This window comes from Ammospiza caudacuta, chromosome 1 (genome assembly GCF_027887145.1).
Source record: "Ammospiza caudacuta isolate bAmmCau1 chromosome 1, bAmmCau1.pri, whole genome shotgun sequence".
NCBI lineage: Eukaryota > Metazoa > Chordata > Aves > Passeriformes > Passerellidae > Ammospiza > Ammospiza caudacuta.
Genome location: NC_080593.1, coordinates 15,978,797 through 16,086,917, shown reverse-complemented (window position 1 = coordinate 16,086,917; position 108,121 = coordinate 15,978,797). Strand labels below are relative to the sequence as shown.

Below are 108,121 nucleotides of genomic sequence, written 5' to 3'. Positions count from 1 at the left end.
GACTTGCTGTTTACATGTAGTAGCTGCAGTGTTCAATCTCTGGGAAGAGCTGTAGATTTTTCTGTTTGGGCTGAGAGCTGACAAAGTCTGGTTTATCACATGCTTCTTACCAACAAAAAAACTGTAATTCACTAAAACAGTCGTTCTATCAATCACTGAATGAAGATATAAAAATCATGACAAATTGAAGCCAGGTAACATGGGAATCACAGACTGATAAGGCTGGATAAGACTGGTGGGGACCTCTGGAGATCCTCTTGCTCAACTCCTGCTCAATGGAGATCATCCTGCCCAAAGCAGGTCAGCTAGGACAGATTGCCCAGGGTCATGTACAGTCAATGCTGAATGTCTCCAAGGATGGAGGCAGTGTTTTCCATTCCCCTCTCTGGGCAGCCTGCTGCAATGTTTGACCACCCTCACAGCAGAGCATTTTTTTCTGGTGTTTAAATACATTTATTGCATTTCAGCTTCTGCTCATTGTCTCTTGTCCTAGCACTGGGCATCACTGAAAAGAACTTGCCTCCCTCTCCTGTAAATCCTTTCTTCAGATGTTTATACATAAGGGTGAGATCCTCCCTGAGCCTTCTCAGCCTGACCAGTCCCAGCTCTCTCAGCTTCCCCCTCTATAAGAGATGGCTCCAGTCCTGTAATCAACTTCATGATCCTTCATTGGACTCTCTCCAGTGTGTCCATGTCCCTCTGGCACTGGTGAACCCTGAAGTGGACAAAGCCTCCCAGTCATGGGAGGGGACCTGCTGACAAAGATTTGTCTCATGCTGTCGCAGACATTTTTTTCACAGAAATCCTTTCTTTCAGATTTCTGCATTTTCTGGGAAGCAAGGGCCTCAGAAAGAGAATGTAAACAATTGTTATCAGCTGCTGTGAAATGCAATAGGATGCACCTGTGATTGGTTCATGTTCCCATGTTTATAATTAAGGGCCAATCACAGGAACAAGCTGGGGACAGAGCCCCTGGACACAACTTTGTTATAGATTCCTTCTTTCTATTCTTAACTTAGCAAGGATCTGCAACTTCTCTTTATTCTATTTAGTAGAGTAATAATGTATTATATATCATATATCAATAAATCCAGCCTTCTGATCAAGGAACAAGATTCTCGTCTCTCTCTCACCTCCAGCGACCCACTCAGGACGCTGTAATATCATGCAGCCCATGACACCATTGGTCTTCTTTACCAGTTTCCCAGACCTTATTTTTAGCTCTCCTGGAAGAGGAGGACTGTTTTCTTTTTTCCAGTCTTCAGGTATCTCTCCTGACTGCCAAGGTGACAGAGTGACCTTGCAGTGACATTGGCTAGCCCCTCAGCACTCATGGGTACATCCCATGGGCCTGCCTATGTCCAGTTTGTTTAAATGTTCCCTAACATGACCACTGAAAGCAAATCTTTCTTGCTCTGATCTCAGGATGATTACAGCATTGTACAGTAAGGATGCAATTTTCTCTTAATTCTCTTCAGTGCTCACAGCATGTTGTGGTTTTTTCCCTGTTGAGTTCTGCAGTATTCTCCAGAAAAAAAAATTACCTCAACAGCAGTTTTCATGTAATTATAAGCTCTGTATCTACCTTCCTTCTCTCCCTTTTCCTCCCACTCACCTCCAGCACCTAATTTCTAAATCCTCCTCCTCCCCCAGTACCTATGGGAGAACAGCAGCAGTGTAGCATGTCCATGGACTCACATTGACTGCTCTGAGGGGCACAAGAGTTGCATGCTCAAATCCTTGTGGTGTATGCTTGAAAATTGCAACTTCATTTTGCAGAGGAGGTGAGCTCTGGTGAAGATTTTCCATTTTCCTCATCCTGTCCCCAACGCTGACATCATCAAACCCCCAGCAAGGGGTACTGTTGCTGCATCTTCACAGTGAAAAGACTCTGTTTAAACACACAAATTTAACTTGCTACCCAGGCTGTGCTTTAGAATACTGCAGAATTTTCCTGAAAGATTAATGATGTTAAACTGTGCTAATGGTAGGAGAGCAGCAGTGTGCATCCATCAGAGGGGGTGCAGGCTGAGGAGCTGCTCCCTGGGGACCCTCTCCCATGCATGGCATGGCAGCCCACCTGCCCCAGCACTGTGAGTCTGGCCTGAGCTGACTGTGCTCTGACAAGCCTTGGACAGGCTTGGGGAAGAGCTCCTGGTGGTTGCTGTCAGGCATGCTGGTCCTCATGCTTCCAGAGAGCAGGTGCACTCTGAAATTATATGTTTTTGTCCAAAGTGCCTGTCTGTCTTTTATGTTTGCCTCCTCAAGCAGAAGAGCACTCTCTGCATTAATACATCACTGCAGCCTTTTCAGAAATATTGGCCTGGCCTTTGCCTGTCCATCTGCAGAGCCCCTGAGCTGACTTGTGGAAAGGATGAGCCCTGCTCCATTTCTTTGAGTATGTGCCCACATCACCCCAGCAACCTGCCTTGGCCCAGCCTGCTCCCCATCTTCCTGTCTGCTCTGGATGCCAAAATCTGCCTTTTGCTCCACACAGATCTTTTCCCTTCTCAGTTCTTTTAGTGAGACAGGATCCTTCTGTGTTTCCACCATGGTGTGACTGTTGGATTTTGGACGCTGCTAGCTGAGATCTTCTACCCAAGAAAACATTACCCATGCTACAGGACAAAAAAAAAGGAGAAAAAAAAACGTAGCAGCTTACACTCCCACCCTGGGAGATCTGTTTACAGTGAGAGAGGAGAGCCAGGCTTCATCTCCAGCTTATTCTGCACAAACAGATCGTGTTTGCAAGCCCAGAGCAGGCTGTATTTGGCATAAATCAGATGTCTAAAGCCAAGTATGGGCCCACTGAACTCCTAAACAGTCAGAAATTATGGTCTCTGACTTCAAGCCCACGCCAGTTTGGGATTCTTCTGAAAAGATTTCAATTCCACATTCTAGTGCAGGAACTTGGAGGGAGGGAAATCCTACCCACAGGCTTGGTTAGAAAATGAGATCCATCCCATAAAGCATTCATTTTGTGCATGTAACAAAAACTTAATTAGCTGGTGTCCTTCTGTGTTAATCTGCATATGACCAGTGAGTGATTTCTACAGAATCCATTGCCAAGGCGCACCCTGCTCAGGACCTGTTAAATGAGTCACCAGAAACTGCTGTGGAGGACACTGATAGGTAGAAACCCAATGAAATGCTTAGCTGCCTGCTGCTGGAAGAGGCTCACCATGCTGAGGCAGGCTGCTCTGTGGCACTGCTTCCAGAGGAACAGGCTGCATCCACACTGCCTCTGGTTTGCCTCTGACGTGACAAAGGAGAAGCACTGCAGCAATCGCTCATGCTCTGAGGTTGATCACATCTGACTTTCTGCAACCACACTCAATGGACAGAGATGATTAGAATGAATTCTGGTGCTCTTTGTGTCTCCCCAGTGCCGGGATGTTGATGAGCAGTGACACTTGCACGACTGCTGTCCTTTTCCATGGTGGATATTGGAGATGGAAGGGTAGGGACATGGTGGTACGTGCTGCTTCTTGCAACCCTGTTCTGGGAGGCTTTTGCCCCTGAAGATCCTCACTAGACCAGCAGAATATTTATGTAGATCCATAGACATGATATATATCAGTATATTTATCTGTACTTCTCCAAGTAGATGTAAAGATTGGTCATTGTCTTTGGGGAGGGAAGGGAAGGTCAGAGTGGCACCTTACCTAACTGCACCAGGAACCAGGTCATGCTGTGTTTACTCCATGAAACAATCTTTCTTCAGATCTGTGTCATACTCTAAATGCCACCAGAGCCAAACTGCCCCCTAGGAACCCACATCACCCTGGTTCTGCCTTCCCTAATGATACAGCACAAACCATGATCACACCCATAACCCTACAGCATTTTTCTGGGGCTCAGCGGGAAATCATCAACATTCAGAAATGCCACAAAAACACAGCAGCCCACAAAGAGCTTCAAAATCAGAGAGTCTGTGTGTGTTTGAGCAGTTTGTGAAGGATGCTGTGGACAGCCCATATGCCTGTGCAGGCTTCTGCTAGCAGAGATTTGCCTGGAGAGCAGCACGTGCTCTGCAAGGTGAGCAGTGCTGTCAGTGGTGTCCTGGCTGAGGTACCCACTGCAGGGGACATCAGTGCTGGCAGCACAAAGCAGCCTCACCACCTCTCTGAGCTCTGTTTACAGAGCCTTAGCCTCAGCTGGCAGCAGCCACAGTGACATGGCCAGTGGGAAGGTGGTTGTATTCCAGGCTTCAGAAAAAAAAGATTGCATTTCCCTGTCTTCAGAGCGACTGAGCTGTGTTGCCACTGTGTTTGCAGATGCTCCCTCTTTAGAGAAGAGAGATTTCAGAGCAATAACCTCTCATCTAGCATCAGTGTTGTGTGGGACACTGAGCACCAAAAGGACAGTGGGACACCAAAGTGAAGAACAGAACATTTTGCTTTGAAGTTTCTGTAGCTAGTTATGGAGAAAAAATAGTTTTAATAGAAAGTCCAGCCTGTCCAGATTTGTCAGTAGAAAATGTCCAGTGGAGTTTTAGCTGATTTACATATTTAAGAACAGATGTGAAGCTGAAGTTCTGTTATTCCTGCACATTTCTCAGCTATTCTTTGCCATGAGACATTTCATATGTTTTATATCTCGATGCACTTCCCCTCCCATTTCTGTATTCCTGAAGTATTTAAATCATAGCTTTGTAACTTCACTGGAAAAAGAAAATACATTACTGCTTCTCACCCACAAAGTAATTATCCCAAAGGCTTATCTGGTGTCTCTATTCGTCTTTGTCATGCATGAGGTGGATCCTTAGTGCTGAATTTTTTTTGTTCCAGCAGAAATCATGGTCATTCCCATTGTCCACTTCAGTTGAGTCAATGCAACTCTTTTAGAGAGCTGTAGCATAAACTAAATCAGTGGCATAATTTGGGTTAAGAAGCAGCAAGGCAAAGGGGGAAAGCTGCATCTGTTTAATACATATTCAAGCAGAGCAAATAGTTTACCTTTCTTACCCATTCTCAGAAGTACAGTAACTTTCTGCTGGCAAGTGAGGTGAGATGCTGGGCTAGCTGTGCCAGCAGCTGTGCAGCCCCAGGGCACAGGGCTCCATGCTGGAACTTCCACTGAGACTCCCAGGCAGGTCTTGGAACAGGTTCTGCTGATGGGAAGATGTGCTGTCTTATATATCAAGAGCTCTGTCATCATTATAGTGCAAGGGTCCTATATCACCAGAGTTTCATACCTCCTCAATTCTTTTCATAGACAGCTCCTCTAAGCACTGACTCCTCCTGTCCCTTGCAGTAGCCATCTAACACCAGACGCCACCAATCCACTCTTTTATAATGCCATTCTTATTGGCTACAGGTGTGGCCTGTTAACATCAGGCCTGCTCCTAATCTTCAGTAATTGGTTCAGCTGCAACCCTTTAGGGGATTAGATTACATTCTATACCACCTTCATTTACCCATACTGTGTCCCCCTACAGAAATGAGCCTCTGTCCCTGTGCCAGGGCATGCCAGGACCCAGCTGCCAGCTAACAAGGGATGAGTTGGAAGTCACCAACTCCAGAAAATCCAGCAGTAGCACAGTGTTGGGAAAGGTGTCATCCCCAGTGAGGCAAATGCAGAATAAAGCCATGAAAATAAATGCCCCAAAGGAACAGGGGCATCATGAGGCATTTTTGCTCCTTCCAGTGTGCTCCATTTACAGAGCAGGACCCTGTGCTATATCCTCCTCCACTCAGCTCCTTTCTTGTGCATCACCAAGGGGTTCTGTGCCTGGCCATGCTGTCAGCCACTGCCACAGCAGTGCCTTTGTAGTGCCTCTTTCTTCCCCTGATCTAAGACTCTCTTCAAGCATTGCCAGCTACATGATCCCACTATCATGAAAAAAAAAAAAACAACAAAAAGAAGTATTTTTCAGCAGCCAGGAAGTTGGCATATTTCTAGCTGCAACAAAGAGAGTGGCCATAGCCTGTTTTGTACAGATGACTTCCTTTAGTTAGGCCAAAAAATGTGACTGTTTCAAAGCTGATTTATGTTTCTAACTGAAGTCCAGAATCTTAATCTCTCTTACTGTTCCCCCTGTCTGAACTGTGCTTGGCTGTGTGCAGAGCAAGGAATTAGGGTTAGAGGTGGAAGTCCGAAGGAAGAAGGATCAATTGTTCCTATTGCAAAAGTAAACAGCAGTAAGTGCTTAATTGTTTCTGTATTTTCTCATCAAGTGGATTTTTCAGACAGCTGCAAAGAGCCCTCAGTGTGTGCAAGCAGCACAGATTGAAATCAAATCAATCAATCCATGTCCTCCTCTCCTCTTGAGGTGCTGCTTTCCTTGTCACTGGTCCAGGGCAAGGCCAAGCTCCTCCAGTGCTCAGGCTTCTGCACAGGACTGAACAGCAAAAATCCCAGAATGGGGGTATCCAGACCCAAACTGGGACAGGTCTAGAGAAATGTCTGCAAATCTTACTGGGTCACCTTCTGAGTGCAGCAGGGCAATGATCAGTCCTGAAAGCTGAGCCCTGTCCCCACAGCTGCCACCAGCATCAAGGGACCACAGCACAGGGCTCTGATCCCCCACAGCCCTTGGACACTGCAGGAGGAAAATACCTCATGTGAAAACCAACATTTTGGTGAGCACAGGAGCTCCTGACATTGTTTCCAACAGGTTTGTGTTTTGTGTTTGCCCTGGGAAATTGTGGTCTCCTATGCTGTGAATTCCAGAACAGCAGTGCTTCACCCAAAGCAAAGAAAAAGGGGGATTTCCAAAAATCACTTGATTTTCAGCATCAGCCATGCTCTGTGTGTGCTGGTCCTGATGCTAACCAGGCTTTATGAGGATGTTTGGATGGAGGAAAATCACAGAGCTTTGAACTACATATCATAACATGGTACTGTCCTGTCTGCAGCAGCCAAGTGTCATGGAAAGCATCAACCTTTGGAACAAGCTCTTATCGCCACTAAAGCCACAGCCTAAGCCCCTGGCTGCCCTCATGTTTGCATGTCTTTCTGTCACCCCAGGCTACCCAGGAGTTTCCCTTTCAGCAGGATTTTTAATTCTCCCTCCTTGCCCTCCTGGAAGTACACTATTTATTTTAGCCCTAGCATGCATCCTTCAGAAACAAATCTTCAAGCACTCAAAGGCCAAACTGGGCTCTGCTTAATCTGATTTTCATCAGGCTGGCTGCCTTCAGGAGCAACAAGATCCTGCTACCCTCAGCTTTGTCCCCCCATGAAGATGCTGAAGGATGCATTGCCCCACAAAGACAAGGCTGTTTGATGCTCTGGAACTGAACTGGGCTGTCATGCTGATGAATGATTCCTCTGTGCTTAAAATGGCCTTGTGGATAGTGAAATGGAGAAGGACTGGATGAGTTTCCAGAGGATCACTGTCCTGTATGTCATGCAGATGATTTCCTTCCTCTTTCCTATTTTTTTTTCCCAAGATTTCATGTGTTTTGACAAACAAATGTAACCAGGATGCTGAAGGGATTAACCAGGATCAAAAAGACTTTCTTGACTTGGTGGTTTGGACTGTTAATCTTTGGTCTGCCTTTCTCAGAGTCACTCGAAGGCTGCAGTGCTCCTGTGTGGGATGTAATGGGTGTCACATAAATCCAGGCTGCAGCACTGCAGGTTAACTGTGAGCAGAGCAGAGATGAAGAAAGGAATTTAGCGTGGGCCAGAGGCACACCCTCTGTTTTGGCAAGAAGTAGTTCACATTCTTACTCTGATTTACACTAGTTTATAGAGAAGGCTGAACTGAGTTCTTGAAACATGTGGTAGTATTTAACTGTATAAAACTTGGAATCAGCTTCAAGCACTGCATGTGGAGAGATCAAAGCTATTAAACTATATATTTTGTGTAGGAAATATCATGGTGAAGAAATAAATTCATCTCAGTAATAGCCAACAGGGAGAACTCTTTGAAAACAAATGCTGGTGTGGTGTCATCCCTCTGTTGACTTGTTTTGCAGGGAGATTGATTATTAGAGCTCCCATTTTAACCAAGCTCTGCAAAGGTTTCTGTACTTTGCAGGAAGCCCCTCGTGCTCCGGAGGCTGGGGCCAAGGCATGTGCAGTGACAGAGCTGGGCTCTCTGGGCTCCTGCCCAGGGCAGGGATGGGGCTGCACCTTCCTTCTCAGTTACATGGGAAAAACTCCCCTCCTGGTGCAGTCAGGCTGGTAAAACTTGCCTCTGGCCATGTTTTTCCAACGGTGAAAGAGGGAGAAAAAAGTCTTTGCTTGGCTTTTTTTTTTTTTTTTTTTTTTTTTTTTTTTTGGCAGATCTAATTTTACCCATTCCAGATCAAGAGGAATCAAAGATGAACTGCCATTCCTATCCTAGAGAATCTGTGAAAGCTCAGGGTCCTTCTGCAACCCTTGGCATTGATGCTGACCTTCAAGCCATCACCACGGAGGGTCCTTTGCCACTGATGATGGCAGCCATTTCCTCCACCATCCTCTTTGAGACCTCCTCTCTCCCCCTCCCTGCTTGCTTTCTCTCACCTAGTGCAGTTCATCTTTCATGTTCTGGTTATTTATCTGAAGCTGCTCTCCAGGGCTGCCTCACGTGGCTATTTTAGTCATTTCCTCCAGCAAGTTCCTGCAATTGTTGGGCTGGCATTGTGTGAGTCACCCACCACACTTCCTCCCATGTTCCCTCCCAGATGGGAAAAGCCTCCTCCTGCTAGTTTTCCTTTGTTAACCAAGGCATCCTGAAGTAATTCCACCTTTAACAGCACAAAGGCTGTGCTTGACTGTGGCAGCCAGGTGCTCTGCAGGACCAGAGCAGAGACACCATCAGAGCAGGGGACACCACTGAGCTGCCTGGCAAGTGGTGCAGATGGGGGAGCCCAGATGGGCTGATCTGCCCCTTCCTTTTCTTCCTGCAGGTCCATGTGCTCACTCTGTGTCTGGAGCTTTTGGCTGGGAGTGAAGCCAGATTTCAACCAGAGAGAGACCCAGACCTGGGCTTTGCTCCTGCACAGTGACCTTCCTGTGGCCCTTCCTGCCTGGAGGACACTTGGACCTTGCATCCAGCATCTGCCAGCCCTAGCACCAGCAAAAACCCTGTACCAAACCCTGTACCACCCTGTACCTTGCATCCAGCATCTGCCAGCCCTAGCACCAGCAAAAACCCTGTACCAGACTGCCTGCTAAAGCAGACAGGAGGCACAACCGGCTCTGCTGCCCAAAGACCCAAGGCTCTGTAAGCAGAGCCCTTTTGGTGACAGCAGGGCTGGTGCTGACTGTCACCACTCTGAGATGGAGAGCAGAGCTGGCAGGAGCCATCCCAGCCCTGTGTGTGTGCATCTGGGCTCCACGTGGCCCTGGGAAACCACAGCTCACACCTGGCCACACATCCTGGCTTCCCAGCTAATGAGCTGCCAGCGTGTGAACACTGGAAATATCTGAGATATATGCAGGGCAGGTATCTAAATACACGTGATAGGCACATGTTTAAAATTTGAGGGAAACAGCCCAACAAGGTTTTCTTGCATTCCATCATGTTTCTTTTTGCCTGTTTGTTTTGCTTTTGGCTTTTTGTATGTTATCATGCGAAATAAAATTGCATTTTTTCACCCTTGAGTACCAGACTGGTATGGCATTAACGTCTCTGTTCCTGTAAGAGTGGTAATCATTGGCAAGTTTGAGCCCAACAACTCTTTCTGTTTATTTTCTGGATATATAAAGTTTTTCCTGCTTGTGCAGTGCTGGACAGGCTGATCCTCAGGGATGCCCTCATAAGGGCACACTCACTTCTCTGCTGTGCCTTGCACTGAGTGTGGGTGAGGTGTAGCAAAGAGAACCCTCTGGAGTGAGCCCATGTGTGCCCATGGGTGGGTGCTGAGCCCCACAGCAGCCAGGCAGGAGAAGGCACAGACAGCTTCCAGCTTTTCTGAAGCTGGACCATGGTTTTACACAGCTCTTCCTCTATACAAGAGGAAATCTGGCATTTCTCCCCCATTAGTACCTGAGGACACTGGCTCAGCTGATGGTTTTGTACTGCTTGTTAGGTCTGCTCTCCAGTGACACATTTCCCACTGGGAGGGCACTAAAATCATCACCCAGTTGCAGGGGATAATTATAATTTCTGCAGGAGGGATCCTGATGTTTCTCATTAGCACCAGTGCTATGTGTGGAAACTGCACTTTGTGGGGAGCAGGTGGCAAACATGTCCCTCAGGAGCACTGGGAGAGGAGGGAGGCTGGACTGCCACCACCAGAACCATCTGCCAGCTCTGTGCATGGACAGCATAATCCTGGGACAGTCTGAAGCTTTTCTCACACATGGAGATACATCAGAGAGAGGAAGAAAAGGAAAGGACTGTAGAAGAAAAGCTCTAAAAAAGTGTCCTGTGAACAAAATCCTGTGACTTCTCTTCTTGGCTTCACTCTAGATACACTGATCAGGTAGTGATGCAGGGGGAAGGTCAGGAGGGAATTTGTGAGCCATGGGGTGGGCTTGGCCCATCCTTCAGCATCTCAGCACAGGGCCATGAAGAACAACTGGTTTATGCCTCAAAGATGGTGCACAGGTTCTTTTCAGTGCAAGGAGAGAAATTTCCTCTCCTGAACACAGTGTCCTTGCCCCACAAGGGACAGAGATACCCTGTACACATGGAAAGGCAGGCAGCACACCCAAATTATTCACCTCTGCAGGCTTCAGTTCCCTCTCTGCCTCACAGCTGCAAGGAAGCTCTTGGCTCTGAGCCTGGTGCAACAGTGCAGCAGCACCGGGGTAATACACCCAGACCTTTCCTTCCTTTGTCATTTCTCAGAGCATCTGGAAACTTGTTTCCTGAAAAAACAAACCAAAATCTGAAAATTACCTAAAACTTGTCAGAATCAGGAGATTGGGAGGGCTGAAAGGGCCTCCTCACACCTGTTTGGGGTTGTGCTACACCTGTGAGCTATCCTGCTTTCTGAATTTGTTCCTCTGAATCCTCTTGGGATGGTGATTGTAGGCAGGATGAAGGGAGGGCCCAGAAACACTCTCCTGAATTTGGTACCACACCGGCACAGCAGATCCCTGCTGAACTTCTCTCTGCTTTCTTTCAGCTGGGCTACTAGGCTGTCAAGGAGCAAGAGCATTTAGGAATCCACTTCCTTCTGAATTTAACAGGCTGGGAAACTCTGAAAGCCTGGAGTTTGAGGTGAAGAGGTTGGCGAGCTGGAAAATGTTTGTTTAACTCCCAGTCCTGCTTCCGGCAACACTTGAAACAGCAGAGAGAAACAGTGAGGGATTAATTCCCTTTTTATTCCTATGCCCACAGCCAGGGCCATGGAGAACAGAATCCCTGGAAGCAATTTTTTTCCCCAAAGATGAGCTTCTCTAGCTCAGCCAACTGCTACCATGAGTTAAATATTAAATATCCAAGAATCTGAGAAGTCATGTCCCACGCCTGCCTCACACAAAGCTCTAGTTTTGCTGATCTGCACCCACTACCTTGGCCAGCAGAGCGGGTAGTAGGTACAAATCTGAACTCCTCAGGCAGTCACATTAAGACTGGAGGGTCTCACAGTGCTGAAAGTGATTCTCCCTTCCACAGACCTGAGTGAAAAAATCATAAATGCAAGTGACTGGCCAAGGTCAGATGAATATTTGCAGCAAACTGGTGTGTCCTGAGCTGATTGTCACCAAAGACCTCAGCAGGGTGGCCAGGACCAGGATGCTCAGGTGTGACTTAGACCCCTGGCATAGCCTCTATGCATTTTAAAATGTGTATGCCTGCTCTGCTTTAAATTTACGCCTTTAAGCTGTAAGGTTTTCTGGCACTGGCACAGGGATGCTCAACCTGACCTAATTCTATGGATTTTTCTCATCTATAACCTCCGTGGTTCATTGACTATGAGGATTGCTGTGTTTCTCATTAGGGGTTAGAAAGTATTTTTATGCTTTTGTTCACTCAGCACAGAACATAGACCAAAATCTTCCATGTTATCCTTCTGTGTTGGCTGGGGCTGCAGTCCACGGAGAAGCAGCATCCTGCTGCAAAATCACCTCTTTTCCCTAAGAAAGATGAAACAAAGAAAACTGGGACCAGACCTACAGCGCTATTCCCATTGCTCACGTGTGCTCTGCTGCCCAGCCTGGGGCTGAACCCTGCTGTGTCCTCTTGGTCCATTTTTCAGTCTCCTTGCTGACCTTTCTGATGGCCCATGGCCACACACAGGCAGGGGCCCTGCTGGGGACCCTCACCCACTGGTGCCAGTGCTGCTCCAGGCACCACATCACAGAGCTCACAAGAGGGTGATGAGCAACAGCCCCTCTCCTATGGCCAGGATGCCCCGGGGGTGTTTCCATCCTTCATACACCTGGATGCTTCCCCTTATTTGTTTCCTCCTAAGAAGTGACTTGCTCTTTCTTACTGGAAAGGAAAAGGAAAAGGAAAAGGAAAAGGAAAAGGAAAAGGAAAAGGAAAAGGAAAAGGAAAAGGAAAAGGAAAAGGAAAAGGGAAAGAAAAGAAAAGAAAAGAAAAGGGAAAGAAAAGAAAAGGAAAAGAAAAGAAAAGAAAAGAAAAGAAAAGAAAAGAAAAGAAAAGAAAAGAAAAGAAAAGAAAAGAAAAGAAAAGAAAAGAAAAGAAAAGAAAAGAAAAGAAAAGAAAAGAAAAGAAAAGAAAAGAAAAAAGAAAAGAAAAATTTAAGAAGAGCAACTATTAATTAAGCCTAGGATTTCACAAATACCTTCTGAGAGGCTTCTGGTGAAGATCAAGTGTAATATTACATTAAATATTTAGTGTGGCCTCTCAAAAGGGATTTGATCTTTACATATGAAAAGGGATGAGACTTAAAGATTAAACAGATCTTTTTAATATCCAGCTTCAGTTACTCAAAATAACAATGGAATCTGCAGTGACTGAAGAATTTGCATGTGGGGGATTAGGCAGTGATTAGACATTAAGGACAGCATTGAGGACTACAGGGGAAGCTGGGCCATTTTCAGGGTGTCACTGAGGGACACACAGAGAGGAGAAATGCTGACAGCCTAAAGGGGTGGGGCAGCAAGAAGTGACCCTGTGCATGAGGAAGGGTTGTGTGACATTCAGGTGTGGTGGCCTAATGGTTTCCCAGTTGGCCATCAAGTGAGCAACACATCCTATTACACTGCTGTGGCACCTCCCTGCATACAAGGAAGCTCAGGAGTGTTCCCAAAGGATCTGAGGAGTCCCTCATGCTCAGTATTCAAGCAGGAAATACCATGCCACAGGTATGTATATTTATATACACAAATGTGTGCATATTAAAAAAAAGAATTTGTGAAACATGTTTCTCAGGCAGACAAAAAATATTTCAAAAGGCAGAATCATAGTATGTGTGGGTAGGAAGGGACCTTTAAAGGTCATCTAGTCCAATCCCTCTGAGCAAGGACATCTTCAAGTTTATCAGGTTGGTCAGCACCCAGTCCAGCCTGGTCTTGAATGTTTACAGGATTAGTCCATCTGCCACCCCTCTGGACAGCTTGTTCCAGTGTTTCACCAACCTCCTGATAAAAATTTTCTTCATTTCCAATGTCATTTCCAATGACTGCCCCTTGTCCTATTGCAACAGGCCCTGCTTAAATGTGTGTCCCCATCCCCTTCAAGTGCTGAAGCACCACAACAAGATCTTCTTGGAGCCTTCTCCAGCTGAACAACCCCAGTTCTCAAAGCCTTTCCACATGGAAGAAGAAAGGGAAAATCACAATATACACAGTTTGGTAAAATGGAGGGTTAAATAGAGGGATGTCCATGCTGCCACAAACCTTCTCTTTTTCTTCTTTAAAGCAAGAAAACTGTGAGATGAAGACAGGTCACGTCAGAGCCAGCAGTTTATTGCCCTAGGTGCCTCCAGGAGAGTTTATCTGTGTGATGTGGCAGAGCACAGGGCCCTGCCCAGAGCTATGGCAGGGACAGCCAAACGTGGCCAGAGCTGGGGGGACCCTGCACTTCCCTGCTGCCCTGGCTCCAGCCCCTTTCTCACTTCAGCCTTTCCTAAACAATGCATTTACAGTGTTTGGCCTGGGAAAATAAGCTTGTCTGACTTTCTTTGAAGTTGATTTCAGCCCTTTTCCCCAAGCACAGCTCTGTGCCATTTTTGTGTCTGGGTGAGTAGTAAGTACCTACATGGGAAAAAGGTGGGGGTGGCTCAGTCAAGAAAATAATCCTTCCCCAGTCTTTCCACAACATTCTAGTTTCAATTGTGTCCCTTTTTTGTTCTGTGGAGCAAAACCCTGAATGATTCCAGTCATTTCCCTTTCAAAATAATTGCTTTCCTGATGCAGCTTTGGACAGTCCAGCAAAGCAGTGTTTTTTCTTTCCAGCAGCCCTGGTGAAGGAGTGGCAGATACAGCAAATGGAGCCCTGGTGAGCTCAGCATTACTAATGCCCATCAGATCCAGTTCTCTTCACAGTATTGCAGCAACTTGCAAATTTTAAAATGTTCTAAAGCTGGTGAAACCTGTCTTCAGTTTACCATTTAGATTTGCCAAATACAGAATCAGAAGACACTCTTATACACATTTGCTCTGACTTCCCAGGCAGCTCAGGCCAGAGGTTCCCTGAATTAATTTGCCTTTGAACTAGAATATTTTTGTTTAAAAATGCATTGTAGGAAAATTTCTGAGGTTTGAAAATCCATCCCTATCTAGGCTAAACCTCTCCCAAGTTTGGTTAACGTCATTCCTAAAACACATTCCCTTTGATCTACAACTCCCATCCTCTGCCATTCAGCTCTAGATTTTGCTGCCCTTTGTGTTCCAGATTGATGAGCTTTCCCATTATATTTTTATTCTCTTTGGATTCATTTACAGTGGAGTTCACCTTGCCTTCCTTTGGGTAGCTGCAGTGAGGATGTCTCCAGCAGGGCAAGTCAGCACAGGCTCTTTGTACTCAGTTGAGGGAAAGAGGTACTTTGAGGATACATTTTTGTCACCTGTTTTAGACCTCTCCTTTAGAAGGAGAACTGCACCCTTAAAGTGCTCATTTTCTCTGCGTTGGCTTCAAAGGGAGCCTAAAGGATAAGTTTAAATAATATCTGTGCTTAGTCAGATGGAACCACCCAAGCAGGCAAGGATCCCAACCTTCTGAATTCATCTCTGACAAACTCCCAAACCACTCTGAGAACCTCAAATGCTGTTTTACAAAGAACAGCTATCACTCCTTGCAGTTATGCCCATCATACTTCCTCAGTGCCTCACAGCTTCCCAACCCTTCCTGCAGTGCTGCTACTGTGATTCACAGGATCCCAGCACATCCCACCAGCCCAGCAGGCTCAGCTGGGGAGCGAGCTCCCTGCCCATGACAAGGTGTGGCATTGCTGTTTTTCAGGGGTTGTTTTCATTGTGTGCAGAGCTCCAGGGTCTGTTTAGCAGCTCCATGTTTGCAATGATGCTGACAGCTAAATAAGCATGACCTGCTCCCAGGGGATGGCACATCTCCTCATCCCTTACAAGACAGCTCTGCTAGTCCACCCCCCTGCCTCACCCAAACACTGGGATGTGTTTGGGTGAGGCAGGGGGTACAACAGCAGAGGTGGGAATGAAGGCAGGGAGTAAAAAGGAAGATGCTGTTGAGTCAAGGCCAGAAGGGAGTTCCTTCCTCTCTCAGAGAGAACAGTCTCACTAAAGGGAAAGCTTCTTGGATGGCTGGGTGAGCCCTGAGCAGAGATTAGTGCCTGGGAAAGGTGGTTTCTGCAGGGAAACACCATCTTCCTGCTGGCACAGCAGGTGCCTGGCTCCCTCCATGTGCCATGGCAGAGGCAGGTGGCTCTGCAGCTGCAGTGACACCACTGGTGGCTCTGACCCTGCCCCTGGGACAGGCACTGGAGTTGCTGGGCACTAGTGCTGTATCACTCCTGCCCTGCTCTCCCTGGACTGCTATTTCCCCTCATCACTCTGTTCCTGGTGCTCCTCCTGGAGAGCTTTCTTCCTGGACATCCTTTGCCTGCACCATTTATGCATCCTTCAACCTCATCCAATAATGCCTGCTCTCTCCTAGGCCTTTCTCCAGGACACTGTGAACAAGAAGCAAGCAAGCAGAACAACTGAGACCAAAACAAGAGGTTCTTGTTTCCCTTCCCCTCATCAGCTCTTGGGACTATTAATTACTTCTGAAGATTCAGAGCAATCCTTGCTTGCTGTGGGGCTGTGTCCAGTTCGCTGCTGGGTCCCCAGAGTGCTTCCCATTCCCATGGCAGCTAAAGGAAGGAAGAGAAGTTCTCTTCTTTCCCAAGCAGGAGTACTTGCCCACACCTTAGCCCAGCCTCCAGGCAGACACCCTACATGCAGGATTGGAATTGCCACTTCTGCAAAGCAGCTGAGAAATGTGCAGAGCAGGAGGGAGAACAAAAAAAGACAATAAATTCTCTGTAAGTGGATTGTTCACATATTTGGAATGAACACCTGGAGAGATTGCTGACACCCCATCTATCGAGGCAGCTTCAGGCACTTCAGAGCAAACAGCACAGATCCAGCTGAGAGATATGTGCTTTCCCAGCCTAGGCCTGTCCTGTCCCCTCCAGCCTTATTTCCCTACATCCTGCCTTCTCCAGCCCTGTCCCTTGTTGACCTGTTCCCTCAGTCCTTAACTGCACCCTTGAAAACCTATCTCTGATGTCTATTAGGTTTTCCCATTTAAAGGGATAAAATGTGATGTACAGACACACATTGTCAGATGGGCTCAGCTACCTGGGCTGGAGGTGAGGGGGGCCTGGTGAGAGATGGAGGATGGCCAGGGGGGAACCAGAGTGTCCCCTTTTCCTGCAGGATGGGGTGAGGGTGATTTGGCATTAGCAGCTTGTGGTCTGTTGGCTACTGGGGTTTAACATCCACCCCTGGGGAAAAGGGGCTTGGCTGAGCCTGACCCACAGCCAGCAGCAGAGGACAGAGCTGAGACACCCTGCTGCAGCAGGGACCTCATGGGGGGATGGCCCTCCCAGCACTGCCATGGACACAGCACTGCCATGGGACACAGCCATGGACACAGCCCTGCCATGGACACAGCCATGGACACAGCCCTGACATGGACACAGCCATGGATACAGCACTGCCATGGACACAGCACTGCCATGGACACAGCATTGCCATGGGGCATTGCCATGGGACACAGCCATGGACACAGCACAGCACTGCCATGGACACAGCCATGGACACAGCACAGCCCTGCCATGGACACAGCCATGGATACAGCACTGCCATGGACACAGCACTGCCATGGACACAGCCATGGACACAGCACAGCCATGGACACAGCCCTGCCATGGACACAGCACAACACTGCCATGGGCACTTCCATGGACACAGCACTGCCATGGACACACCATGCACAGCCCTCTTGTCCTGTGCCCTACCACTTGGGCTCATGTGGGCAAGGAGAAACTTCAACCTGATTGTATATTCATTTTGCTTCCACAGTAATAAAGGATTACTTTGGAATAATGGATTCATTATTCCAAAGTAATAATGGATTACATTACATCAATCCAAAGTAATAATGGATTACAACATCACTGTCATTTGTAATGTTGATGTTGAGACAGAGAACTGCTGATTTTTTTCTTCCTGGCCTGGCTTTGATAAAGATTCCTGTGTTTCTATTGAATTTTTTCTCCATTAGTTTTACTACCAGTTCATCCCATAATGACTTTTCATCAGCTGTGTCTTAGCTTTTGCTTTTACACAGTTCTCCAATAGCAGAGAATTTCTTTAAGAAGTAAACAAAATCATCATTTTCTGCAATTATTTGCCGCTATTTTTTTCCCATGTTATTCATCACTGATCCATGGGATAGCGGGTTGTTTTGTTTTAAAAATATATCTACTGAGGTATGTTAAAAGGAAATCTAACAACCTACTGGAGAAGAGTCTTGAAGGCAATGAAGGTTCCCAACCAGTGGTGCTTCTTTCTTTGCTAAGAAAATCTCCACCAATGAAGCAGCTGCTGAGCACAAGTCTGGGGAAAGGCAGACCCACAGTTACCTCATAGTATGGATCTGGTAGGTCTGAGCCTTTGCTCTCCCAGCCATTTCCTTGCATGTGTAATTAGCACTGATCCTGAAATGCAAAGCATTTAAGGATAATAACTGCTAAGAAAATGGCATTGTTATGCACAAGTCTGTTATGTGTGTCTTTCTCAAAGACAAACCTTAAGGCTTAATGTATGTTTGTATAAAGACATCATACCCCTGGAATAACTGGGATTATTGAAAGTGAAATTGTAACTACAGGACAATCAATTTTAGAAGATCCTCCTTTTCTCCAACACCTGGTGCAGAGCATGAACGTGGTCATTGCAGGCACTGAGACATGGAGCAGGGCAGATGGTTTGGGTGAGGGCTGCAGGGAGCAGCACAGACAGGAAAGGGGGGGGGGTCAAGTGAGTTAAGAGCCAACCTTGAATATTGACATGCACAATGTCCCTGTGCCAGGAGCATGGCTGCCTGTCTCTGGGGCAGAGTCCAGAGGTGAAGGACTCTCTCACATTTCCATTGAACTGCATCTATTGAAGGGCCTTGCAAATCCATCCCAGCTGTCAAAGGCATTTTCTTTTCAGATGACCCAAGCTCATATAGTGCAGCAGCCTCAGGCTGAATCCCAGCTGAGGGGAGAGCCAGGTCAGTTATGTTACTTCAGTTTGTGATTGTCCTCATAAGTCCTTCATAAAATAATACAATTGTATCTAAGGTAGCTTGTAGGTGACGATGCATGCTGATTGGTGAGGGAGATTTTCATGCTAAAGGGATGATAGAGACATCCTCTCAGCAGGGAGGGCACAAGAACACATTATTGCTCTGTCCCTGCAGTCAGTGGGTTGGGTAGAGCTCCTTAGATGTTTGCCCTCCATTTGGGCTTGAGGCTGTTCCCTACACCCCAGCTTTTCTCTTCCTCTGTCCAAAGTGACCAACAGTGGCACATTCCTTGAGAGATCCCCTGTCTGATGGGACCAGCCTGGGGTGGTGGCTTCCAGCTCACAGGCAGCAGGTCCATGAGCCCTGTGGCCACACTGGCAGGGAGAGCAGGATTTCTGCAACAGCACAAGCATGCAGCACATGGGAAAAACAGTCAGTACCTTTGGTATAAAGCACTGAATGATCTGGTCTGCTGTCTAATTAATTTTTTATTTAATAGTAACAATGATAATAATAATAGTAGACCTGTATTTATTATTTTATTAATAGAACAGAAAGTACAATACAGGAATGTTAATTATGCTCATTTTATATATGGTGAAAGTGAAGCAGAGATGGGTGGAATGCCTTCTTCAATGTCACACTTCAGTTTACTCTCAGATCTGGAAATAAAATGTGTTTTCCAAGTCCTGGTCCAGCCTGGAGGTGCCAGATCCCCTGATGGGGTTTTCTGAGTGCTTATGACTGCTTCAATGACTTTCCCATTGCAGCACTTCCAGAAACTGAAGGAAATAACTTCTGGGTCAGGGTTAACACATATCAGTTGAAGATCACACTGAAAATCACCTGCTTGATAAGGATTTTCTCCAGGGCAGATGGTAGAGTGTCTCATGGCAGTGAACAGACAGGGCTCGCCCTGCTCTCTGGAGGATCTGCAGACCCTCCAAGGACATGTTTTCTATTCTGAAATGAATGTCAGGTCTTTTGCTTTACTAATGTATGCCCTATGCCACTACCTAAACAAAAGCCACCACATCCTTTTTTTTCTTTGACGACCACTTATCCTATGGAAACTTTGATACCCTCTACCCCAACCACTTATTTCATTTCAGATCCATTTTGTTTTTGCAGCCTCTTCACTCTTTCCCTGGCTCTTTTGTTTGAATTTGCTGTGCATCCTCAGGTGTTCTGCACACCTCTCCAATTTGCATTTATGTTCATCCCTAGGCCATCAGCAGAGGGGGCTTTTATGGAACTGCTCTTCTCTGTCCACTGGTACAACTTGAGATACTTGTCCAAGGTGGTCTCACCCCTTGTCCAGCATCTCTGCAGCACTCCACATCACTGTCCCTGACATGGGCATTGTGGGTTTTGTTGAGTTTGTCTAATGATGGCAAGAGTTTGTCTAATGAGGGAAGCCTGTTGCCCTGGAGGGAATCAAAGATGAATAACTGTAAAGGTAGATTTGTGTATTTTTTCAAACCGAGGTTTCCTTTATTTCTCAGATTTGATTAGCTGAATTGCTTTATAGAGGGAAGAAAACCCCCAATTTCCATTTCAGTGAAAAAATATTTCCATCCTCTGTATCAGTGAGTGAGTTGGTGCTTGTCTTTTTGCCAGAACCAAAATTTTTGCAATATCTCTCAGACAAGGCTGTAATCCTGAAATACAACAAGTTTAAACAATCATTTTGTAGCTGGATATTCCTTGATTCCCCTTGTATATCTAACCAGGAAGGAGAGCTGGAGAACAGCTGGGAGAAAGTGGAGTAATTTCTGTATTCGCTATTAACCAGCAAGAGATTTTTCTAGGCAAACTTGCCCATTTAAACAGAAAGCTGAAAACTCAGAGTTTTTCCTGCATCTTCCACTGAGAGTGAAGTGAAATGTAGGCACTAGTGCTGAATCGTTTTCAGTTTTTGTAATGGCCTAACATAAACAACTTTTCCTGCTCCAAGACAGAACACTTGACAGATGTTAAATACCACTCCTGCCAAAACAGGCCCTTGTCACTTCAGTCCTTACCCTGGTAACCTCCCAGTTCCCAGCTGAATCATGAATCCCATGCTGCAAGGGAGCCACTACATGGCTCCCTGTGGATCCTGTTCCTCTGCAGGGTGACACACTGGTGAGGAGAGCAGGGAGGCAGGCGGGTGTGGGGCTGGCAGCACATCCCACATGGCTGAGCACTGACCCACCTTCAGCCCCTCCAGCCTCTGGCACCATCTGCTGTCCACCCAAACCAGGCCATGCACTGGGGGAAATGGCTCCTGGTCCTGCAGGATTGGCCTCCTGTCATGGACACCAGGTGCCTCCAGCTGTCCCTGGCACAGGTTAGCCATGGTGACACCCAGCTGTCCCTGGCACAGGTTAGCCATGGTGACACCCAGCTGAACCGAGCTCCTCACGGCCCAGCAAGGGCTGCCAACGAGCAGCCAGAGTACCACCATCAGCTGCTGCTCACTCCCTCTGCTACCAGAAGGACTCAGACACCAGCAGAGTTGTGGCATATCTGGAGAGAGGAGCCCTAAGGGCAGCTGCAGCCCACTGCTGTCCTTCAGCTCTTGAGTAACCAAGCATGAGCCCACATTATCTTAGGGGAGTGTCTGTCACTCCACAAACACAATCTGCTCAGAGTGGGAAGGAGTCCTATAAAGCACTCTAGAAAGATCCTTTTAGTATGCCCTGCATTTCTGGGGTTGCTGCAGCCCCTTTCAAGTGTCATTGAGGAGTGGGTGACCCTGACTGTGTGGCACCAGGCCTCCTTCCAAAACCACCTCTCCACAGGGTGAAATTACCAGCCTGACTGCATGGAGCTATCTCCAGAAGCCCTACAAACAGCACACGTGTGTAATTTGCCCATTACACCAACAGCAAAAAGAAAATGCTGCTTGCTTTCTGCACCATTTTCCCCTGGTGTCCTCTCTCTGCTATTTTGTTCTTTTTCCTCAGAGTAGTCATTTTAGCAATTTCCCATCTCACACTGAAGTGAAGTCATTTTAAGACAGCTTCCTCCTGTTTAAATTAGAAGGAGAAAGAAAGGGGAAAGAAAATATTTCTTGCTTTGTTTTGCTGTCAGTCCTCCAATATGAACAAGTAGAAACTGTGTTTGTTGGAGATAAGTTCCTTCACCATTCTGGCAGGAGCACCTTGCTTGTAAAGGTACTGTCACTCTGCAAATCTGAGATACAGAATTGCAAGGCACTCCCATGAAAGCAACTGCCAGGCCAAAAATAGCCAGCTGCTCTTCTTTCACCAAAGTTGTGATGGTTTTGTGCTTTCAAACGCAATATTTTCATTATATTGATATTTTCCAATACTATGTTGAAATACATGGGTAGTTTAAAAAGCTGACCTTTACAAGAGGAATTATATTTTTCAGAATTATGAATGTTATTCTAGAAGACCAATAAATAAAATATTGGAAGCAGTTCTGTTCATCAATGCAGGATAAGCATCAAAACAAACAGGCACCCTGCAGTACAGCTGCAGCAGCAGACACCAGCCAGGAATCCACAGAAAGGGATGCTCCTGCAATTGCTAACACCTTTTGGGCCATCAAATGTGACCAGTGGGACCACTTGGTTTTTGGCTCTCTTCCTCTGGCTCATCAGCCTCACCACACCTGCTTCTAAACTGGCCAAACTCCTTGGCTCTAGTTTCTGGGGCTTTTTGTTATTTAATAGAGAAGTCGCTGTTAATTGACTTCTCCAGGAGATGGGAGAGTGGAAGAATTTACATGGATAATGTTCCAGGAATACAGAAGAGAGCAAGAACAGCTTTTCTGCTCTTGTTGGGTAGCCCAGCCCAGGCAGGGCTACAGGCACAGCCCGCACCATGACCTTGAACCAGGCTCTGCTCTCATCAGCTCCTCACCTGCTGGAAGCTCAGCACATCTGGGAAGTGTTCAGAGTTGGGGTAATGAACACCACTAATGAGTGGAGGTTGAAAAAGAACATCTCACTTCTCAGTTCTGGCTCTCAGGGCCTTTCTCCAGCCCGTCCTCCCTGCAGGGAGCTCTGGGAGCAGCAGGAGGTGCTCGGGGCCATGAGGCCTGGCTGGATTTCTGCTGTTTGGCCAGAAGAGCCAAGCAGTGAAGGTGCTGCATCCCAAGGCAGCAAACCAGCTGTCTCCATCCACAGCTTCAAGCACTACCACAGCAACTAATTAGAGTTGTTTATTAGTGCTGCATTCCCCTAGCTGGGCATGCTGCAGACTGCAGCTGCTTTGGCCCTCCCTAGGGCCCAGGAAAAGCCCTGGAAGCAAATTGCCTTGCAGCATGCCCTGAGGGCCAGCCAATCCTGCCTCTGAAGGACCAGAGCAGATGGCTGAGCTTCAGACTAGGAAACCTCATGCAAAAAAATCAGCTATGCAAGGAAATTATTAAGGTTTTTCACCTTCTCCGCAGTGAGGTACTTCTTGCTGTCTGGTGAGACCAGCCTTGCTGGGGATGCTGAAGCTATAGAAGCTGAGAGTGATGCAGCAAAGTCCCCTCTCCAGTGCAGCCTCAGTGGGAGCTGGTGGTGTAAGCCCTTCATGCAGCTCCCTGAGGCCCTCCCTGCCTGAGCACAGGCTCCCAGCATGGCCAGCAACTCACGGGGTGGCCTTGCCTTCACTCCAGCAGGCACCACTCAACACAGACACCCAGCAGGGAGCCTGATGGGAAACACCCCATGCCAGCAGTGCATCATGAGCACCACACTGCTCCAAAGATGGGCAGAACATCAATGGCAACATCTGCTCACACCACATCCACTGTCAGCTCTGCTCATCAGCTGAGCATACAGAAGAAAATGTTCAGGAGAAGTCTAGTTATACTACAAGAGTTCTACTGTCATTATATTGCAAAGGCTCCATATTGCTAGAGTTTCATACCTCCTTGATGTTTCTTGTAGGTAGCTCCTCTAGCACTGATACTTCCTTGTCCTCACAGCAGCCAACTGACTCCAGTTCCCCTCGACCAACTAATCCACCCTTTTATAACACTTTTTATTGGCTACAGCTGTGGTCTGTTAAAATCAGGCCTACTCCCAATCTCTAATAATTGGCTCAGCTGCAACTCTTCAGGGATAAGATTACTCCCTATACTACCTTTATTTATGTATACTCTATCCCCCCACAATTTCCCCCTTTTTCTTTTAATTACAGACTTGCAGGATTTCTAGAAGGGCATGTTCAAATAATTTAACATTATGACACATTCATATATTTCATTTAGAAGTAAGAGTTATACAAGCATTCAGACAACATATTACAGTACAAATATATATATTTCTGAGTGCTGGTTCAGTTTTGCAGCTTTTCTCAGTTTACAAAGTACTTATCTTCAAAATCTTTTATACTCATATTCAACAAACACGAATAACTGCAATTGATATATTTTACCAAAAGTTTACTATTCAAGTCCTTTTTCCCAAATCCATGGGGTTATATAGTCGAGTCCTTTTCTCCAGCATCACATCAGGGTCACCATTTGTTGTAGTTATATTGCAAGAGCTCAATTGTCATTATATTGCAAGGGTTCCACATTGCAAGAGTTTCATACCTCCTTGATGCTTCTTGTAGACATCTCCTCTAGGCACTGACTCCAGTTGCCACCAATCCACTCTTTTATAACACGCTTCTCATTGGCTACAGCTGCAGCCTGTTACAATCAGGCCTGCCAGCTGTAACTCTTTAGGGGATAAGATTACTCCCTATACTACCTTCATTTACCCATACTGTATCCCCCTACAGAGAAATTAAAGATTTAAACAAAAAAAATTTGGTTTATCCCATTTTGTCTGACTAAAATGGGATAAAAGAGGATCCAGCCTACATGCTCCTGGTGAGAGGATGGGACTTTGGCTTTGTTTACAGCAGGGCTGACTTTCAGGAGACAGCTCCACAGGTACTTGGGTGAGTGCAGCCTGTCTGTCCCTCCTGGGTAACTTGTGCTTCCTCCACCTGCACTGTGTCCACCTCCCTCACCAAGGGGGGTCCTGCCAAGTGCACAGCCCTGCTCTCACTGCCCACCCTCACTCCTGTGCAGCCCTGCCCTGGGCTCAGCCTGTGCCTGTCCCTCCCAGCACAGCCAGCCCTGCAGCAGCATGTGCCCTGTGCCACCCTGGCCTGAGGCTGCCTTAGGATGGATACATGGTGTGAACTGTGGGTCACTCAAATGCACATGGCCTGTGCTTTAGAGAGCCTCCTAACAGGCAGACAAAGGTCTCACAAGTGAGAGAACACCTCACAAACAATGGAAAGCTGAGGGGGGAGCTGAGAAAAATCATCCAACAGCTCTTTAATTTGCCTCTGGGATTTTGATCCCCTTAGTTTCATATGTTTGAGCTTTTCTCCTCAAACAAGAAAGCTACTAATATTTTCTTTAAATAAACTTTCACATAAGGCATTTTCCCATAATCAGATTATTCCAGGAGCTGGAGTATTAGAGGAAAGCCAGAGCCTGTTCCATGAGGTGCAAACACGGAATCCCCTGAGCATCAGGGTGCTGTCATTTGGATAGATGGGAGGCACGTTTTTGCAGGGGGAGGATTAACCTTCATTTTTAAGATTCACATTTTGATCTAGTTAGCCTCCTGAACATTTAGCAGCCTCTCCCAGATTTTATCAGAGCCTCAAGGGACCCGTGGTGGGAGAGCAGTGAAGGAGGAGGACAACACACCATGACAGCACAAGACTGCAGCAGATGGAGAAGAGAAGCTGTGAAAAGAGCAGGGTCACTGAAAGGACAGTGCTTGGATGCTGGCTGTGGCAGGGATTCTCTGTAGTTTGATGCTAAATATATAACATGGATTTTCCAGTGGTTTTGAGCAGCTATTGGTAGGGCCACCAGCACGAGCCATATCACCCTCATCATTGTGGTGTGAGCTTCTGAGGGAGCAGAGTCAGATGAACAGGCACAGGTCAAGAGTTGCTCTTTGAGTCGTCAGTCTGACAATGACATACAGTATATCTTAAAGACAGCAATTTAAAACCTCCCAGGTTTCTGTTCCTTTAACTGTAAAATGGAGCAAACAAAGTATTTCTGTTAAAAAGCCTGAAACTCAACTTTGGGTGACATATTGTAAGGCAATGCTATGATTAATCTCATATCTGTGAATGCTTAGGAAATGAAACTAAAAAGGAGCTGTGATCTTTGGTTTCCTAAGTTCAGAAATGACTTTATCTTCAGATTGATGTAGGCAACATTACTTCTCCTTAAGAGGCATGAAGAGGCAGTAAAATGTGAATTGGGACTGTTACTGTCTAATTCATGCAATTTCTTCTCTGTCATTTTGCTCATCAGTTGAGTCTAAATGGGAGGAAAATGGCAGGTTTGCTTCCAGGCAGCTTGGTTTCCATGGAACTTGGAGTGATCAATGAGTTCCCATCATCACCACAGGAGCTGGTGTGGACTGGCTGTGGTCACATTTATGACACTGCCTGGGTTTGCTAAAAATGCACAGAGTTTTGCTGTCTTAATACTCCAAAGCTAGTTCTGGTTCAGTGGAGGCTCCTGTTGGATTAATTTTCTTGTGAAAGCCATGCCAGCCTGCAGTGCATAAACAGTGGGATGGGGCAGCACAGGGTGGGGCATAGATCCAGTTGGATGTTTTCCAGCTGAATGTTTGCTTCCATTGAAGATACCAGTTGGCCAAAATGGGAATGTTCTTTGGGAATATGTCAATATTGACAGATTGCAGCAGCCAGGGGAGTTAAATTGCTGTCATGGGGGTTCTTGCTAGCTAGCCCCTCTGCACCAAAAGGCTCTAGAATGGCAGCCCACACACCTGCAGGGCTGACAACAGCACCTGGTTTTGACAACAGAGCTTTCCAAGCTTCTTCAAATCTTACAAGTTTTTCCATAGTGGAAGTTTGTTTTTCTGGTCTGTCTCAAATACAAATCTTTAAAGAAAACCCCATTTATGGGTCATTCTGGAATACCAGCACATACAGATGCATGGGAATCATCAATGGTTAACTGCTTTGCTTCTGAGAATTCATAACAAATTCAACCATACTCCTTCAAAGGAAGAGAAACAAAATGGAAAAGAAAAAAGAAATAATGAGACCAAGGAGACAAATCTGAGCAATAATGGAAAATGTTGTGTGGGCCTGAATTTTGGCAGGACACTACCTTGCCTTCCTCTCCTTGGACATGCTTGGACTAGGGCTCTCTCACATCTGGGCAGGGAGACACCAGGCAGCAGTGGGGAGCATCAGCCTGGCCTTGTGCCCACAGAGCCAGGGGTGCTCTGAGCAGAAAGTGCCTGCGGTGTCTCACTCATCTCCCCTTGTGGCTGAGGACAGGCTGTAGTGGTTTTTCACCCCATCTGCAAACAGGGATCAGGATGCTGGCTAAGGCCACTGCTGACCCTGCTGTGACAACTTCACATCTTCTGGAGCCCGGCTTAATTCATCTCATTTGAGCTGCCAAGTAGTTCTCAGAGGGTAAAAGCTTCAAACTGCTCCTGCCTTAAATTGGTTTGAAGAGATTTGCTAAAAGCAAAAGACTTTGTATCCAGGCTACTCCCTGCATACAGCCCAGAACAGCCTGAGAGGGCTGTTTTTGTAGAGAACTGAAATGCACTCCAAAGGGGATGGTAAGGCTTGAAATCCACTTGGATTGTTACTTTACACTTTAAAAAATCCAGCTTCAAACTCAGGAGCATCCATAAAAAGGGCTAACACGAAACTAAGAAATTTGCACCTCGGTGTTGCTCCGGTAAATGTTCCCACTTCTGTCTGCATAGACACTTCTATGTGATGGGAAATGTCCCTGCATCACTGTCCTTGTGCAGGGGTCCTCTCTGACTATGGTAGCTTGGCACTGCAAACTGGGATTGCAGTGACAGTGAGGGGACAAGCACAGGAGTGTGGCTCTGTCATCCATGGAACATGGATGCAGCTGTCAATCCTTTTGGGATGCTTTCTCCATTCTGAGCAGACCACTGTGAAGTATGAGTGCCCAGACTAAGACTGGTGGCCTTCTGACTTGCTGCAGGGAGGTGAAAGCAGAGCAGGCCATGACACAGGGCTGACCCTGATTCCACCAGCAGCTGCCTTGTGATGAGCTCTGTGTCAGGCAGTGCGAGCACATCCCCAGCACAGCCTCAGAGCAGGGTTTGGCCCACCAAGTGCCAAATGCCCTGGCTTTGGAAGAAGCTACTGGCACTTAGAACTTTCTACAGTGCCCCCAAGATTTCAAAAATACCACTCTGTGAGGCCTGCAAATTGTGTCTCTGAAGGATGGGGCTGGGAACTCATCCGTCCGCCCCTGCATTATTCTCCTTAATGTTACCTTGTTTTCTTGTAACTTTTGTTGGGAATGGTTACTATGAGCTTTTTGGTCTTAGTGCACATCTGAGTCTGATTATCAGAACTTTGCCAAAAAGTTCTTTCCTTATTTTTCTCCTTTGCCTCTAAACAGTTGTGCATGGCCAGTCAGTGCACACCCACAGTGTGAGGCTTGGCTTTCAGAGTGCAAACAAGAGGGAATGAATTTTGATCTGCATCACTTGAGTACAATGACCCTTGCACCTTAGGTTGTGAGTAAGTTTCCACAGCTCAAAGGAGCAGTTCCAGCACTTGAGGAATCCTGTGTTAATGTGAGTTTTAGGAAAAAAAAAAAAAAAAAGGCTTGCTATGGCCATAAAATTGGAAAGTTCCATTTGCTCTGACCTTAAGTGCAGTTTCTCTCTACTTCCTGGGAACTCCTGGTGTTTTGCTCCTTCTGATGCACACCCTAGAGAAAGCATGCTCATCCTTATTCATTTTCATGATTAAAAACTCAAAGAAAATTTACTCTGCCTTTTGCAAAAAATGTACCTTCTAATCCTCCAAGTGTACACAGCAGAAATAGGCCCCAAACACTGAGGATCTTACAAGAGAAAACTGATTAAAGTGAATAAGGAAGAGTAATCTAATATGATGTTTTATTTCCCTTTCCAACGTCGTTCCTCTGAGCAGTTTACTTTTTGAAGTTCAATTCCTGTTGCCAGCAGTGTGTATTTGTGTAACAGGGCAGGCAGATGTGTGCCAGAGGTTTGTGCCCTGCCATGAAAGACAGGTTAGAGGTCTCACCACCTGCCTTCGTGGTTGGAGCAGAAAAGCCAGACCAAGGGCTGCAAGGAAAGATGGTTTATTTCAGTACACAGATGGGAATGGAGACACAGAGGTGTGGGGATAAAATTTCCTAAGAACTTGGGGCTGCCAAGTGCAGGCAGGTTTTCAGAAGACAAGGGGAAATGAGATCTTTTGGGGATCCGGCCTCATGTAGTTACTATAACGACTTGGCTTTAGTGCCGAGTGTATGAAAATCCATCAAAGGTGATTTGCCAAAAGTGATGCAGGGAGTCTGTGATACATCTGGGGATCAAATCCTCGTGTCTGAAACAAAGTACATTATTCAGGCCTCTTACTTATTTGGGAAGGACAAGATTTAGCTCTGGATTAGCTGTCTTGCTTTAGAAGAACAGAAAAAAAAAAGAAAAAAGAAAAAGAAAAGGCAGCTCAAAGTAGATTGTGCTGATCCTTTGTGGCCTTTTGATGTTTTCCTGGGTGAGCTCTGTGACCAGGTTGGATGGGGCTCTGAGCAACCTGGGCTAGTGATGATGTCACTGCCCACTCTAAGGGCTTTGGGACTAGATGATTTTTAAGGCTCCTTCCAACCCAAACCAATCTATGGTTCCATCATTCTCTCTAAGAGGAAATGTTGTCAGGGCTGATATGACTGTAATGAGGTGGAGACAGCCCCACATCACCCTACCCACCCTGGACAGTGCAAAGGGCTTCAGGGCTCGATTCAGTTTTAGAACTTCCATGCACATTTCATAATTTTTGAGCAAATTCCTTGGGGCTGCTAGGTGAGATGAAGGCTTGGAGAATGCTTGTGAGCAGGTCAGTGAAGCATCTTACCTCAAGTCTTGTAATATCACCTAACTTCTCTTGTGGAAAACAAACACAAAGCCTGAGCACTGGGGTGGTGCCACACTTTCTGCCTTTTTATTCAGAAATATCTGTGGCTCAGCATTTCCTTCAGACAGCTTTCACACTGCATCCTGGACAGCCACTTGGCTAGTTGTGACAGACGTAATTGCAGGTAAGTAGCTGAAGGCAAGGCTGCAGTTCCGAACACACTAAAATGAGACTTTTCCCCTCCTTGCCACATGAACACACCCTGCCTTGCTGAAATTCTCAAAAGCTGTCACATGAAAACAGCCAAGGAGCCGCTGAGGCCATGGCACTGCAATTTCTGTCAGACCCACTCTTGTTTCCATGAACAGCAATCACTCCTTTTCCTGGAGGAGCAGCCACGGGGCCAGACCCACTCCCTTCCAGGTGGCTGGTTTTGCAATTTGCTTTCATGGCAAAGAGTGAAAAACCAAAATGATCACCAGACATTGGCTGTGAGATGGCATCTTCCAATTAACATGGCTCATTTTGCAGTCCTTGGTCCTGGGGCCTGGCAGAGGTCCCTGGGCTCCTGCAATCAGGGGTGTGAGAGAAACAAGAAAACCACTGTCATTACCTAACAAGAACCATCACACCTTTCTCTGAATGCCAGTATTTTCTTCAGTTTAGGAGAGAGCTCTGCTGTTTTCCTCATTAGCCTTTATTTTCAGGACCTCTGAAAAGGTTCCTTCCCTTTCAGCCTACATTTTCTGTTTTCTCCACAATGTGCCCAGACACCTCCATCTGAACAAGGTTTTGTTATTTGTCTCATTGAAAGCTCATTATAATTCTGTCTCACTGAATGCACCAGCTAAACCAGGGGTTTCATGCTGACATGCTGCAGCTGGAGCACAGTGTGGGGCTCTCCAGCTGGGTCCCAGTGTGGAGCTATGGGGACACAGCTGCCTCACCTTGGTCTGCACCATAGGCTGCAGGAGAATCTGCTCCAGTGCCTGCAGAACATCCTTCTCTCCCTCCTGCTTCGCTGCCCCTGGTGTCTGCAGGGCTGTTCCTCTCACACACTCTCTCACTCCCCTCTCCTCTGTTATTCAGGGCTGTTTTTCCCCTTCTTAAATAATGTTATCCCAGAAGCACCACCCACTGTCACTGACGGGTCCATGGCCAGTGGCAGGTCTGTCCTGGAGTCATTTAATCCTCTGCTCCTTTGCAGAGTCCTGCAGCTCCCTGTGACCCAGCACTGCAGGGGAGCAGAGCCTGCACCATTACAGGGGTTTATGAGATACTTTAGTTTATGAAATACCTTAGTTTATGATAAACTTTAGTTTATGATAGACTTTAGGGTTTGTCCAGTACTCCCATACTAACACTCTACACAGCTTCAGAGCTTTCTGCCCTGTGAAATGAAGTTGATTGTTGAAGCAGGGCTAAGATGTGAACCTCAAACCTTCCTCCACAAGTATTCATTCCAGAAGGAGATGGATTTGAAGCTGTTCATCATGCCAGAGCCATGGCAAAGCCTGCAGGGCCTGGCTGTGGGGCTCAGCCCACACCAGCATGGCCCTGCCCTTCCTCAGCACACCTGAACCTCCTAGGGCCAGGCTGGGGGTGTCCCCCTCCCCTGGACCTGCCACCTCCCCGTGGGCTCTGTGCAATGGGCTGCATCCCACAGAACCCTGCATGAGGGTCAGAGTCTGAATGCCATTAACTGGGAGATCCTTCTTGATGGGTTGGGAGCAACTTCCTCATGGTAGGGGGAAGACCTGCTGGGTTTGGAAAGGGGAAGCAATGCCCACACAGAGTCAATGGCTGCCAGAGCCCTCCAGTGCCAGTCAACAGGGCCTGGAACCCACCCTTTTACCCTTGGGCTTGTAACAAAGGTGCCCACACCTCGTTAAAGGGGAAGCTCTTTGGTGGAATTGCCTGGATGAACCTGTAATTAACTGTAAATTTGTGTGATTTTAGCTTGTCCTGTCATTTGGTGTTTTATGTTCACTGGTGGTCATGATTGGTGTAATTTTAGAAATAGAACAGACAGAAGGAAGCACTGCAATCTAGAAAGAAAATAATTCAGATGCATGAACTTAAATTCACTTTTCCCCCGTTTTTCTTTTTTTTTTTTTTTTTTTTTTTTTTTTTTAGGTTGACAACTATCACAGTTTTGTGCTTGGTATGGTGAGGTGCTGGTTCAGGGCCTCAGTCCATGGAGCACTTTGACTAAAGAAAACATTTGCTTTCTTTTACAACAGAAGTACCAGATGTCAAAACTGTAGAGCAGAAGTGTGCAAATTGTGGTCTGTTACCATTCCCAATGGGCTCCTTTCCCCAAAAGCTTATGTTTTCTAGATAAAACACAAAGTTTTGTGTGAATCCCGATGGAAGATCTTTTAACAGGGTGGATTGGCAATATCATTTCTAGAAGATGTTCCCAATTCAAAAGAAATAGAAACTTTTTATTTCCAGTTTTCACTGTATAAAAAAGGGAGAAAACATGCAAAATAAATGAGCAACTACTCAAGTTCCTTTAACATGTAATTTCCCATCAACAATGTCCATTACAAAGTCTTCATCCCATTATCTCAAAAGGAGTGGCCAGTGTAGGAGTTCTTGATGCTGCAGAATTGTACTTCATTGTACAGTTTACTGTGCAGTTTATTGTGCTTCACATTTCCTTTTGTTTGTTGCCCATTTCATACAAATGCTGACTGGAGTGCAATACTGAATCCCTAAATAGGGATGTGTTTTCTTCTGTGTTTTATTCTGCAGGCTTTAATGGGAGGCAGGTGAGGACTGCAGCTTCCAGACCTCAGCCAGTGACTACAGAAAAATCCAGCATTGCATGAGGCTGCTGAAAGGGAACGCTCCCCTCACAGGCCAGGAGTGACTTGTTGCTGTTTATGCTTGGGAAACAGCCATTCCAGCTTGGAACCACAATGAAGAGAGAGGGAACTGCAGGGCTGCCTTTGTTTGGGGCAGAGTGTTCGTGGTCTGTGCTGCAGCAGGGTACATCAGGCAGGGAGCAGGTCTGAGCTGCTTCAAGGCACAGGGGCAAAATACAAAACATCACCAGTAAGCAGGTGTTTGACTTCCAAATGCTGGATGCTGTGTCAGAGTCTAACTCTGGCAAAGGTTTCAGACTGAAATGTTGGGGTTTTTTTTCAAAATAATGTGAACTTGAAGGAACTGGAGGTGAATTTGTGTTCTGCTTGTTGACTTGTCCAGGGGAGCAAAGGAAACCCTAAACCCATCCCTCTGTGTACTTTTGTCCACACCCCAAAGAAACAGGAGTTATGTGGAATGCTGAAATGTCTTGCCTTGACATCTCAGAAATTAAATACTAAATTTGCTCTATGTTTGTTTTTAAAGTGCTGTTTCTTTGTAAAATGAGCATAGGCTGACCTAAGAGATAAGCTAGAAATACCAAACCATGCATTGGGATCAAAAGCTTTCACTTAATTCAAAATTATTTTTGCTTTCCCTCCTCCCAGTTTTGTGTTTTTAGTTTCTCTGGAAAAATGGACTATTTGCAGGTCAACCTGCAGAGCAAAGTCTGCTGGCCTCTCTTCCTCCTGCTGTTTCCTATTGAAACAGCTAAATGAAAATGAAAAATATACCCATGAACAGCACAGAAACTTTCTTTGTACACACAGAATCCCCCATCCAGGTGCAGCAGGGACCACAAGAGGAGTCCTCTGTGGCAGACTGCAGCACTGTGGTGCAGTGGTCTGGTGCCACAGTATCTGCTGGGACCTGGGCTCTTCATGCTGGAGCCTCCTCCCTGCCCCTGCCCTGGGAGCATTTCTCATCCCTGCTTTCCTTGTAAGGTTCCATGCAAGGGCGAGGTAGAGCCTGTGGCTGGAAACATCAGTGGGATTGATGTTATGGACCATTACAGCCGGGGAAAGCCACCCTGGGTGGAGTGAGCTGCTCAGGTGGTGGAAGGAGAAGTGGGTTCATGACCCAGAAGTAAGCTGATGGGAGGTTTGGGGACATTTTGTGTCCAGCTCAGGTGCACATCTCTGCCTGTGGCACAGATGCTTGGGACCTGCTCTGGTTTCAACTGGGATAGAATTAGTTTGCTTTCTAATGGAGGGTACAGTGCCATGTTGTGGATTTAGTATGAGAATAATGTTGATAACACACTGATGTTAGTGGTTGCTGAGCAGTGCTTGCACTCAGCCAAGAAATTTTCAGTTTCTCATGCACGAGAAGCTGAGAGAGCCATGGCTGGGACAGCTGACCTGAACTGGCCAAAGGATGTTCCAGATCATAGGATGTCATGTTTAGAGTATAAACTGCAGAGAGCTGGCTGGCAGGGGTCAATCACCAGCAGGTGGTGAACAATTGTGTTGGGCATTTTTCCTATTATTACAATTCTTTAAAAGAACAATTTATTTCGGTTATTAGACTGGCCTTAACTCACAGATTTTACCCTTTTCTGATTCTTCTTCCCATCCCACTGAGGAGGCTGGGGGGAAGGAGTGAGAGCTCAATACTCAGTTATTGGCTGGGGCTAAACCACAGCAGGTTATCAATTTGCCCACAAAACCCGAGGCTCAGGGGAGCCAGGGTGAGCCATGCCTCAGGGGAAGCTCAGAGAGCTCAGTCTAAGCTCTGAGAATCAGGCTGGCATCCCTAGAGATGCCTCAGCCCCTGGGGAGCCTGCAGGCTGAGCTGGGTGCTCTGAGCCCCTTCTGGCTGTTACAGACACCAGCCCTGCACAGAAAACTCTCTCAGCTGTCTCTGGGTGACCCAATGAGCTGAGTCCCCAACCAGCACCCACAGGCTGGGCTGCTGAGGGACAGGAGCCAGCCAGGCTGCTGCTGGATGCTCTGCTGCCTTCCTCCTGCACAGCAGGGCCCCCATCCTCCCCATCCTGCAGGCAGGCTGGGAGGTCTGCCCGCGATTTTCAGAAAGGATGATTACATCTGCAAAGCACCCGGGATGAAGAGCGTTATGTAAGTGTAAGATAAGGTTATTTATAGAGCCAGGTTTTATCCAAAATGGAATTAAACTTGTGTTCCTGAAGCCTCTGCTGTCAAAGACAAATTGGAAGTTGTCCACTAGCTTTGCATTCAAATTGTTTTTCTCAGTTCATCCCAAAGTTTAAGAATGTGTTTTATTTACAAAGTATACATCTCAGAAAGTGAGGAAATCTCTTTTCCATCAGCTCTGAGGTGGCCATGTGAGCCTGGGCAGTGGCCATGGAATCCTGGGCCATAGTCAAGCTTTGTAATCACATCAGCTGTGACACTAAAGTACCATAACCAGGAAAGGAAGGCAGAGATTGAGCTGGGTTAAACAACAAAACCACAAACAATTGTCCTAGGCACAATATTTTGCCTTCATTTAACACTCTCTGTGGCAATCTATGAGCTGCAGGAGGGTTATATCCAGCTTATATCCCTGTTGGAGGTGGCACTAGTTCAGTGGGTTAATGTTTGTGCTCCTGCAAAACTACAGACACTGTGACCTTTTAAAATCATTCATTATTAACTTAGAGAGCTTTACTTGCTCTTTTGAAATACTAGAATCAAATCCCTCATATCTGTACTTTTTAAAAGCCATGAAAATGCAAATTTCTGGGATGCCTGCTGAAATCCATGCTAACAGGTGTTAGGAATATTGTTTTATGAGGTACAACACCTTGCATAGGTTAGTTTGTGGAGTTCATCTGCTGCCCCTCACTTGTCATAGTATCTAGCATGAAATTCCACACATGCCTTTTATTTAGGAAAGAACACAAAAGTATGTTATCTTATTCCTCTGGAATTTTCCACAGTTATTTAGCATGTTAGTTTAAGCATAATTGGTTAGTGGGCACTTGAAATCTATATCTTAGCTGTGCTTATTTACATCAGGCTAAAAGTAGTTCATTTCAGTTGAGGTAAATGTGAAGCATTAGATTGCAAACGTACCTAATCCATCTCTCCTCCCCCATGACTAGAAATCCTGTGGTTAAAATAACACAGCCTCTATTCAGAGCACAAACTTAGAGCTGCGAGCAGGAGCAGGCTCGGGATTTAAACAACTCTCAGCAGATGAGTCTGTTCACGGGTCTCTCTCGGGTTTGTTTTTCATCCTACTTTTGATCCATGAGAGGAAGCCAGGCTCTCTCCTCTGGGCAAGCAAGGTAAAGATTTTCTGCATTCTCTATACGGTTGCATGCGCTTGTAAAGGAGCTTATAAACATGATTGCAAAAGGGCTGTGGCAAAAGCAATTGTAAAAATGTTGCTGTTATACAGCCAGGAGTGTTTGGCAAATGGCTTTACAATCTTGAAATGTTAGTCTGGTCTCCTGGCTATTTCCACACGACAGTGAAAGGATGAAATGATAAATCTTGCACAGAGAAGCAAGGAGCAGTGATTCTCCATCACACACCAGAGAAGCTGAGCCTGTAGGAAACAGCAAACCTGGGAGCTGCTGTCATCCAGCCAGGCTACAGCAGAGCTGGCATTTTGCTGAGTGCCAGGTGTAGTCCCTCCTGGGTTTGTCCAGCTGCTGTAATCCCGTTTGGGAGCTGAGGCTGTGCTGGAGGATGGCACTGGGTCTGTTTACTGAGGATATGCTAATGCTGCTCCAGCGTGACTCTTACAGGAACGGCGGGTCCAAGCGTGCTTTCAGGAATGTTTGGATGCGGCGTGCCAGATAACTGCTTTTCTTTCCTCTTACTGCTTCCCAAGGCGCAGGGGATGTAGAAAAGCATCATCTTTCCTTGAATAGTTATTTTATTTGAAATCCAGGAAACAAGCGTGCTGTCTGTGCTAACGCCCGTGGAGCTGCACTCGCAGTGCCAGGGTCTGTTGACTCTGCCAGCCCTGCGCTGCTGCTCACGGGGGATCCCGAGTGCCTCATCAGCCCTCCTGCACCGCGATGTTCAAACACAGAGGGTGGCACTGCTGGGGGGAATATGGTAACACCCTAACTCACATTTTTGCTTAATTTAAAATAATGCTGCCCCTCCCTGCCCCAAGGCACGGGACAGTATGATTGTGTTTTGGGGGCAGGCACTCTCTCCTTCCATCGGGGTAGCACAAACAAATGCTGCTCCAGGTGCTACTTCAGTACTGGAGAAATCCTTGTTTTGCACACAGAGATGCTCACTTTCCCCTTCCTCTGCTTTCCACTCCTTTTTTCCTTGGCTGATTTCCCATTGTGCTGTGTGCAGTCACTGGCCACCCCGGTCCCCAGTGTCCCACAGCCATGTCACTCCCCATGGCAGCGTGCTCCCCACTCCTGCTCTGCCAGAGGAAAGGGGACACACCATCTCCTCTCAGCACAGAGCTGTCGTGCTGTGGGGAAGCTTCTTGACTGGAAAAGGTGCCCTGGTCCCTTGAGCCAACAGTGCTGCTTTTCCTGGGGGAGAAATGCAGCTTTATCACCTGGGTGCCCGGCTCAGGGAGGGACAAGCAGGGCTGCGAGGAACACAAACACTCCTCTTTTCCTGATTCTCTGAGCACACCGCGGCAGAGAGGCAGCTCAGAGAGAGAACATGTGCAAAACAAAGAAATGCGGTCAGGCAGGAACTATAAAATTCCAATATAGAAAGTGGGGCTGATGTCATTTTAACATCCTAAGCAGTGCCAAGAATTCTAAGCTCTGTATCAAGATTCAGTGCAAAACCCCCACAAACTCACCAGTTGTTCTTGTGGAAAAATTAACTTTTATGGAAAATATGCATGGGAACATGCCAGAGGAGTGTGTTGTTTTATTTCTTTTATTAATTTTGAATACATTAGTTCAGAGAGCAATCCCATTTTAGCATCAGCTGCCTCTATCCAAGAAGCAGAAGCTCACACACACAGCTCACAAATACTGGAGGCGAGGGAGCTGTGTTTTCCTCTGTGATCAGTTGTTAGATGGAAAGAGCTGCTGGAGTAGGAAGGGTGTGGGAAGGCTCAGTGGGATGACTGACTTAAAGCTTTTTTCCTGGTGACATATCTGAATCGTGATCAGATGCACCTGAATGGAGCAGCATCATCAGCTATTATAATGCTGAGTGCGTCAGAGGTGGGATTGCTGCAGCTCCTGTGATAAAGGTCACTCATCTCTGTCCTGCTGCAGGACTGCCTGTGCTGCTGCTTGTAACTTTGTCAGACTTGAAAAGTTTAGACTGAGCTCTTCCAACTTGATTGTCTGCCTTGGGATAAGTTCTTTTCTGGAAAATTTCAGCCAAAACTGTCCAGCCAGCTTTGTGCATTCCAAGAATGAGCATAGGGAAAAAGGAATTGTTGTCCAACTGGAAAAAAAAAGAAAGGAAGAAACAGGAGGGGGGAATCTGGTGATCCTTTTTTGGGATAGTTCTTATCCCTCTGTGCTCTGGAGTTGAGATCTGAAATTTGGCAGCTTTCTGTTAGGAATGTGATTTTTTTTTTAAAACTTTGTAAATCTCCTCCAATTTGCCTTAGTGATAGCCTTTGAAGGGAGAAAATAGCAACTTCTTAGGGATGTGCTAAGGCTGAGCAGTCAAAATCTGCTGAGATTCCTTCCCACATGAGTGAGCTCAGCCCAGCATCCCAGCAGCTCCCAGTGCTGACCCCAGTGCTCCTGTGCACACAGTCAGTGCCACCAAGCTCCTGCAGATCCTGGTGCTTCCCCACAGCATGACAGGGACACAGGCCCTCTCTCTGCAATCCAAGAGTCATCCCAGCTCGAGGAGCAGAATGAAGATGGGCTCTTGGTGTAGTGCTGCTCAGGGCACAGTTGATGGTCAGTGGGAAGGCAGGAAGGGAACAACACTGATTCTTTCCTGTCACAGCTTGGTGACAGACAGGGACTCAGGCAATGCTGGGCTAAGCAAAGACCTGGTACTTGGATGCTAAAGCTGGAGGGTTGCATGGGAATGGTTTGAGGAGTACATGGCACAAATGAGCAGTACATGGCACAAATGAGGAGTCAGGGGGCCTAGGAGCAGGTCAGGAAGGAGTATGTCAAGGTGTGAGCCATTAGGAGAGTCCAGGCACAGCAGAGCTTGATATGAAACCTCAGCTGCCCCACCCTTGGTCCCTTTTTGAGAATATGAGTGCTGCCTCAGCCTTGGCTCCAGTCCCACTCTCCCTGCAGGGTCTCTGTGCCAGGTCTTGCTGAGGCTCTCCCAGTCTGCAGCCAGTGGCTGTGGGTGCCCCACTGTCTGCACGTGCCATAAGGCCCTGCTCCTGATGTCCACTGCTGCCATGGGAGTTGGGGGGAGCTCTGCCTCCAGAATGTCCAGTGTGCCTGGTGATGAACACTCCTGCACAGCCCCATGGCTGTTGGTCACCCTCTGGGGACAGCTGGGATGGGTGACCAAGATTCTGATAAAATAGTGCCTGGTGCAGTCAAGCTGTTGCTGACATGCCTGTCTCTGTTTCCATTTTATTCAAATGGCTAAAGAACCACCACCATTGACAAAAGTATTAGAAAAACCCAGGTACTACAGGGAAATGTGTCATTGTAGTTCCAAGTTTTGGGAAATTCAGTCATTTTTATTGAGAAGTTGGGAAGAAAATAAAGCCTAAGACTGCACTGAACTCTAATGGAAAAAAACCAAAATTCTATAGAATATCTCCAGTGAAAAAAGTTCATCCAGTACCATGGGATAAAGCTGAGACCTCTGGCAAAATATTGTGTGTTCATCTAATTAACAATTGTACCACAACACATAGCACAAAGGAGGCCTAATTCTGGCATCTCTTGCCTCATGGATTTTTCAGTCATAGCAGTATTCTTACAGCCTATTTTTGTAGGCAACGCATATGCAACATTGGAGACAGATGGCAAAATCTCAGTGCTCATTGTGACGTGATTTCCACATCCAAAGGTAGGAGCTGCAGCCTGCTTGTTTCCCCTCCTGCTGCAGTGGCAGGGAAAGGTGGTTTTCCTCACTTCTTTTATGACTATAGACTATGGAGCAACCTGGACAGCCCCTCCCTCCACAGAGACAGGCTGTGAAGTTTTGTCATCTTCATCAGCTCCTGTGAGCCCCATGCTCTGTGAGACTGCAGAAACAAAGAACAGAAGGACAGGAGCTGTGAGAACAGTGTGAGGAGATCAGAGCTGCCTACAGCCAGCTGTGGAGGGGGGAAGGAGCCCTAGGAAGCTGTGAGACATTGCTGGCCAGGGCTGCAGGCAGGGCTTGCTGTGCACTGACAGCCTTGCCTTAGTCAAGGATGTCACAACCAGGAGTTGTAAGGAGGGATTTGCAGGGGAGCTGAAACAGAAAAGGAAAAGGAGAGGTGAATACTTATGGGATTCTGCTCTAGGGGTCAAGGTAAAAAATGGACATTGCTGAAGTTTTATGCTGAATAAGTATGGAGTGGAGTTGTCAGTTGAAGGAGCAGAGATACTTATTGAGAATGTCCTTGTGGGAGCTGTCACAAAGTAAATAAATCCAGGAGGATGTTGCTCTTACAGCTTTGATGAGATGATTACAAGTAGGGAGCAGCACCATGAATAAGGCAGTCAAGTCTGTGCATAAGGTTTCTTGCAAAGATCTGAAAGAGCTGCTGCCTCCTCATCTGGCACCCCAGCTGGTCCAGCCAGGTCCTCACACTGCTCACAGCCCAGAGCAAGAGTCAGGTCACCTCGTGAGTGCTAACCCAAAACCTTCATTGCTTGATGAATTGTTTGACCTACTTGAGGCTCAGACTCTACTCAGAGAATCCCAAGCTCTTCCTGCAGTTTTGGCCTGAATTAAACCAGTATGTGTAACATGACTGGTTCAACAATCCCAATACTGTGCCTTGGGACTTCGCTGGAAACTAAAGTACATGCAATTAATTCTGTGGTTCCTCAATGAACAAAATGGGTCTTTTGTGTAGTATTATTACTCATTTGTTTACAATTAGTTATGAATCATGAATTGTTTTGTCTCAGAAATTAATGCTATTTTTTTCCCAAATTATCAGGTTTTTACCTACCTTACATACCCTGATGTTTCCACAGATTCTGTGAGCCAAGCCCACTGTCCTGATCCATGCCAGAATCTTGGGTTTCTGAATGTAATTGTAGAGTAAGATTGAGGTCTTCAGATCTTGTGGCTTGAGAGAATCAAAATGACCCAAGACCTGAGAGAAGGTTGCTACTTTCCTGCAATTGCATTTCAAATATAAATATATCTTCATTTTATTCTGCTGTGCAGTGATGTGTGTTAGGGTGAAACATCCAAAAATCTGCTTACAAATGGATGTACAGATTTTGTCTCCTATCAAGGCACAGCCCCTTCTGAGCACTCTTGTAGTGACCATCTTGGTAATCCAAACAGTGTTCTCCTGTGTAAATCAAGTCCTGCTCAATACAGGGAATCTGCCAAGTCTTCAAATGTATCCATGAAATGTGTCACTTGGGCTGTGTGACCTTTACAGAATCCTCCAGTTTCAGGGACACTTTGGAAAAGTGACTTATTATGTGCTCTATTGCCTTGCAGCTCAGATACAGAAGGGGATTGAATACACAGTCGTCAGGAAAGAAATACTCATTTCTGGTAAGGCAAAAAGGCCTTACCTTTTTCAAAAGCACAGGTTGAGGAAGATGAGCATTTCAGCCTTTTTCACTGGTGAATTTGGGAAACCCCTACTCAGACACAAATGCACATTGACTGGATAGCACTGCCAGGGTTTGCACCCCTGCTACACATTGGCACAAGGCAGAAATCCCCTTATCAATAACTTCCCTCAGAGAAACAGAATCAAACAAAATGATGTTTGATCCACCTCCGACACCTTTGCTCATAATGGATTGTTTTGGCCTCTTGTATATTTGTAATCAAATGTTGCTGCTTTTCACACACATTTCACTGTGTTTAAACTGAGAGGGATCTTACTTAAATATTTATTTAAACAATAACATCCCTTGAGTTCTTTGTAAATTGCTGTACAAAATTAACCCCAAACACTATTTTAAAAAGTTAATTAAACTGGTTTTCTGCCTGAGCAGTGCTGTGGGCCAGTGCCTCCTTCTACCAGGGCTGAAGATCCTGCAGCTCTGAAAGATCCTCCTGCTCCACAAGACTCATGCACCCAGCCCTCAAATTTTTCCAGCTGCTCCCAGAGTTGCAGAGCAGAGTTTCAGAAATCATATTGGTTTTGCCCCAGGAACCCAAAAATCCTGTAACTTCCAGGAACAGGATCCTTTCCTGAATGCAGGAAAACTGCTCTGAGAGTTGTCTCTTCCTACTGGTACCCACAGACCATGGCTGAGGCTGGAAACACAGCAATGCCAACCCTATGCAGCTCACAACTGCTGGGCAGCGTGAGGAGGCTGAGGCCGCTGATATTTTTCAATAGTATTTAAATTATAACTTCATAACCTGCAGGTCTGGGAATTTCTGAGCAAAAGACCCTAAAATTACATAAGCCACACAACATACTCTCTGTTATTTGGCTGGAGTCTGCAAATCTAAGGACTCACTATCCCAAATAAAAATATTTTTTATTATATATAAAAGAGAGGATTCAAACTCTTCATTAGCAGGCCATTTTCTTGTATTTAACTTTTGTTAAAGGTGGACTTACGCAGAAGTGTAGGTAGCATTAAAGTTATCTCTTAAAAATGTTGCACTAGATTAGCAATATTGAAGTGAAGAAGAGCTACAGCCCTTCTTCTGCATTTCTAATTCCACATTCTTCCAGCATCTTGATGAATCAGTTATTGGCTAAATCAGTTATAGTCAACATGGATTTGGATGGAAATTGAGTTACTCACCAGCTAAAGTAAGTGCAAAGAAGATAATTCATTATGCTGCTCCTTAGCTATAATTGAAGCTCATCTCCTCATTTGAGGCTCTGTGTGGGTTTAATCATAGAGCTGAACTGGGGGAAAAATACCAAAGCTTCTCTGAATCATTTTTATTCTTGCTCCAGTTCTTTATCATTAATTACATCAAGACAGATCTCCAAGGAGACAAAGAGTGGTGCCGTCAGCCTGCTGGCACTTAGGTCCCCCCAAAACCTTCACTTCTTTTGCTAAGTGCAATGTGTCTTTGCATGGTCCCTCGGGGGAGGAGGAGGCAGGCAGCATTTTGCTTGAGATCCTTCTTGTTCTGAGTGCAGATTTCCACAGACCAAATAAAAAGTTACAGCCTTTTTAGCGCTAACACTAGAGGTGAAGCTGGGAGATCAATCAGCCTTTTCTCAGCTGAAGAGGATTGCAGAAACAGTTTTGAACATCAGGAGGGTATTGAGCATTACTTTCCTCCCATGGTGAATGCAATATGTGGAACATGTGCCTCAGACATCCTTTCCTTTTTCCATTTGAATGAGAAAGACCTCCTTGTACTTTTCTCTCCATTAGGCAAAGCCATGTTCACCAGCATGGATGAAGTACCACAGTTCAATAATTTCAGATCAATACTTCCTTACTTGTCTCTGTTCAGAGGAAGCATATTTTTCTCTCCATGGGTACATAGAGCCTTTATCCAGCTCTTAGCCACCCAGACATCTTGTGTCAGTTTTAGGGTTAATTTCCTCCTTTTAGATTCCTGCCATTATTTCCTCACAGCACCTGGAGTCAGCCTTTGACAGTAAATGTGTCTGAAATAGGATTTCCAGAATAAAGGGGTTTTTAAGTTTTTTTGCCTGGACCAGTCAATATGAACAGCCACTTGGTAGCTAGAGAAGGGTTTTTGTCCTCTCCTTCCAAACTTTTGCCCTTCAGCTCTTGCAACTGGGCCTGGCAGTTCCACTTCAGGAGATCTGAGAATCATGCCTTTGTCCACAATCAGATCAGAAAGTGAAATTATAGAAAATTTTAGGGAACTGCATGATCCTGAAACTTGTTTCAGACATGTCCAGGTTGCTTAACTCCAAAAAAATGAAACATTTTGATGGTTCAGAAAGGAAACAACTTGTTTCTAGTTTGAACTGAGTGAAAGCCTCTGAGTTCCTCTCAGTTTGATGTTGGTCCATGCCCTCTCTCTTGTGCTGTGGTGTCTCATGAGGGCTCTTGCTCACCCATAGCTGTGTCTGACCAGCTGAGCTGCACACACACCTAACTCACAGCAATCACACTCCTGTGTCTCTCCACTGGAGATAGGAATACCCCTTCCACCAATTTTCTCAAGATCACACACACCTGTAATGGAAGGTATTCACCCAGACAAGGGATTTTGGAAACAAGGACTGCAGCAGGAATCTCATCTTTCTCCTGGGAACCTGATGTAAGACCCTGTAAAATGCAGGACTGAGGAAAGCAACCATGTAGCATGACCTGAAGCTGTGCCAAAAGAAGCAAGCCACTTATTTCACTGTGTTCTTGCAAGGACTGGAGCTGCCTCCTGGACATGGTAATTCTCACTTCCCAACTTTCACTCTACTAGATGTGGAGAAGCAGCTTGAAGTGTGATGCTCCACATCTGTTCTGGCTGTCCTGCCCATAAACCCAGCTGTTTCCTGCAGAGTTGGGGACAACCTGGGCAAGGGGCAAAAGCAGAACCAGGAACTGTGACCACTGTACCAGGCACCTCTACAAAGGTCTCAGATGTTTGCATGGCCAACGTGTGCCCTGGTTTAATTCAGCCCTGTTTGTGTGGCTTTGTGAGCAATGAAGCAGCAAAAGTCCCAATGTTTGACTACTGTTATTTATTAGGTAGAATACTGCCCAGCCCTGAGCCTGAACTCTCCAAACCAAAGCCCAATATATACAGTCCATCTTGCCTCTCTCCAAACATCATCCAGCATCAATCACAGCACTGTAAATTGTTTACACAAAACTGCAGACATCATAAGTTATTAAATAACTCTCTTGTTGGTCAGATAAGTAAATATTTCCAAAGACTGTGAACATCGTGGCAGGCTGGAACTGCCCAGACCAGCTCCAAATGGATCCCAGCTAACAGGGGACCATATTTGCCTTGCCTTTGATGTCCCTGCTCCAAATTGGGCTGAGAAGGGATCTGAAAACAAGCCTCCCTAAGGGAAGCTTATGCAGTTTTAAAGATGCTCAACCTTCTGTAGAGATAACAAGAAGAAGAACGTGGAAAGAGTTTGCAAAGAAACTATCTTCCTGAAGCAGTAAATTTGAACTTGTGGGAGTCAGACCCTTCCCCTCCTTCTCCATGTCCTCCTCTTTAAACACAGACAAATCAAATGGATGCCAAAAAGTCTCTGCTGCAGACGGGGTTGAGGGTTCGTTCCTTGGGCCATAGCTGGAGATTGCCAGGGGATTTCTCTCGCTGTTGGTGGAATGGATGGTGGCAGCACCTCCACACAAGCACCTCTCCTTGCAGGCAGCCCTCCCAGGAGCTCTGGCTGCCGGGAGGGGAATGGTGCTGCCTCTGACTCCCACAGTTCCACTGCCTGCCCCTGGTAAGTCTCTGTGCTTTTGCAAACAGACCGTGGCTGTCTGCTGCTATCGGAAACACTCAGAAACACGTTGTTCTGTGAGATACTTGTTTCCAATCATTTCCAACAATTATTTGGGATATTTTTCCTTTCAAGTTCACTGAGTTGTACCAGTTCACCTCCTTTTCAAAGGGATTGTGTTATATGCAGGAATGTGGAGTTGAAAGGACCAGAATTTTTGCAACAGGAATTTGTTTTGGAAGCAATCGAGTTGGAAGGAGAGGAAACGGGCAGCCCACCAAGGGCTTCGGCAGGATTATCCCACCCTTTCAGCAAGCTACAGCCAGGGCAACTCATGAGCTGGGGCTGAGCCTGCTTCTGGTGGGGGTAGGGACAGACAGACTGCTCTCACCAGCAGTTTAATACAGCACAGGATCCAGTCATGTCTCTTGAAAGCTCATCTGAAAATTCCCCTCAGGCACAGACCTCAGTGATGTGAATCAGGGAATCATAGAATATCCTGAGTTGGAAGGGACCCCAAAGATCACTGAGCCCAACTGTGGCAGCCACTGTGAGGTCGGAGAGGTTCAGCTGGGTTCAGCTGGCTCTGGGCTGCTGCTGTTGGGTCACTGGGTGCTGAGGAGGGCACTGGTCTGCTCAGCCCCTGCCAAAGGGCAGGCACACAGTCCATTTCTAGATGAAAACCCATGGACTTGAGTCTAACCTGGTGCTGAATCAGTGACTCAGCTGTGAGTTTGGCATTTACTTGTTTGGTGCCTGACTGGCACCTCCTGGCCTGCTTTTTCTTTAGCAAGATTTTAATTCTTAGTCTTTTGAGATACTTCAACACCTCCCATTGCTGGTGCATCTGGGTAGTTTTCTTAAAATATATGTTTCCTTGCACTGTGTGTATCACTTATTTAATGTCAGAGACATGTGTGAGGCTGTCCATGTTTGCAAAAACTCAGGGGTTTCATCCCAGGGCTGAATCAAATGCTGCCAACACAGCACAATACAGACATAAATAAAACACAGCTTGTAGAGACCAACTGTCAGTGGTTCTCAACTCCTCAAATATCCATTTCTGTTTGTGCACAACCATACTTACTGGCCCTCCTGCCTCAATATATTCAGTATAAACTGATGATTGATTGAGAAAACAGGTTAAGAAAAAGAAAAAATGCAAAAGTAATTTCTTACACAAGTGGGTGCATGTGGAGGGGAGATGGAAAAGGGTGCAGAGGTAACACCGACCTGGTGGGATACAGGGCAGCATGAAAAGGTGTCAATACAGTCAATATGTTCATGTTCCACAGGTGCAGAGAGGTTTCACACCTTGGAGTAAATGTTTCCCAATTCCTAACCACACATGATAGGAAAAACCAGCATGCAGAAGGAAACACATTCTGGTAACTTGCCAGAAGGAAAGGTGTTATTTTTCAAAAGAGAGCTGGAGACGCTCCAGCTCTGGATTCATATCCAGCTCAAGCCTCCAGCCACAAATACAAACCTGCACTAATTTAGACACTGCCAAAGAGCCACCACTCTTGTGGGCTGTGTCACACACAGCTGTGTGGCATTGTGACATGTCTGTCACTGAGTGGGGTGTCCCAGTGAGCTGGATGTACCTGTGGGCACTACTGGAGGAATACCCTCCCACACCTGGAGCCCCAGGGAGGGACTCACTCACACTCTGCAGGACCCCACAGCTCCCAGAGCCCATCTCAGCCCTGTCCCTTCCCCTCTGCTGGGGCTATGGGTGACCCATCTGTTCCACCAAACCCTGCCAGCCCTGGGTACATGCCCTGCTCTCTGCTGAGGAGGTGATGTGTTGGCAATCTCTGCTCAAAGCTTTGCTGTAAGATAAGGTACTGTGCAGCTGGCTCTGTGGTAGTGTTCCTATTGACCAGCACCTACAGGAAGCTTGCAGTGGGAATAAATTTGCCCTTAAATAAGTGCATTTCTTTTCCTATCTTCATTGCAACATGTCACTGTTTTTTCAACCATTAGTGATTTTTCCCCCCTCTCTCTTAACATTGTCAGTGATTTCTGTGTCAGAAGGGGGAGTATTGTCAGATCACATTCTCATGATGGGAGAGGCAGAAAATCCGTTCTGTATATCATGTGACCTTGGCTTGCAACTCCACAAAGGATTTCTTCGAGCCCTGCTCATTATCTCGTTTTATACTTTAAAGAAAAGTGAAAATGCTGGTGACAAATGGCCTCGTTTATCACATTTAATTGCCTGACTATTCTTTTAAGCCTCTGAAACACACTTTGGGCCAAAGCACTGGGAAAAGAACATGCCATTTACCCTGGTCTGCTGCCAGGTCACATTAAAAAATGTTCAGGAGGTGTTTTCTAGATCAGTACACGGAGTAGGAGTAAGGGTGTGCACTCTCACCGCAGCATGCTTCCCTCCTGGTTTCTAGCAACCATGACAGTGTCAGCCCTTTCACAAGCAAGCAGCAGAAATGAGCAGAAATGAGAATTCCGAGTGAAACTGTTGGGGGAAGGGTGAAGCCACTAAAAGTTGTATGTGAAAGGTGTCAAGACTTCCCTGCTGACTAAGGGATTGCCTAGACTGGGACTGTGGGGGTCTCCCTTCATCCCAGAACTAACAACAGAACTAACCATAATTTCAGGGACAGCTTAGGCAATGTGAAAATCAGTGCCGTGCTTGTTGCAGCTATGGCAGGAGCTGTGCTGATTGTAGGTTGTGGAATGACAATTGGAGATAGGGATTGAAAACCCCAGAGATGCAGTTTGGGGGGATGAGTGCACAGCTTTCCCCAGCATCCTTGAGACAGGCTGGCACTGACTGTGTGAGCCCATGGGTTGTGATGGGTCATGGGCTGCCCCTAATGTGTACCTATAATGTCATACTGCTGCAAAAAACCCCCAATCACCACTGTAAACTACACAGATAGAAACACAGCCTGTAAGACATCTCTCTTCCCTCAGTTCAGCTCCCCTTGCTAGTGTGAGACTTCACCCAAAATTTTTTCTTCTGGAAGGAGATGGTTCTCCTCAAAAAGGGTGTATATGGGGATGTGCAGGAAGGTAGGCAAAAGAAACTGGCTTGATTGAAGAACAGAAATCTAAAGAGAGAAAAAAATGTTTTCAATCACATAAAGGGCTGATCAACAAGAAATTTAATAAACTGGTCTCTGTCCCTGCTGCAGATATCAGCCACATGCTAAAATTTCAGTCAGGGTGTGTACTGGGTCTGGCTGGGAGGGAGTTAAGAAAGACAATACAGATTTAAGGAATGTTTTTAATAGTAAGTGTAGTAAAACACTGAAATACTTTGTCTCAGGAGACTGTCGAGGTTCTGTTATTAAAGATTTTTCAGAACAGGTTGTTATACAGACATCTGTAAGGATTCACCTAGGCATGGGGTGGAATGATGGACTGGAGCCAGCCTGAGTCCCTGGGGACCCTTTGCATGAAATTTTCATCACATTAATGTGAACACAAGACCCTTCTTATAGAGTACCAAAGACACCACCCTGTTTTTTCACAAATCCCTCCAAAAAGGTTTCAGTCTCTACTGAGCCTGTCTCCAGTTTGGAGATGGGAATGTTTTGACTCCTTTCCCCAACCCACTCTGAGACAAAGGGGCCAATGAACCCCAGAGTCACAGAAACCTTCTCTTCCCTCCTGTCCTCTGCCAGCCTGGGACCCCTGAGATGGAAAGGGCAGGGGAAGGACCCTTGTTCCAAGTGGTGCTGGAGTTTTGTGCCCTGGGAGAGCCATTCCCACATTGCTGCTCCTTCCCATGGCAGCACGCACAGGACACCCCAAATCCCAGTGCCACCCCACAGCTGCTCACCCCCGGGGACACCAAGGGCCTTCCCAGCCCCCAACCACCCCCTCTGACCACAGGGGGACCCAGCATGGCATCCTGAGTGAAAGACTGACACAAATCCCACTGTGCTGATTAGCCACCTCTCTAATCCCCATGATGTCAGCGGGGTTTTGCCTGGCAGGATTTGGCCCATGGCCAAAGAGCTCTGGGTTTCATAGGCCTGGCTCTGGCAGGTTATCTATCTCCTGGTGGCAGGAGGAGGCTGCAGGTGTGAGCCTGCAGGAGGAGCCTGAGCTGGTGTTTTAGATACCCAGCAAGATTTACTGCCAAGCTGTGTTCCTCTTTGTGCGAAAGGTGTTTCATGAAGAATGCAAAAAAATCCTACCATGCAGTTCATCTTTAACTACACAGCATATACATATATGTATATGGACGTGGGTTTGATTATATCTATGTGTATAAATACATATATATAGTAATTGTACTGTTTTCATAGTTTGTTACAAGCACAGTTTTAGGGGATAAGACAAGGTACATGTGTGGTGGGGGGAGGAAAGGAAGAGATGCAAAGAGAGGAAACTGCTATTGTACACAGCAGCTCTTTTCTAACCCCCATTTTTTACACTGATGGAATTCACCCAGTGACTGTTTCTACTATTTAAGGAAAAAGGTTCCTATACAAAATCCTGTGGTTTTGAAGTGATCCTTTTATAGGCATAAAAAGATTTTTCCATATCCCTCTGTTTGATTTCTTTTCTTTTACTCAGACCTGGCTACTCAAATAGATATTTGCAGAATATCATGCACTGGAATCAGACACTTCATTCCTATTCTTGGTACTGGAGATCAAATATCCCACCAATTTACCACATAAAGCCATGGGGATGCAAACTGAAGTCAGTTTAGCTGTAGGCAGTGCAAGAGAGAGTTGAATTTTGTTCGGCACCCATCCCAAGGGATCTTGTGCTGGCAGTGACCCATCACAGAATTGAATGTGCTGTATGTTCCACAGCAGGTTTGCCTCTCCCAGGCTTCTCACTGGTGGTGAATATTAATGGTGTTTGTAATCTCATGATTTGGAATAAAAATAACTATATGTTAACCTTGAGTTAATAACACAGGGGTTTAGGCAGCATGTCCTACACAGCAGTTGGATGCAATGCTCAGCCTGGACCTGGAGCAGGGACCTGAACACTCATTTCACATATCCCAGAAGTGGGAAATGTGGCATTCCCATCTGTTTACCACATTCCCAAAACATAGTGGGGACATCCAGGACAGTGATGTGTGATGGGGCTGTGGTGTGGGGTGCTGGGCTGTGTTTGTGGGCTCTCCTGGGCAAGGCTCGTGCAGGCAGCACACACCATGTGCAGGGTCTCAGCTGGGACACAGCCCAAGGGCAGATGCTGAGCTGCTTGGCCCAGCTAAAATCCTGGCATGTGAAGCAGCAAAGCAAACCCTGGAGAATTACAAGCAGATCCTGAGACACCTGAGGGTTCTGTGTCTCTCAGGGAATTGGGCACAAGTGCCAACCAAGCTGGGAATCCAAAAGCAGCACCACACAGCTCTGTGCTTTGTGAGGACCAACACAATCTTTAATTTGGTACTCAAGCCTGTACAGTCATATACTGTGCTGGAGGTAGTTTTTCTGCACAGAACTACAAGCCAAGGGATTTACAGAGCTCCAGTAGCTGCTCACTGCCAGATGTCTGTTATCTCATCATATACATATGCTCCACAATGGTGCTGGAGCTAATGCTCTCCTGCACTGCCACAGAGACGTGCCTGGTACCACCAGTTTGTGCTGACATAAATAACAACCTGTCCAAGCATCTCCCCTGCAAGTGCTGGGGGAAGGGGCAAGGACATGTGTTCCAGATGGAAATACAGCCAGGGGTTGTGCCCTTGGTAGCTTTGAGTTATGTAACTTCATCTCAATGCAACATGAGAGGAAGCGATTCCTCCACACAGTGCATCGTATTTGGCTTCCTGCTCACTTACTTTTTATGAATATAGGAGGACTGGTTGTAGGGATGATGACAAAACTACAGCAAAGCAGCTGAGACCCCAGTATATCATAAAAATTAACCTGCTATGTGGCTCCTCCTTGACAGATGAGGTATGCTCACTCATCCCTGCCTTAAAGTTATGTAAATCTCTGACTTCAGAGGAATAAATTTTGGTTTACTCCCACACTGAATGAGTGGGAAATGCTAAAGCTGCATTTTGGATCAGTGGTACAGGTCTCAACTCTACAGGCTTTGAGGGCTTTCAATTTAAAAACATCTTTTTGCTGTGTATGAGGTCACCACAGAAAATTATGTGATCCACATATGCTTCCAGCTCATCTAGAAGGAACTAGTAAGGCCAGGCTGAAGATATATAGACAGAATGGGGATGAAAAACTAAGTGATGTCTGCCCACAGAGGGACAAACTCGTGGCACCCTCCCAAATTGTGGGTGGTCTATTGTGCATTGCTCTAGTCAATGGGAACATTGCACTCATACATGCAAACCTAATTTGAAAAAACAATGAATGTATTGTAACCTCATAATTCATACCCACTGAACCTCAGCTCTGTACTCCAATACATAGTAGTCTTCTCAAATCCTGCAATTTGATTTTAAAAAAGGAATGCTGTGGGTGTTGAGTTAGTGTAGAAGTACACAAGACCATTGATGACTCTGTTTTCATCTCCTCAGAGCATAAGGCAAGTAGGTGATTTATTTTTATTGGCACTGCTGGCAGATAAGCTTCCCCTATTATGGAGCTGTCATAGGCTGGGTGGGCTCTGGCTGTCAGTCAGAGCACACCCAGCAGAAAACCCAATTCAGAAATGACATCCTCCTCAACGATGTGCTGTGGAGGGAGGCTGTGATCCCTGATTCTCCCATGGCACTTGGAAATAACCAGGAGTGTCCCAAGCCAACAAAGGACTTGGACTGTTGTTGATGTTTGCAAATGTCATGGCACATCACGGGACATCGCAACTGTGCTACAACTGAATGAAAAATGTTCCAATCCAAATAACAGCTCAACCCTGAGACTGAAAAATAGAAATCCTTTACAAAGATGCCAAGATCTGGTGCCACCAACCCCTTTTGCAGAGTGAGGCCACAAAGAGCAAGCTGGGGCATTTTCACTTGGCTGTTGCTCTCCTGGCTTCTACAAAAAGCTGTGATCACCTGGACTCTGGAATTAAGAAGACAAACTTCTGATGGATATTCCCACTCTTGACAAGTTGTAGCTAATTTATCCAGATCCTACCCTTTCCTTGAAGGAGACCTTGATTATCATGCAAATGACATTTTTACCCCATTCATCTGAGATCTCAGGAGAGAAAGGAATTTTTTAAATTAAAGATTGCTAGAGAGGTCTAACAAGTCAAAAGACCATGACTAAAAATGGATGATGAGGGCTGAATATCAGATTATATTAACAGCCCTGCAGAATTGCTCCATACCTTTAAATTTCTATGCTGTGGATTTGTGTGTCACACTCACACTTCTTGGACAATGGCAGCCTACTCTGTACTCACTTCTACTGCGGAAACAAGGCAGCTCTCCTGCAGCTTCAAGGCCAACAACAAAGATATCCCAAACAATGGCAAATCACAGCTCCATATGCACATGCACATTCTTTGAGCAGGTCTGAAAGCATCTGCAGTTAGAGAGCAGAGTTACTCAGACTTTTGTGACTGAAAAATTTTCTTCCCAGAACTAGAATTTTGTCACTGTTTTTCTTTAAGTCCCTTGTTGCACAAAAAGTTTGCTTTTGAACAAGTATTTTTGCAGTATATTTTAAAAAGACAGCTGTGATTTAAGTCTACAGTTTTTGTAAAACAAAATGCCTTAAGAAATTTAAATGTCATTTGTCCATCTTTAGTACCAGGTGCATAACAATTCAAAAAATATCAAAGGGTATTCTTTATATTTTAGGGGTCTCTTCGCCTTGTTTGTCCATCTCTCTTGTAGCCCCAAAGTCTGGGCCCCTCCTGCCTTTCCTTCCTTACTGAACCAGATCACCAGAGTGGCCCCAGGACCTCAACACCACCATCAGTGGTGCACTCTGCGTTTTGGAGAGGGATGAACATCCCCCCGTGCAGGGAGGAGCTGCACCCTGGGCCACGCATGGGACCTGATGGGACATCCCAGGTCAGACCCTCAGCCATGTGCTCTATCCAGGGCTGCTCCTGTGCTCCTTCTCCTCCCTGTCTCTCAGCCAGAGCTTTGCAAAGGTCTGAATTTCCTCCAGCTGGCAGCTGGGCATGCTGCTTTCCTTGATGAAATCTGTTTGGTAACAGTGAAGATCTGAGGGCTCCCTCAGCCGGAAAATCAGATTTGGCTTACCTGAATGTCAGGTCAGCTGAGCCCGAGTTAATAAACAGCTGGGGATGAAGAGGGACAAACAGTGATGGAGAGGCTCCTGGGAGCCTGTCAGAGTGGTTTCCTGCAGGGTCTGGCCCTTGGGGCTGCCTCAGCTGCTGCCTTGAGCCCCCCTGCCCTGCCCTGGCAGCAGCCAGCGCTGGCCTGGCCAGGGGCAGCTGGTGCTGCTCAGAGCCAACTCCTTGCGTGTCCCAAACCCATGGGGACTTCATGGCCTTGGAACACCTCTGCTACAGCAGAGCCACACACTGCCTGGTGCAGATGGACTGACAGCACAACGCCACAAGCCTCCTCTTGGTGGGAAATGCAGCTAAATAATCCAACTTGGTACTTGTCCCTGTCAGTCAGCAGGCCAGGCCCCACTGCTGCTGGGATCCCAGACTCTGGGGACAGGAAAATGGACTGTCCCAGGCTCACCATGCCTGCATCCCCAACCACATAGCCAAGGCCCTCTAAAAATGTCCATAGAGGTGGAACAAAGTGGATTATGGGAGGATTATTTCTATACAGTAGCTCTGAACATGCTGAGCTGCTTGAGGAGAGTGTTCCTGCTCTGTGTGCCCACCTCCCCTGTGAACCCCACACATCCCCTTTCCCTGGGCATGTCTTGCCCAGTATGGAACCTGAGCACCCCCATACGGAGCTCAGAGCTCCTTTCCAGGGTGGAAGAAAACAGGCAGACTCCTCCCCTGTGCCGTGGGTTGGTTCTCGGCCTGCTGGCACAGGCAGGGCTGTGCCCACACTGTCAGGAAGCCGTGCAGGGAGATATCTTGCTTTGGAAGAGGGGACCAAGATAAAAAATGCAGAAAACTGCTGAAAATGTGACTCCTGGTTACCATGGCTGTAATCCTCCTCACAACACCTCTATGCTGCAGCTGAAAGAAAAGTGGTTCAAGGCAGCCACAGGCTCTGTCATGGGGGTTTCATGGTCTTCAGACAAAATTTGGTGTTGCAAGGGGCATCTCCAGGCATACACTGGTTATGACAGTGCACCTTCCCACAGATGTTTTGGGACCCTGCCATGCCTGGATTTGGACCCCTTCTCCTTCCAAGGCATGGGTGCCCCTAGAGCAGAGACCACCCTACTGCATCCTCCAGCCCTCCTTTTGGGCCTCTCATCACAAAATGGACACGGTGGGAAGGCACTGCTGGAGGTCCTCTGGGGATTCAGATCACCTGCCCTTACCCTGTTTGCTCATCTCCTTCTAGTCAAAAATGAGATTATTCCCTTCAGCTGCCAGAGGCTGAAAATAAAAATGAGTCAGATCTGATTTTGTATCACTGCAGTCAGACTTTCTGTGCTGTGCAGGGGAAACAAAGAAAGGTGAAATCCCTGTAGGGATGGATTTGCAAAATTCTGCGGGAAATTGGTATTACAGATAATTGTTTCCTGCTGAAGGGATATAACAGAACTTTGCAGAAAAGCTGCCCTTTTCAGCAATATCCACTGCAGGGACCCAGGCACAAAAGTCTGTCTCTAGCATGAATATGCTCCACTGCACATTTTCCTCCTGCACCTGAAATTGAGTACTGGTTAATTCCACTGGGATCTCCTTTAAAAGAGACATCATAGTGTAAATGATAAACCTGTTAAATTACAAATGAGGTGAAATGGTGGGTGTTTTGGCCTCTGGAGCATCAAGACTTTGATTCTTAATGGTAACTGTTGAGACTTACCAGTTGAAAATGTGAAGAGAAAATTATTGACCATCAGAACAGAATCTCCACTCCTAGGCAGGTTCATGCTGCCAGAAGGCACTTTTTTCCTGTTTGACTGAGCATAAAAAAAGACAATTATAAGCAGTTTCTTCTTTGTATCTTATTCCCAGTATTTTGAGAGTATGTCCTTTTTTTCTCCCTGTTGAAGGTACCACATTAAAATAAGTCAGCATTAATTAAAAAAAAAATGACAATTAAAGTAGTTCTAGCTTTCATCATTGTAAACAGTGATATATATGCTTATATATATTTAGAAAAAAAATTATTTTTTCTCTAAGCCAAGGCACCACTGGTAGGCTACTCTGAGCTACAGTAGTGTTAATAGTGGATGGGAGAGTGGGTCCTCAGACAAGCTCCTCTTTATTCTTTCACTGATCACCAAAGCAGAATGATGGCACTTGCTGAAGCAGATAATGCCATCCATTGAACGAAGCCCTCTTGCTCAGCTCTCTCTGACAGCTCTAAATTTCAAGCAGCAGAATCTTTGACCAGACAAAAGAAAACTTCTGCTTATAATTATCACAATAAGTCCAAAACCAAGAGCAGTGTGACTGTTTTATTAATAGTGTGCTTTGCTGCTCCCAACCTTTGCAAAATCTGTGTATCTGGCTCTCCAAAAATATTACTGCTTGGACCTATTTCATATGGATCATGAAGGATGAAGACATTCCTGAAAGCTCGCTTGCCAGCTCTGCTGTCCTGCCAGCAGCAGTAACTTGAGAAGGAATCATGGCCCCTTTGAAATATGGATCACAGCAGGGCCAGAGGATAGGGCCCAGACAGACACACATGGAAGGACAGATCTACAGGAGACTCATTTTCTGTCCCACAGTAGCTCTCATCTTCCCTCTTCTGCTGCTCTGCAGTTTTCCTGCTGAGGACACATGTAGGCAGAGAAGACACCAAATTCCAAATCTTGTCCTTGAAATCTTTTCAGAAACATGCTTCCACATTGGGCTCTTCCCCTGGTTGTGGGAAGAGATGTCAACTGCAGAAGGCTGGAGCAGGAAGTAGCTCAGATCTCATGTTTTCCTTACACATCTCAATAATAGCTTTTTGAAGAACTAGAGCACTTTTGCAGAACTGAAGGGTGCTGATGGCATCTGGTTTAACATGATAAACTTTTCTTGTCATCCCAAATTTACTGGTTAGCAGATCAGCTCATCTGTTGGATGGGTATAGTGGCTCCCTGACATCACCAGGAGTGAATGTGTTGCATCGATTAAGCCTTTTACAGCCCAGCTTGGATTTAGGTAAAGAGCAGTAACTGAAGGGCTTAATGAGGAAAACAGCCTGTGCATGTAGAGCTCTACCTGAGATTTGTATTTGGAAAGTGCAAGTTTCTGTCACACAGAGCCCTAACTGCTTTATCAGACAAGAGGAGAAACCTGGCAAAGTGCAATGGCCTCAAGGCAAGACATGTGAATGTAGTCAAGATGTCAGAGCACCCAAACATAGTGCAGCAAGGGATGCTGCCATCCCAAATAACCAGTTCCCAGCACTGGGAACTCTGTGCCTCAGTTTGTCATCTACTCAGAGCTTTCTTGGAAGTAAGTGACTTTTTTAAGAGCAAGGGGAATAAGCTGCAGTAGGAGAGCAGCTATGCTCTTTCTCACTCCCTGTAAGTCACTACAATTTAAAACCAGTTTTCTGCAACTATTTCGAGCTCTATCTTGAGAAAAGAGGAACATGGACATACATACTCTGCAATGTAATAGAGGAGTTGGTTATTAGAGGTTTTTGTACCTTGTTAGGAATGCCTTTAAGCTATTCTTGTATATATTTCTATTGATGGGCACTATTAGTGGATTTGAGCCGGGCATCCCGTGACCCACCCAGTTTCCACACAAGGAGCAGATGCCAGACCTGACTCCACCATTCTCCATCAGGCACCAGTAGCAAGAACAGTGGAGGAGAAAACCCCCATTTTCTGTGAAAGGCATCTTCATCACCTCTACTGTGGAGTTAGAGAGTGGGAGGAGGAGAGTGTTACATGGGGGAAATGTACTCAAGCCAGGCTAGTGGTTGCCTCCTCTCTCATCAGCATAAAATCACCTTTGTGCTGTTCTCTTCATGATCTTCTGTCTGCAAAGAGCCCCACAGTGGCTATATCAGCTGGAAAAACCAACATTAGCCACAGTTTGAGCAAGAGCAGCTGTGGCTGCTGAATTCAGAGCTCTGGCACATCCACAGAGTGTCTGGGTATCCCAAACGCAGCACCTCATCTGCAGGGCTGGACAGCACAGACACAGCAGGCAGGCTCTGGTGGCCAAGCCCAAAGATGACAGCACCTAGAGTCAACATTCTGCAGAAGTCCAGGTTTTTGAAGAGGTTCAGGGAAGGGGCATACAAAGGGGGGAACCTAAGTCCTTAGGCAGCTGTGAATCACTGTCTTGGATTTAGGCACCTAAGTGCTTTTTTGGACCTCATCCCAAACACTTCATTGAGTGAGTGTTGCATTAACAACAGCCCAGTCAGAGGATAAGCAGCAACAGAAATGCTCCAAGCTGCCATTTCAATGCATCCTAGAATGCAAACAAATGATGCTGCAGCAACAGCTGCACTGGGTTATGGTGTCATTGCCCCAGGCTGCTTCCTTCACTTGTACAAGGAATCTCCCCTCAGCAGAAATCCCTTCACTGCAAAACCTTCAGCCCAGTGCAATCCAGAAACCCATCCAGGCTGGAACCACTGACTTGGTGTTGAAATGGGTGTGCAGGTCCCACTGTCCATACATCTGACTCTGTTAGAGGGGGAGGTGGCAGGTAGAGAACAGCATCTTAAAGCAGAATTGTTAGTTCTGTAGGGATTTGTTTGCCTCTATTTTCAAATATGTGGGGTAAGGAGCCCACAAGTTTTGCAGCTCACTCTTCAGCTTCCCTTCTGAAATATGTAAGTAACATGGCTACTACATGATTAGTGGTGCTGCTCATGACCACTAAGTTCATGCTCAGTGGAAGGACAACAGAGGCTGATGGGAATAAAAAAGATAGGGCTGTGTGTGCCATTTTTCACTTTAGGCAAGCATACTCTGACTTTGGAGGGTAGATGTTCAGGTGAACACTGCCTGCAGGGCACAACAAAAGATGGAGCTGAAGTAAGAAGATTCAGTTCTATTTTAACTTTCCCCTTGGAGTGGATGCAGCTTGACTTCTCTGATGTAGGCTGCCTGGCTGGAAGTTGCACATGCAGGGGAGGGTTTAATCTCCTTTCAAACAGCCCTTCATTCGGAGGCTGGCTGGCTGCTTTTCTCCCAGAGCACTCCAGAGCTTGAACAAAGGATCTCCTTCCAGGTTCAGATCTCTGTCAGGTGAAGGCAGAACTTATGAGGTCTCACATCTAGACAGGGGAATGTGGGACCCTCAGAGCAGGGACTTGCCTGAGGGGATGACTGGGTTTGGGCACAGTGACAATGCAATTAAAGTGTGTGTGTGTGGTGTAAATGTCCCACAGCACCCTGGTCTTTAAACAGCCTGTCTCCTTTGAGGGATGCCTGCATGATCTTCTGTATCACAGTGCTGCAATATGCCCAAATGGCAGGGGTGAAGCTTGATCCAGGGAAGGAAAGGATGTGATAAAAAAGGCTCCAGTGGTGTCTGTTTCTCATCTGAAGTAGAGAAAATATGGTGAGGTAGAGGTGTAATTTCCACAGATGAGTCTGGAAGTCCTTTAGTGAATTTGGGGCTGCATAAATTGTGCATAAGGTGACCTCAGAACTAAACCCTCTTTGTAAAATGCACATGGATGCCTTTTGATTAATCTGAATGAGGCTCTGCTAAAAATAATCTTCTATTATTTTGGTGCTTAGGTCCATTTTCTCTCTGGGGAAGGAAGGAAGGAAGGAAGGAAGGAAGGAAGGAAGGAAGGAAGGAAGGAAGGAAGGAAGGAAGGAAGGAAGGAAGGAAGGAAGGAAGGAAGGAAGGAAGGAAGGAAGGAAGGAAGGAAGGAAGGAAGGAAGGAAGGAAGGAAGGAAGGAAGGAAGGAAGGAAGGAAGGAAGGAAGGAAGGAAGGAAGGAAGGAAGGAAGGAAGGAAGGAAGGAAGGAAGGAAGGAAGGAAGGAAGGAAGGAAGGAAGGAAGGAAGGAAGGAAGGAAGGAAGGAAGGAAGGAAGGAAGGAAGGAAGGAAGGAAGGAAGGAAGGGAAATAGAACAATTCACAGCTTGATCAGGAAAGTCTTCTGGTAAGAGCCTGCATTTCTCTATGTCTTCCAAGAAAGATTTCCTTGTAATATCAGTATAAACTTCAACAACATACCTAACAGATTTCAATGACTTTCAAATCCAAATGAAGCCCGGTACAGGCTGACATTCTGTGCTGCAATCATTTGCACAGTTGCTGTAACTTAAAAGGTTGTCAAGCAAAACTGTGTTTCTATAATGCTGCTCAGATAAGTTCTGGGTACCAGTACTTTTCCAAAAAAGTATCTCCTTTCCTATCTCTTCAAAAAGCAATTCCAGTGGAGAGCAGATAAGAAATGGGGATGACATCAGTATCTGCAGAAATGTGCGTAAAAGAATAGGAGAGCGAATAAGAGTTAAATTCAAGACTAAAATACACATGCACAGAACAAGTTTATTACTGTGGGGCTGAAACATATCCCCACTCACTGTGCTAAACCTGTCTACAAGCAGGTAGAAAGGAAGGGAAGCAGCTTGGAAAGCCGACTCTGTACAGCAAGGATGCTCTGCACAGCTGTATTTTTCTTTTTCTGGTTTTCCGCATGAAGCAGAGGTGGGTCTGTACCACCCCCACAGATAACAGGACACTCCCTGTGTGATTTCATAGCGTAGCCAGGCATTTGGAAAAGATTTCTCTATGAAGAATGGATTTGAGTCATAATCCTTTGACCCCGTGGCCCATCCGAGACAGCCGGGACATGTCGCTGCTCCCCGATAACGATTTCTGCGGCGTGAGCTGTGCTGGGGCACGTCCCTGGCCTCCCTCCAGAGCCTGGGATCTGTGCAATCTCCAGTGTCAAGATGTGTTTGGATACGGGAAGCCGTGACAGTGCTCTGTATCAGATAGATAACAGGAGCAGCCCCTCGCTCCAGGAGACAGACACCTGGTGCTGGGTGCTGAGCGGCCGCAGCCCGTCCCTCTGGGGCTCGCTGCCTGCTCTTTAACCCTGCAGGACAGTCACGGCTTCAAGGGGCTGTGTCTTGGAAGAAAAACATAGCTTTCCTGGTTCCAAAATTACAAGCCATTCTCCCATTTTTTTCTTTAACTGAGGAAGACTGTAATTTCAGCTTTTTGGGTGAGGCTCTCTGTGGGAATGTGCTGACATGAAGGGGTCTTGCAAACTCTTGTTGAACTTTTTGAGTGCTCCCATTACAAACAAGCCTTTCTTCACTCTCTACCCTTGCTACTGTGCTCAGATTCTCTTATTTAAAAACTACCTACTGGAGATAGCTTTCTCTCCTTGGTCTCATAAAGCCAGCTCATGTAGATCCACTGGAGGGGGGGACTATTTCAGAAAGGGCAATGCTGCCTTTTGAAACTTAAGATTTGAAAACTTACATTAGCACAGCTAAAAGCTGAAATCTGTCAAATAGCTATTAATTCAATCCTTATGGATTAATAGAAACTATGACACAAAGCATTGATAAAAAGAGAGGTTTTATTGTGTATTAAAACACAGTTTCAAGGATGCTCTCCTTTTCCTGGGTAAATCTGCACTCCCCAGGGAAGAGCTGTCTGCAGAGGCTCCACCATGACTGGTGCCCAAAGTATGGCAGTGCTGGGGGAAGGAAGTCACTCACAGTGTTTATCTCCAGCCTCCTGGGGGCAAGCAGGAGGATTGTCATGGCAGTGGCAGGCCCACAGCCCACGGCCACTGATCCAGCTGCCCCTCCTGCTGCGTGCCCTTGCCAGCTGCACACAGGACCCTCAGCACCCTGAGCCCCTCTGTATGGCAGTGAGTGGGCCTGGGAGAAGGGAGTAACCTCCTCCAGGGCAGCTTTCCTTTATCTTCCCAGTAATCACAGTCTGACCAAAGTTTTGAAGACTAAACCCTTTCCAGACTCTATTTCTTGATATTTGCTGCTGTAGCTCTAGGTTATTCTGCCATCAGTATATATTTTCCTTTGTTTCTAATAAACCCCAGGGCTTCAGTTGCCTCTTAATAGCAGTGATTTCACAGCCTAGATGTATCAGTGTAAATAAATAAGAATGATTTTATCTGTACTATATCTGCCATCTTCCAGCTTATTGTTTATACATATATGTTCAGGAAAGGGAGGAGACATTCCCAAAAGGCCTCTCTGGTTTCTACATTACTTCACACACCTTTATTACTCTGGCCCTTGTGCTTCTCTTCCCCCAGGTTCTCCACTGTTTCAGAGTTTACTCTCCCAAAGAAAGACCTGGTCAGCACCCATTATGTATTTGCAAGTTAAATTATCTCTACTAGTAAGAATATGATTGCAGCTGTTTTGAAGATGAAGTCGACTCTTTTCTTTTTTTCCCAAGTAAATTTGAAATTTATTTAATGAAAAAGGCAAAGAATTTTTAGCTAAAGCCTGTGCGTAACCTCAGTTTATTTTCAGTCTTCACTGTAACCCCAACAGGTCAGTATCTGAGCTTGACACAGTAAATCTGGAGTCACAGCAGGATGGTGCTGAGCTGTAGCCAGATGTTTGATGGAAGGACAGAGTGGAACCCACTGCTTGACTAGACTTATACTGGACATCAGGCATGACCTGGTGGCTGCTGAGCACTCACAACTAAATGTGAGGGCGGCATTTCCACAGACATCATCAACATGTTGTGCTAACTCATGAGTTCTGACCAAAGGCTGCTCTTCTTTCAGCTTATTTGAAGTCTGTTTTCCTTATGCTCTAGTCTGCACAATGATGTTAATGAGATCCACAGCTCCTACTAATTTATTGTTATTACAGAAATCAAGCTAAAACCTGTACCTGCAAAAAGACCTTTTTCCATATGCACGTCTCACTTCCCACTGTCTGTGAGTCTTCCCTCCTCATCAAGTGAAGCTCACATCTCTTGCAGGAATACCAATGTGGGATTCACAGCTGAGCCTCCATGTGTAGCTTCATGGAGATGGATGGAGCTGCCATAACATCTGCATTGTACCACTCTACCCTGGTACATAATGCATATACTATCAAATCTACAGTACCTTATTAAGGAAATGCAGGAATTAGTCTTCTCTGAAGTAGAAAGCATTCAAATTTTAAGCTAAGAAAAGTAGGATAGATCCAACACCAACATGCCTTGCTACTGCATAACTTTTCTCCTTTTATCTTCCCCTACCTTTGGGGGATGACTCTTCCTCCCCTCATCACCTTGCTGAGAGGCCAGCTGGAGCTTCTAATCCTTCTCAAGAGCTTTTCAGCTGAATGACTGTACAAATATTTCAGTCAAGAAACACCCCTGAAAAACAAGGCTTAGCTTTTCTGCTCCCCAGCTGGGTGACAGGGATACTTATCACAGTTACTGTGATAACTTCCCATTTCTCTTGGGTGTTATGATGAGAAACTCATTAGTTATTTTCTGAGTACCCTGAGCCAAGTCCTTGAATGAAAGAGCTGTAAGGATTGTTTTAACAATATTTAGCACTTCAAAAGTTTTGGAAGCACTACCTAATTTTCCCAAATGTAAACCAGCTAAATTCTGCAGGGTAATTTGTGTGCCACACCCCTCAGCCTTTTTGTCAGTCTTCACAATGTTCAGGAACTCACACTCATATGGGTGTACGTTTCCTCTGTGTTAACTAGTCTTTTATTTTTAGCTTTTTTCCCCCCATTTTTTCCTCCCTCCAGCACACTTTCATGTGTCATACTTTAGGACTTCCAGGTACATCTGACAGACCTGATAGCTTAGTCCTTACACTTAAAGGAAAATACTCTCCATGACTGCACTATTTCTGCTCCCCAGCAGCCAGTGGCCCAACACCTTGCACAGACAGCAAATGCTGTGAATTAAATCATCTTTGCAGAATGGTCACCGCCTGACATCATGAACTATTTCCCTCTATTCAATACATACCCACTCCTCCTTCTCTTTTGGGATGCCTAGGAAGCAATAAAGCAGTTCAAGAGAAGGATCCCTGAATACCAAGTCAAAATACAGCTAAAAAAGCACCAGAGGACTGGCAAATGAAAATCTCCCTTTTCCACAGCAGTGCTTAGTGTTTCCCTTGATGTAGCAATAAAATATCTGAAGTTTCTCTGTTCCAAGCTGAAAGGAGGTGCCAATTGTATAAACAAGTGATTACTGTCAGGATGGGAAATGTGATTTTTTTCTTGCACAAAGGTAATAGCTATTTTGGTTTTGACTAGCAGCTGTTCTAAGTAAGTTTAATATCTTATGGCTGTAACATGCCATATAGGATGGACAAGAGGAAAAAATAACCAGGGGTTTAATAGCACATCTGTGGCTAGTTAGTTATGGTAAACTTCAGGTATGTGGTGATTTCAGCATATGTTCCTAAATATTTTCCCAGCAACTGGATCTAAGACAAAACCTGTTACAGTCTTTTGGGGAGTAATTAATGCACCTAACCACTTCAAACCCCACCAAATTATGAAAAAGTATGTTTGATTTCACTGTAAAAAGCACTGATGAATGATCCCCTCCAGAAATGAGGCTCCAAGCCCACGACAAGTTCTGTAGGAATGGCAGGAAAGTTCCGATCCTGAGCAGCGACACTGCTGATGGGACATAAAACATAAACAGGGGGCTCCCAGTCAGGGAGGTTTTGAGGCCAGGGAGAATTATAAAGCCATAAAACAGCAATAACTTGCATCGAGCAGAGCACAACTTCCCATTCACTTGGCACAGTGATGACACGCTGCAGTGCTGTTGCTGAAGAGTTGGCTGGTGTGCAGCATGTGTCTGTGTTTTTCCTTTTCCCTTCCCTCTAAATTAATTCATCTGTATTTCCCCCATCTGGCCTGTCTTGCTCATGTTTGTGTGTTTCTGTTTTCCACAATTTCTGTCCATAATGGCCACTTGCAGGCCAGACTTGCAGGCGCTGCTCTTCATCTCCTGAGGAGCCAAGTCCTGGTGCTCCCTGCTTGCCCAGGCACGCAGACCTGCTGTGCCATGTCCCACAGGATCCTGATCTGAGCCTGCCTGCTGTGACACAGGGATGCTCTGCTGCCTGCTGGGTCCATGCAGCCCCGCTGTGCTCCTGTTCAGGTACCCAACTTTGCACACACAGCCATCAGCAGCTTCTGATCCGTGGTTTCTTTGCCCTTCTTGCAGGGGGACAATAATGGTTCTCTCCTCTATTGCCCCATGAGTCACCCTGCCCCATCACACTGAGTTGTACCCACCTCAGGAGTCCTACATGGCAGGACAGTGAGTGGCTTTACTGCTCTTTTCTCTTCTGCAAATTCCCTTTGTATGCTTCTCTCTCAGCCACATTTAGTTCTTTTAGCCGTTTAAGGATGAAGCTCTAAACTCAAGAATGTCTGACTACGGTCTGCTTCTCTGGAAAGAGCCAAGAGAAGGAGATCTCCTCAGGCAGCTGCAGGACTGTGGCGTTTGCAGGGGAGCAATGCTCCATCAGTTTGCACATTGACCATCAAAAGGCAGAATTCTCTCCTTCCTCCTCTGCTTTCCTCATCTTTGCCCTTCTGGCAGTCACAGTCTGCACTGCAGTAGCAACCTGAAACCACAACCCCACTGATCCGAGCACCAGGCAAAGGCACAGCAAGAAGCAACATCTGCCCAAAGAACTCGCTCTCTAACAGGCAGAGGACAAGGGGATGCAGGAGCAAAGGGAGTCCCTGGCAGCTGCACTGGTGCTGAGAAGCTCAGCCCTCAGACTTCCCAAATCACAGATTAACATGTTACACCAACCCTCTGGGCAATCCCCCTTTCACATTACTTGGGGCTGCCAGCAATCATTTGTTGTTAATTGTGAATCCAGCCCAAGGCATCCCTCCCATTGTCCCAAAAATCATGTTTGCTTTCTGGTGTCTGACTGTGGAGCTATGTTCAGCTCACGTTTTCAGTTTTTTCTCTGTAACAGGGACCTAGGAGCATGGGCACAGATTTCTTTTTTTAGGATCTTTTCCTCTGTTTTTCTAACTTCAAGGTCCTTTGACTTCACTTGGGGGGAATCTTCAGTGACTGCAGGACTCCAGACAAATCTGCAGGAGTGCCTCTTTCCAAGGGCTGCACCTCCCTTTGCAGCCCAAAAAGTGTTCTCAGAGGAGATGTAGCAAAAATTAATCCCAGGTGCAGAGAGGCAGGTCTGAGATGTGCTGTCCTCTGTGCTTTTATCATGATCTCTACAGGCTGTGACATCATGACGACAAAAATGTCACTCTGACAGTGTTCAGTAAATGGTCCCATTTCAAATGGTCCGATGGAATGGTCCAGCCTGTTCCCCCTCCCCACTTCCCATCCCCTAAATGCAGGGCCAAAGCAGCTTTCCCAACAGAGAGCTGTGACCTGCTCCGTGTGGCACACCATGACTACCCAGCCAGAGCAAAAGCTTTTGACTTGGGAAGTAGGGATTTAAACAGGACTGTCTTCTACAACCAAGGAGAACAAACAGCTCAGAGCTGCAGCCATGCAGACGAGAAAATAATTCTGGAAATTTTTTCTAACAACACAGAGGAGACAAGTATTTTATAAGCCCAGTACTCCCAATTTGCCTATCAGAGTCAAGATATTTAAATAATGAACTGGAAGTTGTGGCAGCACGGCTTCCTTGATGGAAAACCTTGCTATTGTCACATCCACATGAAGCTGCTATGTGACAAAACTTAAACCTTCTACTGACTGACTACTGTGTCAGCTACAAGAATTCACCACAGGAAAATACAGGAGTTTCCCAACCAGCAAAGCCACAAAGAACTTCACAGGTACCCTGCAGGGACAGGGTGCCAGGGGTCTGCTCAAGGTCCCCCTGCTGCTGGTGGCATTGTCTTTGGTGGCTGCACCATGTGTCAGCAGCTGCAGGCTCACACCGCCACTGCTGGAAGACAAAAGGAGATGTCCATAGAAAAGCAGGTCAATGACAATAACTCCCAGAGCCCTGGGAAACCGGGGCACAGGAAACCTGTATTCAGTTCTGGGCTCTCCTGCAGACTTGTGCCGTGACCTTGGACTCATCATGTAACTTTACTGCCCTTGTTTTCTCACTATTAACTAGAGCACATACTGAATAGGACTCAATTTATGAACATGTGTAAGAGCGCTTCGATAGCCTGGGGTGAAAGTCAATTAAGACAGGGCAAGCAGTTGATGGGCCCAGCCAATTACTAAAGTAAATGATTCACAAACATACTCTTTTTTTGAGAGTGTCATTAAACCAAAAGAGATTTGCAAATTATTCACCTGTTTCTAGAGGCTGAATAGATCATGGGGAGGGGAAAGGTGGGGAAGCAGTGCTTCAAAAACGTTTGAAAACCATGTTGAAGAGAAGCCCTTTGGGTGTATAGCCAGGTGCCAGCAGGAACAGCAAGTTTTGGAAAGATCTGCTCATGTCCCTCTCCATCCTTGACACACACCCGTCTTCCCTTCTGCAGATTTCCCCTGTGCTAAGAAAGTTGATGAAAGCTGAGCCGTGAGTTGTGCTCATCTGTGGAGAGAGAGGGAGGGAGGGCAGGAGCTGCCCGTTCACCTTTCCAGAGCAATCACACCAACACGCCGCCTCCCGCAGCGCCCGCTGCCCGCGGAGCCGCCCGGGGCGGGCCGGGCCGGGCCGGGCCGGGCCGGGCCGGGCCGCGGGGGACGGGCGGAGATCCGCGATCGCCCCTCCCTCTGTCCGTCCCTCCGTCCCTCGGTTCCTCCCTCCCGCTCCGCCCCGCCCCGGCCGCCGCGGGCTCGGCGCCTCCCGCAGCCGCTGAGCGCGGCGGCCCCGCGGGTCCTGCGCGGCGCCCGGAGCGGTGAGTGCCGGCCTGGGAGCGGGCGGGAAGGGAAGGGAAGGACAGGATGGGACGGCGGCGCTCGGAGGTGTCCCGGAGCGGACGGCGGTGCGCGGCAGCGGGGACACATCCCTCGGGTTCCCATCGCTTGCACCTGCTCGTTCTTCTCTCCCCCCGTGGCCGCTTTCTGTGGCGGGGCTCCCTGCCGGCATCCCCCGGAGCTCGCCCCCAGCCGGGGTCCCAGGGAAGTTGGTCGGTGCCGCTCGCTGGAGCCGCTCCCTTCATTCACCGCCGGTCGCTGTGGTCCCAGCGCCCGGGACCGGGGCTCCGGCTGCGGCTCGGTGCCGGCTCCCACCGACCCCAGAGGATGTGGCACCAGGGTCTGAAACACCGAGTGCCGTCCCTCTTGGTGTTTATCTGTACTCCGGTGTTTACACAGTAGTTAAATGGCTCTTTGGGTTATTTTACTTTCTGGTGGTTGTTTTAAGCCATGTCCTATTGCAAAGGAGACAAAACCTCGGCTGTTCTGTCAGAAGGAGATCTGTGCTGTTATGTCATTTCATAATTGCCTCAGAATTGCAAATCATGGCCTTAGTCTGCCACTGGATCTGTGCCAAAAGACTCTTGCATCTGTTAAGGATGGGTGGTTGTTTGGGTTCTTTTCCCTTTTTTTCCCCCCTTTTCTTTTCCTTTTTTTTTGGTCAAGAGTTGAGAATAATGGCTTTTTATTGGCATGGTCTCTACACGTTAAGTTACTCCAGCCCCTGTCTTTAAGTGAACACACGATGTAACTATTCTAAGTAGTCTGTCTGATTCACAGAGTCAAGACATTAAATCTTGGCTAGTGACAATGAGAATTGTGTCCTGCTGAAAAGTATTCAGCTGCACTTCTTTGCGTGAGCTGAGGCAGTTTCTCATTGTTACTTCAGAAGTTCCGATTCTGCCCAGAATGGCTGTTGCTTTTTGTGGGTAACAGACGCATGGAAAATAGCAACCTTCCAGCTTCAAACTAAACAATATCAGATTAATGACAGAGAAGAGCTCTACAGATCAGAGATGCAGTCACTTGCAGAGCCTTAATTTGTGCCAGCACTTGGTTTGTAATCACTGAGGCTAGATCTGCTCTACCCTGCTATGCTGTGCAGTTCTACCACTCACCATGGTACCACTTGGAGGAGAAAGTGTGGTCCTGCCAGCTATTCCCTTTTCCAAGGATGCTTTGGGCAGCAGGAGGAAGTTGAGGCAGACTGCTGCCGTGGGATAGAGAAGCTGGGCATGGCTGTGCCCCTCAAGGCAGGATCATCCCTAAGCTGCACCATCAGGGCACATTAGAATACCAACTAAAACACCAATTTAGTCTGTCATTTCAAAGGCTGGGCCCTTCTGCATCCTCCCTTCCTATGGTGATGTTAAGTGTTTCTCCACACTGCAACATGCCTTTGCCAGCTCTTGGAAAAGACGGATCTTTCAGGGTCTGCCAGGCTGTGTGTATCAACTGGCATGTTACAGTAGTATATTGTTCTTTAGATGCATAACTTCACTGGCCTCTTATGACCTAAAAAGCACACAGAAAATAAACAAGGGCATATTGTTCAGTGGGAAGGATGCAGAAAGTTCTTCCACGTTAGCTGTTAGTTAGGGAAACACGACTTTTAAGTGTTTCTCCTGATTGTCAGAAGAATGACATGGCACATGTGAGCTTGTTTTTTGCCAAGCAAGCTCTACTTAGAAGGTGAGGCATTTCTGAACTTCTTGGTCACCTTGGAACTAGTTATGAGTGCATAGCAAAGTCCTGCCCAAATCTTCTCCTCTAATTAATTTGGCCAGAGGCCATCCTAATTAACCTTGAGGGAGTTCAGGGGTGGGAGAGCTTGGTATGAAACAATTGTTCTCTGGTAATTTGCCGTTCACAATGTGTTGACCAAGCTACGAGCTACATCTCTAAAGTCCTCTGGGTCTCTTGCTGAAGCCATTACACCAGTTTATTTGTTTTTTAACATATGTTGTTTTCTGATCCTTGAGTGGAAGGGTTATCTTGCTTTCTGCAATCTTGTTATTGTGCTTTGTTGCAAGGGCAAGTGGGCTTGGGCTTGCTGGGGAAACTTACTCACCAGTTCCAGCTGTGAAGGAAGGGGTTGGTCAGCCTTTCAGCAGTCCTGATGCGATTGTTAAGGTCTCTGTGTGAACTGATGGCATCTTTTCACATCTACCTAGAAATAACCCTCAGTTCCTCTGGTACTGGCAGTGCCTGCAGGGAGGGAAAAGCCGCAGGAGCCTCTTTGCCCAAGAGTATTACTGTTAGGATATTAATGGAATTTGTCAGCCATAACTTGGACTGCCTCAAATGGTGAGGCAAGAGAAAAACTCTGAGATAGTTGAAAAAAGGAAAAAAAAAAGTTAAAGGCTGGGTTCTGCTTTTTGAAAATGCTCATAGCACCCTGCAACTCACTAAGAGTGTGATGAAGGGGGAAAAATGAACAGCTGCTTCTGGAATTCCAGGATGGTCCATCTTCCCACTTGTGATGATGACTGCTCACCTTGTTGGTCCAGGGGGCTTATCTGTGCTCAGGAAGTGGGTCACCCTTCACCTGCCTGGGCTTCCCTTACTGCTGGGCAGCCCTTCACACACAGCTCTTCAGCAGCACAACATCGATCGTGTGCAGCCTTCTCAAGCATCTGTCTAGTTTTCTTCTGTGCTAGTGCATGAAAATGCTACTTTGGCATTTGTTTTCTGGTAGAGCAAGGGGTCATGGGGAAATCCTGTTGAGACTACCAGTCAGGACACACAGATCCAAGAAGGAAAGATCAAAGGCATCTGTAATACAGGAAGAAGCAGAGGGTCAGTCCGGAAGAGAGGGCATTTGATTATAGTACAGGGGTAATATAAAGGGGATAACACAGGAGAGGATGGTAGTGTCCGAAAATGAGTAAACAAACAGATGTGTAAGACTCTGCTGAGAATATATTTACTCTACAAGACACAATCCTTATCTCTTTGAAAGAAGAGAAGATCACACCAACCTTGGAACACTTCTGCTCCCAGCCACATTTGTGAGAAGGAGAAAGTGTTTGTTTATGGATCCCTCCTCCGTGAGTCCTGGCCTGATGGGCTGGCCTGTCCTGCTGTGATTAGTAGGATGCTAATGTGTGTAATCCTTTTGATCACAGAGCCTGGGCTCTATAAGTCATGCCACTGTCACCTCAAAGAAGTTCAGCCATGTGATAGATCCCTTATTAAAAATTTTTGCTTTGACAGATTTAATACAGTTATTATTGAGATCCTTTTTTTTCTCTTGTACAGATGGAGAGCTTTTCTATTAAAAATACAAAAAATAATGCTTATTCATGAAGTTTTAATGTGGGAGTAGCTTATTAGGACTTTGCCCATAGGTATTTTAGGTAAGATGATCAGCCCAAAATATCTTGATTTTACAATGTGAGCAACAAATGTGATTCCCTGTGCTTTGTTCTACCAGAGTGAACTGCTCCATACAAAACTGTGAACAGCATGGAAACATTCATCTGAGTCCTATAAAGCATCCTCTTCTGCAGCCTCCTTTTTGGGAGGCAAAGAGTTGACTAATTACTCTTTGTGTAATAAATGTACTATTTTGCTCTCCTGTTGTGACAGACAAAAGCTGTCATTTGAGGAAATACACCATATGCTGCCAGTTGGTATAAGGACTGGTTATATCTGGAGCACAGAGTATCAGCGAGCACTCTTTAACAATTGCTCCTTTTCTGAAAAAAATTTGGGCCAATTTCAGTGGACTGATGTGTTGGTCTGTCATCAGTGAAAGCCAGCTGTTGCCATTTTGAAAACCAGCTAATACAAACAGTGGTATCCATGCCTGCTTGGATATCCTCTCTCCCTGTTAGGCATTTACATCTATTTGGATGCTCAAGAGCCTCAGCCTATCAGTGCTCAGTCAGGCCTGGATTGGTCCATGGCAAATTTGAAAATCAAACTTATTTTGGATACCAACTCCCATCCATGCACAGTCAGACATGTTTTTCAGCATTGTGTGACCCCAATACTCAAACACCCACATTACTTAAAAAAATAATCTTTTTCTCTCTACCATTTTTCCTTGGTGAATGTGAGAAAGCAGATTGTGAAAGCTCCCAACAAACAGCAGCACCTGAAGAGCAGCTGTCACTTGTGGAGATCTGCCCCAGGAGATGCTGTGCACTCTCTCTCATACCATGGTGGGTTTGCAGATGCATCTGCACCAGTGAGATACAAGACAGGAATAACTACCTTCTGAGAGTTAAATAAACTCTTTAAGACTTGTTCCTCTCATCCTTCCCACTTCCTAATTTTATTGGAGACACATTGTATCATTAATTTGTTCTCTGGCACGGTTCCTCCAGGATTTCAGTGAGGTCTTTTTGCTCAAAGAATGCAAAGAGGATGTGAGCTGTAATTTTCACTGTCTGTGAATCTTTGTGTTAGAGAAAAAATGTGAACTCTCCTGCCCGCAGGTAATGAGAGTTGAACACAAAAATTCACATATTTCTTTTTAATTTCTTTGAGGTGGATGGGAGGGACTGGCCTGGGAAGACATGCAGAACCAACATAAAGTTGGCTTATCTTCCAGCAAAGACTTTGGCCTGTCTTCCTCCCATGTAGTCTGCAGAGATGATTATGCATGTAGCACTAGCATCTTTGAAGCCTTCAGTACAGCACTGGCTGCAATGGAAACTTTTTTGAAGCTTTGCCTGGTGTGTATCCATGATGTGATCAGAGTCCTTTGGTCAGGACCCCCTTCTGGTGCCTCCTCTCGTCTGCTGCCTCTTCTCTGCTCAGGAGCCTTCAACCCGTGGTGTGTGATTTGTGTCCCAGCCTCCCTGTCCCTCTCATCCCTGGAGGGGAAGCAAAGTTTCTTTTTCTACCCCTGTGCCAGACCTGCACTCCCTTAGCAACCCCCTCACTCTTCCCTGCAGTGCAGAGATGTCAGGAAAGGAGGCTGCAGGGGGAGTTGTAGCAGGGGGGTGGGGATAGAGGGGAAAGTCACATTGTATTTGAGGGGAGGGGGCTATTTGAACACTGAGAGATTTGTGGGAAAGAGTTTTGATTTTCTTGGAAATGTGTGGGGCATGCCAACAGAACAAGACATTTTTGGGGGGAAAGATAGAGAAAGAATATTACAAAGTTTAGTTTCCATCCCAAATCCCTTGTCTCTGAGGCAGGATTGCTTCATCTGCACCACTTCTGATAGATGTTCATTCAGTCTGTTCTTGAAAACCTGTATTGATTCACAGCCTGCCAGCATAAACAGTCAATAACTATCATTACGGCTAGACAGTTCCTTTTAATACCTAATCTAAATCACCCTTGCTGCTTCCTAAGCCAGTCCCTTTGGTAATCCACTTCTGCAGGGAGTAGGACAAGATTATTGCAGCCTTTTAGCAGCCTGACATATTTAAAACTTGTTATCATTTCTCATTCTCTCACCCTCATTCCTCCACACTTTTCTTCCAACTAAACAAGCCCACTTCTTGTACCCTCTTCTCTACGGGTCACACTTGGCTAAATCTTTTATCATTCCTGTGAGCATCTTGCTTGAGGTAGGGCACAAACTGGAAATGGGGCTGAGAGGAGTAAAGAGCCTGATGTGTAATGCTCGTCTTGATATATCTCCAAGCTTATTCACTGCTCTTATCATGAAACCATAGAATTGTTAAACTTGGAAAAGGTCTCTAAGATCATTGAGTCAAATCATGTTATCCCTCTTTATGACTATAGCCCCAGAGACTCTTTTGCTCTACTGCCTCTTATTGTTTTGCATGATATCCTTCTTCTTCAACATGTTTTTTTTACACCTGCCTGTATTGAATCTCAATCATTCATTTCAGACTGGGTCTTTGATTTATTAAGATTCTATTCTAATTTTAATCCCTGAAAATGCTCACAGCATTCCCTAGAGATTTGTAATTGTAATCTTCCTTCTAATTTACAAGTCATTAATGGAAATACTGAGTAGAACAAGACCCCAGGCACTGCCCTTATGTGTCTTTTCAGGTTGCCATTGGACTTGCTACTGTTCCTTGAGTAGATATTTGAAGTATTTGTATGCCTGCCCACAGTGAATTATACCTCAGTTGTATTCACCTGGTTTGCATATAAGACAATCACATGCATTCATCAAAGTTTTCCTCATTCCAATGTGTGACTTGTGCTGTTCTTTCCTCCCTAGTCACTATGCTCCCAGCTCAGTCAAAGAAGAAAATTAAATAGATTAGGCTTAATTTGTTCTTGACAAGTCTGTATTTTCTGTTTTCTCGTGGCTTTATCATGTGGGAGTGGATGCAGCTGCAGTGCAAGGCAGCAAGCAGGGAGATGGAAATTCTCCTTGGATCGCACACTTGCTCCCTCCTGCTCCATGATAATCAACATTTGTTATAAGTATTTACAAGGGAATTGAATAATAATTTGTCTGATTTGATATCAAAGCAAGGCTGTTTGGTCTATGATACCCCAGATCTGTCTCCTTCCCCCTTTTGTTTGAAGTTGGATAATATGTTTGCCCTTCACTCATTCTTTGAGAATTTCTAGAAGGTATTTACTCATGGCTAGGAGGTAGCCCTGACTATTTCCCTCCTCCTTCCTTACTCCTAGCCTATGCTTAATTAAGCCCCACCAAGTTGGATACATCCAACTTACATTAATGTTCTCCAGTCTCTTTCTCCTGTGTTCTAGAGTATCTTTGTATTAAATAGCTAACATTTGATCATAGTGAACATTATTGTTGGAGGCTCTTCAAAAACATTAATTTTATCTTTCCCGATGGGGCGTGTGTCTGCAAGTCAGTGGATGTGGTGCTGGCTGTTTCTGTGGGCAGGGGCATGGCATTCTGGGGTGGCTGCATGCACATCACCACTGCAGCCTGCTGGTTACAGTCCCATCTGACCTTATTGTCCTGCAAAAGATGAAATTAGCAAGGTAAAAACCTTGTTTAATGTGCTTTTGATAGGCTGTTTTATATGCATACATGCAAAGCCAGAGTGAGAAAACAGGAGCAATTAAAATGTCCAAAGCCTTAGATATTCTCCTGGGATATAGCTCAGGGTTATATTTAGACAGAGCAAGTAGCACCATCTAGTATTGAAACAACCATAAGAACCTGTTTTCCATTGCTCTAGTCTGTCAGGCTTTTATCACTTGATCTGAGACTTTCAGGTTGTGTCTCTCTCTCAGGCTAGGTTTATTTTAATATTGTCAGCTAAACCAATTCAGCCATTTCCAAGAAAAACTAGAGGGGAGGAGAGAAGGAATGTTGTTTTGCCCACATTAGAAAGGGGAAAGAAAATAAATCTTTCAGCTTTTTGATTAAGAGCTGCGGTGCCATCATGTTCAAGAACAGGATCTCTGGTGACAAGGCTTGGAGACATCTGTGCATGTTCCTGGCAGACTCTGCTTTGAATTACTCCATTTTCTGAAGACTTTTCTCCCCATCCATCCCAGCCCAGCCTCTGGTGCTGAGGAGCCCACGGGTGACCCAGCCCTGTGCTCATGCCCTCACTGCTCCAAGGGGTGTGCCAGCAGAACGTGCCTGTGCAGGGCTGTGCTGCTGGAGTAGGAGCATCCCTGTAATGACAGCTCCTGCTTCTTCCAGTGTAGGTGAGATGGGGTCTCCAATCTGGAAGCAGGCACAGAGGTTCTTCTGCTGGAAGTGTAGACAGGACAGTAGGTGTTCATCAGATGGGGAAGGAAGAAATTGGGGTGATGGATGCAAACTGAGGGCTGGCCAGCAGAAGCTGTGAGGGGTGCAGGAGGAAGGATGGGCTGACTGCCACAGTGTTGGGCTGTGTGGGAAGAGTGGCTCAACTGGTGGGACCAGGAGACAGGAGGGCAGAGAAGGGATCCTGGAGGAGAGGGGGAGGACAGCAAGAAGTGTTGGTGAGTGTGGGAAGGGGGAAATGAAGGCACTGGGTTACATGGTGGTGAGGAGTTAACAGGGTAGGGGGGACATGGGGCTTCCTGGACAAAAGTGTTGGAGTTGGATTAGATGGACAGAGGGATGGAGGAAAGCACAGTACACAAATTACTGCAACCAGTTTTTTTGGCTCATCCCAAAATGAGTCTGTGTCTTCATTGTGTGGACAGCTATTTGCCATACTTAGGTTCATGTGCAGAGGCACTAGGTTCTTGCAGCAGTTGTTTTGTGCCTAATTCACTTTTAGAGCTGAGTCCTTCAAAAAATCAGGTTGTAAGCACTTCAGACTGGGTGCCTAGAGTCGAGAGGATTGTTTCTCTTTAGTCTGTCTGCATAAATATTCTGTCTGGCACATGTCTGATATGAAATGAGAATAATGTCACCCAGATGTGAGTGAAGATAAGCTAGTTTAGTGTGTGACCCATCTAGATAATACTCTTTGTAATTCAGATGCCTGTTAGTAACTATATCTTCAAAGCAGTGTTTGAATAGCTGCTGTAGAGACGGGCCAGGAAGAACTGCCATTACCTAGCCTGCACACCAATCAAGGACAGAGTCCTGCAGAATTCAGTAGCCTCAAGTCATGTAATTAGAGACTGCAGCAAATTGTGTGTCCTTGATTTGGGCAATTCTTGATATTGTATGCTTCATTTTGCAGCATGAATCATGTTCCTTCAATGTTTTATTTTCTTGAAAGTTGTACAAAATCATTTATATTATTGTTCTAAGTAGTTCTACAGAGGTGGGAGGGCAAAACATGCTCAAGAAGGATTTCAGGGGCTGTATTCAGCCACTGAAAGGGTTACCACTTTCCCCTACATTTCAAGTAGTGGAGGGCAGGAGAGATGTTACACAGAGGGCAGCCAGGACCAACTCCTCTGTCACTCCTGGTCTCCCACCCAATGTGTAGTTGCTGTTCCACTCTGTGGAACTTGGGCTAAAGGAAGGAGCCTGCCAAGGGGCTGCTCAGAGCACCATGGAGCAGAGCACCATGCATTCAATGCCATGCAAGTCATTTCAGAGCACAGAGGTAAGACCTGCTTCTGCCATTGCTGCAGGTGTTGGCATTCACCATCACTGGAACTGGTCATCATACAGATGGTGGTGGTACCCCCCGAAATAACAAGGCTTGGGAACTCCTGCCACTGAAAACAACTACAGACAAAGGCAGATCATAAATAGAAAACAATGTGTTTCCCCCACTGAGAATGAGTCCCAGAAGCAGCTCAGAGGAAACTAGCACCAAATTTCTTTGGGGTGTTTTTCAGGAGTGCGTTGGGCTTTTCTCAGGCCGGAGGTGAGCTCCGTGCTCCTGGAACGAGCACCCCAAGGTGAGGTGCTCTGATGACGTTTCCATCTGCCGATCCCATTGTGTTCCTCTTGCCCAGGCCGTGGGTCTCCATTGTGTCTGTCTACAAGGGGGCTGATGCTGATTTCCGCCGTTCACACTTGTTTCTTTGCATCTGAGAGTGCTGCTGAGAAGTTTCCAGAGAAAAGCTTGGCCCCTGTTTCCAATGTACTGCAGAGTTGTACCGGCTGCCGGGGACAAGTCGGAAACACTGGCAAGATAGCAGGCATCCTCAGGAAGCAAACCCTATCAGAAAGCAGTGATGTCATTGGCAAACAAAACAAATGAGGGCTGGAAAAACAAACTGTTTTGCAGCGTTGTTGATCTTCCCTCAAATTAGAAGCTCTCACAGCCTTTACTCTGTGGTCCAGACTGACAGATTATTTACATAGAATGCTGCAGCAGTGGTTTTGTTACTCCTGCCAATCCAATTCCTTTGATTTTATTTTTTAGGTTTATTTATCTAAGGGAGGGTGGGGTGAGTGTCCCAGAACTCTAGCCAGATTCAGAAAGCTGGCCAGCATCCTTGCACATGAGGGGTGCTGACATGGTTGATGTCCTGCAAGCTTTGATCAGGCAGGACTTCTGGCTTCCCTGTCCCTGATCAGGTCCAGTGCAGGAGATGCTACTTCCCCATGACTTCTGCACTACCCTTTGAGGCTGTGTCCTGACAATGTCCCAACTAGTGGCCACCTGCCACCACTGCTACTGGCTCCTTGGAGCTTGTGCCATGAGCACAGAGCAGGATTCTCCCCCTTGGCTGTTCCCATTGTGGTGTTGTGATGGGCATAGTGATAGCATCCTTCTCCCAGATGGGCCTCCCCAGCACATGTAACCATGGGGTTTCCCCTTCTACACATGGTGAGTTTGCAGAGCAGGAAGAGACAGTCATACCAGTTCCTCGTGGCACACTTCCACTTGCTGCTCCTCACCACTGGTGCCAAAAGAAGGATCAGAGTAAACCCCATAGGCTGGAGGTTTCTCACCCACACAACTTTGCCTCTCTGATGGCTGCAGTGTGTGGCAGAGAGGGGGTTAAACTCCTCTCCAAAGCAGCCTTCTAACAGCAGGAAAAGCACATTTCTTCCTTGCACCTGTGAGCACTTCGATGGGCTTTCTGCTGTTTATGGAAGTCACATTGGATCTTTCTCCTGTTAGAAGCTGAACAGCTCTAGCAGCCAGCTGTTCCCTCTGCTCTGCTCATACCTGGCTCCTTGCACAGTCCAGGCAGGGGGTGGATGGAAAATCAGCTTTTTAGGTCAGCATTCAAAAATAACCCACAAGGCCTTCCCTTCCTTCCATGAGGGAAGGGTCCCTCTCCTCCCTGCTTTCTGCCTGCTTGTACTTACTGCTGGTGCATCTACTCAGAGCTCTTACCAGGAATTTGGAGTTCTGTTCTAGCAGGGGCTAATATCCTCAGCACAGAGCTTTATTTCTCTGTTTTGGAAGGGTGTGTAGTGTTGCATGTGTGAAAAGGGAGGAGATTCATTAAGCTCTAGTGACAAACCGGTTTAGGTGTTCAGGAGGCTCTCAGGGTGGAAAGCCACTTTTGCAGTGTTCCAGGTTAAATTGTGGCTCTGCATAACAACTGTGCCTGTTTTTCTATACTGTGAGCTCAGCTTGGGTGAGTGCTGTGGCCAGTGTGGGCAGTGCAGGGGTAGCTAGAAGGTTCCTGGGTGCCTGGAGCTGCACACCAGGCTGGCTCCACAACTGGCACAGCATCCAGGAGTCAAGGTGGGACAGAAAATGGGTTGGGCACTGGATAGGCAAAGAGTGGCCATAACACATGGAGTGCTGCAGCTCAGAAACTGGCTTATATGGTGTGCTAACACATCCACTTCTGTGTATGCGTAGCCTGAGAGATTTAGTACTAATAAACATGGAACAGCCATCTCAGTAGTTGCTCCATTTCAGGTAAATCCTTGTGAACAATAGGAACAGGCCTTCTCCCTTTCTTCATGCCCAGGAAGAGCATCAGAGACAGTGCATAAAATGTACTTTTGTTATGATCTTTGCAGAGACAGTCTCCTCTTAAGCAGCTGCTAGTGCAGGGCCCATGATCCTCAGGTGGACCTGCTGCTACTAAGGACACACAGTACTCACTAGATATGTTAAATGAACTCTTCATGCAAGGAAAAGAATCTTGTGGTTATATTTTACATAAATCTATTTCTGTGTGTTTTGTGTGTTTTACCGTTTTATCTACCTTTTAAAAATTTCTTTCTTTTGTTAACACAGTTCAGACAGGGAGGAATGTATTGGGATGGGTCCATTGTTTTGTACAACCTTCAGAACAGAACGTTACCTTCCTTCCACACTTTTTAAAACTCTGGAAGAATGGGTATTCTATAATTGCCATTACAAGCTGTGAGAGTGGTATAGACAATAGAGACTGTTTTCAGCCAGCTAATTCAGTTTGCTGGATCTGTGCTCTAGTCAGTACAGAATTGAGGGCTGTCACTGGGGAAGAAAAATCTTTACCATCCTGTGTCTTGCAGATCCTTGAGACACAATACACATGGGCATCACGTGTTGTTTATAGTCATGTTGCACAATGGAAGTGTGCTGTAAAAACAGCATACTTGAAATCTTAGGTTTTGTGTTATTCTAGCTGAGGATTGCAGCAGACCAATCTAGGGAGAAAAGAAAGTAATCTGTAAAAAGGACTGTTTAGCTGGGGTATTGCATGATATTACCTGGGTTTCTCATGTGGTTGCATAATTCGTTTTTGTTCTTATGCATATTTTGTCCTTGTTCATGTGAACATTTCTTTTTAATTGGAATATGCAGAACTATGGGGAGAGGCTTATTGCTTTGTAATCCACCCCCTCCTCCTGCAGCAACTTAAAACATAATACAGAGCACACCTCTCCATGACTGGAGAAAAATAGTTGTCTAAGGAAGTGCCTGCTCAAGTTGTAGGCTTACCTCCAGTGCAAAGTTTTTATTTTGAGGTCGCATTTGTGAAACCTGAAAGCTGCAGTCACCAGTGAATTCTTGAGTGAAAGGGACTGAGTCAGCAGCAGCAGCACAGCATCTGCTGTTTGGCTGAGTGCAGGGAGGTGTATTGTCTAGGGAAGGACAGCACATGATTCATCAGCATCTGCATGCACTTTGCTTCTTCTATTTTATTAAGAGACTGAAAAACTGAGTAGCGGAGATGAGACTCCTAGCTTCCTGAGCCTACCAGCTGATCAAAGGGACCTTTTCTTGTCTAAGTGGCCTTTTTGGTTGTGTTTTGTAGTGATGGGTCCAGCTGGAAAGAGCTTTCTGATGGCACAGCTGTGAGTGAATCCAGCACAACATGTTCAGTGTCGAAGACCTTCTGATTTCTCATGGATACAAATTGTCAAAAAATCCCCCTGCTTCATATGAGAACAGATGCGATGGATACCGGCATGAAACCACGGGGAGCAGATCTGCTCAGAGACCAGCACTGAATGGGATTGAAGCAGAATCCAGAGCTGGGGCCTACAGCAAGAGACCTCTGGTGAAAACCAGCTCGAGCAGCACTGAAAGCAGCCATGGGAGCCAAGGGAGGCAAGCAGGTCCTGGTTACCACCATGACCTTCAGGGTTTGTCCACTTTTCATACTTCAGAAGGGGGGTAAGTTTCAGCATCATGCCATGGCTTTGCTTTCTCTTTCTTTTGGTCTTGACAGATAATTAATCATGACTCTAACCCTTAACACCATCTTCCTGTGATCCTTTCCTGCTCCCATCCCAGTAACCATTTCTGTTCACTGGATGGCCACATCCAATGCCACATCCATTCACCTTCTGCTAGAGAAAGGCCTTTGAGAATACAGGGATAATGGGAAGTGGCTGAGTGTGGGAAAATATGTTTTACTAAGGTGAAAGGCCTTTCTGATGGACTTAGGAAAGCTTAGTTCCGGCACAGGGGGAAAGAAAAGAAAAAAGTCATCCTTTTCTTCAGTTTGAAAACTGCACCCTGCTTTTTCTGCCACTTACACACCCAGGTTTTCCTGTGGATTCAGCCACATGCAGCTCTTGGTGGGTGATCCTACATTCATTGAAGACTTGCTTGTTCTCCTAAGGCTGCTCTCGTGGAGTAAACATGAGAGGGTGCCTGTGCACTTCTTTTACAAACAACTCCAGGCCAGTGGAAGCTGTTTTAACTCCAGAGAACGTGCCTGTGCAGCCATGGCTTGCTCAGCACCGAGTACGTGCACACCAGGCTGGGCAGGAAGAGCTGAGTGTACACAGCGACACTCAGCCATTGTTCTGCAGCTATTTGAGGGCTGCAGATGGACAAAGGAAAGGGGCTCGAGCAGGACTGGAAGCCAGCCCAAGTGTGACGATGGTTTGCAAGGAAAAGCCCCTTCCTCCTGCCGAGTGGGCTTGAAACTGAAAGCAGGGCAAACACTGTCACCTTGGGAGCTTGTCCTCTTACAAAGACCTTCAGTAACATGTGGCAAAGCCATGTGTCCCCTTACTCCTGGGCTTGTCTGCTCTTTCCCTTCACATCTTTTCCCCTCGCAAGTCTGTTTGCCTGGAGCAGGAATGGCTGCTGGTTGCCAGTTAGGATAATGAGCAGGAAGAGATGTGAGCCCTCTAAAGCAGTCATAGGACAGCAAGTCCTGAGGAAGGTCTCCAGGTGGAACCATCCATTCTAGAGAAGGAAGGACAGAACACAGATGTAAGGGTAATTGGGAGAGTCCTTTCTGGTGTGTTTTGGATGAAGTAAACGGGACAACAAAAAACAGTGAGGAAAGATACTGAAAAAGAATAAAAGGGAAGAAGGTTTTGAAGCAGGGGAAGAGAGTGTGCAGTGGTGCTGAAGCTGATGCTCAGTTTAGTGTGGAGAAATACTGTTGTGAAGAGAATCTCGCTGTGTGAGGTGGAAGCAGCCACAGCACTGCTGCTCCTGCAGCCTGTTTGTCAGAGCCTGTGTGGGTGCACAGGGGTTTGGGAGGGCTGCTGCCTCCCTGCTTCCCATTCCTCTGGTGCATCTGCAGGGCTCACACATCTGCCCCACATCTTGGATATGGCAGAGATATCTGTAATTGCTGGCCTTGGCTAGAGATCAAATAATGCTCTCTAACAGTTTAAACATCTCTTCCTAAATGCAGGGGGTGGGACGTGCCAGTCTACAGCATAGTTAAATATTAATCCTGGTTTTTAAAAGTGGCTTTTCCACATAACATAGGGAACACGACCCTGGAAATGGCTTTGTCACACTTTCATAAAAATAGAAATATTTTCTTGCTATTACTGCTACAGCAAGCTCTGATTCGCAGTGAGCCTACTGGGAACTGAGAGCAAGGTACTAGCAGCTGGAAAAACCTTTGTATCATCCCTTCCTTGCCATGCCTGGGAGTGTGGAGTGCCTCTGGTGTGGAGCATGACACAGTCATGGCTGGGCTGGGAAGAGAGGAGGGAGCTCTCCAGGCTGGATCCAGGGAAGCCTCAGCACTGCAGTGCCTCCTGTCAGCTCCTGAGCCCCTCCGGGTCCCCTCCCAAGTCACAAGGCTGCCATGTGCACGTGAGCTGCTCCAGAGCTGGAGAGAAGATACCTTTGGTGGCCTGCTGGGTGTGCTCAGGCCGGTGACAGGCAGGCCATGGGGAGCTCCAGCAGATGTTTTGATATTGCTCTGGGAAATCAGCTTCTGGTTCCCCGGCTGGGGAAGTGCTGCACACTGCAGAGACTTGGGGACAATTGGGACCCAAAGAGAAGATGACCACCCAGGGAGTTTCTCTCTGGGCATCACAGGCTTCCTGCCACCCTTTCTTGGTGCTGCTTTCCCAGGTAGCACAGGGCAGGAGAGGGCCTGAGCAGGCTGTGTGTGTGGTGGTGACACACTTCATGGGTGGTGACAGTTCCACAGCAACTCTGAGCATGGCTAAGGCTCCTTGTCCAGGGAATTCTCTACACCATACTCCTGTTTACACCACTGATAGAACTAATCCTCTCCCATACACCGTGGAAGTGGGTGATGCTGCCAGGCTCGTGGCTGCCTTTGCAGGCAGGTTTGCAGGGCTTGTGGTGTTTTGTGATGGCAGGGGATGATGCTGTTGTCTCTGCTTATTGGGGTTGTTCTGCCAATCAAACCTTGTTGAGCAGGGTAGAGGCTTCATAGCCACTGCTCCTGCTGCTGGTGAGGGGAGAGTCATGCCCCAGTGGAATGGGGAAGGGGTGTTTGGCTCCATCCTGTTGTTCTTCAGGCACAGTGTGAGGGAGCAGATGATGGGAGGGCTCTCCTGGCTGTCCTTGCTTAACTGAGCATTTGGAGACCACACAGTAAAGGTTTGGAAGAGGAGACAAGTCAAAAAAAAAGGGAAAGCTGATCCTATGGGTATAGATGAGAGTTCTCTGCACAGAATTCCCTTCTGATTCTGTTCTAAGTAGAGAGAAGAGGCACTTTGCTTAGTTGTTTGTGTGGGAGGAACTGTTAGTTGCTAGCAAATTTAGTGATAAATAGATATCATTAATGAGATCACCTGCTGGAACAATTAGAAAAGCATATTGGTGTTTTCCAGTGCTGGGTCTCAGAAGAGTGTATGTGAGGATAGGATCTCAAAATAGAACAGAAGCTGCCAGCGTCCAGAACAGCCCTCTGAAAATTTTTCCACCTTGCTGACTTTGTTAACAGTGCTCTTTGTGGGGCACAAAGGCTGTGCCAGTGCCTACAGCTCATGCAGGATGAGCTACTGAGTGCCCAACACCTTCCACTTGCACGCTGGCAGCCAGCAACAGGGACAGACATTGCCTACATAGCCCTGCAGTGGCCTCATTCTGCAGGTTTTGGACTTGGATGCCTGTGCCATGCTGCTTCACTTTTGGCCCCATTATTGCATCATGTGAGGTCCTGCTGGTCCAGCATCACCCTAGGGGAAAAAGGCAGCTTCAGTCCATGGCTCTGAGCAAGACAGCTCAGTGAAATGTGGTCATACAGCCAGTGCAGCTTAGACTTTTGGCCTCATTTCTTGTAAAGGGCTAAAATTCACAGAAAGCTAGAAATAGTTTTGGGGGTTTTAAACCATTTTAATTAAACTAACTTTATATAGAATCAATGCAAAGCATTTTATGAGAGCAAATGTGATACTCGTTAGAAGCAGGCCTGTTAGAAGAGAGTTCATAATGTTAAAACTCATCTCCTTGATCCCTTGGGACCACTCTGTCCCTGGAACTTAAATCTCCACAGTTGGTGCCACGGGACTGCTCCATCCTTGCCTCCATCCTCCTCCCAGCTGTCAGGCACGTGGAAGCTGCTGTGTCTGGATGTGCATTTCATTGTGCATCAGCACTGGCACATCCTGGAGAGACACAGAATTGTGGAGTGGCAGAGTCAGAGATGAGCTGCTGCACACAGGGGCTCTGAAGTCTCCTCTCTAGTGATATGCACCACCTCACCTTTTGGGAGGCTGCAGTGAAGCATTTTAAACTTGGAGTGGCTCTTGGAAGTTTCCCCTTCCAGCACTTGATGGACTGCAAGAGCCAGAAGTGGCACACGTCCAGGAGGGAGGTGCTCTCTGCTGCAGCTGTGGCACAGGCAGGGTGGCTGTGCTGTGCCTGCCTGCCATGGCTGCATGCAGGCGTGCAGGAGCTGCTCTCCATCACTGGGAGCAGAGGAGACTTCAGGATGGAGCTGCACTGGAGGCTCCTTGGAGCATCCTCTTCCCTCCGCACAGTGCAGTGCCATCTTCACAAGTTTACAGGGTCCCTGATAGAGGCTGGCTATTTAAACACTTCTAGTGCCTCAGCCAGGATTTAGAGAGACAGACACTGTCTGTCCTATGAGTAGATCTTAGAAAGGATCAGGTTTAAAATGCTCGAAATGCCTCCTTTTAAATTTCTTTCTTACAGTCTTGTTGCAATGATGTACAGGTTACACAATGGATTGTATCATGTTCTAAAGTTCATTACTGGAGCCTAGTTATTAACCTTTAAAAATAAATTTAATCCTATTAACAGCTTTTAATAAATGGAGGAGCTTGCTTTCTGTTGAAAAGAATTTTGGGTTATTTTATGGGGTTCTTTTTAATGGTGAATTAAGCTTTGCAACATCACAGGATATTTAAAAATCAGAATTTTTAGGTGCTTTTCTAAGAGACGCTACCACTTAAGCAGGAATCATCTCAAAGAAGTCTGATGGCCTGTGCTGAGCAAGATGTCAAACTAAATAATTCTAATGGTCTCTTCTGATCTTGGAATCTACGACTGTACTTCCTGTAATTTCTGTAGACCCTTTTACAATGATGGATAAAATCAATCAGAAAGAGCAAACCTGTTCATTTTCTCCTCACTCTTATTGGACCCTGTTTCTCCCCTCATTTTGTAAACACAGATACAGATGGTGCCACAGCAGTATGAGGATGAGATGAAAAGGTAGAAAACAACATTTGTCCAGCTGTATGTTTCCACATGGAAGTTTTTGTTGTTACCACAGTCGCTTCTGATATAGGAGGTGTCCTGTTATATTTCATTGATTAATGGAGATGTCTGTTCCTTCTTGGGGTTCAACAATCAAACTGTGTTTCATGCTTCAGAGGCAGAACATTTTGTTTAGAAGCTCAATCTCAATCCAATTGAATTAATGTGAACAAGATGCTCCTTATCCCAGTCTGGTTTTTAAACTTTTAGACTCATAGGATGAAAGTAATATACATAAAAGAAAATTGCTGTGGATCTGCATGGCTTTTCATTCTGAATTTTGACTTGTTTTATGTCTTCACAAAGTCCTATTTAAATAGATCATTTAAATAGATCATGCTTTTAGTAAAAAAGAGCCAGATGACGCTGTTTATATACCTTGGGGTGCAGGGAGGAGGAAGAAATTCTTGGGTTCTCTCTACATACTTGTCCTATTTCTGTCAATTTTGATTTTTCTTTCCAGTCTTATGCTGGTGGCAGCCACATAGTGTAAAGGCAGTTATATTGTTGGACACCTTAGGTACAAGAATAGCAGAATGCAATTCAAGTAGAAAATTAATTATTTATATAGGAGGGTACCAATTTTGTTCTGCAGAAATGTATAAAACAGTTTACACTCTGTTCAGAACAGACAATGAACCTATTTTGTTCATGTAAATCTGTGTTCTGAATTTCTAATCTGCAATGTCTAATGTCTTTCATATTTCACTGATGGATTCTTTTATTTAAGAATTTTATACTTCTTTTGAAGTATTTTACATTTAAAATATTGGTTCCGTTTTATTCAGAAGTGTGTTGATACATCACCATTGTTGTGACATGTGTCATTTAATCCAAAGCACCCTGAAGAAATTTGTTCCTCAGAAAGATGAACAAGAATCAATTCAGGAACTGACATGTTTAATTTCAGCACTTTTACCAGGATGCAAATCATGTTTCTTACAGACTATATCTTATGAAATCTTACAATATAGACACCTACCTGTTCTCCCTACCTCTGCTTCTTGGAATTCTATTAAACTTGAATACCACAGTAGTCTCCTTGACATCTATAGATTTTAATTTAGCAGGATACAGAAGTAATTTAAGACAGTCACTTCTGGTGTTAGAATGGTATCTTAGAATCAGAGGCTGGTCTGTGTTGGAAGGGACCTTCAGGATCATCTAGTTCCAAGCCTCCTGCTGCAGGCAGGGAATTTTCTAATGTCCATCAAGGAGAGCTGTGCATGTTTGCACAGCAGGTAACTGTGTGCATTTACCTCTCTTTCTAACATCTTTGCATAGCTAACAACCTGTCAGAAGAGCTTCTTTCCCTTCCTTTACCCATGTTAACTGACTGACTTTTAAATCCTCTCATTAAAATTGTCATCTGGTTGCAAATAGATTACACAAAACCCCATTGGCATAACTCATCATTTGACCTCCTAATGGCCTTACCCGTGGTAGAAAGAACAGGCACCTGTGCACACTGCCTCTGACACTGCTTTTTTTTCCAGGGCTTATGACAGGCCTCATTTAGCACGGTCTTCCCAGCCCAAGAGTGATAAAGATCTGGCCTACTGGAGAAGACGAGGACAGGACTTCAGTGTGCTACTGGGCTATTCCCAGAAGGCCAGTGTGGAGATGAAAGGCCTGGCTGCATCCCCAGGGGCACCCCGGCACCCCAAGGAGAACCAGCTGAAGGTGGGCTCGGGTGCAGGGTATGGCAGAAGAAGCGGCTTGCAGGAAAGCTGTGAAATGCCCAGCGCCTGCAAATGGCAAAGTCTGGAAATAGAGAGCTGGAACCAGCCAAAAAAGGTGGGGAGGCAAATGTCTGAGGGTGACAGGGAGAAGCTGCTTCAAGAGCTTTATTCGCTGACCCTGGGAGACAACGTACTCAGCACCCAGAGCAGGGGGAAATCGCAGTCCTTGCCAAGGGTCCTTTCACCTGAGAGCATGCGGTGCGTGGAAATGCCCTCCCTGACCAACAGTAACAACTCACTCAGCGTCACTAAAACCCCCTCCTATCCCCCAAACAGACTGGGTGTGGAACCTGCCAAGCACCATGGAACAGGAGGCAATGTCCTTCCCCTGGTGAAGCCCAAGTATGGGAGACCTCTCAAGCCTCCATCCTATGAACTGAAGCGGCAGACTAGGGCACCTGCAGAAACCGTGGGTTTCCAGGACCACTACCAGAAAGAGGAACCCGTCTCCTACTTAGGCAAAGTCAATGAGCCAAGGCAAGATGCTGGCATTCCAGACCCTGGTTTGGAGCCCCCAGTGTATGTACCTCCTCCTTCTTACAAATCCCCACCTCACCAACACGTGACCCCCCGTTCCCTCAGTGAAGTGCCTAAAACCAACCCGTGCGCCAGCAGTGACCCACAGGGTCCTGCAGAGCAGGTTGTCCCATGCCAACGACCAGCAATGAATACTTTTGAAGTGGGGGGTGACCCTTGCAAAGACAACCATTTTCCTCATGGGAAGCAAAGCCATGCAAGGCGCCCTGCTGACCACCTGTGTTCCGTTCAGTACATTCCCTTTGATGATCCTCGGATACGACACATTAAAATTGCACCACTGGAAGGTCTGCAGGGCAACTCTAACCACACTGAAAATGCATGTAGTCCCAGTTCTGGTGCTTTGCAAGAGACAAATCTTGAAGTACAGTACAACAGTGCCTTTGTGGATGCATCAAACTTGTCCAGTTTTGCGAAGGGAGAAAGAACTTCCGACAGCTCCCCGCGTAGCAACAGATGGTTGGCACCATCCATCCAAGATCAGGAAAACTGTGCCTTGCCGGACCAAAGAGACAATTGTAGAGCAACTAATCACAGCCCCCGCAACGAAGCCAGCACAGAGTACACGAAAGGCAAACTTTCTGTAAGAAATTCACATATGGACAACACCTGTGAGACTGTTACAAAAGTGAAAAAGTTTGAACCTGGAACTGGGATGCAGAGCAAAAAGAGTTCAAAGAAAAAAATGAATGAAACTATATTTTGTTTGGTATCCATCCCAGTTAAATCAGAATCCAATCTGCCAGATACAGATAGGAACAACAACATAACTCAGAGCCCTGATAAGAATAGGTTTGATAACAATGGAGCTTTGCAAGAACAAAGTCTCTTAAGTATGTCTTCAACAGACTTGGAGTTACAAGCGCTTACAGGAAGCATGACCAATAAAAATGAGTTACAAAAACAAGAGCTGTGGAGACCAGAAGAGTTCAAACAAATGAATGACCTCAGATTTATTCAGCCTACAAAACACAGAGAGCTCAAATATTCTGGCTCCTGGCCAGGTGATCAGTACAAAGACCAGCAGACGCAGACAAGTTTCTCTGAAGAACCTGAGAGCCCAGAATTTTTCCATGGTACAAAGCCTGGGAAGCCTGATAGTAGCAAGCAGCTATCTCCAAAACTCCCAGGATGTACAACATCCACAGTGGGGGCAAAACAGACAGGGTCACCTTCTGATGAGAGAAGCTGCAGACAGAACAGTTACAGTATGAAGGGCCAGACTCACCTCAGCCAGTCTAGCAACAGTGCATTTTCTAGGACTGCCACCTCAGTCCTTAAGTCTCCCTCCCCAAAAGCCCACCAGAGCCAGCCTGTGCCTGTCCAAGAGAGGGAAAATGGCCTTCTTTCCAAGGGAGATGTAGTTAAGGGAGAACCAGGTGCTCCCTGCAACAGTACAGAACCATTTGGGCAGTTCCTGTTGAAACCTGTAAGTCGCCGTCCCTGGGATGCAATAAGTGAGCTAGAAAGTTTTAACAAGGAGCTGCAAGGGCAGGAGGAGAGCACAAGCAGTGAAGAAGATTTGGAAAGTGCTGCAGCTCCTCTGCAGGCAGGTGCCTTTATGCACAGGAGTGAGTCCAGAAATGAGAAATCAAGCCAGGAGCTAAAACATGGTGGGAAATCAGAAATGGTTGTGCCAGAGGTGCCTGTAATTAGGCCAGGAAGGGTTAAAAGTACAGAAATGGTTGTGCCAGAGGTGCCTGTAATTAGGCCAGGAAGGGTTAAAAGTAAGTCTGAAAGTTGGAGCATGGGGACAGAGCATGGTGGCGAGCTAAGATGTGCTGGCTCTCAAGGCTTTTCAAAGCCAGGAGGGAGCAGTGAAGGAGTCAGGCCAGCAGATGGAAGACTGATAGAAATGGGGATGGGGGAAGCCAAGAGCAGAACAAGCAAACAGCCAATTCATGAGAGCCCTATCAGAAGAGTTTTGTCCAGTAGCTCAAGTAGTTCATGTCACAGTAATCCTTTCAATAACCCTGTCTTGCAGGAGATGAGTGAAGACCAAAATTACCTAGACTTTGTTAAACTGAGCAAATGTGCAACTCCCACAAATGATAGGGTATTAGAGAGAGGGTCAGGAGTATGCTTGTCACTAACAAAGAGGAACCAAAGGTGCTCTGAGCCAGATTTGAGGTCAGTAGGACTTGATGTGGCCCCAGAATCTGGTGCTAACAACTCTGATCACTCTTCAGATGCAAATGCAGTGGAAATCCCTGTGAATGAGTCATTGCAGGCAAGAGCTGCAAGAATTTTAGGTATAGATATAGCAGTGGAATCTCTCCTTCCGGATGACCGTGCTGGGCCCCACCCAGGCACTAGCCCTTCAAACAGTGCTCAGGACTTTGAGTCATCAGCAATAGGGAACACAGTAAGTAACAAAGAAGGAAAAAAGGAAGATTCTTATGAAGGCAGACGAAAGTGTGGCTGGACAGAGAGTGCTCTCTTTGTCAGAGCGGGAGGGCGATCTTTATACCCTTTTGAAAGCCAGGCCACTCTCCAGGAAGCCAATGCTAAACCACTGGTAACTGAGCAAGCTCTTGAACAGCCTGTGAGTCCCAGCCAAGGTGAGGACCAAAACTTGGTTTGCAAGTCAGCTGCTTATCAGCATTCAGAAAAGAGAGTGAGGAGCACCTCCAAAGTGATAGAGACACTCCAAGGCAAGCTCACGTCCCCACCCAGCCGGACTGCCATGGATCGCTTGGTGCGCATGAAGGAAGTTGACTCTGTGTCGCGCATGAGACGCCTGAGCATTAAGAGTGCAGACTCAGGAGAGGAGGTGGATGAGGAGAAGCTGTCGAAGGTACCAGAGGAGAGAGGAAGCAAACTGGCAAGCTCAGGGGCTGTTTCCAAGCGTGTCATCTCTCTCAGTGAAAATGGATGTTTAGGTGGAATGGACAAGAAGAAGATCGACAGAGATTTTTCGTTAGGTAAGTAACAGTTATGGGAGATCCAGATGGGTACTCGTTTCTTATGTAATGGGCATGATCGGTTTGCTTATGCCCACGTAATGCTGCTCAAATAGTAACAGGCTGTAGGTGGTACTATCCTCATCTGGGAGCCACCCACTTTGCTCTCCTTGTGGAAAAGATGAGTGTTCTCTGTTCCCGTTTTAGGAATTGTTACTGTAAAACTCACTTGTGATACAGAAATTCATTCACAGAGACTGGAGTGCTCCCTAAGGTCTTATCTCTGTCTAATTGTTTCAGGGAATGGCCAGGCTCAAACAGTGGAGTTCAAAGACAGTCACTCTAATGCCAGTGTTTGGGAACGTGTGGTCATTTAATCATAGCTGTTCCTTGAATGCCAATTTTTTTCCTTCTCTAATACTTAAGTAGACACATACCATATCATAGTTCAGAAGAAACTAAAAATAAAAATCTGATGTTCTTCTGTGAAGCCTCTGGGAAATGGCTGCATAGAGGGGCCTGGAAATTCTCTCTCTCTCATGAATATTTTCCAGATCAGATGTTGAGAACAACTATTAACCCCAGGACACATGGAAAGTTGACTATTTCAGTGAACACCTTTTTTTTTTTTTTTTTTACTGTTTTTTGGTGTTTCTGATCTCTCTCTAAAACATGTAAACTTGTGTAGTCCATATGCATCCCCAAAGTAACATGAGCAGTTCCCTCTCTGAAACAGTTTTCATTTAGCATTTTTTTAACAACTGAAAATCAGTTGTTGCTATAGACCTGTGTAAAGGGATAAATCTCCCAGGCCACCTGCCTAGTCCATTAAATAAATTGGAGTGAGCAAACATAGAGTGTGAAAGCTGTTAAATTAGTATTAATCTCCTCCTTCCTTTTTCCATCCTTTCTGTTACAGTTGACACTTTGCCTTGAAATCTGCACAGGTTATTCATTTAACCTTATTGATAAAAATCTATTCAGTTTTCCAGTACAGAGGGACTGAAATTAAATTAGGTATACTTTAAACTGGACTTACGCAATTCCAACTGAAAAGAAATGCTTGTATGAGTTCTAAGTATTGACTCCTACAGCCTTGAAGCCTTTCTCTCCATGTCTTTTTCTGTATGCCACATCTTTGTCTCTCTCTGCTCTGAACTGTATTTCTCCAGACCAGATTTTTCAAACAGACTGATTCAGCTTTCTTGTACCCATCAGGTCTGGTCTGCCCCACATGCATTTCATATGCTTTCCTCCCTTGGGGTTTCTGCTGGAGTGAAGAAAATAACTGTTGTGGTGACATGACTTCAGGGATGTATCAAAACAGATTGTGTGTGTTTTATTGGAGAGTTATTCTGCAGTAAATTAGGTCTAAATTTATCCCTCTTGCTGACAATGCCAGGCTTATATTCTGCAGTGTGTTCTCACTGCAGCAGCTCCCTCTCAGCCATAACAGCCCTCCCCATGTTTGGATGGCATGAATGTCCCTTCCTGCTGTGCATGTCCAGGGTGACACACATGGGGTGGGCAGGTGGCTTCTGGCCTCTTCCCATCCCAAGAGACCCTGATTTGTTGCTGGCCCCAAAAGCTTCACCTTACAGGGTGACTGTAGATTCATATTTGTAAGAAGGCCTGATGTTGTGTCTTCCTCTTTTAAATCTCACTCCAATTTTCACAATAGCTTATTGGTACCATTGAAAGCCCAAATGAGAATTAATCCTGAAAAAGCATTGTATTTATTGTTTTCAAAGAGCAGATATTCCATTCTAAAAGGCCACTCTATTTGGAGCAAGGTAGGGTGATGTTAGACTTATAATTGCAGACTGGGCCTGTCACAGAGGCTGCAGCCCTTAGCAGAAACAGGCTTTCACATGTATAATGTTGCTTGGCAGACGAACAGTCATCTCAGAGCAAGAGCCCTGCCAAAACTGAGTGCAAGCTCATCTTACTATGCAAATACTGCCATTAGGAGAACATCTCTAAGTGTTCCCAAATGCATTGGATGTCTTTTCTCCTTTGCTGTTTGGAGACATGAGTCTGCTAATCTGGCTTTGTTTCTGTAGAGAGCATTTCAAATGAGCTTAACCAAATTTTGAATAAGCATTTCTAGATCAGTGCTAGAACTCCAATGTCTGTCCCCCTCAAAAGGGTGACCTGGCCTGTCAGTCTGGCACTTTTGTGTCCTTGGTTTAGGTGCTGAGGGCATGGGTAAGTTTTCGGGGAACATACTGAGCCATGCAGAGGCTCCATGTCTTGTGGCCTGGCTTTCTCCCTTCCTCCCCACCCCTGTCTTGCCACTCCCTGAAACAGTGAGCACCTGAAATTTTGTGGGGAATTCTGTTAATGTGAATATGTCTGGTCTTAGGAAAATCAGGTTTCTGAAATGCAAATCCATTTTTATTCTTAGGTCAACCTGTCACAGAACACTTCAGAATTTTATGTTTTAACAGCTTAGATGGCAAAATATTTATGATTAAAAAAAATGTTACGGCTTTAGAGGCATCTTCATACACCATCAGTGCATTAAGCTTAAAAGGATGCAGCATTATCCTAGAGAACACTAGCCCTCAAAAACTTTATTTCTGTTGATTTTTTGCAATCATGTGGTGTCTGTTTGGAAATACCAGAAAAGACATAGCAGAAATCATAGGTGTTGCTGGCACAGACTTGTTTCTTGGCTGGACTAGCAGCTCCAGGAGGGTGGGCAAGAGAAGTGATAAAAGATTCTGCAACACAAATCCACCCACTGGGGCCAAATCCAGAAATCCTTTCTTAGCCAGTTCCCCCTTGACGTGAGTGTGGATGTAGCAGATGGACACTTGCATATAGGAGCAAAAATTTCCCTGGAGGATTTTTATGCTTTTTATGTTCGAATGAAGACATTTACTCACATCAACACGAAAGTCCCGAGGATAAATGTTTTACTCCAAAGTGTGATATTTGTGTGTGGAATTATTTTCATGCTCAGCTGTTTAAATGTGAGTGCAGTGGGAGTACAGCCTACGGGAGGGACGTTTAAGGTTAGCACAGATTCCCAGGTTGTGTAAGAGCAGAAGCAGCACGCGGCAGCACGGCTGCAGTGCCGGTTTGTCTGGCCCCTCTGTGCCTGCAGACTCCTCTCTAGGTAGCCCTGGCTCCTACACGCCATGACCGTGCACATCAAGGGCAAGCCAGGTGTCTGCATGATGGCACTGGGCAGGCAGAGCTCACAGGGCAAAGCCTTTTCGTTGCAATCCTGTCCCAGAGTGACAAGGGTGAAGGAAAAGGCTCATGTCTGCTCACTACGTGGCCAGCAGTGGGATAAATCCAATTAAGAAATCTCATAGAAGAGTGTCCTCAGGGATTTGGGAAAAGGAAAACCAGCCTATGGTATGTCCTGTGAACTGGCAGGAGGGAGGCTGGAAGTGAAGAGTGTTAGCAAGCCATTCCAGTGCTTTAGTGAATAAGGCTGGAACATGAGCTGCAGTTTTGCAGACTGAAGCAAGACAGACTAACCATAGTGATGCAATGCAGCTGTGCTTTCCTGTTTTCTGTTGAATTAATCTGAAATGAAGGATTTGCAATCAAATGAAAAGACCCTGACGACTGCATGGCACAATCACTCCTTCAGCCTGCCTTACACACCCTGCTGGGATGCTTAAAGCATTTACTAGTCCTTAGTGTTCAGTACAAGGGGGAGAAAATGTTGTCTTTTTCTTCCTGTCAAAGCACCTGAAAACTGGAAGCAATCACTTAGCATTCAGTGTGCTTGTTCCTACCTACCTAAGGCCTTCCCAAATTCTATCTTCATGCATTTGGTCAGAGTTGTTCCTGAATTATGGTGGTAAAAGCACAGAATTTGGGTCAGGAATGTGATATGTATCTTTAATGCAGCAAGCTTTATCAGCTCTCCTTTTTTAAATAAAAGCTAGGGAAAAGATGTGTCATTTTCACAGCCAGAAATATTGAATAGATTTCACAATACATTATTAATAGTGTTTTCTTGGTTTTTTCCAGATACATATGACCCCACCAAAGTTGAAAAGGTGTGAGATTAATGAAGAGGAGAATAGAGAAATTTCTGCTCTACTAAGAATGTTTCACTGATTTTTTTCTGGGTGCTTTTTGTTTGGTTTTTGTTCTTTAACATTTGGAAATTGTCTCCATTTGTGATGTTCATGGTGTACTGATAATGCCTTTACCACTGCCACTAGGAATTAGCTATTCATGTCTGAGACTGTTGTGGAGATCACAGAAAAATGACTTCTACATTGGAACAATCTGGCTTTGTAGTGTTTAAGACAATACCTACCGTTGGCAAAGAGTTTTCATCTGAACTTTATTTCAGTCTTTAGCAAGGATAATGAAACGCATCAAGTGAGGTGTTACATTGGTGTAAATGTAAACGTGGGAAATTTGTGAAATTATTTTTAAAAGAATGTGAATCTATAAGCTATACTTCTAAGTATCTACATTCTAAACTTTGTTTAACTTAAGGGATTTTTGGCCATAAGTAGGAAGTGCTGCTGCACTGTGTGGGGGAAGGAATGTGAAAGAATGGTAGCAAAGACTGATTGTGAAATTCTCTCTGACTTCCAGAGTTTGAATTTACTTGGATTAAATACTTACTTGCCACCTGTAAAGAAGAAAAACAAAACCCAAAAGCTTCTAAAAGATGGAAGACTTTTGTAGTACAGTGTACAGAACATGTAATTATAGTAGCTGGCAACTATGTTTCAAACCAATGCAAAGTATACCACTGGCTGTTTTGCACTCAGTATTACCTGTTTTTGTTTTGCTGTTTAGAAATTCTTTATATGAAAGAATAGTAGCTGGTTTAAAATAGCCCATTTTAACAAAGTAACTATATTTCTTGTTACAGAATACTATCTATTTTTCTACGATGTAAACAATTGCTAACAAGTGGCAAGTATAAAGAAGTATTATTATTATTATAATTATTATTATAATTATATTTTAAGAAGACTTATTCCTTTGAGTGAAGGTGCCCCAAGCAGATTTCACTTATATATCTTAATGCACACACCATATTGCCACTTACTTGGTAGTGCTACCTTATTTTGCTCTGAAAAAAAGCCATCTATCTATCTATCTATCTATCTATCTATCTATCTATCCATCAATCTATCCCTCTATCCATCTATCTATTTACCACAGGGTTAATTTCTAATTTTTCCCACTCAACCATTGGATTGTTCTTCTTGGAGCCACTTTCTGAAACACACTGAGAACTCTCCAGGCTGGTGCTGCTGCCATTCCATTCCAGGGACGCTGATTACCAAAAAGTGGGTTTGGATCTTTGTCCCAGTGTTGCCGAGTGGCTCAGATAAAATGCCTGCTTGCTTTCTTATACTTTGTTCCCTTTTACAGATTATGAGTTTGGATTAGGCCAGTGCACAAAAGTAAGTAAAACTGGGTTCTTCTTCCCTGAAGCCACCAGGTGTTGGTGGGGAGAAGTTCAAGTGTCTTTTTGATGGCATTTAAATACATGGCTTTAAATATATTTTATCTGCACACACAAATGCATGAATTACAGAATTTATAATAAAGCCTATGCATTCTGCCCTTTGATCCTGAATTAGCCTGCTAATTATCTGTGTCTTAAAAGCCTTTATGTCAATTCCTGTAAGTTTTTTGTAAGTACCTGTGTACTAACATTTTTCTGATGACTTGTTCATGTACTTCACCAGTCTATTCTCTTGGCCTTTTCTGGGTTTTAGCATAATTTTATTTTTTAAAATCTTGTAATTTCTTGAAATATTTTTTCCTAAGTCTGTAATTTGGAAAGAACGATCGGGAAAAACACTCATCCTGTGTTTTGGCAGCAAGAGTTTCTTGTCTGTAACACATGATTCTGTTACATATGGACTATTTAAAGCTTGCTTGAAAAGAAAATGTGGTGTATAATTTATTTTATTAACTCTTGCATATGCTGTGTAGCAATACTTGTTGACAAACTGTTCCTACCACTCTTACTATATTCACCTCTCTTCATCACCATCTAGGACATCCAGGGACTTGTAGATAGCTAGAAAACATGTTTCTCCCCCCAATGCCTCCCCACCTGAATCCTGCCCATAAAAAAACAGTTCTGAAAGAACTTCATCCACTATCATCTTCCTACTAACCAGTGAAGCTGAGATGCATAGCAATTAATTGAAAGTTTTAGTTTAACCTTGATTGCAGAAGAACTGTAAATTGTCCCATACAAGCATTGCTATTACCTTCTGTTTATGTCTACAGGGAACAGAAGTGTTCTGTGCACTTTATTTTCTTCTGATAGGAATAGGTTTATTGATTCTGCAATGTGTCTGTTTCATCAGTTATATCAAGTAATTACTTTTCCAAAGCACACAAACATCCAAGATCTTTAAAAAAAAAAAAAAAAAGAAGAAGTGGCAAGAGGCACTAGTATTAACAATATTGCAGAAGTGGCAAGAGGCACTAGTATTAACAATATTGCAGACAAAGTTTTATTGATGAAAACCAAAAAAAGAAAACCTAAAAAGTGGGTAAGCTTTGTTTTGCAGTAGTGTGTGACTGACCAGTGGATGAAGGAGCAGAAATGGTGTATTCCTCTAACAGCATTGGTAGTTTCATTTGATAATATGATACAGACAACTGAGAAATCCATAGGGTACAGTTTTCTCTGCAATTCTGTCTCTGTTTCTGCAGTGTCAATGCCATGAGTCAGCTATTGGAATGGACTGTATTGTACCATAGCTGAACCACCTTTCCAGAAGCCTTTTGTCAGTTTGCAGTCAACAGAGAGCTCCTTTTATGCCAGACATGGTTAAAAACCAGTAAATGGGGATTGCCAGTGCCTGTCTCAGTAGGTCCATAAAACTGTCTTGGCAACAGCCCTCACTGGTAATGGCAGCAGCAGGAGCTCAGGGCTGAGCGGGTGCAGAGGTGGAGCATGCAGCAGGCTGCTCCAGTGCCTCGTGCAATGCAAGCACAGTGAAAAGTGAGGAACTCTGCCTTTATTCTAGGGGGAAGAGCAGAGCTAGACCTCAAAAATTGTGTTTTACAACGTGCTGTGTATCCAGCTCATGCTGCTCCTATGCTGTTATAGCTGAGGAAGCTGAAGCTGGGGGAAGATACTGTTTTCATGAGCAACCTCAGAAATTCATGCAAACCCCCCCCCCCCCCCCAAACCTGACTGGTCCTTACATTTAAAAAAAAGTTTAATGGGGACACTCAGGACCTGGACGGCTAAAGAGGACCTGCCAACTCCTTCCCTTTACCCTGTTGAAATCCAGAAGGGACAGTCACATCCTGAGGGGCTGGTATCAGTAACAGCGGCTGGTGGCAGGGAAATAAAATCGAACACGACATTCCAGGCTCCTATCTCCTATATGAGGAAGAGAAGCCACCCGTGAACTCCGGGGCTGCCAAACGGCCCGAGCCCCGCGAACGGGGCAGAACGGCCACTCCCGGTGCGGCAGAGGCGGGGGGACCGAGACTGGGATGGGGAGCGGGACTGGGATCGGGGCTGGGATGGGGAGCGGGACTGGGATCGGGCTGGGATGGGGAGCGGGACTGGAATCGGGGCTGGGATGGGGAGCGGGACTGGAATCGGGGCCGGGATGGGGAGCGGGGCTGGGATCGGGGCCGGGATGGGGAGCGGGGCTGGGATCGGGACTGGGACGGGGAGCGGGACTGGGATGGGGAGCGGGACTGGGATCGGGTCTGGGATGGGAAGCTGGGCTAGGATGGGGAGCGGGACTAGGATCGGGGCTGGGATGGGGAGCGGGGCCGGGCTCTGTCCGGGGGCGGCGCATCTGGGAGGGCAGCGCGCTCCCTCCTGCGGTTCCCGAGCGCCAGCGGGAAGTTGGTTTCCCTGAAGAATCGCTGCTGGCGGGCCCCACGCCATCCTCCTTGCTAGAGTCGTCTGGAACTAGAGAAAGTGAGGTCTGAGCAGAGCTCTTCAGTTTTTGAAGTGCCACCACCACCACAGCCACAGGAGGGGATGGGAAGGCAGAGGAGGGAAATGCCTCTGAATGACCTGAGACCTCCGGTGACAGAAATGCCCTGTGATACAGTGCACCTGACCATGCATCACTCATCGGATATTAACTCAAGAAGCCTTCCCCAGGCATAAGAAGGGCTGTTGTATTTCATACCACAGGTTTGTCTTTATTGAAAACACCTGCATCATGTATCAAAACCATCAAGTTTCCTTGGCTCAGCTCCTGATGTGGGGAGCAAGTCTTTGTACTGAAACATCCAATGATTCCAGGAAAACAGGAAGGACAGCAATGCTTAAATTTGTAAAGTCACAGAATTAACCTCTCACCCTTAAAAAATAATCATTCCTATCAAAGCTTATTTAAGGATAAATATTGGAATTTTGCAAAATATTTCTGTTTAGTATCACAAATCAATATAAATAAGTAGAGTCAACATTCTATTGCCTTTTCCACATAGACAGCCAGCCAAAGATTAGTTTTATAGTGCTTGTCCCTCTCTTTGGGTTAAAATGTTGATATGTTCTTCACTGCCTTTTTTCAAAGGACAAAAAACAAACAGTGGAGTGATTAGAAGAAATGCAGAAATCCGATGTTCTTGCATTTTAAATTATAACAGTTCTTGCAATTGCTAAGTGGGTCCTTTTGTCCAACTTCAAAATCTGATAGGCAAGTATATGTGAGAAATGAATCTTTAATTGGCAGGAGCCTTCAGCTCAAAGAAGACAGACAAAACAGTGCTAAAAGGAATGGAGAGAACTGACAGCTTGTTAGACTTTTGAATGTTTTGTGTGAAGCTGTCCTTTTGGAAGACATTGGTATTTTCTTGGTTGAGGATCAAACAATCCCCTAATTTCCCTCCACTGGCAATAAGCCTCAGTGCTGGAGCCCTAATTTACTGGAGTGGGTTTTAATTACAAGTGGAGTCTACAAAATTTAGACTTCTATTCTTCTACATAATCCAAATAAAGGTTCAAGCTGAAGATTTCATGAGATGATGAATATATCATTGAATTAATTAGAAAAATTGGAAAATTGTGATTTCTTATTCAAATTTGCAAGAAAATGTTCGCTGTCTCTCCCCTGTGGACTAAATGAAACCTGTTTACCATCAATTCTATTTCCAAGGAAAAAAATTTCAAACAAAGAAAAAGGGAAATCCTGATATCAATAGCAAAGCCCAAACCACAGTGCTACCTCCCACCCATGCTGAAAAATATGTTTGCAATATGTCATGCAGAGCTGCACAGCAGGGAGAGGGTGAAGGGAACTTAAATCAGAACTGACCGACACATGGCTGAGATTAGAAATAGAAATGAAATTTCCCAGCCAAGAGAAACCACAATAACATACATATTATAAAATGAAGGAGGAACTTTCTACCCTTAACAGCCACAATCTCAGCTTTCTTTAGAGCTCTGGATCAGCAGAGAAAATAATCAGAACCATTCTGAAAGCCATTCCTGACCTGGAAAACAAGGGGATATGTGTGCTAGACAGTGAATCAGTATCCATGTGTCTTTGTCCTTATACAACACAGATAATTCTCCACATTGTCTTTAAGATACTGTGGCCTTTCTCCAAAACAAATACTAGGTCATTGCCTTGGTTTTCTTCTCTCGCTAGTCCACAGGCAGATTTAGTGGGAAAAAAATAGAGGAAATAGACGTAAGCAATTATAATACTATTTATATGATATCAGAAGATGAATGTATTTTAAGAATTTTCTTTGTATTTTTTGCCTGCACAATGCAAATACTGTTTCTGGGCTTAAAAGTAAACCAGAGGAGTGCTATTATTCAAGACAAGACATTTTCCAAATAAAGATTTTGCATGAGTACACTACTCAGTGATATTGTTGATGTTGTTATCATGAGGTAAAATGGAGCATGTGCTCTGATGTTTGCACTGCCTTCAAGAAAGATAAATGTATTGGTGAAGTGTTAAAAGGCTGCAGTATTCTCCAGGGGTCTGCTGCTTCCAAACCTGGTGTCTATAGAACAAGGTGCAGATTTTTATTTTTTTTTAAGAATTTCTTTCCATATCCACACTGTCTCAGACCAGCACAGACATTCATTTCCAGGTTGTGTTCTGTTTGTTTGCTACCTGCAGGGTGTGTTCTGCCTCTGTGCGAGGGCAGATTCCTCCTTTACTGCCCGGCACCCAGCCATGTGCACCGGCCAAACTTACGCCACAAGAGCATTTTCCACTCCATGTCAGTGTTTTCCCCTCCCTTTGCAAAAGTTGATATGGCACTGGGATAGTTTACTTTGGCTGTGTTGCAGTAAAGAATGGCATGTTCTGTATCTGTACTGATAGGACTTCAAGAGAGCTAAGTTATCAAGTTAATACAATTTTTTTCCCCCAGGCAAAACTTAGGTTGCTCATGGCTAGAACGTGCAGCTCTGTCATTTGTCACTGGCTCACAGGCAGGTTAGACCTTACTGTCACACTCACCTGTACTGCTGTGTAGAAGCAGTGGATTCATCCCAGTACCTCTCACATATAACCAACAAACATGTGGAACAAAAGACCCGACAGATCTGGGGAGGCTGAAGATAGAAATCATTGTGGCAGTTTTGCTCTCCTCTTCATCATCCAGCAAACCTGATCTCACTATACCCCCTCCTTCCCCACCTGCTTGAAGTATAAAAATCTCTAGTCCAGCATAATCCCACCATCTACCCGATCTGAGTCTAGAAACCAATTTTCCTGCATTTTTTCTGCTGGTAGGAGAATGCTTGCAGTTCTTTTCCATTGCTGATACATGGGAGTTTTTGTTTCTACTCTTTACCTTAGTTTTGATCCTTGAATCAATCCAAGCATGTTGTTCATTATTTTTTGCAAATGTACCTAACAGAATGGGCTATTACAAAAGGCAGAAGCCCAGGGTCCAAACTCTCTTGTTCCATTGAGACCCAAAATTTTGAAGAAAGGGGCTGGCCCTATGTCGGGGAGCCCACACACAGCCCTATAGGAAAAATGAAAGCATAAGAGCAGAGACATTTCTGCACTTGCTACCACCCACCCTCTCTGCTGCATCAAGGCTGATGCCAGCCCCTCCAGCAGGGAGCTATCTCTCACTTTTGCTCCCTGATGTCCCCTGGCCAGCACTCTCATGGCATGCTTCAGGGGGCACAGGTTCTGCTCCTGCTACCAGACAGGGACTGGGGCTCGCCAACACAGTCTGAGCTCCTGCCAAGCAAATCTGTCGGTGCTCAGGCCCACCCTGGCCTGCAAAGCACATCAGTGGGACAGTGTAGTCATGGCTAAGGGTGAGCAGAGGTTGCTCAGCTCTCACTCAGAAGTTTCCTTGCTGAGCCAATCAAAAACCCTCCCAGATGCACTGCTTCTCTTCACCCCCTCTCCAGTTTTAACTGGGAGAAGCACAAGCTCACTCATCCTTTGCCACTCTAGCCCACACATGCCTGACCCTTGATAATCACATAAGACCCTCAGTTCTTATCTTACTCTCCACACACCTCATCTTCTTTATCTCTCCCACTGACCTCTCACAGCCCCTTTGTTTGACCTTTCTGGGCAACAATGGTATGTTACCACATTCACTTAAAGCTATTTTAACTCTCAAAATCGTCCCTTTCTTGGGGGAGAGAAAAACAGCCCCCTGGGGAATACCTTTGCACCATTTATGCAGTGAGGTGCTAGCACCAGCCTGCAGAAGTGTGATACCTCAGGAGATGATGCAGAAAGGAAGGAAGCCAACTCCTTCCTTTTATCCCTTAAAAGAAGATCACTTATTGTAACAATAATCAAGATCAAGGCAAATTCCTGGGGGAAAATAAAAAAGGAAAAAAGCTCTAAAATCTCTTTGAGGTGCTGTGCTATGCTATGGTCTGTAGCAGTGTATTTACAAGCCAGCTGTGGCTCACTTTGCAGATGTTACCCTAACCAGAAGCTTCAGCTTCTCTTACCCCTTCCCTGTGTGATTTAGTCTGCAGCATATTTAGACTTTCCTTCCATGTGCTGCCCAGGTACAGCCTTCAGCCTTTCAGCATAGTCACAACAACACCAGTGCCCTGAAACTCACAGTGCCATGAGCGTGGTGACCTGGCCAGCTCACGTCATTTGAAGTGGCAGGGGGTTATGACATTTTTTTGGGCAGGAAAGCTTGTCATTTGTCCCATTTTCTCATTATTATTGTAGTGTAATGTTTAGAGTATAAAGGAAGTCCTCTGCTGTCCCAGTGGTGGGTCACACTATAAATACCCCAGATGGCACAGGACAAGGAGGGCTGTAAAACTCAGGATGTGGGTCACAGGATGGCTGTCTGCTTGCTGTCTGAGGGAACTCAGATAATAAACTCTTCCAAAGAGCTCTGATAACACCACATGAAAGGAGTACAAACACTGTGGAGGGGATCTTCAGCTGCTGTAAAATGTCACTGCTGTCTTCAGCTCATGATATGCTGCTTTTCTTATTTCCTTCCCTTCTCAGCCTCCTCCTGAGTGCCTGAGGTACAGAAGTATCCACAAACCATTTTTTGCCTTCTGCATTACTTTTCAGCTCCTTTTCCCTCAGTGCAGACACACCTTTGTGTTCCTGCAACATCCTCCTTAACCTACGCAGCTCTCATACAATTCTGACACCTCAGCCAACAGTCCCCTGAAGGATATCAGCACCGTGCCAAAAATACAGAGCCCTTTTCCCTGCCCCAAGGGTCACAGGCACAACAGGGAGGTGATTCAGGACAGGCAAACAGAGGCCACCAGGTTCCTGGGACAGATTTTAAACAGAAACATTCCTTATGTAAAAATCATTCTTTATTCTCCTGGAGAAGTTAAAAACAAAATTCAGGAATTTTGTCAACTCATGCAATGAGAGGATGTTCTTGAGAACATTGTGCCTTTTACTGCAGGTTTATTATCAAAATATTATTGGGTATGTCGTTGGTGTTTTAATAATCCTGGGAAAATGTTTTTGCTAAGATTTGGAAAGAGTATTTGGGAGAAGTGAAAATAAAAAAACAATGGTTGATTGATTTCAAACCTTCAGAAATGGTCTTTGCACACCCCCTTTTTTCCCCCAACCCAAAAGCAGTTTTTCATGGTTTTGATCTGAGTACCTGAATATTCCCCCCACCCTCAACCTTTCAAACCACCAAATCCTGGTGTGGACACAGCTCTGTGGAGGGTTATTCCAGATGAAGTTCAGTGGTTGGTAAATGCTTGGGACTGCATTTATATCTGTACAGTTTTGTTAATGGCTTAGAAATTACACTGCTTTAGCTATGCAAGTGAAGCAGTACAGTTTTGTAATCTAAGTCCACATTTCACCCAGACAGGGTTGAAAGGTGCAACTCATGGTTCCTGAGGCAAAGCAGATTTATTTCTTTTTTATTCGCCTTCCCTCTGAGATAGGAACTGCCCTCTGCTGCTGAATCAGCAGGATGTGCCCCGTGACACTGACTTTAGTAGTCTGGAAAGCTGTTAATGGGTCTGAAATCCATCCCCTACCCCAGCCTCTCACACAGCGTGCACGGGAGAGGCAGGGAGCCGAGCAAACAGCATGGGAGAGGGAAGTGGAGACCCCTGATACACACAGCTGCTATCTGTGATAAGCTGCATCCTGTGCCATGCTCCACCTCGCTGCAGCAGGGAAGGCGTTTGAACTCCAAGACCCTTCCTCAGTTCAATCCCTATCTGACAAACACACAGCAGGCAGCTGGAGGGAAAAAAGCAAAGTTCAACCCATCCCAAATGACTCAGTTTCTGAGATTTCTGACCAATTTCCTAAAACTCTGCCCAGAGGATTTTTTAAGGCAGTGTCAGTAAATTTGAACGATATAAATAACTGAAGAAGTTAATGATAGCTGTAGGGTGGTGATGCAAAGAGAGCTGAGGTGGGGTAAAAGCACCTCAATAATGAGCAGGCAGGGCAGTAAAGAAACAGGCTCCTTTCAGAGACTGCCTTGTTTGGAATGGCTGCAGCTGAGCTCGGGTCTCCCAGCAGCCACAAACCGACTGTGGCTCTTGGCTTGCGTGTCCCCTTTGTCCTGAGCACGGTCCCTCTGACAGCCGGGGCTCCTCAGCAGAAATTGCTGGGAAGGCAGCAGCAGATCCCCTCTCCACGTCCTCCTCAGGGACCTTTCATCCTCCCCACGTTAGCAGAGACAAAAGTCACGGCTCTGATGTGTGTGTGTCTTAACTTCGTGTCACCTTTGTCATGCGCCGCTGCCCCGACCCCTCCTCAGGCATGTCCCGACCCTAAGCCAAACCCGCGCGGAAAAGCCCGTGCGGTCCACACCCGGCCGTGCCGAGAGGCCACACGCCGCTCCTGAGGGGGGAAGGCTGCCACCACGCCTGGCAGCCTTCTTAGAAACATGCTTGTTTCTTTTCCGCCAAAGATTGTTCGTCAGTAAAAACTTATTTCGCTTTTGTTTTGTTCATATTGGTGCTCTGGTCTGAGGCGAAAGGCGACCCGCGCGCGCCCGCCTCAGCCCGGCCGCGGGCCCGGCGCAGCAGCGCCACCTGCGGGCCGGGAAATGGCGCCGGGGGCGCTGCCCGCGGCCTCGGGGAGGGGCGGGGAGAGGCCGTGCCCGGCCCGGCGCCCTCACCGAGGGACACGGGCTGCGGGCAGCCGGCAGGGAAACAGGCTGAGGCTGGAAAGGGTATCGGAGATAGGGTGAGGAGGGTGGCAGGCAGGTGGAATAGGTGGGACTTGATGGGTCCAAGTCCTGTTGAGCCTGGACAAGGGACAGAAAAAGTTGGTGGGAGGTGAGGCTAGGGAGGCCAGATATATAAGGTGTGTCAGCCTTTTGGTCTAGCTGTGACATACTGTTAGAAGCACCATTTGGCAGACCTGGATAGGCCCAAAAAATTCAGAAAACCTTTCAACAGAGCTCACACTTCCTGGGATTTACCTGTGAGGCATGTGTCATAGAATCATAGAATACCCTGAGTTGTAAGGGACTCACAAGTATCACTGAAGTCTGTCTCCTGGCCTTGCACAAACCACCCCAAGAATTACACCAGGTACCAATTATGCATTTGCTGAACCACTTCCATTTTAAGTGGTTTTATCCATTTTACGATAAACCTACCTGGGATGATGTCCCTGACTGCAGTAGCTCCAGTCAGATCTGCAGAGGCACCCATTATAGCACCTGCTGTTCTGCTTCTAGGTGGCCAGTCCATCTACTGCCATCAACCAGATTATCCTTTCAGCATCCCTGAGACACGTGAGTTCTGCTTTAGCAGATTCCCCAAAGGCAGGGGCACTGCAACTTCACTGTAAGAGGATTTCCCAGGATTAGGAAGCAATCACAACATGAACGAAATTACTCAGCAGTGTCACCACATTCACCAGCTACCAGGGACCTTTGAAAACTTCTGTGTCTGCTTCACTGACATGTGTCCTTGGTTCTGAACAAAATACCTCTACTCTCACTTCGGCCAAAACAACATCAGCAACATTTGACTCTTCAGTAAACCCCTTAAGAGCATCCTACTTGCCATCCCTCCCACAGCCATCCCTCCCTGCCCTTGGTGTCACACCTGGCTTGATCTCATTTACACCTTGCACTCTGGCCAAAACCCTGTGTTTTTAATTCTTTCCTCCTTTTGAACTGGAATGCCAGTAATCATTCTTCAGTCTACATCAACTAATAGCCAATACAGACACTTTCTCCTAGTCCTACTGAATATCAATTTCTTAAAATACAAAATAGGATTCTTTTAAAAGGAAAGACAGAGACATTCCTTGAAATTTTAATAAAAATTAATAAAAGTCAATGCATGGCAGCCACAATCTTCTCTGTCTGGTACAAACCCAAATTATGAGGTTGGACTTAGATACTTCAGGCTACTGGACTCTTCTGGCAAGGGAGAATCTTTTATTTTTAAAGAATATTTCAAAAGACATAGGGTTTATTCCAATTATGGTTTTCAGGAAGCAGAGCAATAACATTCTATTTTCAAAATTGCTTCAAGCACAGTTTCTTCCCACGTGTCAAACCCTAGCAGCCAGAGCTCCACAGCTCTTTTTATGCCAACCATCTTATATTCCAGTCACAAACATGTAACTCATAATCCTATTTAACTTTGATACCACAACTGACTTGCCCCATCCCAATCCTGTGGTTTCAGACCCAGCAAATTTGACACTTCACACTTTTATGGAAAATAGCTTGAGGGCTAAAAGCTCTGTGGAGGTTGGCTTTGTTCTTCATTGTTGATTGGGTGGAGATGGCTGAAGAATAACTGGGAAGGGATTAGGCATGTTAGCTTCATGCTGGATGAGGAAAGCTGTGTCTTGGCATTTCTTTCATGGGGAGCTGTGTTCCAGGATGACTGGGATCACCCACTGAATAGAATGACTAATTGTTCAGCTGCTCATTAACCTCACACATCACTTACACATTTTTTGTCGAAGTTTGAAAGAGCTGTTGCCAAATCAACACCATTTTTTCCTAAAATCCATCTCAATTGCAAGTCTAACTTAGATTTTCTCCAACCTTTGAATTCAGTAAACCTTGGTTATGGGAACAGTGACATTTATATTGAAACATGTTGCAACATGAGCTAGGAGAAAGAAAAAGGAATGTTTCCAGAATGCAGTTGCATGGAGGTTGTTTTTCACCTTTGATTCTGATGTAAACGCATTTGGTGAACATGGGTTTTGTGTGCTTCCCATCTTATAAAGTGGTGGATCTCTTTTGAGATCTGATGGTAGGAAAATGTTGTACTAGCACTACATATTCATTACTGTATTCTCTGTTGTTTGTCATTTGTTTTTCTTAAAAGGTTTGTTTTTCCAGCTGTCTGCTTGTCCTCTCTTTCCTGAGAGATGTGCAAGTGCCTTGCTCCACCTCCTTCTCTGTAGTGACACAAAAGGCAGGCAGTGCCATCACATTGTCTGCACTGTGTCAGCCTTGCCTTGTTACACAGCCCTTGGAATTCACACAGCAACTCACACAGCATGGCATAAACTTTTATACTTTTGCTGTTCCCTTTGGAGTTACAGACTAAGGAAATGAAGGACAAGCAATCCAGATCTACCTGGGTGGGAAGAAACATGGCAGCAGCACTTCTTTTGTCTCCCCTTCTCCCCTCAGCTTCTAACACTTCCTATGATAAGGTAGGATGTACATATGAAAGGTGTTGAAGAGGGAGAAAATCCACAGTCATGATAGCAGGGGGAAAAAAAGAAACAGAAAAAGGTACAAGTTCTGCAAAAAGAATCTACTATTGTTTCAAATGAGTAATGTATCAGTGTCTCCTCTGCAGGTCTCCAGAAGCATTTATCTGACTTTTTTTTTTACTGGACTGACCAAAATCAGAGCATAGGCTGCCCTAGAGGGAAATGCCTGCCAGACACAACCTTCAAATAAATATTTCTCAAATTAAGTATTTTTTTTACAAAGCAAACTCAAAATCCAGCCTGATAGAAATCTGCATGTGACGGAAAGAGCCAAGCAGGCCCCTTCTGGTTGGAGCCAGGAAGGGGTGAACCCTCTTTAGGGACAGCTACTGCTTCCTCAGGCACATCTTCCTGCTCCCACTGTACTAGAGGCCAGGTCTGAGAGCAGCAGCTGCAAGTGTGACCCTCTGGACAGTTCCCAACACCTGCAGGCTGCTTCCTGCAGAGCCTGCTGCTTTCTCAGGTCTCTAAAGGGCATGGATTTTTCTTACACTGTTTTTCTGTGTACAGAATACACAGATTTATTTGCATAAAATGAGTGTTTTTCAAACTTAGATTCCTTTTTTTCTTTATAAGGTCAAAAGCCTAGAGCCCTTTACTGCAGCTGTGTCTGTTTCTTAGCATGTCTTAAAAGCCATGCTAAGCCACACAAACCAGCTTTAAGGGGCTCTTTTTCCTGCAGTGCAAGAGGCTTTAGGGGAAAACATTTATCAGTGAAAACTAAATTCAAAAGAATAGACATGAGCATAAAGCCAAAAACCTGAAACATAATTTGGGATGATAAATATTCAAGCATATCTTACATTAGGTATCTAAATCAGAACCTTTTTGGAGTTCTTGTTTTATTTCCCACATTTCAGCCCTCAGAAAAATAGGTAAAGAGAGGCAATGCTCATACAGATAGTGTCAAAGTAATGCTTCTCCTTTCTTTTCCAAACAGGGCTTTCTACAAATGAACAGTAACATTTTGAAGAAGCTATCTGTAGGAAGAAAGAAGGTGATTTGTATGAGTATTTGTTTTCACCTTAATCTAATAAGTGATCAGTCATGGTCTGTGAATTAATCCTACAGATTGTTAGTGTAGAACAGAAATCCAGCAATTCAGTCTGAAGAGACTTGCTACTCACATTAAGCAAGAGACACTATCACTTTTTTGGCTGCGGATTTAGTTCAGTACAACTCTTGGTGTCAGTCTAATCTCAGTGAATGTCTAGACGAAGATGTAGAGCATTCTCCACAATCCTATGTCTGTAAAACACACCAGTCCTTAGCTTATTAGCTTTGAACCCTTCATGGAGAAATGCTTTTAAGTCTTACAGAAAGTGCTATTTTGGAGAGATCTAGCAAGTCTACTCATTATTTGGGTTGAAGAGTTTTCTCTTTTATAAATCCCCAGTCTTTCTGTTTGTGATTTTGACAATCTTTTAAAAATGTTTCAGCAGGAGATTTTCCATGATATCCAGCTTAAGTTACTTTCAAGATCTAAGTTAAGGATCAAAAAATGCTGTTTTTTTCATGCCCTGAAATTCTTGAATGGTCTTTCTTGTATGGGCGACAGTTCTTCCATTCTTTGGGAAAGGCTTGCAATGTGGCAAAAGAACTGACTATAGTGCAGAACATGGAGAAAAAGAATAGCCTTTGAATGACCAGAGCACTTT

The 108,121-nt window shown here is 45.8% G+C and overlaps 1 protein-coding gene across 3 annotated transcripts; it reads left to right on the top strand.

Annotated features, from left to right (window-relative positions):
• Positions 1 to 35,485: 35,485 nt before the first annotated feature.
• Positions 35,486 to 95,229, top strand: JCAD (junctional cadherin 5 associated). 3 transcript variants are annotated; one of them, XM_058825126.1, is made up of 4 exons: positions 35,486 to 35,584; positions 79,003 to 79,364; positions 85,649 to 89,355; positions 93,331 to 95,229. In XM_058825126.1, exons 2-4 carry the CDS (start codon positions 79,063 to 79,065, stop codon positions 93,363 to 93,365), a joined length of 4,044 nt encoding a protein of 1,347 aa, XP_058681109.1. In that variant the 5' UTR covers positions 35,486 to 35,584; positions 79,003 to 79,062; the 3' UTR covers positions 93,366 to 95,229. The 3 variants fall into 3 exon arrangements, with proteins under 3 accessions (XP_058681109.1, XP_058681099.1, XP_058681116.1); XM_058825116.1 differs by lacking the exon at positions 35,486 to 35,584 and adding an exon at positions 66,424 to 66,491; XM_058825133.1 differs by lacking the exon at positions 35,486 to 35,584 and having other exon boundaries at positions 79,096 to 79,333.
• The last annotated feature ends 12,892 nt before the right edge of the window (positions 95,230 to 108,121 follow it).

Coding starts and splice junctions, on each gene's coding strand:
- JCAD (XM_058825126.1), top strand. CDS start 79,063: ATGTTCAGTGTCGAAGACCTTCTGATTTCTCATGGATACAAATTGTCA. Junction 79,365..85,648: donor TTTCATACTTCAGAAGGGGG/GTAAGTTTCAGC, acceptor TTTTTTTTCCAG/GGCTTATGACAGGCCTCATT. Junction 89,356..93,330: donor CGACAGAGATTTTTCGTTAG/GTAAGTAACAGT, acceptor GGTTTTTTCCAG/ATACATATGACCCCACCAAA.